The following is a 117664-nucleotide window of genomic DNA, read 5'->3' as shown; positions in this document are numbered from 1 at the left end:
TTCGCGAAAACGGGTGTAGCCGTGATAGATGCAGATGAAGTGGCCAGACAAGGTAAATGTTATCTTTTTATTTCTTAATTAAAATTTCGTAAAATTTTGTAAAATACGAATAGTCCGGGAACTGTGGGTTTTACCGGGTTAAACAGTATCCTACGTGCTGGTCCAAGGTACAAATTATCTGTGTACTAAATTTTATCGATAAGCGCAAAATTACATACTGAAACAAGTGTCGAACGCGCCGTGGATTCTATAAATACCGTAAATTCACGAACACTTACAAATGCTAACAGTCATCATCATCATCATATCAGCCGATAGACGTCCACTGCATCACGATACTGTGCCACCTGCATCCAGCGAATCCCTGCGACTCGCTTGATGACGTCAGTCCACCTGGTGGGAGGTCGGCCAACACTGCACTTACTAGTGCGGGGCCGCCATTCCAGCACTTTGGGACCCCAACGTCCATCGGCTCTTTGAACTATGTGCCAACAGTAAAAGAAATAAAGTACAGTAACAACAAATACAAAGATTGACTCAAAAATCATCCAAATCTCCTGACTTTGATGCTTATTATGGAGCTTCTGATGAAGGTTGCTTTTTACCGCCAAATCTCGCTTCAACACCTCTGCTCATAGTCTGTGGACTGATCGCATGAAAACAATGCAACATGGAAAAAAATACCCAAATTGGTTCAGCGGCTTAGCTGTGAAAATGTAACAAATCTAGACTTACTTTTGCAATTATAATATTAGTATAGATTAGCTGTACTACTCCACTCGACCACATTACAAATAAACAAAATTAAAAAATTCAGTTTATTATGAAATACGGTTAAAACTCACGTGATACAATGTTGGAGTATGTCCAACATGTTTCAAACACATACGAGACCCAGAACACATCGAAACTAGTCACGAATACTCCGACATATCACATGAGTTTAAACACTTTTACTGTTTCATAATAAATTAATATGAATTAATCAATCAATTTTGAAAATTCTTTTACCAATAGAAGTCTAATTAATGGCTGGTGGTATGTGAGTTAAAGCCACTGTAAGATTTGATACATTAGATTTAGGGTAGGGTAGAAATATCGTAGAAGTATTGTAGTATGTACAATGTACTTAATTGTAGAAGTAGCCTAGGGGTAGGTTAGTGGTAGAGTAGTGGTAGGCTAGTGGTGTGGTAGAGGTAGGGTAGAAATATCATAGGAGTAGTGTAGGATTAGGTAGGTGTAGTAGGGTAGGATAGGGTAAGGGTAGAGAAGGCGTTAAGTAGAAGCATCATAGGGGTAGTGTAGGGTTGGGTAAGACAAGGGTTAGAGTAGAGGCAGGGTAGCAGTATTGTAAGAGTAGGGTCTTAAGTATGGTAGTGGTAGGGTAAGTGCATGCTAGTAGTAAAGTAGGGGTAGGGTCTTAAGTATTATAGTGGTAGGGTAAGTGCATGTTAGTAGTAAAGTAGGGGTAGGCACAAGTATCACAGGGGTGGGTTAGGTGTATAGTAGGGGTAGCATAAAAGTATCGTAGGGTGTAATCTAAAATATTCTAAACCTAAATGGTTAAGACAGTGTCAAAACTTATTCAATATAAACAGTTTATAGTTTGAGTTATAGTTCTGTAAAATTATTAGTGAACTAATTATCATATAAATAAAATATGCTAAAATATAAATAGAAGAGGGTGTATTAGAAGCGGAAGAAGTCGCGGGTGTCCGCTAGTGTATCTATAAAACAAAATCTTACTAAGGAAATAATATAAGTACTTAAGAACTGAACATTCTTAAGTACTTATATTATTTCCTGTTAATGTACCTATCTGTTCATTGTTGTGAATTGCTAAACATAGTATTGATAACATATTGATAACATAGGTTATCTTTTTTAAAAGATCTCACTGCAGGAGCGATTCTTCACGCCACAAAGCTGATTGTATCATCTGCTACAACATAGGTACATAATATTACAATTGAAAATAATTTTTATTAACGTGCAATATATTCTCACGCAGTTTCGTTGTTTGATGTTACATGTATGTACTTGTATATGTTAACAGTAATGTGTATAATCCGGTATTCTATGTCTAGGCAATGTATATATGTAAAACCTAAAATGTATTGACAATTTATGAAATATTGATTTTCTATACAATGCCTGATGCTTACCGGTACTGTAGGACGAGCGCAGCCGAGGAGGATAGGTACGGGTGGGCATGCAGAATGAATCCATTTAATTGCGCTTCGTGTGAGTCGTAACGGGTGCAGTGAGTAATGAGCACATTGCGTATTTTTGTGTAGGTAATTTCGACTCCATGCAGTCTTGTCTAGAGTGTTTTTGTAAAGCGCGAAGCCAGAAGTTCGTCAAGGAGGTCCCGAATGAAGCAAGCCTACGAGGCTGAGTGGAGCGAAAGCAGAGGTGGCTAGTAAAGTGAGCCGGCCTGTAACGAAACGAAACGAAGGTCGAGAAGGTAAAGCTGAATGAACGGGCTGAGAAACGAGTCTTTTGGCGTAGCCACTTTTAAATACTTGAGTTTTGAAATAATATTTGCTTTAATTTAATCTGTTGCCTATTAACCGAGGTAATGTATGTAATGAACAATCATATTCATAATTTTTTACATTGCGTTGCATTAGAATACCTAAATAATACATTGCCGGTAACATATATACTTTGTATGACTTGGAAGCTACATTTGGTTTGGGGCTATGTTAAGTTAATGTTACATCACTAGCTTTTATTGTAAAAAGCTTTTAAAAACGTCAATTTTCACTGCACACTAAAAATCTAAATCCTTTGGCGCGTTTGTAAATTGCGTTGATATCGATTGATAAGAAAAATCCTCTGCGATACCGCAAGTGTTCGCCAGCTTACTAGAGCATTCAACGTTATTTAGTTATTCCATAAGTTATTACGTATAAACTAAAACGCCTCTCGCCTCTGTACCTTTTTCGTGCTCTTCAATGCTCCCGAGAAATCTGCACACCTCCAAGGTCGATCACAGAATAAGATTAATATTAAATTCAATTTATATATACTTGAAATTCTGTGGCATTATATTCCCAGTAGGTATGTGCAGATCATAAAGAGTAGACGTCAATTTTTCGTTGTAATTTTGAAGCAAAGCACGGAAGGGAACCGCCTATATCTAGCGGTTCCAGACAACCCCTTTGGTTCCACAGGCGATCACTGGCACATCCCCAGTCGAGGTTTAGCAGTTAGATTCTTTGATATTGAACCTACTCGATTCAGTAAGCTAGGTCCAATATCAAGGACAAATTATACATTACACATATACAAACATTGTAGGTCTAGGTACATCTATTTATATCGTAAATAGGCGTAACTACTAGTACAATGTTTACAGATTCAAGAGCAAAGTACGTTGGCACTCAGCAATAACTGTGTGGAGTGGTATATGGGTAGTTCACATTGTATTTGTCTTGCTCATGTTAATTTTAAGTTCCATCTGTAAGGAAACTCTGCTGACGTCAATAAGAATGACACTATACTCATCTCTACATACAGTCTGCCAATCTTCTTCTCAATTTAATTCTGCGGCAAATTGCAGTTAAAACTGATGGACTTGCTGTTGATATTGACGCCAAGAAAATCATTGATATTAATGCCAAGATGCTTAGAAACATCTTCCAATGCGACGGTGAATAAGTTCAGAAGATTATGTCTCCCGGATGCAGCCCGTGCTGTATTCAGATTGGCCTCACAGTCTGATACATAGTGTATCCCGACTGACATTGTGGCGTATTTGTACAAACACTTCAACACGAAAGTACCTATAAATTATTCGGCTTCGCTGTGAGATGATCTTAACAAAACCGAGTTTTTCACGGATTCTAAAGACTTTCTCATAGTCCACAAACTCTATGTAAAGTGACTGGTCACACTCTTCGGTCTTCTGTATAACCTACCGAATTTAGTGTAACCGGTTTGCTTGAGAGGCTGGAAGTCCAACGAACGAGACGAACCGTGATGACATTCAAGAACAAATTGGAAACATGATTGAGAAGCGAGAATTTATTATTCTTCAACAGGATAGTATCACCTCTTATAAAAAACTGAACCAACGGCGATGACCCGTAGAACGTGGTATGCATTATGAATGACGCAATTGAGCAGAGAAAATATCTAACAGACTAAGTATTCCTTTTCCACCCGCTTCCAGAAGTTCCGCTGTGATTCCATCATTCTAGACGCTTGATGTTCTTAAAGTGTTTGAGAGCCACACTAATTTCGCATAGGCTGACATCCGGAATATCTTTGGTATAGTTGAATTCTGAGATCGATGCCACTTACCAGCAGGCTTATATGTGTTGTATAAATGTTTGTAGAACGTCTCGACCTCACTTATAATCACGATAGAAAAAATGAGATTAGCCTGAACAGTCTTCAAACGCGTCATTTATCTCCGCGTAATGGACAAATCTCTCGCAAACAGTTTCGAGCCACGGTTGTTCTGGATCTGCTTTTCGGTGTTAAAGTATCAAATCATCAAGCCCGTAAGCAAGTCCCCTATCTGCGACTTAGAAATCTGTATACCTACTAGTTTTGAAGCATAGGCGCGTCATCTGAAGACTAATCTCATTTCTCGTCTCCTAAGTAAGTGTACCTATGTTATAAATCTCCTTATTTATTGCAGTTTTAGAACCTGGCACTAAAGCATGGCAAGAATTAAGAAACTACTTTGGTGATGAAGTTTTACATCCCAATGGGAAGGTCAATAGGTTAAAACTGGGGGAGCTGATATTTAACGACATAGAGAAGCGAAAAAAACTCAATGCTATCACGCACTTAAGAATACAGACGGCCATGATGAAAATGGCGATCATGTACTTTTTTTCGGGCCACAAATACGTTGTCATGGAAGTGCCATTGCTCTTTGAAACTGGGAAAATGCTGAGTTTCATGCACAAGATCATCACTGTTGTATGGTCAGTTGTATTTTTTCTTTGCGAAACCATAAGTTCTTGAAAGCCAACCGGACCAAGTTTGTCGGGTCTTTTGGTAACAGATACAAATAATAAAACAATTTCGTTCTAGTGAAGACCATCAGCAATTGGAACGACTTTGCAAAAGAAGTGACCTTTCGGAAAAGGCTGCCAAGAAGAGAATAAAGTGTCAGATGCCATTGGAAAAAAAAGTAGCAAATTCAAATTTCGTTATTGACAACACTGGCGACTTTAACCATACCAGAAGTCAAACAGAAAGTATAATAAGGCTGCTGAGGCGGTCCAAATTCACTTGGTAAGCATAAATAATCTGCCCGAAACATAGTAGTCACAACTAGTCTGTCTAGTCTTGACTCCAAAAAAGCACTATTTTAACTTTAAACCCAAATGTCAAACTCACATCGTAGTAGTAGGAGAGCCGAAGAGAGGATTATTATTATATTTCAGTATCCGATCCGAAATATTCTCAAAAATAATCTTTTATATTTTCTGACGATTCCAGTAAGCCGAAATAATCAAAATTGCCTTTAAAGTCAGCAGTTTTTGCTCCCACCGCTGAAAGCGTTAAAAATATATAGCCAATTATATTTCCTATCATATAATCTGCCAAATCTATTCGGTCCCCCATGGCGCTTTAGTAACTGCAAATTTAGCGTCCCGGGCTTCCCTACTACAATTTCCAATAATCAATTTTATTATTGTTCCAGGTACTTTCGTGTAATCGTTCTGATAACTTTAATGGCATGTATATTTGGAGTTACCCATTTAGTTGGAAGCATGGTTGAAAATAAAACTCGATTGAAATAAGTAAAAATAATTTATATTTTAATACATACGAGTAGGAAGTATTATTTATTAAATACCACCAAGTGGCAGTAATGGTTGTATCTGTTCTATATATTTAAATACTGGCGACACTTTGTTATTAAGGAAAATCAGAAGTAATGCCTCTTATAGGATTTATTATTATCTAGATTATTTATCAAATTGCATTACCATATTTAATTTATTCAAAAATATTCAAGCAGGTACCCAAATTGTGAATTTATTGTGTCATTACATTAAGTAATTAATTAATTAAGTACTATACTGTGTATAATTTTAATTGTATGTAAGATAGATATTAAACAAATATAATATATTGTGGATTTTGTGTCATTGGTTTCCTTAGATAGATTTTATAATTTAGATTAGATAGATTACATCATAATTACTTCAAGTATTTCATTATGTTTTTTTCCGGTATAAAAAGCCTATAAATGTTGCTCAATTATCTCATCTGTCTTTCAGTGAAAGTCCCGTTAAAATTTATCGCCATTCCAAAGATTAACCCGTACAAAGAAACGGGCATGAAAATTTGTAAAAACTTTAATAGCATTTATGAAATAACTATAAACACTTGAAAAAACACAGTTATTTTGAAACAACAGACAGATAAATCAATTTAATTTATATGTATTAGTAATAAACTGTGGTATATAACTATACCGACGTAAGCTTACTGTTAATATAATAGACCGAAAGCCTGCGATAGCCAGGTATCAAAATTTAAAAAAAAAATCAAAATTCATTCATCAATTAGGCTTAGTTTACAAGCACTTTTGAAAGGCCACGATTATGTCATATCTAAAGGTGGTAATAATAGTCGATAACTTAAAATTAAAGTTACGAGGGTTCCAAACTCGCCTTGGTCCGAGAAGAGCCCACAACAAACTCAGGAGAAGAGCCCACAACAAACTCAAGAAGGTTGAAAGTCTGCCAGCCTATCATTCTATCATTCTAGGAAGGCTGAAAGTCTGCCAGCCTATGTTCCTACTAAGTGCGGTAGCCAATTATGTCATCTGGAAGGTAGGCCAGTTCAAGACTCCAAATATAAAATAGTCCAAACATAAAACACAATTTATTTTTAAAGGAACTTTAAATGTCTCTAATGAATGGCTACGAAGCTATCGGTGTTTGCAGATATGATTCCTCAGGCCGTAGAAAATATCAAAATAATTGAGAATCTGGACCCTTAAAACCTGTTAACTTCCATCATAAAAAGCCACCACGCTCATACTCCATAATTGGCTAATGTGTCTACGGTAGGAGCATGAGCCGACAAACATTTAGGGTGTTTTTCCACCAGAGATGTGCTACGGTACGTTGTTATGGATGCGTTTGATATTCATTGGTGCAAATATAGCACTGGTAGAAACGGATTCAACTACGATTTATGTTTTTTTATGGAAGGATGCCTGCTATGGGCCGTTTCGAGTGGGTATGCGCAGAGCAGAGTAGGTACCTCCAGTATGCCCGCGTTTTTGGTGGCGCATTTTCTTCGCACATAATCGCCTAATAGCTACATAGCTTAGTATTGGTAGAAACGGTCACATATTTTCGTAGCGTAGATCTTCGCAGGATAGCTCCCTAGCAAATCTCTGGTGGAAAAGTTAGCGTTTATAAATGAGACTCTTGTTCTATCATCAACATCTTCTTTCCCTTAGGCCTTATCCCACTTAAGTGTGGCGCAAAATATATCAATCTTCTCCATTCGTCTTTATTACTCGTCAGCTCATCATCCACTTTACATACATGCCCTCTTTGACACACTGCAACCATCTCTTCTTTGGCCTTCCTCTCCTCTTGTGTCCTTTCACTTACAAATTCAACATCTACTGTAACTATCCGGAGACTCTCTTTCTGTATAGATTTAAAATCTAAATTCATTTATTTTAAGTAGGCTTAGTTTACAAGCACTTTTGAAACGTCAAGTTTGACTATTATAATTAGTACTACAAAAATCAAGCATCGCCTTAATACTATCAGTAGATACTACATAGTTAAAGAGTTACAAACTTCCATACAAACTTTCGAGGTTTATAATATTAGTAGGATTTTAATGTTTTCAAAATCGGTTGGCTGTTTTTGTCAAGCTTTTTTCGTTCAAGCATTGTTGTTAAATCGAAATTCTTGAGTGAACTGAGACACTACGTAGAGTTACCAGTAGTAATATTAGCAATACCATTGTCCATAACCAATAAATTGTCTGTAACTCGTACATTTCTCAATGGTGAACTGAAAAGCTTTTCTTATGTTTTCGGGTTTCATCCTGAGTGAACTTGGGTGTAGTAATCATATCGATTAAGTTAATCTCGGTGGTGGAACTGTTTCCCTCGGGTATTACAAATTGTCTTTTCACTAAATCGTAACTGTAGGAACCGATAATTGCCCTGAAAGCATAAAGTAAGCATTTACAACCACTTTACTTACATGAAAAAAGAATATGTCACTATCTTATAAAAAGCCAAAGTTCATTTATTTCAATTAAATTTAGTTTACAAGCACTTTCGAAACGTCAGGTAATAATATTATTACATAATATCGAGCCTCAATAGCTCAACAGTAAGAGCGGTCAGACTCATCACCGAGGAGTGGTGGTTTGATCCCCGCCCCGTTGGTCTATTGTCGTACCCACTCCTAGTACAGTCTTGGAGGGGAATGGGAATATTGGTCATTATGTTAAGTGATAATATTCTTTTTTATGTAAAAAAATGGTGTAAACTAAAATTGAAGTTACGAGGGTTCCAAACCCGCCTTGGTCCAAGAAGAGCCCACAATCCGACTCAGCCAGACCCAGGACTCGAATCCAGGACTTAGCGATTCGAAGCCATTTACGTTAGGCCTTAGTGCACTACGCTGGGGCAATGTAGATTGGCAGGCTACAAACACGTAGAGAATTAAGAAAAATCTTAGGTATGTTTCCTTGCGATGTTTTTCCTTAACTGTTTGAGACATATTTAATATTTAATTTCTTAAAATCCACATAACTGAAAAATTGAAGTTCCAAGCCTCGGATTGGATTTGAACTAACACCTTCCGAATTGAAGGCATATCCACTGGGCTATCAAGGCTAGGTACAATAATATAAAGGAGAGTAAAGTCTATGCCTAGGTACTTGTAGTTTGATAAGACTCTTGACTTGACAATGAATATGACCTAAACAAAGATTGAGCAGTATTGTCATGAATAAATATTTTGTACCTGTTAGGACTTGAATCTATGACTAGGTAATAAGTTACCGTCTCGTACTTACGGTTTCAAATCCGATTCAAATGCGTAACGTAGTAGCTTCGTTTTGTTTCCGACAGCCAAACAAGTACTACGAATGAATATCGAATAAAACATTACGATTTACCTTTACAACAACATTACCTTTAACGGCCACCTATATGGCTCGGCTTCCCTTAGTTTATTAATTCATTAATGACCAGGTGGTAATGATAATGACCACGAATCTCCTCTCAGAATGAGAGAGGTTAGGTTAAAGTGTACTACGCTGACCCGGTGTGGATTGGCAGACTTCACACAGGTAAAGAATTAAGGAAATTCCCAGGTTTGCAGGAATCCTCACGACGTTTATTCTTCACCGCTCACATGTGATATTTAATTTCTTAAAAAGCACATAACTGAAAAGTTGAAGGTGCATACCCTGGACCGGATTGGAACTTACGCCCTCCAAGTCGAACGGGTCATAACCACGGGGCTATCACGACTAATGGTCGGGACCAAGGACTTATCGTATTTCCGAGGCATGGAGTATTTCGCTGCTCTATCCAAGACTCAAACCCAAGACCTCGTGATCTGAATCAACATAGGCTAACCACTGGACAAACTAACTAGTTAGGAGCAAGGAAATATTAATGCTAAAAGAAGAGAGCGTGAGAGCTAGAGTTAGCATCAGACGATCTGTTCCCGTAGGAGAAGGACATATAGAAGGAGACGCAGAAGACGTACGTTTGTTTATGGCTCATGTGTAGATAGAAATAATAAGTCCAAGCGGCAATGTAGCTTGTTCAAAAGTAATTCATTGGTGTTTTATTCACATTGCGCAAAGTGGCGTTGAGTTTTCCTAGAGATTCCTCCTCGACCAGTGAATCCCAAAGGGTATATTTGGAAGGCTTTACAGCAATACTACAATTAAGCCTGATGAAAAGCATTAATGCGGTCAAAGTTGGAGCCCGCTTACCTAGAAAATGCTTATTCACCCTTGCTTTGAAGTTGTATAGTATATACAACAAAACCCAAATTAACGCTTGGTTAATTTTAACTACGATAAATATCAGAATAATCCTTACATTTATTTAATTCTACCTACTTGGCGACATCCCTATAAAGTTTTTAAATCGGGCTTTCAAAAATCAATGTTCCAAGGCACTTAGAAATTACAATAGAAGCTTATTGGCGACCTAACGAAATTTTACTAAAATAGACACCGCGGTTTCACCCGCGTAGTTCCCGTTGCAGTGGGAATCTATATATATAAAAATGAATTGCTGTTCGTTAGTCTCGCTAAAACTCGAGAACGGCTGAACGGTTTTATTTTATCTTGGTCTTCAAATGTTCGTGGAGGTATAGGGAAGGTTTAAAAGGTGAGAAAAATTAGAATAATTGCCGGGAAAACCATAAAAACAACCCTTTTCTATTTCCCATACAAACGTTTAAGAGTCAAGGGGTAGGGTATGGTAGGGGTAGAGTAGTGTAGAGTAGGGATAGGGAAGAAGTGCACATAAGTCAAAGCGAAGCTTGACCGGGTCCACTAGTACGAGAATAAAATATAGTTCATGACACTCACCAATAACGTGGCTTTCTATTAGTTAATGAATTTTCTAAATCGGTTCTTTAGTTCAAAGGATGACCCCTACAACCTTATAAACATAACTTTTTTAAAACATTAGTATTGATAGTATATAACTACTTACCAAAACAATATAACACTTAGACGTAGGGAAAATTTGTTTTCCGAAAAGGACATTTTGTGCCCTCAGTATAGTACGGGTAGAAAGGAGATCTTGATTTTTTTTATTTGTATTAGTTCTTAACTTTTTGCACTCAATTTTTATGGTTACGAGGTTACCTTCATAAGTTTATGGTTATAGGTACCAAAATAGGTATGTTGCGAAATCTACCTCATAACTTGGGTAATAAAATCTTTTTATTAGAACACTAGCGGGGGCCTACGACTTTGTCCTTTATTTGTTTAATGTTTGTTGTTAACCGACAAAAAAAATTGGGGGTTCTTAATTTATATTCAGTATTGTCCGATTTCGGTGATCACCGTATGTCATATAGGTACGTGTATAGAGGATTATGTGTGACGTAAGAGATGGATCCGTTTGTATCCCCCCACTTTGTTTTTCGTACTGGAAATTTGACTCTTAGGTACCCATATTGTCCGATTTCGGTGATCATTGAATGTCATAAACGCGTTTATAGGGTTGTTTGTGACGTAAGAGATGGGTGTGTTTGTAATTTGTACCCCCTCCCCCCCACTTTGATTTGCGTTCTGAAAATTTTATTCTTAGGTACCCATAGCTACACTTTCATAAAGTTATGGTCGAAACTGTATTATCAGAAAACGCAGATCTACCTTTGCGGGCACGATAACAGTGCCCTAATAGTATGTGTAATATTTTATTATCTAATCCCTTAAATAAAATTCTTAAATGTTAAATGTACACACACACTAAACTTAATAAGTACAATATTATCTGTAGTTTTATAAAAAATATTAAAATCGTTCTGAAAAAAAAAGAGTGGTTCTGAGTCTAAATGTAACACTAACGAACAAACGAACACATTTAGTTATAAAATTTTTGTAAGCGAACAAAGTAACATGTTACAGATTTAATAACTTAATAAGTTGTTATTGCCCTTTGCCCACGTGGAACTATACTAAGTATACTTGGTCAGGGCGTCATGTATTAAAAAAATCCTTTCTAGGAATGCGCTATGTCCATTTTTGGCTGTGACCACAATCGAATCGAGAAGCAAGAGCTGTATTTTATTGTATTTTTATTAAACTACGTAGAAAGGTGATAACTGATGATCATATGTGCGATCATCAGTTATCACATTTCTACGTAGTTTTCCAGTCCCTGGAACTAAACCCCGAGGCCACCCCAAATACCGTCGGCTTGACATCGTAAACACCAAATTGAGAGCCAACAATCTCAAGAAGTCGGTTGCCCAGGATCGGTCAGAGTGGGCGAGATTATGCTGGAAAGCGGACCCCATCGTAGTGGTACCACGCTATGAAGAAGAAGCTGCTCGAAGTTTTCTCTCACCCGCACGGTGAATCCTTGGAATGCTAAGATATTCGTCTCAGTGGTTTCTCTCTCTCACCTGATGGTAAGTGCTGATGCAATGTTAGATGGAAACGGGCTAACTTGTTAGGAGGAAGATGAAAATTCACACCCCTTTTGGTTTTGTCTTTTACTTTAGGTGGTAACTAGCCACGGCTGAAGCCTTCCACCAGAAATACCTGGACCAATTAAGAAAAACCTCTATCGACCCATCCAGGGATTGAACTCAGGACCTTCTTGTAAATCCTGCGCATAGGTACCACTGCGCCAAGGAGGCCGTCAAGAAGAGTCGTAGATACGTATTTTATAACAACGTGCAGGGTAAAAAATACCTACTCAAAGTCAAAGTCAAAGTGAAGAAGCACAAGTAGGTACTTTTGAAACGTCAGGTAATTTTATTCGTGGAGATAATTAAAGTCGAATTATTTAGTAAAGCATTAAACAACAGTGTGAGAACTTGCATGGGATCCTGTTTATTGTAGAAAACTGCACAAAAAACCATCAGACAGCTGGTACTAAATAAATTACATAGTATTCTAAGATAAAACTAGAGTACCTAAACCATCGACCTTTAACAGTATTTAATATTATAACCCTAAACCATTAAATTAATTTATTACTACGACTATTCCAAGCAATTTAACTATTGTAAAATGTTGCCGGTGCAAAGTGAAGGAGGCCTAGTTTTAGCGATTCTCAAAAATGAATTTAAACCTTATAAAAATCTGAAGCAATGTAAAAACTATAACTATGGAAGGTGCCGGTAGAGACATAGTGTTCCGCATATTGAAAAAATTGCCAGAGCTGGATACCTGGTAAATTATTCAATACTAATATTAAATAAAACCACAAAAAATCATTAAAATGTGCAAAGGAGAGGGGAGGCTCGGAGATGCACTAACATAATTAGGTATAATGAAAAATAATGCCTAATTTTAATAATCTAATCGTTCTCACAAAAACATGAAGTTTATGAAGATGGTTATGTTTGTACTTAAATCATTATTTATGTAACCTTTACTTGTACAATAAAATAAAATATAAATAAAATGTATTTTAATGTAAAAGATTTTACATAAAGGCAGGTAGGTAGGCAGTGCTCTGTTATGACAATCTTCAAACTCGAATGGCTTATTTTTTCATCTTCTATCAACAGTCAAGCTTCATGTTACCATAATTATTCTTCATTGTCGCTGAAGATAATTACGCATAATTAATTAGCATAGATCGACAAAAATCCATGTACTTTTCAGGGCAATACAACAAATAACGTGAAACCGCTAAAATACGTAACTACACATCAACTTAAGCCATTTACAAAAGAACTGTTAAACTTTCATACTTAGTACTTACTGTGAATAACGGATCGATAGAAGCTTCATACACTGGAGTAGCTATAGAGACCTCTTTATAATGGTTTACGGAGTGGGCGGTGAGCAAAGTGGGCGGGTCTTATTAAGGGTACCTTATCCCTTGATGTATCCCTATGAGCTTCAATACGGTACAGTGTGTCAAACTATCAACACACTACGCGCGCAATGAGTGCTACAATAGATAGTAGTCGCGTAAAGTAGTCTGATAGCTATACAAAAGTCTAAAATGGATACGAATGAAAATTGCGCTCCGTTAGAGACGAACAACTCTGCACCGCTCACCGTCGGCGGATCGCCAAATAATTCTGATAACATGTTCTTATATGATGATTCTTCAATGTCCGACGGCAGTTTATATGCCAGCGACCAAGAAAATCATTCCACGCCAAGAAAAAGGTAAATTTTCCTTGACATACTATTATTTGTTAGAGCTTTTGTTTTTTTTTGCATTGCGAATCTATAAGTATGTGTTGTGTATTATTTGTGTTCAATATAAATTAATGTTAAGTAGGTGTCTACAAAATTAAGGTTTAGACTTACCCTATAGAACTTTAATTTGTTACTTTGCATTATAAGTCGAGCTTTGTACCTATTATCGTTTCATGACGATTATAATTTTGTTGGTAAAACAAAACGATATATTTGTAAGCGTTGCGATGTTAGCTTTTTTAAACTTTTCACTTTTCTTTCTAACATCTAATCTACTGTCTAATTAGAAATTGAGGTCCATTTTGGGCACAAAAGTTCTTTTTCCGTATTCGTTAAATACTAATAGTATAAAGAGATAAAGATTGTGGTGTTGTAGTGGGTAATTTCTGGGATCTACTGAAACGATATTATCATTCTTATACTCTAGGAAGTCACGATATTTGTGAATGTCATTGGTGTCATAGGCTATATTTTATCCCCGTATTAGGTATCTCGAGCACGTGAACTATGCGTGAAAAACCTCGGTGCGTCGGCTACTCCGACATAATATGTACCTAGATCACTAGAACATAAATAGAACCAAACGATATAGGTTCTAGAAGGTAATTCTTCCATCATTTTAAAACACTTAGGGGTATTTATTAAAGTCTATAGGTAATTCATGCACTTAACAAGAACGGATTGATTGAGTGTCGGGCATCATGTCAATTGATAATCATTTGTACGGTGTACTTAGTACCTATAATAGTTACAGTTTTAAATGATTTTTGTTTGTGTGTGTGTGTGTGTGCGTGTGAGTGGGTCTCTACTCTCTACATAGAGACCATGTCTTCGAATTCGCAATTCGTTGTAGTAGATTCTGGACTTTGTGACAAGGCTAAGGAAGGCTAAATGCGGAGAGAACCGAGATAGCTCAGTGGATATGACCTCTGCCTCCGATTCCGGAGTGTGTGGGTTCTAATCCGGTCCGGAGCTGCACCTTCAATTTTCAGTTGTGTGCATTTTAAGAAAAATATATATCGCGTGTCTCAAACGGTGAAGGAATAACATCGTGAGGAAATTCCAAGGAGACCAGTCGTTTGGTCGAGAGGAGGACCAGAGAATTTTCTTAATTCTCTGCGTATGTGAAGTCTGCTAATCCGTATTGGGCCAGCGTGATGGACTATAGCCTAACCGCTCTCATTCTGAGAGAAGGCTCGAGCTCAGCAGTAAGCCGAATATTGGTTGATAATGAATGAAGAGCGGATGAAGTAGCGGGCGTTCGCTAGTAGGCTATATTTTATCCTCATCTTCTCACGGGAACTACGACGGTGAGGTGAGGCGTCTGCCAGTATTATGTAATGATGATATGTATTGATCCGTCAGGTCAGAATGCCGGCGACACCACAAGCGGCACGTATGCTGCACGCAGCAGCAGATCCAGCAGCGACAGGCTGCTAACCTGCGGGAGCGACGCCGCATGCAGTCCATTAACGACGCCTTCGAGGGTCTCCGCGCGCATATCCCCACCTTGCCTTATGAAAAACGTCTCTCTAAGGTGGATACGCTCAAACTTGCCATTGGATACATAAGCTTTCTCGGTGAACTGGTAAGAAATAAATAAATTTATTTAGAAAATACACAACAGACAATGCAAATCTCATTGGTCACTTTTCATCAATAGAACATTTATTCGGCTCTCTGTTGAACATTAGTCTCCTCTCAAAATGAGAGAGGTTTGGCTAATAGTCCACCATGCTGGCCCAAATGGTAGATTTCACGTAGAGAGTTATGAAAATTCTCACGTATGCAGGTTCACCACGATTTTCTTCACCGTTTGAGACACGTGATATTTAATTTCTTAAAAAACACATAACTGAATTTTCATATGGCTTTTTTTGGTATATATTTTCGTCCGAAATGCCTCAGTGGCTAAAGACAAAAGTCTTCGAACAGTGCGTGTTGCCAGTCATGACCTATGGTTCCGAAACTTGGTGCTAGCAACCAAATCTCGGATGGGCATCGTAAGAAGGCTCAGAGTCACACAGCAGACGATGGAACGAGCTATGCTCGGAGTATCTCTGCGTGATCAAATTATAAATGAGGAATTTCGTAGAAGAACCAAAGAAATAGTTCGAAGGACCGATGGACGTTGGGGTCCCAAGGTGCAGGAGTAGCGACCCCGCACTAGAAAGCGCGGTGTTGGTCGTCTCCCCACTAGGTGGACTGACGACATCAAGCAGCTCAGGATCGTGATGTTTGGAAGTTCCTACAAAAGGCTACTCCTGCAGCGGACGTCCATCGGCTGATATGGTTATGATGATGATGATGATGATGATGATGATATAACTGTAAAGTCGGAAGTGCATTCCCCCGACCGGATTCAAAACTACGGCCTATATTTTAAGATATAAATAATATTATTAAACAGGTTAGTGTGGACAAAAGTGGAGACGCGATGCCCTCCGGAGTATCTAATAACCTGAAATCAAATCATGAACAAAAGAAAATCATCATACGAGGTAAGTACTTAATTTTTTCCTGTTTTCATTTAGTAGCTGTTGTCCCACGATTGCATCCGGGTAGTCCCTGTAGGAATAGAGTTATAAAATATTGCCTATGTTACTCGCGAATAACGTAGTTTTTTTTATCGATGAAAGCATTATTTTTAAAATTACACCGGTAATCTTCAGACCGGAATACTGTAATAACAATTCTGGAGATGTAGGCTTTTTTATTATAATTATTTACAAGTTAGCTCTTGACTACAATCTCACCTGATGGTAAGTGACGACGCAATCTAAGATGGAAACGGGCTAACTTGTTAGGAGTAGGATGAAAATCCACACCCCTTTCGGTTTCTTCACGACATCGTACCGGAACGCTAAATCGCTTTGCGGTACGTCTTTGCCGTATAGGTAGTAAGCCACAGCCGAATCCTCCCGCCAGCCACACCTGGACCAATTAAGAAAACATTAATCAGACCAGCTAGGGATCGAACCTAGAACCTCCGTCTTGTAAATCCACTGCGCCACGGAAGCTATCAATGTCAGGCTTCTCTGACTGAAGCGCTCCGGAACCCTCTTAGGTTTCATTTCAAAACGACTTAACTTATCACCTTGTTTTAGAATGATATAAAAGCAAAAGAAACCATTTAAGTACTGATTCAATAAAAATGGTGCTTCCTGAGGACCTTCCGGTTTCGGAGCTTAAAGTAATAAGTACTTTAAGCTTCGAAACCGGAAGGTCCTCAGGAAGCAGCATTTAGTCTAATGGTCTAAGTAGCGTTGACGTTTGGATGTTTGGATTCGATCGTTTCTCGGAGAGCTATTCTCTCCGAAAAACGATCGAATAGCATTGATACCTACCTAAATATTTTAAGCGAACATAGGAGGGAGCTACGTACCACCTGATACATTAGTAATCCACATGAAGCAATTTGCATCGATCACCACAAGGTGTACAAACACAACGAATCGATTCGTGCGAGGGTCGTGGCCTGGCACTATCGGGCCCATTATAACAGTTATGTTATAGATAAATACTTAATTGTTATTTTGTTATATTAATTCGTGATACATTTTTTTATCCTGTTTTAAAATTTTAAGTAGTTTTAAGTTTGAATTGAAACAGCATTGGTAAATTTATTTGTAGGCTTAAAATCAAATTAATTATTAAAGAGTAGCAGGCGCCCCGCGGATTTTCCCGCGTAGTGCATTTTCCGTGTGAAAAATAAATGTAGCCTATGGTACTCACAAATAACGTGACTTCCTATGGTAGAATGATTTTTAAAATAGGCGTAAAAGAGTAACAAATATTTATACCATCAGTTTTAACCATCAGTTTTTCACCTCGGGAAACTATGGATTTTTCAGGACAAATAGTAACCTATGTGTTAATCCAGGTTATAATCTATTGCCATTCCAAAATTTCAGCCAATTCAGTTCAGTAGTTCATCAAAAAACATCCATACAATTGATTGAATTGATACAACTCCGTGAGTCGGAGAGCACGTTAAGCAGTTAGCCCGTGATCGATAAATAAACATACTCACCCTAATTGCCCCCGGGTCCAGGTTTAAGGTTCGATTTCCGGGTCAGGCCAACAAAAAAATACGTTATTGGGATTTTCCTAACACAAAAAGTCTTATTGGAATCAGCCTGGAGTTGGGATGTTGACGGAGTTGACAGCGCCGGCCCGAAGTAAATTTTAAAATGGAGCGAGATCCAAATAATTGCGTCTCTTCTGTTTGTCCCTAATAATATGTACATAGATATCTATACCAAAATATGAGTGTAAGTAAGAATGGAACGCGACCATACTCTGGTGTGACCAATTGAATATCAGGCGCAGTATCGTCTACGTTTGAGAAGGATTATCATTTTGGCGCTCTTTAGGATTTGGCGCCTGGAGCGACTGCTCCGTTCGCCGTATGGACGGGCCGGCCCTCGGTGTTGATACACCCCGATGCATCGGAGAGCACCTGTGCTTGCGCACACACTTATGCACTATAATATCTTTTGCGTACGAGGTTAACCTCACCATGAGATTGGCAGCCTTGGCCGAATAAAAGAGATATTAATTTGGTCGGGAGCATTATTATCGCCCGAAGCTTGCTGTTTTGAGCAGCGTGATGGGTCTAAGGTCTATATCTTCTCCCCTGTAAAGAGGCCTAGACCTGAATAGTCGACCATTAACGATGATAATGATGTACCTAGCCTAGGGTGAAAACTATAACTGCAATACTCGATCCCATAATCATTGATTCTCACCGACTAGCACTCGGCCCCACGTTTTAATGACGCAAAAACATTGCGTGCTATATGAATTATTGTGATAGTGAGCTCTTATCTTATTGACGCGTCGCCCGGTCCATCCAGGTGCCATCCCCGCGGCTTTCCCACGCGTCATCGCGTGACGATCCCGAAACACCGTGAGGAAACAATTGCGGCATTAATTGGACATTCCTCTCCCGACATTTAATGACCCGTGTCGCGGATGACATATGTTCCAAAAAAATTTTAGTTATTTAAGTATATCAAAATAAATCAGCAAACCACTTACTAACACACACTAAACAATAAAACACTTGCTAGATGATAATAAAGTTAAAATACGAAAAATAGCATCGTATGTGCTACCTTCGGATCAGATTGATTTGAATCCAGTCATGCTTTACATTGTATTTAAAGCCTTTTCTGAAAGAACCACAGCAATTTTGATATTTAAACGGCAAATAAATACTTCATTTGCTGGGCACTGTCTTCAAACAGTTCAGAAAGTAGTATATACCATTTTTCGCTTTTTAGTGTAGTGGGTAGGTTAATTTTTGTGTTGGAAATCGGATGATTTTTTTTTCATTATTTTTTTATTGAACTTTAACTTTTCTTAGAGATTTACTTGTCTAGATAAATAAGCAAATTTAATAACTTGTTGCGATTAAAATTTTCAAAGTAAGGAAATACGAGTACCTAATTAAAGCTCGCAACAAGCTTTTATATCATATTAATGGTGTATATACTATAATATAAGTTTAACAGAAGTTTTAAAGTAAAAATTATTTTTTTCATTTTATTGTAAATAAAATTTTTATGCATTTTTCATTTTTATGCGTCAAATAAAATCTTGTTTTTAAAAAGGCTTTTTAAATTTAATTTTTATCCTATAGTAGGTTCGTTTCTCGCTGTATAGTCGCTCGCTGTTCGATCTTTGTAGAGGTCGAAGGTAGATATAGAGTAATTACTATGGTATAAATATGGTGCGGAGCCAATGTCTTCAACAAAGATTGCCCATTCACTCTTCATAGACAACTAAAATGCTGATTATTTTTTACCTCAAAATGAGATATTACAAATTGAAAAAAAAATTGCAAATATCTGAACTGGATAAAATGACAGAAATGTAAACAAGGGTCCCTTTGCGAATCACACCGTAGCAAATTGAGGGGCTCGATCTGTTATAGGGGAGGCGGAGTATATTAGAAAGCAATTATTACTCATCATCCTCTTTATTTTATTGTTAAACTATTAATACATATACAAATCTTTAATTAAACTATTATTACGATCCCTTAGTGTTAGAAAGTGTGCAACTAAAATGATTTATTATAAATCTAAATAATGTCTGTATCGTCACTAATAAATTAACAAAAAACTACCTATGTAGTAGAGCTTTAGTAGTAGAGATTTTTTGTGGCATAGAATGTTCGGGGAGGAACTACTATCTTGCTTATTTCTACTGCTGGTGTGAAGAGTAGGTCTTCATACCACCAAGTAGGTATAACCATCTTTGAACGTATGACTTACTTTAGAAGAGTACGTAAGTTGATTTAACTTGCCAGTTAGACTTAGAGACCGGCTCTAAGTACTTATCTATCGGTCTTTAAGGTTAACAAAAAAAATCGGGTTTATAAACTTATGTTTCGAAGAATACGACCTTACATTGTTTTATACAACAAATTCTGTATTACTACTGTTAAGTTTTTACAATTGTGTCTATCACTGTTGTGTTATCTTGTGATCACGCAGATATCAATCTATTGGGTACTTATGTTGTTTAGAAGAAAAACTTGAAAATTTGATTATAGATTATATTGAAAACCTTATATAAACATGGGCCATAAAAAGACCACATCATTGGAAGGGTGAGTGTACAGAACACATCATAATCTTTTTTCAATTAATAAAAACACCTTATCGAAATGTAATGTAGGATTTACATAAAGATTATCGCGCACGTGCGAAGTGCGCGGCGCGCAACCCCTGTAGATCCACTTCAATGCTTTGTTTGCTTAAATATCGCTCGAAAAACACTTGTCGTTTGGAAAACAGGCATAATATAAAATTTATTTTTAAAATAACTGTTAATATGAAAGTTAAAATGTCACACGTATTGTCTTTGACACTATTGTGATTTTAATATATCGTCAAAATATTTTTTCATTTATTTTACTAATACAAATTTGATAATGCCAATAAAAATGTTATTAGCTCGCCAAATTTTCGATGCGACCGGAATCCCGACGGTCGAAGTGGATATGGTAACTGAACTTGGCTTATTTAGAGTTGGCGTTCCGTCCACTGACAAAAAGAAGCTCGCAGAAGCAGTACAACTTCGTGATAACAACCCTTCGGAATACGCTGGCTTGGGAGTGACCAAGGCCGTCAAAAATATAAACACCATCATCGCACCGGAACTCATAAAGCAAAATCTGGAAGTAACAATGCAAAAAGAAATCGACCAATTCATGATAGCACTGGACGGTACTGAAAACAAATCGAGATTAGGGGCAAATGCTATCATGGCCGTCTCTCTGGTTGCAGCTAAAGCAGGAGCAGCGAAGAAAGGAGTTCCTCTGTATAGGCATATTTCAGACATGGCCGGGGTTGCCAGTATAATAATACCCGTACCACACATTACTATCATATGCGGCGGTGTCCTAAGTAACAATGGGTTACCGTTTCAAGAATACATGATCATGCCTACCGGAGCCTCCACTTTCGCAGAAGCGATGCGTATAGGAAGTGAAATATACCACTACGTCAAAAATATTGTAGAAGCAAAATACGGTGCCCAAACTTCTTTCGTGAGTCACAATGGTGGCATGTCAATACCATTGGAGAGTCATAGAGACGCCCTAATGCTACTAACCGATGCTATAAAACAATGTGGCTATTTTGGGAAAGCTGAAATTGCTATAAATGTTTCAGCTAATGATCTGTACAAAGACGGGTCTTACGATTTAGAGTTTAAAAATCCCAATTCTAATCCCCAGGACTATATGTCATCTGATAAACTCGCCGAAGTATATTTGGATAATATGAAGGAATTTCCCGTATGTTCGGTAGAAGATGGTTTCGATTTTGATGACTGGGCGGCTTGGTCTACCTTAACAGCTAGAACTGCAGGTCAACTACTCGGTAACGATCTAACTCAGAGCAGCATCCGCAGAGTGGGACTAGCTGTAGAAAAGAAAGCTGGAAATTCTGTAGCATTAAGATTAAATCAAGCTGGAACTCTCACTGAAATACTAGAATCATACAAATTGTTGAAATCAAATGGCTTTGGTATAGTTTTATGTGATAGATGGGGAGATACAGATGATCTATTCATAGCTGATTTAGTGGTAGGCTTATCAGCTGGACAAATAAAATGTGGTGGTCCAGTGCGTGGTGAACGAATCGGGAAGTACAATCAAATAATGAGAATCGAAGAAGAATTAGGAGCGTTGTCGAAATACGCAGGGAAAAACTATCGCGGACAAACTTAATCAGAAATATGTGTGACATTGCAAAACGCAAGGCTTACGCAAAGTTGAATATTTTGAAAAACATTTTTTTTTATAGATTGATTTGGCTTCAAAAATATAATATCTCAACATTAATGTGGTGTATTTAGCATTTTTAAGTCTATCCCAGAATTGTTTATCGTACAACATTTTTACTGCTTTACCTTACCTTTTAAAATCAAATTCAAAATTCATTTATTTCAAGTTTACTTAATTCACAACCACTTTTGAAACGTCAAATTTGACTATTCCTTAATACTCTACCACAAATTCTGAAGGCAGATTCTACTGAGAAGAGCCGGAAATAAACTCCACAGTTAGATCAGGCGCTATGAGGTTCTGAGTGTCCATAATTCAAGCACCGCATTATTATAATTTACAAAAGTTAAAATCATTACAATCTTTCACTTTTACATTCTGTGTGATGGTGGAAGATGATCCAATGGTCAAATGGCAATTGTGAAATAACTCAAGGTAACTACACAATTGATGAATTCCTTCAATTTTTAAATTCCTTAGTATTTTTTTTAACATATTGCTTAAACTTATACTTAAAAGTATAAGTTTTATTAGTAAAGAAGTAACTACATATATAGAGGCTCGCTATAGTATATAACTCAGAAACCGTAGCACCACTTATAGTTGCCCAAGGTACGCAATATAGCTTTTGTGCAACTAACCAATGCAGAGTGATAAAACGAATGACAAGTGGTCAAATTACCGGAAGTAATATGTCCCAATGAAATATAATTATTGGTTGCTGTATCTACGTTTTGTAGTAACCAATTAGTGAAATAATAGGCCATCATTAAGTATATCGATGTTTTTTGGTGTAAGGTAATAATTACATGATTTAAAACTATACATTTGCAAATATAGAGGAACACATTTGTACACCTCAAACTATACAACAAAGTCGGGTTAGATGGCTTTGTTAAACCATTATTTATCCTTTTTGGTTTATTGGAACTGTCTTTGACTCGTATAACACGGCTGGGTAACTGTTAAAACATCGGAATAATTCAAGAAAAATATTTTTAAGTAAACTAAATCACATATGAAAAATAAGCTGTTCATCAAATAAATATTGGAGAAAATTCTTTATAATATAGTGTTACTAATTAAGCATTGTTTTACATATTACATAGACACACGTGATACCGTGATACCACTGCCTTCGATTTCGAGGGCGTAGGTTTGGATCTGATCCGAGGCATGCACCTCGAACTTTTCAGTTATGTGCATTTTTAGAAATTATAATCGTGAGGAAACCTGAAAATTTTCTTAATTCTCTACGTGAATACCTTAAACGGTATGCTGCCCGCTACGCCCATGGCGTAACCCCGAATATGGGTCACTGATGATGATGAGACTAGACTATCTTACGATTAAACAACATCTTAAACCTGTCAACACGTGAGTAGCGTATCCCCACAAACTGCTGTTAAAACGGTATAATATCACAACATAATGAAGTGGCACAGGTCAGCCCTCTATCGTTTGGTGTAAACTAAGGCCAAGGGATATAACAGAGTGCACGTGCGCGACCCTTTCACAAACTCACCCTAATTTTTACCACATTCGCAAAGTTTAGCCCCAGGGGGTTGTACTTAGTGTATTCAGAAATAATTGTGTTAAATAAAACTCGAGTTTACGCTCGCTTAGTGCAAGTGTTATCGTTAAGCGATTAAAATAACTTTTTTTTAAATTAATTTCTTTAATTTGAAACGCAGTGAAAAATACATTTATTTCATTATGATTTATGTCCATGTTTATGTTGCTATTTTCCGTGAAGAAGCTACGATTTCAAGCGACGACGTCACTCAGGCTCAAAAGAAATTTCTCAAACATTTCACTCGTAAACCGGAGTACCTATCCTTTGGGATCTTCTACGTTAAAATATACTTCTCCTTTAGTATTTAGGGTTTTGGCTATGCCAAGCCAGCACAATTTACTTTGCTTGCTTCTGTAAATATTAATTTAAGCTAATTCGCCTGATATGTTAAAAAATGTATTTTACGATTTATTGGTTAAACTGTCTCGTTTACTGAGTTGACAGTTTGTGCTGCTAAGGATCATGTCCTTGGTTCAATCCCCGGCTGGACCGATTGAGGTATTCTTAATTGGTCCATGTCTAGCTAATGGGAGGCTTCGGCCGTGGCTAGTTACCGTACCGACAAAGATGTACCGCGATTTGACGTTTCCAAAATATTTTCATCTTTATCTTGTTTATTCTAGGTAGCAACTACCAAAGCCATTCCCTGTCATGGTCCCGACGCGGAGAACGGCCTTCTGGAGGAACGCTTCACGCCAAAATATGGGTCCCAGAAGATCCTCGGATGTCAACGCGGTCTACCAACATTATAGATAAAGAAGAACTAAGATAAAATCTACTTTAGACATTGTTCGGTTAACTAATGATCTCATTATTTGTTTAAGAGTTTGGCTGTACTTATGTAGAAACAGTAGAAACCTTAAGAAGTTATATGCGCACCGTAGCTTGCTTAACTACAATCATTGTAGCTTCCATGCCATTGTGTAGGACTAGCGATCATGATTTCCTTAACAGAGTCTACGAGTATATAATCAAGACACGGTTTAAAGTGTGCATGCATAGGTAGTCAGTTGAAATTGTTCCAAATATTATTTTCGTAAGATACGAATTGAAAGTAAATTATTTTATTTTCAATTCGTATCTTACGAAAACTAGTCATTAGTAGTAGGTACGTTAAGTTATAATTAATAAATTGATTTGACATTTTCAAATAAAAACAATACAGCGAAAAGAAAAAGCGCGTGGAATAATTTTTACTTGTTCACAAATTAATGCCAGTATTACTAATGAAGTAAATTAATATTTTCGTTTTTTGGTTACAGATATATTTATTTATCTAAATTTTAGTTTAGGTTGTAATTTATTGTCAATATTATTTAAATTATAGAATTAAATGTGTATTTATTATATTTTATATCCCATAGTAAATTTCATCCAAAGAATGTAAAGCACTTTTCTGACATTAAAGATTTTCTGAGGTTTAAAAAAAATTAAAAAATGTTCAGTTTTTATTAATTAAAAATGCAGTGATAACTTCTTATGTTAAGTTAAACCACTCCTTAACGTAACGCGTTACGGCGCCTCTCTAGCTGGCTTCCTTTTCTCTCACGCATATAGCTACGCAGGTTTATGTTATCACTTCTGTAGTGGGTCCCGAGAAGCACATGTTTTTTTTTTATTATTTTGAGATAGGTATCTATTTATTAAATTATGGACTAAAAATTTGTGTTTTTGTTTTTCGTTTATATTCGATGTACCTAATTGACGTCATAAACTGCAGTTGGATACTTAGGTGGGTACTATTTAAATAAGAGTGTGGTAAATATTTATACAGCAGGTGTAACAGTTCCCGAAGGGGAATGCTGCTAGAGTGGACTAAGTACTTAAGCACCTCTGTATACAGCGATACCTATAGATGTCTCAGAGGATCAAAGGACTACGTATTGTAAAGTAAAATTACTGAACAAACCCAAATAGGGTTTAAAATAAAAGGGTACATAAAGTATCAAAATACAATCTATAAAAAATAGGTATCTATGGAACACTCCAGTCTCAAAACCAAAATAATAAGTGAAATTATCAAGTCTTTAAATTCTGTACCTAGATGTTCGGCGTAAGAAATAAGTATATACCCTCATTTGTTTTTTAATTGAAATAAGAAATAAATGATATATTACTACGCATAGGGACACCCGCACCTTATTTCGTCTAATAGGTTGCATACAAATTTAGCAAAACTCGCCAAACAGCATTTTCTTTTCTTTTTTCAGATACAGCATTGGAACAGCATGACGAGTCTAGCAATCTTGTTTGGTGCTTAGACTCGCCTTGCTCTTGCATTAACCCCCCACTCCCTCTTTATTAAAAGGGGGGGGGGGTTGCATGGGAGAGGTAGCCTTTGAAAATAAACTATGAATTAATTGCTTTGCTTTCTAACGAATATGAATCCTGGCCTATTAGGCCTGTAGCCATGTGCCACGTCGATTCTCTTTCTACAATAGCAAACGTTTCGAAAATTAAAAAAAATATGGAATTGACATTTGCTATCGACAGGTCACGTTATAGAAAGAAAAAGCATTTATTTCAAAAATTGTGTCGCACTTAACAACAACGCTATTGTAGTGCCTGATACCCAGACCACTTAGGCATGTCAGAACCAAAAGTAGTCTAAGCACCTATCACCACTACATTATGTCATATTTGGCACAACATATTTGTGCTTCATGTTCCAAGCAAATATTGGACATAGGTACAGCTCTGATTTTCAGCTGTTTACCTTGAACCAGGTGACACCACGGAAATCCATAGTCACATTTTTTATTTTTCGAAGCTTTAGCATTTGTAGAAAGAGAAACGACGTGCCACATGGCTACAGACCCTGCCCGGTGCCCCTGTCGATTGTCTTTTTAAGATAGCAAACGTTTCGAAAACTAGAAAAATGTATGGGAATGACAGATATTGATCATTTTACCTGTCGATAGCAAATGTCATTCCCATACATTTTTCTAGTTTACGAAGCGTTTGCGATTGTAGAAAGAGAATCGACGTGCCACAATGCTACAGGTCCTGCCCCTGTTGATTGTCTTTCTAAGATAGCAAACGCTTCGAAAACTAGAAAAATGTATGGGAATGACAGATATTGATCATTTTACCTGTCGATAGCAAATGTCATTCCCATACATTTTTCTAGTTTACGAAGCGTTTGCGATCGTAGAAAGAGAATCGACGTGCCACAATGCTACAGGTCCTGCCCCTGTCGATTGTCTTTCTAAGATAGCAAACGCTTCGAAAACTAGAAAAATGTATGGGAACGACAGATATTGATCACGTGACCTGTCTCACAATCTCACCTGATGGTAAGTGATGATGATGCAGTCTAAGATGGAAGCGGGCTAACTTGTTAGGAGGTGGATGAAAATCCACACCCTTTTTCGGTTCATTCTCATACATTTTTCTAGTTTTCGAAGCGTTTGCGATCGTAGAAAGATAATCGACGTGCCACGTGCGACGTGGCTAGGCCCTGGACTGAAAAGCGGAGCCTTGGGCGGTGTCTGAGTTCGGATCAATATCGGTAAGTGCTGCGGATTGGCTGCAGGTGTTCGTTCCCACCGCCTCCACTAGCCTCCCCATATTTTTAGAACTCCGCGCAAAGTTACGTCACGCAGATTGTATGTGACGAATAGACGTGGGTAAGTAAAAATAACCTCATTAGTCAATCCATAATTTAGCTAGAATTTCGATTTTTGTGTCAAACTTCAAAATTATGTAAGAATCTCCGAATTATAAAGCTGAAGAGTTTGTTTGTTTGTTTGCTAGAATGCGCTAATCTCAGGGAAAACTGGTCCGATTGGAAAAATTCTTTCATTTTTAAAAAAGTATATTTATCGAGGAAGGCTATTATACTCGTAATTATACATATATAGCCTTCTCTTTAGATAATTATATAGCCCCGTTTACCTACGAAAACGGAAACCACGCGGGTGAAACTGTTGGACAGGCGGCTCGGCGCGCGGCGTCAGATAGTGTTTGTATAGGTAATAGACCAGGCGCTGTGAGGTTGCGAGTATGCAAAAATCGAGGACCGCATTCTGTTTACAGTTTCGAACTCATAAAAGCATGCAGATCATTTGCATGGCGGTTCGTCGGTCCATTGTTTTGTTATAGGTACTCTACCCTCTTTGATCCGAAAATTTGTTTAACCCATATACTCGATATATGGGTTAAACAAATTTTCGGATAGTGATACACATTTTAAAATGCTTTTTTTTTAATTTCTTATGTTCTTTCTAATAGACTAGCTATTAGTGTTATAATGTCATGATAAAACATTGGATATCCTTAATAAAACAAGCAATACAACTGATACAAATCATTTGTTCAGTCTTTATACCCGACTCCAAAGGGGATAGAGTTTAACAAAAGAATAATCCTGGGTTCTATTCCCGGCACGGATGATTAAAATTTGATATTTTCCAAATTGCCTTGGTATGGTCTAGTACTGATAGGCTTCGGCCGTGGCTAGTTACTGCCCTACAGGCAGACGTACCGCAAAGAGATTTAGCGTTCCGGTACGATGCCGCGTAGAAACCTGCAGAAGTATGGGTAGAATAAACTGGTCCCTTTTCCAAGTAAGCCCGCTTCCATCTTAGACTGCATCGTTTCCTAAAATCCGGTGGAATTGCAGTCAAGGGCTGATTTGTCATAGAATGTTCTGAATTCGACTCGTATGTTTTTTTTCAATTGGGACCAGATTGGTCCCATATAATTTTCACGAAAATCGATTCAGTATTTTTTTTCTTAAAATCAGTGAACGAAACCCTGATACAATTGAAAGATTGCTTCTATGCATAGTAATTTTTTTTCATTTATGTATAAAAAGAATATTTCTAATAAATACCTACCAATTGTATCAGCAATTGAAAGATTCTTTTATCTGTACTTATAATAAATCTGTAGAGAGGTAATTTCTGTACATGAAATATTTTTCGAAAATAACTATCAGGAGGTAAGTGAGGGATACTGACGCCAAAAATGCCATCAGTAAAATTTTCGTCTGTCTGTCTGTTCGCTAGTGGGACGATAAATCATACAACAGAAGTAACATAATCTATTTATTATTATTATTATTGATGAAATATTTTTATAGTACATAGCATAAATTCAGCCGAATTATATCTAAGGTAGGTGAATAAAACAGTAACAGATTAACGTAATATTCGTACATCCTCTAAAAACTGTTATTTATGTTGGTTGAAATTATTAAAGTTTACATAATATAAAAGAAACAGTAAAATAGTTTTCCTTTCAAGTCTAATCAGACGCTATAACGTCATGAAACAAACAGTACATTTGATCGCAGGAATTATGAGTCATGACACTATACAGGGTGCTCGGGAGTATTTCCCATAACTTCAAGGTATTAACGAGACCATTTATAGGAACCGAACTGCATAACTAATATTTTATTAACTACAAAAAGAAAAAAAAATATGTTTTCATACAAAGTAATTCAAATAATACCGACTATCCGACGTTACACACGTAACAAAATGACAACGTTGCATTTTAAAATATAAATACGTTATTATTTTAAGAGAGTCTATTTACAAAAAAAATATATTATTTAGCCCGAAAATATTATCTTTAGAATACATGTTCCTTGAACATTTTTAATTAATTTTCGGTATACAATATAGCCCCAGAGTAATGGGAAATACTGCCGACCACCCTGTATAGTATATGGTTTCATCATGATTTTTAGAGCATGCACTACAAGACTTACACGTTCTTCGGAGCTGTTTACTTGTTAATCTATACAATACATTTTGGTCATCATATTTATATTATGCCTCCTTAAACGTGCACCCAGAGTCACAAGCCTGTGGGACTGCTCAATGTAATTCTGCCATTGAAGGGTTTATTTTGGTTAAATTGTCCTGACAAATATCGTGAATCATATATGGGGTTTTCTTGTTTTTTTAGTTCCAATTCTCAGTGTTTTGCTTAATATATAATAAATAAATGATTTAAGAAATTGTTTTGCATGATTAAAAGAAAATAGTAAAAGACTGCGATAGAAAAAGAAAGAAATATATAATTGTTAAATTAAATTTTAATGTATTTTTAGCTGAGTACATAATACGAATAGTCCCTAGAACGGCAGAGAATGACCTTTAGTGGAGTCACGCACTTGTGAACGTTGTGTGTCAAGGGCGCCCTTGACAGATATCTAGCACTCCCCTTTTCCACTTAAGTAACACACCCAGCCTATCCCAAGTAGCTCATAAAGACCTACACAACAAGAAATGTGCACGGCTCGAATGCCACGAGCATACTGAAGCCGAACGAAAGACGAGCGCCTTATATCGCAAGTCGTTCCCGCCAACTGATCGCTACCCCTCTCTAAATCCCTACTCTTTACAAAACAAGTCTTAGCGTCGGCACGAGCCAATACGAGATTGAGCGACGTATTCCTATTTCCAACAGTATGTCAATTTTGTATGTGTACTTAGAATATGTAAATATAGCATGTGTTAACGACATATCTCGTGAAATACATATTGAGGACCAATACATATTTCCGCAAAAATCTGAGTTAAGACTGGGTCAGGATCTGGAATTCTCCTTTTGTTTTACTACCATGTAATGATGTTGAATCCACCGCGCCAAACACTGCGCCACAGAGGGCGTCAAAAACACAACGAAAAACAGCCATAGCTAGTTATTGGTCGACTTATGTCTATCTCTCGAGATATGTCCTGGTTCCTCATACCTTGGGCCTTCTATACAGGGTGCTCGGTATAGTATTTCCCATAACTTCAAGGTATTAACGAGACAAATTTAAGGAACCGAACTGCATAACTAATATTTTATTAACAACAAAATGAAAAAAAAAATAAGGTTTCATACAAAGTAATTCAAATAATATCAATTATCCATGTATCACACGCCTTTACGTAACAAAATGACAACGTTGCATTTTAAAATGGAAATACGTCATTAATATAAGGATGCGTATAAGGCACACATTTTAAGATCTATTTTATTTACAAAAGAAATATTATTTTTTTCTCCGAAAATATTCATTTTAAAACACATGTCCTTTGAACATCTTAAATTAATGTTTGTTATAGAATATAACCCTAGAGTTATGGGATATACTCCCGAGCACCCTGTATAGAAAAAATATATAAACACGTACAGTATTTCAATTGTTAACAAATAGAAATCCTAATCTAAGACAATAAACATGATTTTAAGTTTTAATAATAATAGTTGATTTTAATCGCGAAGTCCGTGGAGTCTTAGGATTGCATTATTCTGTCATATTTTGCGAACAACCTACAATATTTGCAAAAATCCCAATACGTTATAATTTGCCACCGATTAAAAATATTTACAAACCCATAATACAAAGACTACAAGTTATCACAGAAACATATAGAGCATGAGCCCAACATTCTACTTCAAACTGGGTTGTGAAGCGGATGAATAATCCTAATTATACACAAATTACTTAACTAATCTAAATAAAATAATTAATTAAAACTTAACAACAATTGGTATGGTTAAGGAGAGACGTGTGGCAAGATTTGACTGCCAGAATTTCATAAAGTTTGAATATAAATATACTTATTCAATTATTGTACCACTATATTATTATGTCAGCCACTCACCATCCAATAAGTTCACGTGCCTGCAGCGATACTGATTGTGTATTGGTCGCGATCAGTTTTGTCAGATCTTATTGGATGGTCAGTGGCCAGCGTTGCCAGAAGTCCCGATTTTTAAGTCAAAATTACATGTCCCGCACGCGCTCAGTCTCGCTTTTCGGGAATTTCTCAACCGTGTGATTTTTGTTTCTTAATTCAGAAGACGAACAATAGGGTAAATCTGATTTATAATATCATATTTTTATTAAAATGCACTTTCTATATATATTATTACTATCTAATGTCACGTAAACGTAATTTAAAGTCAAATAAAAAGATAAATTCCTACTCAAAAACTTTATTAATTACTTCCTTCTTTTTTAAATTTTTAACAATATAAGTATAAAATACAAAACATTATTAAAAATTTATAAAAAAAAATTCACCCTCCCGCTGCGGGACATTTGAGTGTCCAAGCAACCGGTGGTCAGGGCTCCAGAGTGAGGAACCTCCTCACAATACGCGCCGTCTCAAGAATCACTGCCTTTTGTATCCGACTCTTGATCCAACAGTTAAGCGAAAGCTTCTTAAGGTGTTGGTCGAAGCTTTTCGCTATAAGACCATTGGCTGAAACAACTATCGGAACAATAATAGTTGACTCAACATTCCACATGGCGGTAATCTCGTGAGCAAGGTCCAAGTATTTTGATACTTTTTCCTTTTCGGCTTTAACCAGATTATCGTCATGTGGAACAGTAATATCAACAATTATTGCACGACGCACTGACCGATCGACTAGCACTATATAAGGTCTATTGGCTACAATATACCTGTCAGTGTCAGTGTCAGTTCGGTCCCAGTAGAGCAATGCACTGCTATTTTCAAGAACTGACGCTGGGTCGTACCTATAGTAAGGCATCTCAAAATCGATAAGGCCATATTGAAGAGCAAGCTGTTGGTGGATTATCTTGGCTACTTGATTATGTCTGTGCAAGTATTCGCCGTTAGCAAGGTGAGAACACCCGGACACAATATGCCTGAGGGACTCCCCAGGACGATGACACGCTCGACAGATGTCTAGAGTGCCATCTTTCATAATGTGTTTCCGGTAGTTTCTCGTCTTTATAACTTCGTCCATAATTGCACAGACAAAACCCTCGGTTTCCCCAAAGAGGTCACCGAATTGCAACCAAGATACAGGTTATTTGATCTACATCCGGCCCAGTAAGGGCCTTGTAGAATCGTCCATGCAACTCCTTGCTCTTCCATATTGCCACACGATCTGAGTTACTGATTACTATAGGCTTGCGCCAGTTCTCTTTGCCTAGGGATAGCGGGGTAAGTCCCTTATCCACTGCAACGACATCCTGATACATACTCACATTCATCTTGAGAAAATGATCTCTGAGATTGCACACCTCACGATTATGGAGGTTCCTGGCGTTTAAGAAGCCACGTCCTCCACACTTGCGTGGGAGTTACAATCTCATTACAGATGAACGGGGGTGATGCATCCGGTATGACGTCAGCAGTTTGCGGACTTTACAGTCCAGGGAATCCAGTTCGGTTTGAGTCCACTTTAGAATGCCAAAAGTGTATATGAGTAAGGGCATGACCCAGCTATTGAAGGCACGCACCTTGTTACCGCCTGATAAAAGACTTTTTAGGACTTTTTTCAGGCGGCCAAAGAAGCGTTCCTTCACTACCTGTTTCATATTCCCTGCCTCAATACAAAGTGCTTCTGTCATTCCAAGGTATTTATAGGTCTCGCCTTCAAGGAGTGATCTGAGAATGACAGTTTCTGAAATAACTATATTCTCGGAGCTCACTATCCTTCCTCGCTCTACATTGATGACCGCACAGTTGTCTACACCAAATTCCATCCTTATGTCATTGCTAAAGGTTTGAGTAATCTTCAGCAATGACACTAGGTCTGTACGCTTTGATGCATACAGTTTGAGGTCATCCATGTAAAGCAACTGGGATATGAGCTCACCACCCCTGCGAAGGCGAAAGCCTAGCCCTGAATCCCGCAGTAAAGTACTGAGAGGATTAAGAGCTAGACAAAACCATAGAGGGCTCAAACTATCGCCCTGGAAAATACCTCGCCTAATCCCTATCAGTTCATTCGATTCAGAACACTCAGAAGCGCCTGGGTGACGAAGAACTGTCATCCACTGTCTCATACATGACTCAAGAAAAGAGCATAGTGTTGTATCGACCTTGTACAATCACATGACCTCCATGAGCCATGAATGAGGCACTGAATCATAGGCCTTCTTGTAGTCTATCCAAGCAGCCGTGAGATTTTTTCTGTTTCGCCGAACCTGTTGGCAAATAGCAGTGTCTATGAGGAGAAGTTCCTTTGTACCACGAGACCGGGCCTTACATCCATTCTGTGTTGGGGCCAAAATATGATTTGCATTTATATGCATCGTTAATTTTGATGACAGAATGGATGTAAGGAGCTTATAGATGGTGGGTAAGCATGTTATCGGTCGGTAGTTCTCAAAAACTTATTATTATATTAGTTTTTTTATGATGCCCTGCTGTCGACGAAAGAGTCCCGCTTTTTACAGTCAAAAAGTTCCTAAATCCCGACTTGGCAAAAAAAAAATCTGACAACATTGTCAGTGGCTGACATTATATCAACCATTATTTACATTTACACACTAAGCACATTTAAGTTCCAGAGGCTTTCAGAACAACCTTTTTTACATATTAACACAGCTTTTGTCATGATTCACTTATCGCTCCTATTGTACCATTTGACTAGCTTTATCAAAACAGGTTTATACACAAACGCCCACGGCAGAAACACCAAGAACCCTGAGAAATACAAACTGGCATACAAATTGTACCATTTATTGTACACTTTCAGATCAAACGGTATCAGACTCCACCCCATGAAAACAATAGTATACGTTTTGAGAAATCCATATAGTAAATATTTAGCATTGGAGTTCCAGATTTTCTTATATGCATCAGTATTAGATATTATGTGTTCAAACTCTTTCTCCATATATATGATGATGAATTCATTGAAAAACGTCATGTAATACCCTGATCGAGTTCCATGCCACAGTGCGAGAAATAATAATGTCAGAAATTGACTCAGATTACGGTTGCCGAGAAATTTGAGACGTTTATATATATACTCAGCTGCAAAGTGGTTTGTGTTGCAGTTGAAACTGTCTATGTAGTGTTGGAACTTTGTCGCTCCTTCGAACCGCATCAGCTTGATGTTACTGCAACCGTCCCATTTGGCTTTCACACTATCCCCTGGATGGTAATTCTCATAGCCATTGAAGGACAGACCAAAGCGAATGCAGGAAGCTGAAATAACAAGAAAAATTACTCAAGAGTTTCACCAAGTTTTGCCTTATTACTTAAAAAATAGGGGTTGATGGTAGACGGGTCAAAATACTTTATTGTAGTAGCGGACGCCCGCGACTTTGTCCGCGTGAAACTCAATGTTAACTACCCCTACCCTTAACCCTAATTCTCCGCGCAATTCATTTAATTTTTGTGTCAGGAGAAGGAACCTTACATCATATAAAATTATAATATTCTTATATTGTATAAAATTATAATTGGTCTAACAATTTCGGGTAAAGTTTGAAAGGTTGTAGGGCATAATCTCTGGATCTACCAAACCAATTTATAAATTCTTTTGCCAATAAAATGCCTAAACCTGGCTCGACATTTTCTGTGCCCAAAAATTATCATCATTTTTAGACCAATTAACACAAAACCTTGACAAACTATATCCCTTAGTCACATAAATTATTATGTTATTGTATTCATTCTATTAATGAGAACTGCATAAAAATCTTTACTGTATGTAAAGCCTGGGGTTATGCTTCGGAGTTTTTATTCTGTCCTTCAAGAAATTTTCTGCGGCTGACCATAATGGGTAAGTTGATAATGTTTGTAAGTTATAATGGTTCATCCATATGCCTCAGAGAGTCACAATCATTATTACATCCAATAGTGATCATTACATAGTCAAAGTTATCATTAAGCCTATCAACCAGAATTGGAGATGTGTTGTGGTTTTACACTCCAAATACTCTCCTATAAGATAAAATAAACAAATACAACCTACCTTCAGTGAGCAGCCAACATGAAATATATTTATACAGGGCAAAGTGGGCCCATAGACCACTGTAGAAGTGCCGGTAAAAAATGGAAGTCTCCCAAAACTCGTCAGACATCATGTACTTCATGCTAAACACAGAAACTGAAAGAGAAGGTGAAATGTGTTAATATAAAGCCTCATTGGTCTAGTGGTTACTCTGTGTGGCTTCAGAGATTGGTAAATGATGTCCTGGGTTGAGTATGTAAAAACAAATATAATATTGTTAATCACAAAGATTGTCTAAAGTGGCAATTATTATCATCATCATATCAGCTGTTATGCTGTCAGCGATGGACGTCCATTGCAGGACATAGGCCTTCTGTGGGGACTTCCAACCACAATCTTAAGCCGCCTGCATCCAGAGAATCCCTGACTTCCTTGATGTCATCAGTCAGCCTGGTGGGGGTTTGACCAACACTCCAGCACCTTGGGGACCCCAACGTCCATCAACTCTTAGAACTATATATCCCACCCATTGCCAATTCTGCTTTGGAACACGTTGAGTGTCGGCAAGTCTGGTTCTTCTGCAATTTCCTCATTTCTGGTTTGATCATGCTGAGATATTTCTAGCATAGCTCATTCCATCGCCTGCTGTGTGGCTCTGAGCCTTCTATGGCAATATGACAGTAATTTAAGAAACAAATTTACTCTATAGCTTGGTTATACAATTAGCTGGCAACCAAAGTAGGGTAAGGTTCGTCAGTCATAGTCAATAGACATTAATAGTATCCAAATAAATATGTATACTTACTTCCAACTTGGAAGGCAATTAAGTATCCCAATCCCTGCAAAAGTCTCTTGAATGCGGTGTTTGTTAAATTCTCATAATCCTTTTCCACTGGAAACTCATTGCTTATAAAGCATATGTATCGCTTGTACGAAAATATCGGCCCCACAAGGAAACAGGCTGGGAAATATATGAATCCCATCAGTCCCTCGAATGTTGGTTGTGTGATAAGTGCAGTAACTTTATTGGTTTCTGAAATTTGCCTGCCTCTAATCATCCGTTGGCCATCCCACAAGTCAAACGAAAGAGCTATCAATTTCAGTGTGAGAACACATTGTGGCATTGTCCATGTTATATCATAATCTTCAGACTCAGTATTAACGTAGCCAACCAACAAATATGTCATATTAAATACCATGGTAAATATTACATTAAGGCCATTAGCTCCAAACATCTTTGTGGTAGCATAAATTACGAGCCCTGGTATCAGATTATTGTAGAAAGACCATCCAAAGTTGTAGATAGCTATATCTAGTCCTGTGATGATGAAAAACAGATTCCTGAAGCGTACATGTCGTTTAAAATGATCGTTATAGATCACTCCTAAAGGATATCCCAGAAGAATTGATAGGAGCAATTTCAATGCTGGTTCTGTTGTTCCTATTAGGTATGCGAAAAAGGGCACAGGGCTCAGCCCTATCCAGCCCAGCAGCGAGAGAAATATTCCGATCATGTCTGAAACAAAATTATAATTTAATTTGGCATATCAATGTCAAATAAAAAAATGTTTGGTGAGACTGACTTGTCATTTCTGTTCAAACTTTTGAAAATCATTAAAAAAATACTTTTTTTTACTTCTAGTCAATAAACTACAGTATGGAGAAAGAAACCTAGTTAGTAATACAGCATACATTGGAGAGTATTTGGGTTACAGAGTTTGACATTGTCTAACGCTCTAAGCTACAATTATTCTTCCTCTTAAATAAAGCTTACAAATAAATCTGTGAGGAGTATAAACATAGTCTCTTAAGCAAAAGTCTATAACTAATAAACTGGCTATCCTTTTTGTTTTTCAAACAGCAAGTCCTTCCTAAGCTGTTATTGTTTAACTTTAAGTTTGTATGTAAGATTGTGCTTTTGTCAGAGTTCTAAACCAGATAAAATTATTAAAACCACACATATATGAGTAAATAGAGAAACCAACAATCAACTGATTAGATAAATTTGAGAGTGATAAAAATTAAAAATACATCAATAGACAATCCATGAATTTATTTAACTATTAACTATCTACAGTAGTTAGGTCTGAAGGAATTGTATATCAAAATCCAGTCAATTTAGTTGCTTATAAACACAAAATTAATCTAATCTACTACACCTGATATTCCTATACCTACAAATGAACCAACAAATTAAAAATGAGTATAACTCGCCAGTCATTTCACATGTAATAATATTTATAATAAACTTGTTCTTAAATTAATGTAAATAAATTCAATTAATAAGCTTAGTAGAATTATATTATAGATAATATATTCTGAATAACATTTTATAAGCAAAATACATAATAAATAAAAATAAAAACCAGCCAAGTGTGTGTTCGGCCACAAGCATAACAGGGTTTTACCTAAATATTGATAAGGATACCCCACACCATGGGATGGAGGATTGAAAAAAATCATCCTAACTGCATGTAAGGAACCCCAAAATTTTTTTTTCTAATTTTGTCAGACAGACAGACAATAAATAAGTTCTGGAATAACATGTGTTTTCCTTAATTTCTAATTTGTTTATTATTAAACTGTAAACATTGTTTAGGGTTGTAGTATACAAGTACATATGCAAAGTTATTTATGGCATTGATTTATTAAATAAACTAATACATATTATAAAGGTGTGAAGTTTGAGAATTTCTCTAAACTAATTTTTAAATGTTCTTTTAGCAATAGATAGCCCATATTTTTTATGAGTAAACCATATTTAATCCTTATATTCTCACAGGAACAGGAACTATGTCTGTGATACTAGGTGTCTGCTAGTTCAACAAATACTCATAGCTTAGATTTATTAATTTTAATAAACAGCTCAGCTACAGCAGTAGCTGGTTAATAATTTCCTAAATTAAATGGATCTGTAACACGCTATTAAAATATTAGAAAAACATGTAGGAAATAGTTTTAAGGTCAGCTGTACTGTGTTAATTTATATGTACAGTACAATGAAAATAAAAACAATAAGCATTAACATACATTAAGTATGTGTATAACATTAATTAGTATGCATCAAATACCTGTTTTTCATAAACTTTATTTAACAAAACAATAAGAATACCTACTGAATTGTTTTAAATCTTGTCAATTTAAAGACATTTACTCAATAGTGATTGTTACAGTGAGGCATTGGAGCATTGCTCATTACTTATGTATTTGTATTATTATGTTTGTTTTACACTGGGTTTTTACCTTTAAATAAAATATTATTATTATTATTATATTATCTTGGTAACAATAGTTTGGTAACGTTCCGCCTTAAATTACGGCTCCATTTAACTTATAAATTATGATATATTTATACAATCGTTTTCTTGTTATTGTAGTTAAATAGCTACAATATCTAGCAGTCTACTCGAATAACAAGTCTCTAGTAAAATTACCTCTCCTATTTGGAGAGAGACTTGAATCAGGCTAATATTAAACAGTTATGAGAGAGTAAAAACAAGAGACTGTACTTTGAATAAAAACTAAAAAATTAATTGGAGATTTACTTAGATTAGGATACAAAAACTTGTTTGAAATTGTAAAAATTTTGTTGAAAGAAATTGTATGTCTATATGTCTGTGTTTACAATTAGCTTCAGAACTATTTGACAAATTTTCTTGTGGTTTTCACAAGTAGATTCAGCTCTGGAGATAATGGCTCAGATCTAAGGAAGAAAGTCAATCATAAAAAAGAGATATTCACACCAACAGAATTGTTCTCTTCTAATACTATATTTCGTTATTTACATGGCAATTTGCTAACATATGGCAGCAAACTAACACCATAGACTTAACTCTATAAAAAACACTGCTCTGAAATCAATGAAATGCTTACCGGAATGTTATTGTAAGTGTTCTTGATTTGATATAAACTTTTACATGCGACCATCCGCTATCTGCCGTGGGTCTTCATCAATCTATATAATAATAATAAAAAGTTAGTTATTTTAATTAACACAAATTCTGTGGTCTACATCATCATTATCCTCATTATCAGGCAATAGACACCATCTGCAGGATACAGTTGTATAAACCAATGTCTCAAGTTGTTAACATCCCGCAGCTCCATGGTCGCTAAATAAGGGCCTTATAAGCCTCAGTCACTCAGCGGGTAATTGAGCAAGCTTTGCTCGCTAAGTATTATAGTTTATCTGTGTGATTGAATCAAATGAGGATATCCACAGACAAAAAGTCACTGACATACTGCAGTGACTCACAGAGTGGGACAAGTGGGACTAATGAGACAATGAAACACAAAAATAATTTTTCAATGTGATGTTGAAAGTTTATACAAGAAGCCCATGTCCAGCAGTGGATGTCCATCAGCTGATAATGATGATGATTATGATGAACCAATAGATTCTAGCATTTTTTTTTATTATTGAAGGTAGGTAGATAAATACAAAATGTAATATATTCAAATTTTTTTGTAGTGTTACATGAATACTACACAATAGATTTTAATGCAGATTTCATTTTATAGTGATTTTACACCAAGGTATAAGTATAGACATATAATAAAATTGTTACGAGATTCTACTCCGTTTTATCATCTAATACCTGCATCGAAAACAATCCGCGCGCATGCCTACTAAGAGAACCACTCTTATTAGTGAACTCCTTTCATTTCAGAATTTCACGCGGATCGCGGTTAACACCCGCACGGGCGATCAGCGGATATGAAACCAGGCTTTCTTTTATCACATAAAGCGCGACAATGCACATGGCAACGAAACTTTGTAAGAGCACGCCAAAGGTTAATAGTTGTTGATTGTGACCCGCTGGTTAAACAATAGATAGCGTGTAAAACGATTACATAAATCATTAACTGTTTGCTTTGCAAGCTATGCGCATACAACGAAGTCTCTGGTTGACAGATTAACCGGTCGCTTGCCATGTGCTTCCGCAAATTCGTATTTGGCAATCTTTCAATTTCGAAGAACGTCGCTTAACTCGCAAACAAAGAAAGGAAAACATAATTGGAATTCCACAAGATAATCTAGAAATATTGAGGTCAAAGCCTCTTAATTAAAATCGCTTACCAAAACAGCTACGCCAACTTGTGTCGAAGCGACGGATTGAAATGGACGCCAGACGTAATAAATACCGAAAAGGCAAGCGTTAGATTAAATTCGACAAGATTGAAGAAAATTATTTAAATATACCCGTATTTATTATTTATTGTAATACATTCAACAATGGGAACACAAATTTTAAAATTTTATGTAATACCATAGACATTAGTCAGGTGACAGTTGTGTTTCTATTTGGCTGAGTTCCAGACTTTTGAGTCTCTATTCGCTCTATAGGTATATTACCTCAGACGAGTTATAAACCGGCCTGTCTCGCTAGAAGTTACCCTCTGTCAAATTTCAAGAATCAACGATATAGCTCGTTTTTAAAAACCATGGAATTAGATTCGATTCGTAAATCTATGATACAAACTGTTTCTATAAAATCGATCTTTCATTGTTATAATCATAGTTTTACGAGTCGGTACATAGTACCTACCTAAGTTAATCGTGTTTGTCGTGTTCCATTTACCATTATACCAAAATTTATCTTGATCGATTCACCCGTTTAGCCGTCAAAAAGTAACAGACAGGCAGACTTATATTCGCATATAACATAATATTAAACAAGTGTAGTATATTTTAGTCTATGGTTTTAGCGCATCTTCAAAATTGACATAATCCCATAGATTTTAAGAGTCGGTACGTGGTCGATACTCGATATTAGCCATTAGATTTACGATTCGGTACAAGTACCCAAACAGTGAAGAGAAAGAAACTTCCATTTTTGAAGATCTGTCCAAATCTCTATGTCTACAAAGAACCAGAAATAAACTCAGCGATAGCTCCAAATGATAGCCCTATCTGTAATTAAAACATTATTATACAATTTTACGGTTAAATTCATCTCATCATGCATTCACATAAAAGAGCTGATGGTTTTCACCTTAAGAAGCTTCATCATTGACAATATTCATAATACATTAATAGATCCATGGTTTTGTCATAGATTTAAAATCTAGGGGTCCTTCTTATAGCACAAAAATTTTATGACCGGCAATGGCGCTAAAATACGATTAAGGGGTACCTAATTATGCACATCCTCTGTGCTATTCAACGAAAATAAAACAAACTACAGCTTTACAACTTATGATGATGATGATGATTATGAATACCTATGCAATTTCGAAAAGGACACATGAAAAAAACACCAATTATTTTCCAAACCAGTGTACAATTTCTAAATGTAACTATTGTGTTACATTTTCGAGTTAGTGAGCCTTCGAAAATTAATCCAATTATGTTATATTTTTATATTTGTGAGATATATGTATAGAATATCCGACATGTGCTCATTTCGAAATTGCATAGTGAAATAGTTGTAGGGGAAAAATAAAACTCTGTGATCTTTAAGAATACTTTATCTTTCATCTGTCTGGAAAATATTGCTTTTTATTGGAAACTTTTAGATATTGTATATAATGGTGTAAAATGTAAACAAAGTTCATATATAACAATAAAAACGATATTGAATCAATCAGTATTATTGGAAATTAATTATAACAAAACACATGGCAGAAAAACTTTGTTGTTTAATTTAACTGTAACAGTAATTTCTGTAATACATAATTATATGTTGGTTAATATTAATATGAATAGGGTTTAATGCTTCAAACATACCATACAATAGTATGTAATTACTATTTAATACTGTTAAAGTTAAACTCTAAAAAACAAAGAATGGTGCTGTTCTCAAAGAGCCTGTGAACTTAGTGTTGCCAGGTGTCTAGATAAAACCGGACATAATTAGGCTTTTCCATTCCATTTCCGGCCAAAATAAACAGTGTCCGGCATGTCCGACTTTTGTTAGGCTTAACGCTTAGCAAACGAGTTAACGACGAGTGTGTGTGGGTAATAATCATGAATGCTTGATTTTACACAAAAAAAAATTGTCGTACATATTAATATTGATGTACACAAAATTCTCAATAATGTAGGCTGTCCGGCCTTTTTACCCAAATGTCAGGCCATACTGACTAGACTGTCCGGCTTTTAATTTCGGCGACCTGGCAACCCTATGTGCACTACATAAAAAGCTAAGCAGTACTTATATAATGATTTATTTATTTTGCTATCATCCGCGAAAAGTCGACGAACCCATGCGACAACGTCAGCCAGGTCCGACAAAATACTCTCTACGTACGTTTCACCCCGAAACCGGAGCATCCTCAGGAGATGTTGACTCTACAACGTGCAATTGCACGTTGTAGAGTTTCGCGGATGATAGCAAAATAAATAAATCATTATATAATCATGATGAACTTCCGCAAAGTAACGCCTGCTTCTATCCAATATCTAAGCAGTACTGTTTTTTCACACATCGTTTATCCAGCAGATATGTCAACATTAGCGAGCAAGATCACTGCGTCATCTCTGTATGTTGTAGCCAACGATTTTATACTATTAGACGATTTTAGACGATTGTTACGTGTCTACAAAATCACCGCAAAAAGTGATTCGAGTAAAGCTACCCCACTGACCGCACACACGCACAATTTTGTGTTTACATACATTTATGTATGTTCATACAGTATTTACACTTCCTGAACACACAACTCGTCATTGTAGACAATAACTAGGTATTATTTGTTTAAATAACTTTCGTTGTTTACTATGCTGCTAAATGAACCTTTGTTTACCTCAGTTTAACGCGCGCAGTCATGTCTAATAGTATAAAATCATTGGTTGTAGCACGTTACAAAAATATGAACAATTTACTTCTTTTGTTTGTTCACACTAGGGCTAAAAAAATAGCCTCAATCTAACGGACTTTACGTTAGTTTCCAATCATAGCCTCTTCATACTATAACTTCTCCAGAATAACTGTTACTAAGACACTGTTAGTAAGCTCGCAAATGCTGATCGCTAAGTTAGCGATGCACATACACCACCAAGTTATCAATATTTCATGACACATGTTAGTACAGTTCAGCAGTGGCGTGCGTAAGGTTTTGAACTAGGGTATGCACTTTAAAAATTGGAAAATGCGTTGTCCAACTATGTATTCTGTGGTACAACATAGGTTTGTATTGGGTTCTTGGAGTAGGCAATGCATTTTTGCATCTATTAAGTGCACGTCACTGCTGTTCAGTGGCGTAGCGTGCCTTAGAATGTATAACAATTATTTAGGGGTCTAATAGACGAGTGGCAAATCCCGAAAAATCTCGTTTTTTATTTACTCTACCTAACTCTTTTACCACTAAGTATTGCTTTTTATTTTGGTAATTTCTGCAGCTTTTTTATATTTTTTTTCAGGAAGCACCAACAGGTTAAATAATTACGCAGATTACTTTTTACAATTTTTTTGCTTTTAAGTACCACGTAAGGGGTCCTGTAGTCCGGCGGTAGCCCCCGTTACTGTTTCTATTTTGATTATTATATTATTTTGATATGGTATTCGATTTTACAGCGGCGCCATGTCGCGTTATCTAAAGATGCAGACTTGAGCATTCAGTTGTAACAGAACATCGAGCAGTTGCCGTTTTTATATTTGCAGAACTGAACAACGAGCCGAGCCAAATGTTGCCACGAACATCTTGAAAATTCAAGCGACCGCTCTATTCGATGCTCGTCAAATATATTCCTTGCCGGTGTCTTTAATATATAGGCTCTAAGCAAATCTGCTCGCAAGAATGCTCCGAAAAATGTTCTCGTATTTTTCTGTGATGTAACATTCGCACGTATGCTCATTACAAGTGAATGCTCAAGTCTATCAGCACCTTAACAGAGGTTCAAGATTCGATCGAATACTTAACGGTTCACAACGCGCTACTCAAGTAAAGACTTGCCCGCCCACTGTGCGTCGTAACTGATCAGTGGCGTAACTGCATTGAATACAAAACTTAATAAATTCATAACCTATCTGCTCTTGATGACTAGTTTCTACAATATATATATTTTAATTCCTCTCAGTTGTTATTACGTGGCCTTATCTTCCGCCCTTTTAAGGTGCGTTTATATCTACAGACATTTAGCGTACCAGACCTGTGCCGTGGCAGACAAAATAATATTCTTCTATAGTGTTTATAAACGTATTTATATCTATAGTTAAGCGGCCGCGCAGACTTTGATAGACGCGGGCTGCGTCCGGCCAGTACTCGCGGAAAGAATATTTTGTCTGAGCGGTTCATGTTTGTATAGTCCTGTCATGAAACCTGAACTGAAATTGACAGCGCCTTACACAAATGACAATAAGGCCGCCATTACCAAATGACAACGAGCGTCATTAAGACATTAGCGCCGCGTCTGGGGACTTCTTTCATGAAAAGGACTTTAAGTGTCTTTACCTGCTGGGCAATGTGATCTATTCGGTGTCTGTGGGTGTCTGCCACGCTACTTGTCTGTGATGCACTGTGTCTGTAGATACAAACGGACCTTTATCCGCCACCTACACTGTGTTTGTATGAGTGCTAGTTACGCCACGGAGGTCTACTCTGGAGAAAGCTATACGCAAAAGAGACTCTTAATCTTAAAATAAATTTCATCTTTTCAGAATCGTCATAACAGAAAATTGTAAAACTAAACTACTAAAAAAAATGCATTAAAATACGATAGTGAATATGGTTTAAAAATTAAAGAGGGTGATACTCTTTGAGTAAGTCAGTACTAAAATGGTCAAATGGTGTAAATAGAAAATAACGTCCTGATATATTTGGTATTTGTACATTTGTGATTTAGTTTTTTTGAAAAATAAAATGTTATTTTTTGGTTTTTAAAACAAATTATTAATATATATATATATATATATATATATAGCCATCCATCCATCCATGGAACATTTTTATAATTTATTACTATCAAGTTAAGCTTCATCATGATTAGACGCTCAATTTTTTATTTACGCAAATTCTTAATTCTGGTAGCTAACTGGGTTGCCAGGTAATGAAAATTTCTGAGCGTCGGAACGAGATAATGTATCACGCAATTTGTGAGACATTGTAGCTGTTAAATTGTATAACTATTAATTAAGCAACAGTAAAAAACATCTGGTTAGTAACAACTTTTGGTAAACTCCCCTACTCCAAACTTGTGTCAATAACGAGGTTATTAAAATTTGGTACTAACCAGCTGTTTTTTTTACTGTTGGTTAAATAATGGTGATACAACTTAACAGCCACAACGTTCTACAAATTTCGTGGTATCATCTCGTTCTGACTCTCAGAATTTTTTCATTACCTGGTAACCCAGTTAGCTACCAGAAGATTCAAGATTTTCGTAAATTAAAAAGTTGAGCGTCTCATCAAGATGAAGCTATTCACGGAAAATTAACTTGATAGTAATCAATTGTAAAAATGTTGCACGGTTCCTGAACTATTATGTATGACAACCATACTCATCGTACATAAGCAACAAACTAATATAATGCATATACAGTACTTTGTTTCTTATGTTGTATATGTCACCGTTAGATTGTAAAATACGTTAGTTTATAATCTCACTCGTGATATTATAATCTGCTGTAATAAAGAAAGAAAAGAAAAGATCTTTATTTTTAAGTAATGCCACATATCACATTAAATCTAAATTATAACATATTATGGCTTAACTGTCCACTCAAACAGTGGAGCACTAAAGAATGCCCTGTAATATGTGGCACAACCTAGAAAAAGGCCCCAACTCAGCATTTTGCCGCATACTTTCAATAAAAAAAGTATGCAGCACTGATTTTCATATATTGATTTTTATATATTAATATTGTGAACTGAAAATACTGATTACAATTTAACGTGTTATTTTTCGGTATATTATAATCTATTGGAAGTGAAACCGTTAAATTGTCAATCAGGATAAATTTACCATAGTTACAAAAATATTACAGTGGGTATAATAAAAATAGTAAAAAATTACAATGGACAAATCAAAGAAAAAAGAAAAAGAAAGAATCTCGGAGGGGTGGCCAGTGCGTTTACTAATTTTTTTAAGCACTTAATTCAAAACACTGTTCTTCCGTCATTAAAATGTTGTTATTGTTAATTATAAGTATAATTTAGTAAAATCTAAAGTTAGGTTAGTTTAGGTTAGGTTAAAACATGACAATTCGGGTGCTACTTAGGTCATTCTTTAGGTACAATAAATAATAAATAAATATGTGATGTCACAATTCTTGGAGTATTTTATTTGACTGAGATATGTGTTTCATTCCTAACTCTATGGACACAAAACGGTCTGCTGTAAGGCCGATCAATCAGGGGCATTTTCAGACAGTTGACGTTTAAGATTGCAATTTAACGTTTTCACTTCCGATAGATTATAATATATCGAAAAAGAACACGTTAAATTGTAATCAGTATTTTCAGTTTTCAATATGTCGGTAGATTATAATATCACGAGTGAGATTATAAACTAACGTATTTTACAATTTAACGGTAACATATACACAACTTACAATACTATCTTATAAAATACTTACTAATCCAATTCTTTCACTTAATCTACACTTAAAATAAACTTAACCATTTATAAAATTGTGAAATTATGTATAAACTTTTATTACTTAAATCTTTCTATATCAATCTAAACTGTCCTCTCTTTTAAGTTAAATATTATTTAGAATTATTTTACATATTAATACTAAATACAATATTTAAGGCTTATTGTGTCATCTGTGTAATAACTAAAATTTAAGAATTTTTGGGAGATTCATATGTATATGACATTCTCTTTGTTACTGACAGGTCCTAGGTTTGATTCCTAACTCTAGTGTAAGTATTAATATTCTCACTTTAAAAACGAAACTCGAGTTAAAAATGCATTTCTGCATTAGAACGACTTAAATCTTACTACATTGAATTAATAGGAATTTTTAAAACGTATATACTCGTGCTTAGATTTACTTTACAACTACTAGATACATTTTCACTTATAATATACCCTTCTGAAAGTTCTCTCTTAGATATAACTGTTAAATTTCAGATGCTGGTAGTTTCAGCGATAACCATACCTTTTAAATTGATAAACAGAAATACAGCAATGCTTCCACTATGGATAGACACCTTAGAGGACTCTGTCTTACTTATAAGTGTCAACTGCATACTTGTATTTCTACCAACAAATAGTCCAGCTGAATGAACAAGCAGAAAATGTTGAAAATAACTCACTCAGTTCATGGGAAAGTGATGTTATTCAAAGTTGAACAGGCTTCGTAATAACTCTTCTCAAAATATACAATTCATGGTAGCGTATCTATAGAGAAAGAGGTTAACGAAGCTGAGCCCGTAGCCATGTGGACGTCTATTCTCTTTCTACAAACGCCAACGTTTCAAAAACCAGCAAAATGTATGACAGAGCCGATTGACAACTTATCGATTGTCGATAGTGAATGTCATCCCATACATTTTTTAATTTTCGAAGCGTTAGCGTTTGTAGAAAGAGAATAGACGTGCCGCATGGCTACAGACACTGCTCGAAAGTGTAAAATATAGCCTATTACACTACACTAGGGTTGACTGTTAATTTTGCGTTCAGCTCTCCCCGCTCATTCCTTTCTCATTTCTCTGTTTTGCCGTGATATGACAACACAGTATATTCTGGAACATTATTATATATAAGTCTTCCCACAAGATTACATAATCGTCATCATTAACAACCCATATACGTCTCACTGCTGAGATCGAGTCTCGTCTCAGAATGAGAGGGGTAAGGCCAATAGTCCGCCACGCTGGCCCAATGCGGATTGGCATATTTCACACACGCAGAGGGTTAGAAAATTTCTCTGATATGCAGGTTTCCTCACGATGTTTTCCTTCACCGTTTGAGACACGTCATATTTAAGTTCTTAAAATGCACACAACTGAAAAGTTGGCGGTGAATGCCCTGACCAGAATAAAACCTACGCCCTCCGAATCGAAGGTAGATGTCATATCCACTAGGCTATCACGGTCGTAATTTACATAATACTGGCATTTAAATACACATATACAAATAGAAATGCATACACCGAAGTTTAGTAAGGGACTAAAAACAAACAACTGTAATGACTTTTTGTAGATGTTACGTAAATACATTGCTTTGTCATGGCACGGCAGTGTTGTGGAAATAAACAAGCAAAACTATTTGTTGGTGGAAACGCAAACGCAAACCACTATTATTGGTTTGTTCCGATAGAAACCAGGCTTTAGTAATTAGCATGGCGGTAAAACATCCTGTAGTATTTTTTTATAAACTGATAAATAAGGTATCAATCGTCTGTAAATATCGAAAAACATGAGGAGCACACTTGGAATTGTTCAGACTGCTTTTCATTTGAAAGGGAGACCCGTAGCGCTGCTCTCAAATGTGATTCGACGGTAACACCATCAGCTTTCCCCCTCCACGCTGCTACTCAGGAACTCTGGAAAAAACAAATTTGTTGCTCAATCCAATGAAAAAAAATATTTTTGTTTAATTAAATCTTAACATGTGACTAAGGCTGGCCGCATACACTCTTTTCCATATTTGTTTTCCTAATGCGTAATTTCGTTTTGGAATTCCGTAAGACTACCGAAGGCTTTAACGTTTTTCTTCATTCGGAATGTCATTTATTTTTATTATTATTCATTCGCAAGGGCTCGTATTAGTTACGTAAGGAAAAAAAAAATGAGTTTTTCGCGATTTTTGACCTTAAATAAATTTTTTTCCGTACAGGGGAAAGATGGGAAACTTTCAAATTTTGTTTTTAATGATATTTTAAACAATCTTACCGATTTTCAGCTTGGTGGGAATTTAGGTAACTTTACTCTTATTTTTTGGTTTAATTTGACCGGGCTAGTACGCGCGTTATTCCGATCGGGAAAATATGTATACAGGGTCACTGGGAACGTCTAGCGATCCTTTTAAGGGGTGATAATAGGGATCATTTGCTATCAAATTGAATTGGGTTACATGGGGCAAAAATGTACCGATTTCGATAAAAAGAGGCATTTATCTTGCGCTCCAGTGACCCTGTATGTGCATCTTTTAATGTATCTTGTTTCTGAACACGGAAAACGAGTGTATGCGGCCGGCCTAATTTTGTAGTAGAGCTCTAGTAGTATATGCTAATAATATAAAGAGGTAAAGTTTGTGGTATTGTAGGAGTTAATCTCTGGGTCTACTAAACATATTTTGTTTTGTCTTTTACCACTAGAAAACCACGTTATCTATGAGTATCATGGGCTATAATTTATCGCCGTATTTTCACGTAAAAGTTACTCGTGTGAAATCGCGGGGCGTCAGCTATGAATTATAAAATGGTTGCATAAAAGTAGTTTTTAAAATTCGAAGAGCGTGCATTTTATTATACGAACGAAACTACATTTAAAATAGAAATAGAAACATGAAATTAAAAGTCACACGTTAATCCATCGGTCCCGGTAACTATCATCGTGGTTGTAAAAGAAACATTTATCACCCTAAGCTATCCAACCCACATTGGAGCAGTGTGGTGGGTCTAAGCTCTATATCCCTTTTCCTATAAGGAGGAAGGCCTGCAGGCTAATTCAGTAACTTTGAAGCGAGCTGACGTGCTCGATGAGCTCCTGTCAGAAACCGTCCCTAAGTCACAGAACTCACCTGCTTATAGTCTCACGACTGATCGCAGATATCAAGGAAAAAAAAAAGTAACTTTGACATACTCGTATGTTAGTTTAAATTGAGATTTTATGTAATAAATGTCATTCGGTGCCTACTGACAATCCTTTGTGGATATCTCTGTTGATTTGATATTTATATTAATAGGTTCAATATGTTTCTTCAATGTGTTTTGCCTCTTTAGTTTCTTATCTTTCCTAATGCTTTCATTTATCTTTTTACTGATTTCAGTTATTTTAGACCGATTTGATTTTTTATCTTTTTTATTAAAAAGTTCTTTTCGTTCTTGTAACAGCTGTAGTGTTTTGTTAGAAATTTCCGTTTTACATTTTGCATTTACTTTCTTTGTTTCTGTTTTTAATAAATTTATAACATGTTCGTACTTAGCTTGAAGAGGCATCGTTGTAAAGTTACTTTCGTCAATTAGTTTCTGTAAGTTAGTACTAAGTTGATTGTTGTTTCCGGTGCAAACAATGGCAGATTTATCATTATGCAATCTTCTAGCTGTCTTTATAGGTGTGCCTGTTAATTTTGCACGTACCATTCTATGGTCAGAATAAAAATTTAAATTGTGAATGATTGATATATCCTGAAAAGTCTTAAATTTATTGGACATAATAAAATCAATTTCGTTTTTATGTAATCCATTTGGTGAAATCCAAGTCCACCTCCTTGATTTCTTTTTCTTGAAGAAACTATTGAGAATTCTAAGTTTGTTTTCCATTGCAAATGTTATCAATCTGTCTCCGTTTTTTGTTCTTTTACCTTGTCCGTATTTTCCAATTGTATATTCTTCTCCACTATTATTACATTTCCCAATCTGTCCATTAAAATCACCCATTACTATAAGATTCTTATGTGAATATTGTACAGCTATTCTTAAGTCTTCATAGAATTTTTCAATTTTCTCAACATTATCTATCTTTTCTGCTTCAGTTGGTGAGTACGCTTGAATGATGGTCCATTTTTCTGCTTTGTTCAAGGGTAACGTTATATTCAGAACAGCTATTCTTTCGGAGATCCCTTTAAATTCTTCAATATTATGTGCGAACTGGTGGTATCAAAAAGGCGATTAAAGAACTAAATCATAAAAAAGATTGGATGCTAAAGATGAAGACTAAAAATGGGAACCATACAAATAAAAGACCAGAAATACTTAAATACGAAACGTACAGCTCAAGTCAGGCTGGAAACAACGGGGGAAGCGTTTCCTATACAGAGAGGCGTTCGACAGGGAGACCCGATCTCACCCAAGTTGTTTTCAGCAGCCCTGGAAATGATATTCAGGAACCTGGACTGGGACAAAAATGGACTCAACATAAACGGAGAAAATCTAAACCATCTACGTTTCGCAGACGATCTAATTATATTTTCTGAATGTCCCATAAAGTTACAGCAAATGCTTCAACAATTATCAATCCAGAGTGCGATAGCAGGGCTCTCAATGAACACAACTAAGACAAAAATTATGACTAATGGCCCAAAGACATATAATATAGAAGTAAACATGGAAAACATTGAATATGTAGAAGAGTACGTTTATCTTGGACAACTAATATCCATAAACGATACAATGAAAAAAGAAATTGACAGAAGAGTATCTAACACGTGGAAAAGATACTGGTCCCTTAGTGAAATAATGAAAAATATAGATATACCAATTAAGGAGAAAAGGAAAATATACAACACATGCATTTTGCCATGTTTAACGTATGGCTGCCAAACATGGGCATTAACAGAAAAATTAATAAATAAAATAAATATATGTCAAAACGGAATAGAAAGAAGTGTAACTGGAGTTAGGAGAAAAGATAGAGTAAAGTTAACAAAAATTAAAAAGACTACTAAATTTAAGAATGTGGAAAAAGTATACAAAACACTAAAATGGCAGTGGACAGGACACATGATACGGGAAAAGGGCGAGAAATGGACAAAAACAATTTCAGAATGGTATCCAAGGGATGGTAAGAGGAATAAAGGAAGACAGGTGAAACGTTGGGAGGATGATTTTAAAAAGGTCGCCGGTCCTGAATGGATGAGAATGGCGAAGGACAGAGAAAAGTGGAGATCGTTAGGGGAGGCCTATGTCGAAGGACAAGCTGCTAATTATTAAGAATTATGTATATACTTTAAAATGTAAATCTTAAATACCGGCAGTAATAAAGGCTTATTTTATTTTATTTTTTTATTAATAGGTTGTTAATAAAACCAAATTAGTGAATAAGTCAGCTGGCCATGTAGTGGGTTAAAATAGAAAGAAAGAAAAGTTAATTCAGAACACACATCACACAAAGAAAAGAGAAAAAAATAAAACAATAATTATAACACTTTACAACTAGCATGATGTGATCCTAAAAGAGTCTCCACTCAGCTGCTGTATCAGCGAAGACACTGCGCTGATCTTCCGTGGAGCCATTAAGGTGACGTTTGGACGGTATCGAGACGTGCAGATTAAATAAGCTGATAATTATTAAAAGAATGATGAGAGCAAAGCTTACCGTGATGTTATTGATGCCGGTAGTATGGTGGTGGGTAGCGGCCCATTGTGTAGTGTGTCGGCTGGTGTAGAGGTGCGGGGGCGGGCGGCGCGGCGGGGGCGAGGGGCGTGGGAGCGAGCGGTGCGGGGGGTGGCGGCGCGGGGGCCAGCGTTACAGGAACATGAGGTTTTGTCGTGTGGATGTCGTGAGCTGCTGGCATACCTGGTGGTTGAGGAAATTTTAGAACCAAGATGTTCGCCACGATATAATATCACGTGAAGACAAAATGACATTATCGACCAATAGCGGCGGATCGAAAATATCGCTCTATTTCGTTGTGTTGGAACGAAAGAGCTGAGACTGGGACAACTGTGCCGTTATTGGTTGACATTTATCTTGAAGCATGCTAATCTTACTTAACTTTAATATATGGATACTAACACTAGCAGACGCCCCGCGGTTTCAGTCGCGTAGTTTCCGCTGTCGTGGGAATACAGGCATAAAACATTGCCTATGCAAATAACGTGGCTTTTATCGGTAATATAATAATTATTAAAATAAGTTCAGTAGATCCAGTGTTTACCCCTACAATCTTACTTTACCTTTTTACATGTTATAGAAGTATACGTCATCAACCCATATTCGGCTCACTGCTGAGCTCGAGTCTCCTCTCAGAATGAGAGGGGTTAGGCCAATAGTCCACCACGCTGGCCCAATGCGGATTGGCAGACTTCACACACGCAGAGAATTGAGATAATTCTCTCGTATGCAGGTTTCCTCACGATGTTTTCCTTCACCGATTGAGACACGTGATATTTAATTTCTTAAAATGCACACAACTGAAAAGTTGGAAGTGCATGCCCCGGACCGGATTCGAACCCACACCCTTCGGAATCGGAAGCAGAGGTCATATCCACTGGGCTATCACAGCTCTCATATAGTTATAGAAGTATAGACACCTTTAATTCTTTATAATATTAGTATAGATGTATAGACAAAAATGAGAGTCATTTTTTTGTTGCATATGACATACACAATATTAATTGAGTTAAGTTAAAGGGCGGCTAATGATTAAATGTGCAGACCAATATTTTTTGAACAAGAAATCAAAATTTTATTGGTGTCCAGGTGCTAATGTTAATGGATCACATTAGCAATAGACCTGTTACCAAAATATTTATTAATCTCTATCTGGCAGGTAGCTTAGACAAATTTATGAAATAGTGAATATACCGAACATTCTTGTACATTGAAATTATTAAGTTTTACAACTACATACAGATGGTGAAATCAGCTTAATTTAGCGGCGGTTGTCAAACAATCTAAATATTCCCATATGTTATTGTTGTCAAACAAACAACTCCCTTTATGGTCTGCCCCTCTCCCCCTTTCGTCGAATAAAAAAAAATAAATATATATACTTAAACAATACACATCACTATCTAGCCCCAAAGTAAGCATACAGAGTAGCTTGTGTTATGGGTGCTAAGATAGTTGATATTATAATATTCATATACAATTATATACTACATATAAATACTCAAACTCAAATAAACAAACTCCCTTTGCTCTTTCCCCCCCCCTTTTTACAACACATTAACAAGCAACTTGTAACCCGTATGATAATTTGCCCGCTACAAAAAAAATGTATTACTCAAACATTTTAAGACAATATAATGATTTTTTTTTTATAAAATAAACATATACATACCCATGGGCGTGTATGGTGGTGGATAGTAATGCCCGGTCGGTGGCATTGGCTGATACGGCTGGTAGGGTGGCGGTGCGGATGATGCCTGAGGCGCGAAAACTGGAGCATTGGAGACCCCAGGTAGAGTTCCCGTTTGTGATGGAAACATATGATTTGAATTCACCGTCACCGTCACAGGTGCAGGTGCCTCTTGTCTGTTTGGATAGGATTGGGAACCATTTGTGGTGCTATTACTTGTGCTTGCGTTTTTGTTTGCATCGTTAGATTCTGGTGGCGGCGATTTATCAGATGCGTTATCTAAAATAGATTATTATTTTAATTTAATTCTGATTAAAACCTTGTGTTATTAAAATATTATGGCACAGTGTGATGCAAAATTAATGACGTTTCGGAACATCATGCGTTAAGCTACGAAATACAAGATTTTAGACTAAATACTTGTTCGTAAATATCAAATTATTCCAAGTTCGAAAATTCTTCAATTTGGGTGGGTACTTCTGTCGCCGTTTTTTTTGAGGGTATTAGACAGACTGCCTAACCGCGCCGGAGTTGTGAGCGCCCCAGTCCGACTGTCCGCCATTGCCTGTTCGTTCGTTGGACATTTTTTCGTCTCGCTGTGTTCATTGCCTTATCATATACATATATATTGATATCATATTGATCAAGGTTCGGTGATAGAAACCCGCCCATTTGAATAGAGGAAACATTCGGCCGTACTCAATTAACCAGCACCTATACCTACAGTCCACTAAATTCATTCCAGTAGTTCAAGAGATTACCCCAGTAATCTCCCCCAACTAACTAAAATCTAACGGACGCTCACGACCTTGTTCGTATTATTAGTTCGTATATATTCTATTTTACAAATACCGCGGGGTACCATTTATTTTTTCGGGATATAAATAAATCCTCTTTTACAATAGCCTCCTATAATCTCCACTTATAGCAGCATTAAAATAGGTTCAGCCGTTTCAGAGACTAAGCCAGATAGGTAGACAAAAAATATTAAAAAAGATTATTTGGACGTGTCAATTTTAGTCTCGCCATTACCTTATACACGTCTTCCACTGCAAACGGGGTGAGCGGGCCCCGTTGAGCTCGTTTTGCTAAATTTCAGTAGCGCTTCCCTTGCAGTGAAATAGCTAGTTACGAAAGTGGTCGCAAAATTGAACGGACTGCCAATGGTTTCCGTACGGACTCGACTCTTTCTCGGAAGTTTTTTTTCAATATACTTATGCTTAGATTCGAACCAGTTTACATCGTCAGATTTAAGAGAAAATTTTTCTTCTCTAAATCTGACAAAGAAAAACAAATATAATATGTCGGAGAATTAGATAATAATAGCGCCATCTTACATTAATTAGAGTAACTAATTTGATAGAAACCTTCGTAACGAGGTAACTGCAAAAAAAGTACGTGTAGTTCTCAAGTTTATTCAGTTGAACGCTTCAGCTGATCTAGTCAGTTTAGCAGTGAGTGAGGGAATTGAGGGAGTAAAGGCGGAATTACATTTGTCCGACCTGCCGTGTCGTGACACATCAGTACACAATCGGTATCATACATTTTGTATGCGGCACATCAGTAGCCATCACGACATGTTCACAACATATAAGTGTAAACGTAGCCATACAAAATGTATGATACCGATTCTGTTCTGATACGTCACGACACGACACGTCAGAGAAATACAAATCCGGCTTCAGTTATCCGTATAGTCCGGCCATTGCATTATTAGTTACTTAGCTGGGAGCCGACACGAGCGGAGAAGGGGAGCGTTAACTAGTTATAAAGGGATCCCTCAACCCTACTGAAATCGGTTGCAAGTCCGAGATCCGCTCGTAGTTGCCGACGATAGTTAATCCTAGTTTCCATCTTATAGTATCATCGCTATACTTAATCAATAGTGTCAATTGTCATTAAGGGGTATACCTGTACAAGTAAGTTAATATCACGTGTCTCAAATAATAAAAGAAAAACATCGTGTGGGAACCTGCATACCAGAGAATCTTCTTAATTCTCAGCGTGTGTGAAGTCTGCCAATTCGCTTTAAGCCAGCGTGGTGGACTTTTGGCCTATCCCCTCTTATTCTGAGAGGAGACTCCAGCTCAGCAGTGAGCCGAATATGGGTTGATAATAATGATGATGACTTACACTGACGCAATATGTCCACTAGCGTTTGAAGTACCTCAGGGGGCGCATTAGTACTATTATTATTCGTACTATTACTATGATTATTATATATAATTTTGACAGGATTTGGTTTCCTAGGCAGAGAAGATAATGCTTGAATAAATGTTTCATCAAAGGGTTGCGAAAATGGTGGAGTCTGAAACAAAAACTATTTGTTAAAACATAGAAATAAGAAATAGTAGGGGAGCCGAAGAGAAATTATTGTATTAATTCGAACGCGGCAAATGAACGTAAAAGAGTTTGCATTGCATGTTGTTGAGTATTTCCACCAAGTATGAGCTTTTAATATTGGTGGGTACGTTTAGGGAATCCAAAAAAGGACTAACTTCAGAAGTTCTCAACCCGCACGTCAGATAAGTTAGGTAAATTAATAGTTATAAGGTGTATATTGCGAAAATAAAACGATTTGAGCGAAACGTAAGGAAATGCATCCAAAATTACAAAATAAAACTCTTATATTTCTGTATTTCTGTTTAGAGCTACTAGCGTACTTATTTTTTCATAAATAATCTATACTAATATTAAAAAGCTAAAGAGTTTGTTTGTTTGTTTGCTTGAACGCGCTAACCTCAGGAACTACTAGTCCGATTTGAAAAAATATTTCAGAGTTAGATAGACAATTTATCGAGGTAGGCTATATATAGGCTATATAGGCGAAGCTTTTTTTTTTCTTTTTAGCGGGGAGGAAAAAAAATCCCTACGGACTTCTGCCGTCAGGCAGGGCATGTCCGACTCGCACGGACTAAAAATAACCCCCCACAACTCCTGGGTCAGCACGGAACCGCGTAGCATTACTTCGTGCTGACCGATCAGTTATCATTCCTCGCATCCCTTTTTCTCTTGTCTTTCTCTCGTTTCCCTCCGAACCATTATTGTTCGGAGCGTGTTAGCGCATTTGTGCCATTCGTTTTCGCTCTCCAACATGCGAGCAACAAGAGTTTGCGCATTAAACTCCCCTGTTTCCTGTGCTTCTGCTGTCACGTCTGCACATCCCGGACATTCAAAGAGAGCATGCCTCGGATTGTCCTCTTCTCCGCAGAAATAACATATATAGGCGAAGCTAATTGTTAATATTTTCCTTATTCCGACGATTTCAGTAAGTAATAAAAATTGTCACGACGGATTTTCTCTTTAAGTCAGGGGTCGATATGTAGTCCCAGGTGCTGATGAAAGCGGATAATTTTTAAAATTTCCAAAGAAAAAGGGTCGTTGAGCTTAATTATCAGTAAGTAAGCATAATCAAATGTGTGGCAACATAGAATAGGAACATAAAAGATATAAATAATAAATATAATTCCTAAGCAAACCCACGAGAATATTATATGTATATAATAGTTGTTTAGATTACCTAACAATTGTTGTTCCGCGATCATGTTCTACAAAATATCACGATCATACATATTCAAGTATGGTAAATTAAAGTTATAATTTGTATGTAATTAAATAATAAACGTTAAACACATTGTAAATACATATATGGCGTTATTAAATATAACATAGTCTGCCAATGGTGGACTATTGGCCTAACCCCTCTCATTCTCAAGAGAGGAGACTCGAGCTCAGCAGTGAGCCGAATAAGGTTGATTATGATGATGTATAAGTATTTGTAGAATTTGAACTAATGTAATTAAAAAACATAGCATTTGAAATTATACAATGTACTTACTAAATCAACGCCTCTTGCGTCAGTCATTACGTAATCCATAAGTTGTAATAAAAAGTGGTTAGGGACAGTTGAAACTCCCTGGAAAATAAAAGCAGTCAGTGGGTAAATCAGTAAATCAGAACCTCTCAAATACACATCTTTTAAATATGTCTGATTGAATTACCTGAAATATAACTTAACCCCTCTAACGAGCAAAAAAACAAGAAATCTGTGATGGCTCCCTGTCTACCGGTCTAGACACGCTGCATTTTCATAGAGGAGAAAAGGCTGTGCTTTTACCCTAAACAACTTTATGCTGGAATATTGGTTCTGAATAAAATGTCCCATTTAATTCAGAACAGTGTACATTAAACAGGGTTTTTTACATGTAAACATACGTAAGTACATACTATAATAATACCATATCTGTTTATTTTATAAATGAACTAGCGGACGCCCGCGACTTTGTCCGCGTAAAAATTGGTGTAAACTTCTCTACCTCTACCTTACCCTGCTCGTAAACCTACCCAACCCTACCCTACCCTACCCCTACCTTACTCCAACCCTACCGCTAACGCTAACCATACCCTCCCCCCACCTTACCTCTACCCTAACCCTACCCGTACCCTATCCATACCCTATCCTACCCTACCCTACCCCTACCTTAGCGTTAGGGTAGGAGACCCTACCGCTAACCCTAACCCCTCCCTACGCCTATCTTACCCCTACCCTAACCCTACCCTACCCTACACTTTCCCTAAATTACCCCTACTCTACCTCTATCCTACCCCTATTCCTATCCCTACCCTCAGCAAAATTGGTCCAGCCTTTTGAGCGTGGTGCAATGACCAAAAGACTAATTTCCCAAGCGACTTCTATGCTAATACTATAAAGAGGTAAAGATTGTGTGGTTGTCGGGGGTAATCTCTGGATCTACTGGACCGATTTGGAAAATTCTTTTACCAACAGAAAGCTACATTATTTGCGAGTGTCATAGGCTATGTTTGGTCCTCATATTCACACGGGAACGGGAACCACGAAATTGAAACCGCGGGGCGTCATATAGCCGCATTTCTGCGACTTTCAGGAATTTTGTATTATTTCCGAAACTATATAACTATAGTATGCGCATTATCATCTGAGTCGTCCGGTCATAAAAGTCAAAAAAGATAGGAATGTGCAGCGCGCCTACCTGCGCACCCTAATTATCGATAAACGGCTACCTGCGCACGTGCTAATGATGAGTCAATAATGATTTGGACGATTCTGATTGGTCGGTTTCTAATGTAATTGCATTGCGTATTTTTTTTGCTATAAATGTGTTTACTGCAATTAAATAAATACATTCATGTGTTACTCGTTGCGCACTATGGATACTAATATATAATAAATTTGGCAGAAGACGAAGATTCTGATGATGAAGACTCAGATGAAGATTAATTTTATTTAGTTAATAATTATATAATATGAAATATGTATTATATTAAATCAAATATTGTTAATTTTTTTAATTTTGTGAACAAGATACGATAATAAACTTTACTTATCGATAATATGTCTTTCATTGTTACACCCTTCACTAGACGGCTCCATAAGACCCATAAGTGCAAGCGAGATAGATATAGAGAAATGATTTATGGCTCTAAGACTCAGTTGTTAATGCTATTAGTATAATTAACATACTGTAAAGGGCAAATCTTATCTCTATAATATCCTTGTGATTATTAAATCATTTATTTAAATAAGGATTTAAGTTTAGTTGTGTAAATAATGGCGTAAACCTTAGTTTAAAATTTAAATAATTTATTAAAGTACTAAAGGTACTATATCTGCTAAAATATAAAAGATAGATATATGGTGTCGCGGACTTTTTTGTAGAACTTTTAAAGGTTAAAAAAGCCTCCATACATTTATTTCAGTTATACGCAATGGTTGAGGCAGCGCATGCGAATAAGTAAGTTTTTCGGTCTTACCTGTAAGAGAAAACCCGCGATAACTCAGTAGTTATATATGACAGAACTATAAAATATAGGCTATAGCACTCCCCGATAACGTAGCATTCTACTGGTGAAAGAATTTTTAAAATCGGACCAGTAGTTCCGAAGATTACCCCATTTCAAAGAATTGTTACAAACTTACAAACTTTACCTCTTTATAATATTAGTATAGATTATACTCACATAAACGCACAGGAACACAAACACACATACACACGCGAACCATATCTCTCTTCCCTTAAAATCTAAAGTTCTGTATAATTTACAGATTTTGTATTTATAGAAGTTAGATAGTTAACCAGCATAAACTTTCTTCAAAAATGTTTTTTATTAGAATACAAATTCACAATACTTACAGTTGAAAATGCTGATTGAGTAAACAAATTTTGAAACGGATTTTGTGGCGTTCCCTGAAAATAAACATAAATAGAAAGTACAATTTTAAGGGCTAAAATTCCCTATGTTTATTAAAAATGGTGGGCTATTAAAAAGTGTGTAAGTTTTCCAAACGTCAAAAACGTTGTCGTCCATTTTGTGACGTCACATTGTTACTTGACGTGTACTATGTACTATGTCAAACTAATTGTTAACTAATATTTTTGTCAAACGTTCCGTGTGTAAGGGATTACAGTGTAAGAGCCCCCGCTCACTGACAACTTTTAGTTGTAGACTGATAGTAAATAGCAGATAAGTGAATTCTACTAATATAATAAATGCAAGTTTGTTTGGATGTTTGCGTCGAACAAACATCCAAACAAACTTGCATTTATTATATAGACGCAAAAAAGTATATCCAGTTTACGGACAAACCTGAATTTGAGGGTGTGATAAACCAAAAGTGGTACCAGTGGTCAAACTTAGATACTGAATTTGCGTTCGTGCGTGTGTTCAAAGATCAACTGTAACGTCACGATAAAAAGCAGGTCAAAAGTGTCTGTGTATCAACCAAAGTGAATCAAAACCGCTGCATCTGTTCGGAAGCTAGAATCCTGGATGATTAATCGAACTCTAGCTTTTATAGAAGAAAAGAAAGCTCAAACAGCAGTTAGAAAAAAAAACAAGAATTTAAGAACTACATCTGCCTGAATACATGAAGCATGTAGGCTCAATAACCAATTAAATAATTTGTGCGCAGAAGTTAAGGTTCACGCTCATAAACACGAAACATGTAACCTGCACAAAAAATTAAATCCGTCACTAAAATCCTTTCTCCCTAAAACTTGGGTTATAAGAACAACATATTTCTTGAATAGAAGTAGACAAAATGTCAACCAATGGTGACAGAGTAGTCCCATTCCCATCTCGTGCCCATGCAACGAAAGACATAGCAATATCTTGTCTTACTTATATATAAGGAAATTGTTCCTAAACAAGCTGGATTTGTAAAAGGGAAGATCTTAAATGTGCGTTAAATTATTGAAAAGGCCATGAAGTTCAACAATTGTTGATTTCTCCAAGACATTAAACTCAGTTAGGCGTCCTGTACTTTGAGAGTCCTATTTGACTATTATGGTTTGTTCTCCTTTTCAGGAAGAAGAGAGATTTACGTTATGTGAAGAAGGTAAAGTTTCCGTTTGGACAGATCACGTGTTGTCGAATCAATTCATCAAAGTGCCGGAGTCAGTCAAGGCTGCATCTAATCATCATTATTGTTAACATGTCTAATGTCTATATAGAACATCTGAGAATAGAACTCTAGAATTGGTCAGACAGTGGCAGTATTGTAGGTTATATAATTTCTAATTTACGTTATGTAAATGACAAATTTGCAAGTAGTATTAACAATATGGAATCCTTGGCAGCTGAGAATAATATTGTAACAAATTATTCTTGATATTGATCGATCGAATATCGAATAAGCCACAGCAATTAAATTATGAATTAGCAAAGATAAAGAATATGAAATAAAATTAATATTCCAGAAGTTATGAAATTGCAAATAACAACGTCGTCGTCCTCGGGGCAATGATATTGAACAGTGGTGGACATGCAGATAAGATCAAGCAATGTATGGACCATAGACTGACTCAAGATAATGTGGACAAACAGAAACATCAGGAAGACCATGACAAAACGACTTGTGAGAGCTTTCTGGGTGTTTTCGCATTTTTTGATGATGCTGAGACTTGGACTCCCGAGAAGAGCTACAGGAAGCAATGGCGATGGACCATAAAGTTTTCCCCCTGATGTGTTGACCACGACCACTCTGTCAAGAGTGTAACGACAAAGAAGAAAGTCTTAATAATTAATTAACATGGAAACTTGTAAAAATTAGTTAATTCAACACATAAACGTAATATTGCATTGCATTGCATTGATTTTAGAACTCTTAATTGATTTAAGATGAAAATTAAAACCAGGGCCAGGGTTTCAAAGACGAGTTTCTTAAAATAACTAACCCATACAGAATATTAAATTAATTAAAATAATCTTACCTCCACATTGTCTTGAATAAATTTCTGAAACAAGTCAGTACTGATCAGAGATTTCAGTATTTCTTTTAGCTGTTCGTACTCATCAAACTTTTTTTTATACATCAAAATTTCATACTCTTCTTCTTCAGAAATGCCGTCCAATTGCTTCCGAAGAGCCTCAATCCTAAAATAAGTTACGTTTAATTTAGAACTGAGTTAAGAGTTACTAAGAGAAAATCAAAAACATGTCACAAATATTGTAACATTTAATATCAGACTATAGTAAGTTGAAGTACAATTTATAGTAATCTCAAGTTAATTCAGTAAGTATGAGATTTAATATTATGAAATTTTCCTACAATTTTAGAACTCGCCCATATTAGGATGGCCAAGAAATTCGCCAATAATAACTAATCATCAAACCACAAGAATATTCCGAAGGACCAACGAAACAAACAATATATAGCGCGTGACATTTTAAATAAATGATTGCGCTTGCAAGTTTTTCTTTTGATACTACGGCAGAAAAATGTGGAGTTTACACACTGATGTTGCCATCAAGGAGTTGTAGATGGGAGCTTTAAACATGACTAGCAACCCTACTGTATATTTTAGGAAAGAAATTTCTTTATCGTTTTGATGTCATATGCCGCAGCCACACTATGTTCCTCGCGCTGCCGCAATGTTGCCCTATCTGCCCAGATACTGCTCTAATTGCGCAATCAATTTCGGCACCCAGTCCTTTGTCTCGTGCTCAAAACCGACAAAACAAGGAGCGGTGGGCAGTACGAGAAGCATTAAATGCTAATTCCCCCACTATTTTCCATGCCAGTCGTCGAGTATGTTGCAGGCGCGTTAGAGATGAGCTGAGCAGAGTTTTGCAGTAATGAACTAAGCTGGCTAGCTGGCTACTGGCTTATTCTCACACGTTATCTCCGCTTCGCTTTTCGCATTCTTGATAGTTCATTCGCTAATTGCGGAGCCGCCTTGATTTTATAATTAATAATAATATTTCGCATTTTTCAAATATGCTTTAACCGAAAGATGATAAAAAAAGAAATTGCATTTCTGAAGTAGAAACTTAGCAATCTTAGTTATTTAAGAAATTGTTACTTAAATGTAAATAAAAATAAGGAATACAGTCAATACTGTCACTTGCTACCAAATGTTTAAGCAAATCTAATTTAAAACTAGCAAACGCCCCGCGGTTTAACCCTCACAGTTCCTGTTTCTGTGGGAATACGAGGATAAAATACAGCTTATGACACTCATAAATAATGTAGCTTTTGCTTGGTGAAAGAATTTTTAACATTGATTCAGAAGACCCAAATATTAACCCCTACAACTATAGAAACTTTACCTCTTTACAATATTGGTATAGATTATAAAGTTAAGTACATATTGATTAGAAACATTGCACTCAATAAAACTACTTACAATAAATATGTTCGCTGTTAATTAAATATACATTATAAATGCATATATGTAAATATTTAAGCCATATAAATACTAGCGGACGCCCGCAACTTTATCCGCGTGGAAATCAATGTAAACTTTTAAACCCTATTTCACCACTTTTAAGGGTTGAATTTTAAAAATTCTTGAATCACATTATATTTCTTAATTTTTTATTATCTAAGAACAAATTTTTAAAACGGTAACTCTAATAAAAATGAAGGATTTTTCAGACAAACTTTTAATTCCTATTTCACTCCCTATGTTTTGCTCCAAGGTCCCATTTACCATTACAACAAAATTCATCTTGATAGGTCCAGCCATTTAGCCATTTAGCCGTGAAAAGGTAACAGACAGACAGACAGACTTACTTTCGCATTTATAGTATTAGTATAGATGAAAGTATATCAGTCAGTTATATTCAAACCTTAGCTCCCTTTGCACACATTGTTCACAGAGCATGTCTGCAGTTTTGGCGTCCTCTCCTTTCTTGACCTTGTTTGGTGGAGCTGAGGACAAAATAAAAGATCGCAAAGCCATAACATAGATGTGTGTATTGTTAAATTATTATTAACAAACAAAATAAAGATTCAACAAAATGGAAAGTCAGAATAAGTACCTAGTCCATCCAGCTAATAGATTAGAGTACACTTGAATTTAATATTTATTTGGGCCAAAAAACTCAGAACAACTTAGACTGCAGCGAAGCACACCTAAATTTCATTACTCAATGACATAATTTTTAATTCTGGTGTTACTTATACCAGAATCAAAAACCACGTCAATGATATCCACTTTCGCCATAATGTGTTTCAGATATGCATTCATTCTTAGGTTAGCTTATACGGGATGGAAATTCTACTGCAGCTACATTGCAAATAGTCTACATCTTAGTTGACTCAATAGGTCAACAGTAAAAGCGGTCGGATTAATCACCGAGGAGTGGTGATTCGATCTCCGCCCCGTTGGTCTATTGTCATACCCACTCCTAATACAGTTTCCTGACTAGTTAGACTAGACTAGGAGGAGAATGGAAATATTGGTCATATTGGTCATTGGTCATTTACAAAACTAAATCAAAGATACATTAATTAAATACCAATTATTTCAATTTCTCATTACAGATTGTCTGTATTATGGCATTATGGCAAGCATCCACTGATAGGCATCTTACGTTCGGATGAAACGGATAATCGCATCAAACGGATTTTAGTAAGCAAATTATTAGCCATTATAAAATGAGGTATAGCCTGCGATAGCCAGATATGATATTTTATGATGGCTTGTCACAATTTGTCCTATTCCAACTGAGATCATTAAAGTAATGATGAAAATTAAACAATATAATTTAGTTTTCTATAATTGCTTATACTAATAGTGCTCTTAAAAGTTTGTTTAGTTAAAACTTTAATCCTTTTTTTTATAATGCTGAGCATAGACAAAGGCAGACTTATGATATTGCAATCATTTTGCCAATTTAAGGAAGATAATATATTTTTGCACTATGTGAAAGTATCAGTCTATAGTCATACTAAAATGATTTACCTGTAATAGTTTCATCATCTGGTCTCCTTTTACTTGTTCCACTTGCCTGTTGGCTATGCATTGCCATCAATGGTGGTGGTGGTTTACTAGCATCATATCTGTAAAAAAATTACAACCGAGTTAAAATTATTAATTTAGGATCAAGGTGCATTCAAATAATCTTTTTAAATGGAATGAAAATCGGTCAGTTTCGCTCAAGCAATGAGTGATTCAGCTGTACAAAAGAGACCTTCCTAGTCAATATAAAAGGGTTCTTCAAAATGCCAATATGGTAACTTCTTGCCTATGGTCTGGCAAGTTTGTTGATGACACTACCATGATTCAGTCGTGGGTTTTTCATTCATCGCTACACGACCCCCGGCTCGCGGAGACAATCGCAAGTGTTACGAACGAAGTTGCCAAGCTATAGCAAGGTTATTTATTACTAGCTGAACCTTGTGATCTCACACTCACAAAGTTCCAATTCTGGTGGGGATACAGGGATAAGATATAGCCTTTATAATTATTGCTTGTTGCTTTCTATTGGTGAATGATTTTTTTAAATAGGTCCAGTAGTATTTGAGTTCACTTGTTACATAAAAAAATGCAAATCATTTCTCTTTATAATATTACTATAGATAAATTTACTTACAGTGGTATTACAGGTGGAGGCGGTTGGGGCATTGAATATCCTGGATTGGCTGGTGGATATGCTGGTTGTGCTGAAACTGAAATAAAGATTTGCTTTATTTATAGAGCAATGTTTATTTACCGGGCAAGATTTTTTCCTAAACCTAAGCCTAAGGTTGTCGGGCAGTGATTGCTACTAAGCAATAAGGCTGCCTTCTGTATATTACTTTACATATTTCTGTACAGTCTATGTGTTATATTCTTTATTGTGATTTACAAATAAGTGGAAAGAAATAAATAAACAATATCATTTGCTGGATATTGTTACTTATGATATAATACTTAAAATGAACATGCTATGAATGTGAATGTGTGTTAGATTGTTAATCTTGTATGCTTAAACTACTCAGCTCATGATCATGAAATTTGGTATGAAAAGGATGGCTTTCCTAAATAAAAAAAATACTCTTGCTGTGGGTTAGATAAAATAACTTGTTGAATTAAAATTGAGATAAAATAAATTGATCATTTTAAAATTGATTGATAAAATCTCAAAATAGTAGAGTATCATCATAATTTAAAATTACCTGTAAATACTGGTGCCCTTTGTCGAACTGGAGTACTTTGCGCTGTTGTCGGGGGTGGGGGTGGAGGAGGCTGTTGAATGGGCATCATTGGCGCAGGACGAGGGGCCATCGGCGCTATCGTCATATGTGGACGAGGGTACACTGGGCCAGGTGCAAGTGGAGCAATGCTTACAGCCACAGGATTAGTTACAGGCAAAGGCGGTGGTGGCGGCGGTGGCGGTGGACCCGCTAAGCTCTCTTGTATATACAATGCAATCTGTGGAATAGTTTCAGCACCGGAGGCTGCAGACATGTTTGCGTGACGTTGCAGCAACACTTGCGGCAATTGCCCCGTCGCTTTAAACAAACTCTGCTCGTCTTTACTCGCGTGCAAATATGTACAGAGCTCACGGGTACACCCAGAAGAATTTTGGAAGTCGTGACAGAACTTCAAAGTCTTTTTCATAACCTCAAACACAAGTTCATGACGATACTTGCACTGTGCACCCTTGTTACACTGCCCCCATATGAAATCCCGGCAAAAATCTTTCTGTTTCTCTGCATTATCTGTGTTTGTCACATCTCCTTCATTTCTTGCAGCTGGCTGGCCTGGTATTGGTGGCTGACCGCCATTAGTACCAGCTTTATTGCTCATGGACTGTGGAATGAATGAAATTGAACACTTAGTATGTATAATTATTATATAAGTTGATATTTCTATAAATGAGAGGAATAAACAACAGTTACTGGGAGAACTCAAGGTGAACAACTCAAATATGTCTAAGAGGCAAGAACAGAGTATAATATGAATTTCATTTTTCTTATTTCTTTAAAATTGTGGTCAATCTTAAAGTCAATAGAGGCCACTGAAAAAAATTTTTATAAATTCTGAATGGATTTATTGTATTTAAAAAATGTCTCTCTATTCTATTTTACTTTAAGTAAATCAAATCAAAATCAAAATGAATTTATTTCAAGTTGACAGTTTACAAGCAATTTTGAAACTTCAAGGTTGACTATTTGTAAAGACTCTACCACTGGTTCATAAGGCAGGTTCTGCTGAGAAGAGCCAGCCGGAAACTGAAATAGTTGTTCTTTTAAAAAATATCAATATAGAAGGTTCTTAGAATAGGCCTGTGCCTGTAAAAATCTTATATAATCTGTTTTGTAGTTTCATTGAACTCTGAACTATATTAAACAGATAATCCTAATATATCAACTCTTTATATAAATATATAACCAGAGAAGATACTATGTTTCAAAGTTAGAAACCATCTGCTGACTACTACAAATGTCATCATCATCAATGTCCGCCTATTTTTATGTCTCACTACTGGGTGAGGCTTCCTTCCGTATATGAGAGGGGATGTGGAGCTTAAACCCACCACACTGCTCCAAAGTGGGTTGGTGGGATATTACATAAGTGCCAAATTTCATTTCAACAATAGCGAATTTTGCATCACTGAATTGAATGACAAACATTAAATCTTTCACATTTATAATATTTGTATTACTGTGTAATAACAGAATGAAACAGATCTAGTTATTACATCCATGACATCATTGTTTAACTATGATATACATAATATTATGCTATCAATACAATCCGGCCTTTACATACATAAACCTAGAGTAACAAAATCAAGCAATTGATGATTGTAAAACTGTAAAGAGATTATTAATATAGGTAAAAATTTCAATTTTAATCTTAAAACATTTGTATAAAACAATGCCTTTCATTACATAGTACAACAAGTTATTTATAAAGCTTCTCTTTAATTAAATTCTATATTTTACAAATCTATGAAAGAGAGCTTTACCTTTTATGTGTCTTTGAATGAATCTATTTTGTAAACATTTAGCCAAAAAAAGTTTTGAAGTAAAGTTTATAATGTTAAATATTAATTTACACTTCCCCAAAAAAATATTTTTTCAAGATTCAGTTGAATAGAATATTGATGATGTATATGATAGGATATGATTGATATGAAAATCTAAAGGTTTTATATGTTGGTCCTTCATATCAGATGTTTACCAAGACGCCATTTTAAGAACTTTCCACATAATACGTAATTATTGATAAGACAATAAAATACTTACCGATAATTATATTAATGACATGAATAAAAACTATTTACACCAACATTAATAAATAATGTCTCGTGTAACACAAACACCCAACATGGTATCGTAAGCGTAATTATTCTATCACTGACATCTTCTCGTACAACCTCAACACATGGATTAAAAAAATTTGCTTTGTACAATGTATTTTAAAACTAGTTCATCAGAGCGTAAAATTCATTAAGATTTAAAATATTTACTATTGTAATATATTACATGTAATGCAACTATGAATTAGATGTAAATAAAATTATAATCGAACCACTAACCAACTTTTTGGCAGATGCCAAATGGTGACTAGTGGTTGCAGCAACATAATATCTCGATTATCGATTCGATTTTTAAAATTTGAATTAGTAAGTACCTACGTAGAATCGATAATTGATTTTTTAAAACAAAATATGCATTTAAACATTGTTGCAATTACTGAAATTAAACACATTTGAACTAAGCCAAATATTACTAAAAATGTTTAAACCAGCAATTGACCCTCGCGTAGTGTAGAGTTCCGTAAAATTAAATTAGCACGTTAAACCATAATAACTCCCTCTCATTCTGAGAGTATTGAAACCTGAATATGCACCATAATAAATATTTATTTTATGACTTTGTCGACAGTAAGTTAGTTAGTCTAAATTGGTAGTACACATTCATTAACCAAAGATTTCTACTAGTAGTAGTCTCTGAGCTAAGCCGTAGGCTGACTGGCGGATAGGGCAAAACTATCTTATTGATACCATATACTGAACCCTAAAAATAGTATATTAGATAATACTAAAAACGAAAATAATCTAAAACTGAGGAATTTTTATCAAAACTAACAGACAGATAGACAGACAAATGACAGAAATATAAATTATAGCTAACATTATTTAAGTTCAAGAACATCCTTCGAATCCAACAGTTCCTAAGTCGACATCTGATAGTTTAACAAAAAAAAAATCTAATTCCCGTTACTAGCAATAAGCTATTGATAGTAGGAAAAATATTAGAAATGGTTAGCTAATGACTTAATAAATGACATTTTAAGTAGGTAATATAATGTTATTAAGTAGAACAGCGCCGGTATTCACTAATAATGTTTGGTTTTCTTTAAACCTTTCTACAATAACAGTACTTTATGCATTTATATAAAAAAAAATAACAATTATGAACAAGTCGATCGTGTAGAGTAGATCGATTTAAATCGAATCGAGACTCGATGTGTAGGACAACATTAGCGGTGTCAAAATCGTGCATACCAAAACAAAATGGCGGCAGTCAAACACTGACACTCATTGTCATTCTTCAAATTATTATATTTTTTAATAACTTTGGATTCTAACACTTTGGAGAATTAGAATTTGGAGCGTTATGGATTTTGGAACATTGACTTTTGTTTTTGAGAAGTAAAAAAGCTTTAAACGATTTATTAGTATCCGATTAAATAATAATATCCATATAGATCTAAGAATCGGTACAGAGGTACATAGTTACTCTCAATATAATTTTAGCGAACGATTTCTAACATTTAACTTTTCCACGATAATAAGTAGCGTTATGCTTCAAGGTCTTATTTATTCCATTCATATTTATATTATTAGTACTTATAGGTACTCTTGGATAACAATGATATTAAACAATATAAGGATGTTGATGGTATTGTACCTATTCACAGTTTGCTGCTATAAAAAACCTTTGACGTTTGAAAGTTTTAATTTATTTAAAGAAGAATACTGCGTCCTACATTTCAATTTCTGTGACTATATTGCAGAGGCATAGTATCATTCTGCCTATTTAAACATCCTTTATCAGAGCCAGACCTCTCTCATTATATGGGAGAGATTATGGAGCTTAGACCCACCACTCTTTTTCAGTGGAAGTTAGGCTGATAATGATTTATCACGGTAAGGTCATTATCATTATCATCTTATTATGATGATAATGATAATAACCGGGATCGGGCTGAAAATTTTTACTGTTGATAAATATGTTAGAAGAAAGAAAAGCTTAGTATTTCATACCACTACACGTAACTTGAATCCTTGCGGTTCGAAGTCACACCAACGGGGCAGTTAACAGGCATGTCAATATTCATTATTAACCCATACTCGGCTTACTGTTGAGCACGAGTCTCCTATCAGAATGAGAGAGGAACAGTCCACCACGCTAGCCCAACGCTGATTGGCAGACTTCAAATACGCAGAGAATTAACAAGCATGTACTTAAAGGTAAATGTAAATGGAATTAAAAACATATTATCAACAAAACATTTATTCAAAATATCCATATATTAACAGAACAGCTGTTATTAGAGATGTTCACATTTCTACAATAGACTTGACAACAAATAAAAAAACAAGACGAAAGTTATTATGTATTAAAGTTAAAAAAAAAATCGCCGTAGCTTAAAATTTACGTAACGATTAGGTATAATATTACGGTGTCTGTAAGCTTTTTAAATATATTATGCTAAAATTATTAGATAGGTATGTTTCACTATCTCGATCACGACAATTTTTTGACGGATGTTTAATGTCCGAATAGTTCTAGGTTCAATTCTCAGGTCGAACCAATTAAGCACCAAAAGTCATTTTGCCGATTTGGCTTTCCACATTAGTCTGTAATTTTACGGTAGGTAGCTAATTGTGATCGCAGTATATCGTAATTATTATTGTATAATAATTTTCTCGTAATTTGTTTTCAGCGTTATTTATGTCTTGAGATTTTTCCTTAAGATGGAAGGGAATACCTTTCACATATTTATTTGCTATAAAAATATAATTTTAAAATAAGAGCTAGATAGGCACCTATCAACTCATAGTCAGCGGCCAGCGCGATATTAACGTAGTAGTGAATACATAAATAATTTAATTTCTTCGTCCGAATCCGCCCGCTAGTCCGCATTGGAGCTGAGTGGTGGAGCCTCCCACTTATGAAAGAGTGATTATGGAGCTTAAAAAGTAGTGGGTTTTTAAGCTCCAAAATATCTCTTTCATAAATGGGAGGCTCGGACTTGTAGTTTGTAGAAAGCCAATAAATCTGGCTGTATATAATAGCCGTAGCCCGTCTCAGTTGAAAACGCGATTACTTTTACGTGATTATTCAAGGCACACCACATTTAACACATATTTGGTATGATTACGAGTATCTACGAATAGGTACTTCTGTAACAAGGAATATTTTAAAACGAAAGTCAAATCAAGGCATCCATTTGACATCCCCTTGAATACCTCACGACGCTCAAGATTATTTTTTAAACTCCTCGCTTCACCCGTGATTCAATCTTAGATTCCATTAGCTTGCTACGCTCAATACGCGCAGCGCACTCACCGTAATAATAATAATCAATTGATTGCATAACAAATATCTATATGTTAATAATAAATAATTTATATAATATATAAATTATTTATTATTTATTACTGTATTATTTTACCGGTATTATGTACTAAATGAAGTAATATGTAGGCAATTCGACTGAATTTTCTGAATGTACTAGGCACTCTCTTGTTTCGAATAATAATTATAATCAAAACAAGAGAGTTTCTAATAATTTTTTTTCCGAATAGTATATGTTGAATGTAGAAATATGGTAGCCTACATTATGTAATACACTACATAGGTATATATTTTTTTTTATTTAAATATATTATTACGTACTTAGATATATTGTTTGTGTACCTATGTTAAGTCGACATTATCTTCATTATTACATAGTGGACACCAACGTGGACACCTTGTTTCTCTGATTTTGGAATTCATAAGCAAGTTAGGGTCTTGTAGACAGAAAAAATTGTGATGATAGCTAAACAAAGAAAAAAAACTTAGGACGAAGAAGATACGCATCGCACAGCAAAAATCTCTACCTACCGGTCTACCTACTCAATGAATACCAGTATGTAAGTAACCTTGTCAAGAACCTCAACTCAGGTAGCTTAAATAGGTATATAATGACCTAAATCACATTATTTTTTGCACGTGACGCATCTTTGTATTGTTAAACCCTTATTAAGATACGGATAAGTTGGGTAACTTGGACCCATCAGACATTACCTCTATTTTCTATTCTCAGAAAACATAATTAACTAACGGATTTTAAACTTGTATTAAATATTATGTACTTAACACAAACATAAGTTCGGTGAATGCACAAAAATCACCAAAGTTTTTCCATGTCACACCATATTGAGAAGGATTGAGTGATGTGGATCAATTTAGACCAACTAATCAATACATAATTACTCTATCAATTTAGTTCAATAGTAGTTATAGTAGCAGCCATGTATTCTCGCGCAAGTCAAACACAGCTACGAACCAACAAATAAGATTAGAGAGATTGTAAAACTTCGCAATCGAATAGATGTTTGGTAATACGTGTCGATGTTTTCGAATTTCAAACAATATTGTTTTAACAATTGTTGGATTTTATTTAAATTGCTCCATAGATTTCTCTAAAACCCACACATACGCATGACTGTGTTTTTTAAATTTTACATGTAACTTGAAATTATAATGTAGTGTACATTTATTTCCAAGTATTTCAGAGCGGTACAGTCATCGACAAGAAGTATGGAAAACATTAGTTTATTTACGTTTTTTTCTGATGGAAGCAAACAAAAGTTTGGGCCTAAATTATAAAATTGTATAGGTATTTAGAAATTCTATAAAAAATGTTAATTTAATGTTATTTTACTGTAACAAACAACAATTATTATTTATGGTAAAATATATTCTGTAAGTACTTAGTACACTATTAATAAGAGTATTGTAAATTTTTTTTTCATTATAAAGTTGATAAGACACTCAAGAAGTCTACCGTTGCTATTTGATAAAGTGTAGTTAGAGAACAGTAGTATCGTATATTTATATATTATAATATCGTGTATCTACCTAATCGTGTCACATACGCTATTTTAAACAGAAAACTGTTCTACACGTTTTGTTATAAAAGCGAAGGGTCTAGACAGGTATAGAAGTAACCCAAAACGAACCTTTTCGGCTTATACCTGACCTGATAGATCTTTTATAGAAAATGCAACAATATTGACCGTTTTCTTTAGAGAATTGTAGATAGGTATTATTTCATTCATCAGATACATAGACCCTAGATCTGGTATATAGTCCCTTGGTCGGGTATTACCAGGTAGTGTGTGATATTTTGTCATGCCTTAAAACGGTAAAGCAATTTCAAAACCTAGTAAGTGCCTCTTTCTCTAAAAAAAAGTGCATCTTTTGAATGAAAGCCAAAAAATAAATACTTTTAACTGATTTCTTGCCTTTATTACAATAACTATGTTCAGTGTAATGTAGAGTAGTAGTAGGTAGTAGTCTACAATTAAAAAACTTTTACTTCAGTCGTGTAGTCTAAGAGGTAGTCCATACGGCGCGTTGCGTCAGCGTTGCATCGACGCAGCGCTGACGACGCTCCTTCATTTTGCATAATAATAATCATTGTTCACACGATTCGCTGCGTCGACGCAACGCTCACACGACTGAGCTGCAACACCCGAGACGAAGCGGGCAGGGGTTGCAGTTGCGTTTATATGGAGGATACATGCAAGCTGAAAATGCTTGCCGCAACTGTGCGTCACCGTTGCGGCGATAGAACGTTACGATTGCGTCGTAGTAACGCGCCGTGTGGACTGGTTCTAAAGCACACTAGTATTTTTCTAATACTAGCCTTATTTGTTTAACATGTCATAAACTACTCTTGGAATATAATTGGACTAATCTGTTTAATTGCGGCCTCATGTGACGGAATTATGAGGTTTTGTGTCCTACGACCTACCAAGTCAGGCTATAAAACTTTTGTACTTTCATTTGTTCCAAGAAATTCTCAGTAGGACTCCGAAATTTGAAAATTAGAGCCGATACACCCCCGTGCTTGGAGAGCACGATAAGCTGTTAATCCTCATCTTTATAAGTTACATCCGATGACAGAATCATAAACTATGAACCCTATGTCCGCCAACTTGCGTTAAAACAACATGGTCGGTAGAAGCGTCTAATCCCCTCTCCGATAAGGTGAGAAAGTTAGCTCTGTACTAGACCATTCAAATAGACTGATAATAATTAATGGTGATAATTCCTCTTTCCACAACTAAACTTCCTCCATTCCTCTCTTGAAACAAAGGGGGTAATTCTGTACTAGAAGTGGGCTCCACATTAGTATGTAAGCACTTTCAACATTGAGTCCGGCCCTTTCACATGCTATTGAGTCTGCATGGTTTATTACACAGTGCATGACCGAAGTCATGATTAGAACTCACAGAAGGGTTGTAAACTACTAGGAGGTAATTAGTAGATATACGAGTAGACTGACTAATTTACCTAAGTTACACCGATTTTTCAGTATATAATAATATTTTGGTTGTGAACTATAGGTTCAATATATATATAGAAAAAGATGAATCTATATTATGCTTTACGTTAGGATTGAATTCTCGTGAACATACTTTCGTTAGCTAATAATAATACATCACAGAGTTCATTCTTACATTTTTACTACAAAAAAAAAACATAACAATACAAAAAGAAACAACTTAAATGAGAAAAAATAATACATCATAAAAAAGGAAACAAACTATAGATAAGCAATAAATTAATAATGTCAAAAGTATAGAGTATGTTATATCACACAGTTATAAATTAAACAAAATTACTGTGTTGTCATGTGATGTCAAACAATACTAATATATAAAATAAAAATGAAATATTAGACCAAAGGTCTATGTAACATGTAACATAGACATAGAAAGAAATAGACAATAAAATAGAAAAATATACTTTTCCACTGATATTATTGAAGCTACACAAACTACATATTTTGTTTACATTTTTCTTAAATAAAAGTAAAATAAAATGTATCACTAATTGACTATTGTAAAACTTGTTTGTCACATTGATGTGCTTAAAAACGACACGCGTCATGACACCAAATACACAATAGCCCTGTATCATTTTTTAAAACACGTAAGTCTCTTATTTTTAACCGACTTGTATGTATGTTTTTAAAATAATGCGATGGATGATATTTGTCTATATATTTCTCTGTCTACGTTTGTGTGTAAATACAGCGCATGGATATAGTGTGCAAACGTGCGCTCGTTAATGTGAAATGTACGTGTGTGTGTGTATATGTGTGCGTACGTGTGTGTGCGTGTGTAAACGTGCGCTCGTTAATGTGAAATGTACGTGTGTGTGTGTGTGAGTGCGTGTGTACGTGCGTGCGTGTGGGTGTGTGTGCGTGTGTGTGTGTGTTGTGTACGTATTAACAAAATAACTTACTCTTTGTGATACTGCGTATTCTTAACATAATAATGCACTTACAAAAAAAGAAGTAAACTAAATTTATACAATGAGAAACATTTTTATCTTCGATAATACAATCGGAAATAAATCGTATACTTAAAACCATGTATGTAAAATACACATATACACGATTAAAAGTCCGTAAACACTGTTAATTTATAAAACCTTAAGCCCGTTAATAAATTTGTGATTGTGTTATTCGTTCTTCATATCGAACTTGGATACAAAAGGGAAGCGCACTATACGGAGTTGATTAGCGTAGTCGCACACTATAGCGTCTTTTAGCGGTAATATTTGCCGGACGAATATACAGCCGTCGCTCTGGCCTGAAACAAATATGTAACTATTATTTTAACTAACTATTAATGAAGTGATAACTTCTTATGGGAAGATCAACCGCTTCGTAACGTAACGCGTTACGGCGCCACTCTGACTGGCTTCCCTTTCTCTTACGCATATGGCAGCATTAATGGCTGGCTGGCTGAGTTGGCTGGCGAAGATAACAACAAGCTTTTTAAACCCTCGTGATTGTTACCGCCATTATCTAATAATACTATTACCTGACTTTTAGAAAGTGCTTGTGAACTAAGCCTAATTGAAATAAATGAATTTCGACTTTGACTTTTACTTTACCATTTAATCATAGCCATTAGTAACAAACGGAGTTTGAAAAACCATTCACTTCGTGTAACTATTCACAGTAACGAAGATCCAAAACGCTTTGGAAGAGTCCAAAACACATCAATGCTGATTAGCAAAAGTCCTATACTAAAATAGAATGTGACGTGAGCTTTTGATAGATAGATCTTTCTCATTTTATAAAAGCTGAAATATTGTTAGCTACCAGCAACCCAACGAGTTGCGAAGCTGAAGTGGCAATGGGCGGGGCACATAGGTCGAAGAGCCGATGGACGTTGGGGTCCCAAAGTGCTGGAATGGCGACCCCGCACTAGTAAGCGCAGTGTCGACCCCCCCACCAGGTGGACTGAAGACATCAAGCGAGTCGCAGGGATTCGCAGGATGCAGATGGCTCGGTATCGTGATGTTTGGAAGTCCCTACAAAAGGCCTATGTCCTGCAGTGGACGTCCATCGGCTGATATGATGATGATGATGTTGATTGTCAGCTCAAGTTACCAGTCACTTACCTTTGTGGCAAACATTCGAAAAATTCATAATGATCTAACTTTAAAAGAGCAGGTTGCAGTCTGCACCCATGAAATACCCAGACAAGCCATATAAGCTAAATGTAGGAAATGTAAATGTATCTTACCAAAAAGCACTCGTCGGATGACGTCACCGCTGCTGAGGTCGTACGCAGTGAGTCCGCTCCTGTCGCCCATCACGAGCAGCGTATGTGTTAGAGGTAGCATTCGGCTCATGTAGTTCAGGCCCTAGGGAACAAAATTGCCAATATTATAATCTTTACGATAAGTTCTATTTACCGACGTGGCTCAACGAGTTCTAAGCTGAAGAGGCAAACAGGGCACATAGTTTGAAGAGCCGATGGTTATTGGAGTCCCATGGTGCTGGAATGGCGACCATGCACTGGAAACCGTAATGCTTCCCCCGTCTTGGTGGATCGAGGATATCAATTGGGTTACAGATAGTAGCCCAAAACTTGTTTAAAAAGTCCCTAAAAGAGGCATACATTAAGTATTGAATGTCCATCAGCTGATATTGATAACGATGATTTTCTGTGCCATTATATAAAACCCAAGTCGAGTTAGTTATACGAGTAGCTGTTCGATTTTCAGAAGACGGGTGTTTTTGGGATATAGTAAGTATACAGCACAAACGCGTTTGTATTTGTAAATCAACAACTTCAGTACACCAGAAAATTCGTTGTTAAATGATTTAGAGTTTAGGTGTGGCATCGAAACCCGTTCACGGAGAAGCCGTAGTTTATCAACCACTCACAGACAAATATTTGACGTGTTTGACAAGAGATGTTCTTAAATTTTAAAAGTAAACTTTTTACGCTAATCTTGTAAAATGAAATAACCATCAAAAGTTTGCTTCAACTTGAAACACAAACAGGTAAAATTTATAGTTAGATTCAGACTAAAAAATAAATTACTTCTCAACAATAATAATCTAAGGTTTTTTGCAGTTATCGGCGTTAATTAAAATAATATTCACAACATAACAATTTAAATCATGTTAGTTACAATTTAGTATTTTCTATAGAAATTGATTCATTCATCAGTATATGATGTGATTAATTAATTGTGACTAATAATTACTTATTAGCCACAATTAATTAATGGTTGAATATAAAATCACGTGTAGGTAAACTAGAAATAAAAATCAATCAATTAACTAACTGAATACTTTAATAACAAGCAATATATTCTGTAATGTGTTTAAAATGTGGTGCAGTGGTATGCGGGGTAGATTTACAGGGCGGAGGCCCTGGGTTCGATCCCCGACGATTGGTCCAGTCTGGCTGGTGAGAGGCTTCAGCCGTGGTTAGTTACCACCCGGCTAGTTGCCACGGCAAAGACATCGCCAAGCGATTTCGCGTTCTAGTACGATGTCGTGTAGAATGATGAATGAGTGATTTTGTTAAAATTTTCACCAATGGAAAGCTACATTATCAGCTAGCAACTCACGATGTGTATAGAGTTGAGCATGTGTCCTTGGAAGCGGTCCCAGATGCACAGCCGCTCGTCGGCACCGGCTGACACCACGTACGAGGCGGTGTACGCTAGTGACGTCACCGCGCCGTCGTGTGCCTGCATACTGTACACGCACGCACCTGCGTACAAAGTTATAAATTACAACATAGAAATGTTAGGGGTCTATAGTGGTGATCTAATTTTTATAGCTTTTTGATTGGGGTTAAAAATCAGCCCCGAAAAACAAAATTTTTTGTATATATACGGATCGGTTCGGGAACAAATTTACAGTTCCCGGCCCAACGAGAAGTCAAAGAAGTATCAAGTAAGAAATCTGGATATAGTTTTATTCTTAAAAATAAAATAGTTTTATTATACGAAGTTGTATAGGTATGAACGATCTGGTGGTTTGTAGCCTATATCTGACAGTCATCGACAGAGAAAGTAATAGACAAATAGACAGCCTCCTTAGCATTCCTTAGTCTAGTCAAAATCACGTCAAAATAGTCAAGAGCATCCTAATGGTAGGCGTCCATTGATCCGCATCGTACGGAACGGATTTTATCTACCGTAAAATTAAAAATCCGTTTGATGCGATGCGCCCGATAGTTACGATGCGGATATGTCTAGATTAAACCGACGAACTATTATGAAAGGATTGGTGTGAATGGAAGAAGCGAGAAGATAATAATCAAAGATCGTAGCAAGTGGATGGACGTGCCTATACCTATGAGAATGAGGCGTAATAATATGCTTGTATATGTATAGAGAAGTGCACCTGTGTGTAGGTCCCAGACGCATAGGAGTCCGTCCTGTGACCCGCTGCCCGCTATGGTCGGCGTGGCGTGATCAATGAAGCAAGATGTGATGGGCCCGCAATGTCCGTGCAGCGTGAACAGTGGAGTTAGTTCAGCGCTTGAGAACACCTGAAACATGTATTATCAACATCATCCACAGTTGGACAGAGGCGAAAGTTTTTAACCAGGGTATAAATGCTGGCACGAATTTTTTGCGTTGAACCTAACGCAGAGGCATAGCTGCATCATAGGATCTGTCGCATACATAGTACACAACACATACACACCGTTCACGCAGAAATGCAGAGGGATATTTGCAATTCGGTACTATCGCTTTCCAACTAGGTGGACAGTTGACATCAAGGGCAGGGAGCCGATTATGATGACCTTACTGTAAGCTTAAGGTAGGACGTATTTTATAAAGAACCTTACTTTTAGTACATGATCCTGTCCGCCGGTAAGGATGCGACCGCCGTCCGAGTGCATCTCTGTTATTGGCTGCTGGTGTGGTCGACAGTGTGCGGTGGGAACGCACACCACTTCTGCAACGTTATTATTACATGAGTTATAGAAATTGTAGATCTTCTTTAGCCTCAAGATTCACACCATATCTCAAGACCATGGAAAGAAAAACGTAAACTAACAGCAGCAGAATCGATCGATCTCTTTATAGAGCAATATTTAACTATGCCGCTTTTGATCGGCAGTGAATTTGTCTCTAAACGAGATATGTCATTGTCGCATGGTAAAAAGACAAAGACATGACATGATGACATAATGACAGGATGACAGGAATACTTCTACAAACACGAATACGCTTCTTGACTGTACACATTTTTTTTTTCAAATATTCTCGTATACAGTTGAGACAAGTAGGCCACGTATAATACGACATCACACTATCCTTTGTGGTGTTTTTGGTTCCGCCGTTATTGATCCTTTACTTGTCGCATTGACTTGTCTTTGACTCGTCTCGACATAAATCGTGGTGTACATTTTAGGTAAACTCCACCATTAAAACAGCATATTGACATAGCATAAACGCTTTCGAGATGTGGTGCTGGAGAGTGCTTCGTATTTCCTGGACAGCTAGTAGATGCTATGCATCTTGTGCTGAAACAATTCTAAATCTAGAAGAGACTATTTACTACCTATACTCTACAGAGACAAGGAGATAGGTTGTTAAGGCTGACGGAGTCAGCAGCCTTAGCAATCTCCTAGTCTTTCCCATACTCCACTCGGAAAAAGACTTCGAGGAACGTCCTGGAATTTCTTGTCTAGGCGTGGGTCAGATTACATCTGCGACACTCGCGACACAAAAGACTCTGCATATCGTGAGAAGCTGAACTTTACTGTAGCTAGGGTTTCCTTCCCGAGGTCTGTGTTTCGTTATCGTCATCAGCCGATGGTTGTTAACTGCTGGACATAGGCCTCTTACGGACTTCCAAAAACTACAATATCAAGCCACTAGTATCCAGAAGCTCCAAGTAAATCTTTAAGACAAGCGTAAATAAAAGTAAACAATTTAAGTAATTACCATCACTGTCGCTATCCGCATCGTAAGAGAAGCTCATGCGTCCTCTGTGATCATCTATGCCGTGAGTGCTTCCCAACGATTCCGCTGAACCAGTCCTTTTATGAGCTAAGGATAAAACAAACATATCATTTGATTGATTTATATGAGCGTCCGATAGATATTAGTGTTCTCTTCTTTTTGGTTTATTGTCACCACGCGGCGAGCAATTGAGTCAGTGTCAAGTGTAACGGAAGTTTTGATAGTATCATGCAACATTTACATGCTCAGCAAGTCTTGACAAGCGTCGGCCAATAATAGTATTTAACTAGAGTAAATTCTAAAATGTAAACTAGGGTGTTTGGTTTGGCTAGCCGACTCGGTTTAAAGTCGATTTTACAGATCAAAGAAAGCTGGCGGCAAGCGCTTACGACATATTTACACGTTGACGAGCAGCTTATTATCGGTCATGCGTTCGCAGCGAACGGAAGTGTTTACTATAAAATTAAGAACATTTAAATTTTGTTCTTACAGCTATTAGTTACGGTTTATAGATTTTTATAACATCCACCATTGCTCTGAGCCTGCCAAATTTTTTACTTCACTTGCTTTTGTACATATTTTGAATAAAGAACGTCAAGCCAAAGGTAATAGTCGACACTTCTACCTCCACGTCTTATCTTTCGATAACAGAATAACGCACTCGGCAACGTGTAAATAGCGTCCATGCCGTTGGCATTGAGGAGCTGGTGATGACTGGTGCCAAACATCGGCAATCATGAAATATGTAAATCAGGAAAGGTAAAATATAGCTGCTGTGATAACCCAGAGCATATGCCTTCTTCTTTCGATTCGGAGAGCGTAGGTTTGAATCCGGTCTGGAGCATGGACCTCCAACTTTTCAGTTAAGTGCAAATAAAAAAAATAAATATCACGTGTCTCAAACGCTGAAGGAAAACGTTGTGAGGAAACATACCTGAGAATTTTCTCTCTATGTGTGTGAAGGTTGGAAATCCGCATTGGACCAGCGTGGTAGACTACTAGCTTAACCATACTCATTCTGAAAGGAGACCCGTGCTTAGCTATGAATTGTTAATTATGAAAATGTTCTCACTTCTCCGGTGCGCAGTGCTGAACCGCCAGTCGACGTGCGCGCCTGACCGCGCGTTGTACGCGTCGAGCCGTAGCAGCGTGAGATGTCCGGAGAGCGACGCAGCGCACACCTTGCGCGCACCTGACAACGCTCGCACGTGCGTCACGCCCTTACCGCTTGAATGTCTCTCGGAGAACCACCACACACACTGGAAACATTTATTTATTTATTTAATTGTTAAAGATGTTAACGAAAGCTGAGATAATTTCATCTAATAATTGTCAGGAATAGGATCTACGCGGATAAATCGCTTAGATCCTATTGTATCAGCCATGTCGTAGACCCTGGCAAATCCCGGGGCTCATATGCAAGCTAACGGGAGAAGCGATGCCTGAACAGCGCTACGCTGCAGCTCCGATGCCGGCAGAAAAGTGAGGCTTCTGGTCGGGGCAGAACTCACCTGAGGTTCAAGGCGGTTGCGAAGCTGTCCTCAGGCAAAAAAGCGCATGTCATGTATTTAAGTGTAGGTGTGTCAGCTAAATGTAACGTCTTGCCTTACAACAGTTCCCAAAAAGAAAAGCCATGACCTTCTGGTATTGAAAAGACTGAACTCGTAACTATGCCTCAAATTGAGGCACTCCTACTTGTTAAACGATTTGTACATACGTAAGAAATTACAATTAATTTTCCACTCAAAACTTCAGCTTGTCATCTTAACACCCCAAAATAAAGATATTGTTATAAAAGTCCATGTAAAAAGAATATTCACCATATTTCTTTAAATGTAATTAATATTATCATTCCCCCAATTAGACGCAAACACGTTGTCGAAGCCTCCTTGTGTTAAAGTCTGACCCCGTGACTGTGACCCTATAAATTTCATTTGAATCATGTTGACTGACAATGAGACTGCTTATTCATCTGAATCATTAAAAGACATGGGGCTATAATACATAAGAACTTACAATTAATTTTCCAGTGTTCGCCTCCCAGAATTCCAGTCTGCCATCGGAACAGCCCAAAATGATGAGATTGTTACAAAAGTCCATGCACCACACAGGAGATTCACACATAGCACGCGCGCGCCAATTGGAGTTCGTAGCACTTTCCATATCACAACTATTAGTTCTAGCACTTATTTTACTGCCACCTCTATTTCTCAAGCTACCTAATGAATTGCTACACGTGTTCAATTTGATTGCACTCATATCACTTGTATTGTCCTTAACAATAGTTGCACTTAAATCTTGTTTGCTTACATTTGAATTAACTATATCTGTACTTGTGTTTTCACTAACTTCGTATATGTCGTTTTGGTCAGTGTAATAGAGGTCTCTGTAACAATATCACATCATCATAAATAATGTTATGGAATTAGAGACCTCTGTGTGCTCTATGGTAATTGTGCCTGCACACTGTGAGGACTTCAAAATCAGTTCCATGGAGCATATAGAGGCCTCTAACTGCGCAAGAAAACCTTATTGTACTTAATTGAATTGACTATTATCCTAAACAATCCAGTTAGCGCAGAACTTGTTTGAAAACTAATTCTCTACTATTCAGTGTACTGGAAAATATTGCACAAAGCAATGTAGGTACAAAGGCAAATCTAAATCCTTGAGGCATTTTGTACTTTTGCGTCCGCTTTGGTGTGTAAAACTAAAGGAACATTTGACCGCCGGTTGGGTGCAGGGTTAAGAACGTCCTTGACTTCTCTTCTCCGCTCGCGTTGTCCTCCTCGCCTAGCCAAATTTGGTAAGATACTATTAGAGCAGCTTTGTTCTAATATTGCTGCAGTTTTAGTGAGGCCAAGGTATTTAAGCAAGTAATAGACATATTCTTCTGGTAATTCTCTCACACCTATTTCAACGGCATACAAAACAGAATCTATTGTTTATTATTTAACAAAACGACCTGATGCTTGAGGTTATACACACAAACGCGCTAGACCATTCATTTTAACTTTACATCCAGCCTCCAAAGACTTCTTGTAATACAATGATTCTATTCATATTAATAGCAAAAATAATTACTCGAAGCCCACCTCCATAAGCTAAAAATTATGAAAACTAATATAATAAAAACGTTAGAAACATTTACCTGTAGGCCTTAGCAAATTGGTACCTAGTGTTTTCTTCAGGAGAGAGATATGAGGAATCTCTGTTGTTAGACTGAAACCGGAGATTGCTAAGGTGACTGCTTAAGCCTCTTCGAAGTCTCGGAATATTCTGTAAAGAATAATTTATAATAATAATTTATATGATACATATTTTGACGACCTCTCAGTGGTATGAGCGGTGGATTTAGCGTTAACTTGTAAAGTATAAAAATTATATATTTAACAAGTATAATGCTATGATGTCTTAATCATTTAATTACTTACATTATAAATAGATTGAGCTGCTAAATCTGGACAGTTGCATGCTGGAATAAAAAAAACAAATTAGCTATTCTGGTTTTGGCCAAATAAGTAGAACTTGTATAAAAATCATGTTAAAATTACATTATTATTATAAACAATTTATAAATGAAATGACTTTTATTTAATTGACGACCTCTGGCTCAGTTGTTGTGATGCAGTTCTACCAGAGAGGTCCTTCGATTCAGGGTTCAATTCTCAATATGGGTCAGTTTAGGATTTAATATTTTCTATTTACTAGTAATTAACTCAAGGTCTGGTCTGCGGTAGGTATAGACCGTCGCTAGTTACCACCCTTACGGCAAAGTCGTACCGCCAAGCGATTTAGCATCCCGATACGATGCCGCATAGAAAGCGGCAGTAGCAAGAGTAGAACTTACACCTCTTCCATGTAAGTCTTTCATCTTAGACTGCATCGTCACTTAACATTAGGTGAGTTCAGTCAAGGGCTTGTCATAGAATAAATAACTTGTCACAGAATAAATTATAACTTGTTGTAGATTAAATAGCTTGTCATAGAATAAATAACTTGTCATAGAATAAATAACTTGTCATATAATAAATAACTTGTCATAGAATAAATGTCAAGAGAAAGTAAAACTGACCTTGCACTGTGAGTGGTTGTCCACTATCTGAATTCCTTCTTGATGTGATCTTTTCAAACAATTCCATTTGAAGTTTGAAATACCTGTGAATGAGTAACATTGTCAATAGTTGTATAATGTTTCTGAGGTGTAGCTGTTAAACCTATGAGCCGGTAATTTAACCGGCAACTATGCCCTTTAGTCTGGAACTTTGCATCACAAAATACTCTACTAGAACTAGACTATGATGACACCTCTTGCTAAGTACTGAAATTGTAGTATGATAAGGTATACTGGCATATTTTGTTCTTAATAAATGTACTAAAATAACCTTGTTGAAGAACTAAAAGTCTATCTCGCTGAATCATGGCTATAAGTTGCTGTCGAGAGTCATCACTAATTGAGTAATAGGCGGGGAGATAGTTCGAAGAGCCAATGGACGTTGTTGGTCCATTGGCTGGTATAGCAGTCTCGCACCAGAAAGTGTTGATCGACCCCCCACTAGGTGGTTCGAAGATATCAAGCGGGTTATAGAAGCTGCTGGATGCTGGCGACTCTAGACTGCGTTGTTTGGAAATCCATACAAGAAGTTTATCTTAATATTGTTTGTCCTCGATGGACTCCTAAACTAATAAATCAGTCAAATCTGCACACTGTGTGCAGTTTGATCCAACTTGTAAGGTAGGGGAAGGGAAGAAGGAAGTGCACATAAGTGAAAGCGAAACCGGTCAAGCTTTCCTTTGACTTATGTCAAAGCGAAGCTTGACCAGCTGGTATCCTATATAATATAGGTCTATATACTATATAGTGGACGTCCATTGGCTGATGATAAAGGTATACTCACGCGCTACGATCAATGTTCGTAATGATTTCACCATTGAGAGAGTCCCACACCTTGATATTGCCTTGAAGACACGAACTGACCACCTTCTCGCCATCTGTCACCAAACATTCGACCTCTTGGCTGTGACCGGCCACAACTAAGGGCACTGCTTCCATGACCAACTGACAGACAAAAAAGACAATTGACAGACAAAAATCAAACGGACTTACGGGAATAGATTGTCTATAAATGATGTTAGTTAACTGTCAAGGACGTCCTTAACCCTACACCCATTAGTCACAAGTCCGGGACTCTGCTCGGAGTCTCTTTCTTATTTACCCTCCCCGCCCCTTATATTCCCTGTCATGTAAGAAGAAAGGCCTGACCCAGTAATTGGCGATTAATATAGGCTGATATTGATGATGTATATTCACCTGAACAGCGGGTTGGTTTTCTATAATCCTCTTGTATTCACTGTCTTCGTTCCACGAAGCACGCCATTCTGCATAGTGTTTGGAGCAGATACACCTGAAAAAAACAATTTAATAGTCACTATTAACCTATTTGAGTAGCTCAGTACAGGGCCAGGCATTTCTTAATACAAAAGAGTGGGCTTGGAGCTTAAGCCTATCACCCTGCTCCATTGCAGATAATGCCTCAAGAAACGAAAACTCAATATTTCAAAACCTCAGGACAGTCAGTCAGGACCTAGCTACCTATATATTATTGATTTCTGATTGTGTATGTGCCGTACGCTCCTTAGCGGCATCACCGTCGGGGGGTTAGGGCGAGCGCAGAAGCATCGCCTGATCGGGCCCGAAAGCAGAAGCAGAAAAAATGTTCGGAACAACTCTCTAAGGGCAACTCCTTTGAATCTCAGACCTCGGCTTAGAGACCAATTCTGGAAGTGTTTTGGCCTGAGTGTATCAGTCCCGGCGCTTTCCAGTCACTCATGAGTCTCACGCATAGTCGCCCAGGCTAAATAGGCTAACACCTATGATGCAGTTAAATTTTTTTTAAATAAAAAAACCTTTTACCTGTAAAGCACTACCATCATGTAGCCAATGACAGCGATGCTTATGGTGCAGAGGATGGCTAGCAAGAGTATTTCCATGGCGGTCGTGGGATAGATCGGAAGCTCTGATCCTTTCCCCCATTGGTGAGCTTGACTTTTTGAATCAATCAATTCGAACTCTGAAAATGCATCGTTATTATTCTATTTGGATTACCCATTGTTTTTTCGACCTATATCAACAAAGAAAACCACGTTTTACATGCGGGTCGGTCAGCGCAGAGCTAGATTTCTCGCACCGGTGTCTCTTTTTTATTAATCACCAGTTAGCCCTTGACTACAATCTCACCTGATGGTAAGTGATGATGCAATCTAAGATGGTAGCAGGCTAACTTGCTAGGAGGATGATGAAAATCTACACCCCTTTTGGTTTTTCTATACTCCGTACCGGAACGCTAAATAGATTGTCGGTACGTCTTTGACGGTAGGGTGGTAACCGTCCGGCAATTGGAAAGACTGACTGGTACTACCTACCCCTAATACCCCGACTTTTCACGAAGTTGACTGGCACGTTAAGCGAGTCGCTGGAAGAGTTATAAGGGTAAGATTCTACCCATACTTCTGGTTTGACATTTGTCTTTCCGTCGTTCCAAAATATCTTTAGACATGTTACACTACGAATTTCTTTCTACAAACGTTAACACTTCAAGCTATAAAAATAAAAAAAAAGTGAATAACTAGTCATGTCATTCTCATACATTTCGAAACTTTAGTGTTTGTTTATAACGAGAATCATAAAAAAGTAACATGGCTAGAGGTTGGTAGCCAAGTTGTACATCGGATCAATTGGATATGTTTTAGTTTTCAAATAATTCGTTTGTAGAAAAATAATTGACTTGTATAGCACGGCTAAAAGCCCTGAATACTGAATCGCTTAGCAGTACCTTCTACCGAAAATCACCTTTTTACTTTCTCATAATTGGTGTTGTGGGTGCTAGTGAAAATCCAGTAGCTTCGATAGCGTCGGGGCATATTCATAAGAAAAATAAAATCTCACGTCTTTATAATTATTTTAAATTCACTTACCAGGTAATATGTCAATAGGATCCAGGGCAGCAGCAAGTGCTTGCCACCGTAATGGTGGTGGATCCCGTTCGTCCGGATGACGCAGCCCGGTGGCCAGCTCGGGCCCAACGCGGTGACTTATCAGCACAGGTGGCAGTACCACCACATATCGACCCGCTACTGACTCGTTGTATTGCGAGAGGATCGAAGACCAATGGTAAGGCGACAATCTGTAAACAAGGAATAAAATAATAAATAAAATGAAAATAGCTTTTAATCTCTGATTGCCAATATATACTACTATTATAAAGCTGAAGAGTTTGATTGTTTGTTTGTTTGAACGCGCTAATCTTAGCAACTACTGGTCCGATTTGAAAAATTATTTCAGTGTTAGATAGCCCATTTATATATTTATTTATTTATTATACTTAATACTATTACTAATTTTATATTACACTAGCCGACGCCCGCGACTTCGTCCGCGTGAAATTCGATGTAAACTTTTAACTACCCCTATCCTACCCCTAGCCTACTCCTACCACTACCCTACTCCTACCTAGCCCTACCCTACTTTTCTGGTTGATTTTTTACACCTTGTGTCCGAAAAACCCAAATATCTTACGGAACCCTATTTTTTCCAAAATAAAATTTAGCCTATGTTACTTGTGGAAAATGTAGCTTTCGAATGGTGAAAGAATTTTTAAAATCGGTCCAGTAGTTTTTGAGCCTATTCATTACAATCAAACAAACAAACATACAAACAAAGTTTTCCTCTTTATAATATTAGTATAGATCAGAGCAGTCAGGTTGTCTTTAGACATAGACCTCCTCCAGACTTTGCCGCTCAACTCGGTCTATATAGTCTGGCAAGTTCGTTTATGACACTCCCATGATATGCGGGCGACAGGGGGAAAGACTGCGCGGGTGTGAAATTATACGTGCGGTGAAGTGAGGTGCATCAGTCGTGGGTTTTTTATTCACCGCTACACGCCCCCAGCCCACGCGGACTATCGGGAGTGTTACGAACGAAGTTGCTAAGCTATATCTTGTCCCCGCCATCCTTTCGGCAGGACACAAGGAATATGTTTGTGATTTTATATATTATTCTTTGTATTTCCAATTAGTATGTATTCATACACACAACAATTTGTTTTAATTCATTCTGTTTAAATTATAAATTTTAGTTATTAAATAGTGTCCCTTAATCGGACTATTGGTCCGTACGAAAAGTGACGTAATAAAAGTGTTCTTGAAATATGTGACGTCATAGTCCACATTATTATACCGCGCTAAATTGGCGTTGTTTTGAATGCTTAAAATATGTCATATTTTTTCATATTATCCTGTCGTTGTTATATGTTTATAATTATCATAAAAAAAATAGTTTTTATGCATTTAAGAATATTTTGGTTGAGAAATATAGACTAAAAAAATAACCGTAAACTATAATTATAGAGATATAGTGTTTGAGAATTACGTTAACGATAACCTTGATAACGTTTAAACTTTAAATTCAATTGAATTATAGTCGAATTTCGAGTACTCGGCGACTAGAATAATAGATTATATTATCAACTGCCCTTGCGTAAATATTCAGTAATAATAGTACGAGTACATTAGGGACACACGCTATTTACTCAGTTGGTAAAATAAATATCGGTGTCGATTATACTGCACTAAATAAATATTGATTTAACAAGTCTAAGAACACAATCTTTTATATAGTTAAACGAGGAATAAATTTTTCGGCTAAAATCGCCTTGGAGCAGCGAGGCTAAATTCTATATTCCATTCAAATTCAAATATACGGAGGAAGGCCTCCTGGAAGGAAGCCCTGTAATGGGCTGTTAATATAAGTTAATATATAATAGATTTGATAATGAGGAATGATGATTATATAGCTTCCCTAACCCTTTTGAATAGCTTCACAAGTACAATTTAAAAATATATAGTAAATATTATTCGCAGAAGAACCGTCTCTGCGAGTCACGAAGCAGAAGTGGCAATGAGATGGGCACATAGTACGAAGAGCCGATGAACGTTGGCGTCCCAAGGTGCTCGAATGGCGACTGACTGGGTGAACTGAGGATATCAAGTAGGTTACAGGGAGCCGCTAGATGCTAGCGGCTCGAGACTGTTTTGTTTGGAAGTCCATGCAAGAGGCCTATGTCCAGCAGTGGACGTCCATTGATGATGTTGATGATGATAATAATTATTATTATTATAAAGACATTACATATTTTGTACATTCAAATTGAGACATATTTTGAAGTGAAGTAGCCAACGATAATCTTACAACTTACATAAGTTTGTATTACTATAAATATCTTACTAAAATGATATCAGTCTGGGAATTGATGAATCACCTAGTCTTGAAATGTATAGATTAATGACTAACAATTGATTTCATGTCTAGATAAGATTTAACACAATCGTATCGTACATATGAATAAAATATTAATTTACGTCTTGCACATAATTATATATCACTAATCTGATTGCATAATGAGTTTTTGTAGCTCTCCTAAGATTCAAGGTTTCTAAATTAGTAGGGTCAATCTATTCCAGTCGTCATATGAATGGCGTTACACACAAGAATATACAAGTATATATAAAAGAAAGTCTAGTTATACTATTAATAACTGAAGAACGGCTGCAAATTAGGGGACTAACAGTCACAAATAACGTTGCTTTCTATCAGTAGAACAATGTTCTAAATCGGTTCAGAGATTACTCCCTACATCACAAACATTTCTTCTTTATTATAAAACTAGCTGACGCTGCGCGGTTGCACCCGCGTGGTTACCGTTCCCGTAAGATTATGGTGATAATATATAGCCTATAGCCTGCCTCGATAAATGGGCTATCCAACACTGAAATAATTTTTGAAATCGGACCAGTAGTTTCTGAGATTAGCACGTTCAAACTCTTCAGCTTTATAATATTATAATATTAGTATAGATTAGTACAGATAATGCTTACCGCGAAGATGTTCGATAATGTGGTGAATGTTTCAGTAGCAGTGTATCATTTGCCTCCACGAATGACTTATCAGATGCTGTCGTTTCTAATAATGGTGAAAACACTAAGGGTTGTCGTCCACTGTGGTTGTAGATCATATTCACTGATTGATTCCATTCACTGGCGCTATTGTTACTCGGACGATTCTCCACACTAGTATCTGTCTTCTCTATGGGTGTGATAAAGTAGTCCACCACACCAGAGTTATATACGATCATAGATATCCACACAAGTCTCCACAACATAAATGCTCTTTGAAAGAATCTAGTCCGTGCCCACATATTGACCAGTCTAATTCGTTTCGGTACTCTCTGGTCTGGTCCACCTGGGCTAGAGTTTCTTTTAGCCACAACATCTGTGGGAGTATTTTGAGCCAAGCCATTCAATCGAGGATGCGATTTGGACTTTGTCATTCTTTGCGGTGATGTATTAGTTTCGTCTGAATACGCTGTATTGAATTGCCAGTTGAAGGCATTGTTTGCTGTGAAATAATCCTTTAAATAAAATTTGGAATTTTGATCAGGAAAGAATTCCATTCGCCTCACATCAATACCAAGTATTGTAGCGAAAAAAGCCATTTGAATGAAGAAGTCGGAAATCAGACTAATTATCATAAATATCGATGATTCCTGAATGAAAGGCACAAATGTGAATAGGCCGACTGTAAGTATGGTGATTTCTGTGAGTAAATTTTTCGTGATAGACCAGCCCTCTTTGCTTAGGCCTTGAGCGAGTCTTATTTTAACGTCTAATCGCGAATCAGTTGAAGTCACACTTTTCGTCAGTATCAGCACGTTTTCAAGTCCAACGATTATCACCAGGTATGGGAATATTTCTTTTCCTTGTAAACTCAAAGAGAATCCAAAGTAAAAACATAATCCCATGGACATAGAAAGACTTCCCGCTACGGTGAGTACTGCTGACGCGGCGAGCCCAAGTTTGGATTTAATGTATTCTATTTTTCTCACAGAGAAGTATACATACACAAATAACCCAACAAAGGCAATCATGAGAGGAACGAGCTCATGGTAGTTGAACTGTCCAGGGTAATATACCAGAGTCATCTCTTCTGAATGTGCTTGTGGTGAATCTTGATACAGTGGGTAAATCTCTCTTAGCTTTTTCGACAGTGAGTTGATATAACTGAAATGATGCATTGAAGTAAATTAATAATGCTCCTAATTAAAAAAAAAACAAATACATACGGAAATACATTAGCTAACATAAGTTTAAGGAAACTCTGGCGTAGTCAGTAATGCTTTGGTTTTGAAATGGGAGGTCCTGAGATTAGTATAGTATAGGTTTATATTTTCTACATTGTTTCCTGAAAACCCTTTTGAAATCATCAATTCGCTAAAGACTTTTATGTCTTTTGTGATGAATGGATCATAAAAATAATTCAATTATCCTCATGACAATCAGCAATAGAAGAATTACGAAATGAGGACAACTGAGTAGTTTTCTTATGTTTCAACCTATATTTCTATGAAAAATGTTATTTGCTCAATAAATCAATTATTTATTTATAATATAATTTGGGTTTTACATGACATAAATTTTGATAATTTGTCTGATTTTCTTGTCTTTTACAGTTTTGTACTGTACACGTCATGATTTTTATATACCTCTTTTATGATTGCCCCATTCAGGTATACTTGAAAATATTCAAATATTCATCCCCACTTTCAAAATCGGCGCAGCCGTTTATGAGATAACGAATTTTTATGAAACATATCTTTGAACTGAAAATCCAGATTTCACATTAAAATAATGCATTCAAATCGTTCTAACAGTTTAAGAACTATAGTGTTACGACTATATACATAATGCTTAAACTTATACCCCTTTTATGCATTGAGAATTTAAAAAAATACCAATTCTAAATATTTAGTATCTTATTCCTGTCGTTAATATTCTTATTACTTATTATTAATAGACAGACGAGTGGCACCGTGGGTAGTAACCCTGCTACCTGCATCCACAGCCGTGGGTTCGATTCCTACAACGGGAAAATATTTGTGTGATGAGCATGGGTGTTTTCCAGTGTCTGGGTGTAACTTTACATTATATATGTATGTATTTATATGTAGTATATAAATTTATATGAAAAATCAGCTATCGTAACACAAGCTACGCTTACTTTGGGGTTAGATAGTGAAGTGTGTATTGTTTTATAATATTTATTTATTTATAAGTTTCTGTTGTACGTCTCGTACATACTAGAATCTACGTTTGAAAGCTAATAGGTACTCGTATATTACGACAGAAGGTCACTTACCGTTGGTTCGCGTGACGGTAAAATATAGTGACAGCATATTGCAATACACGTGGCCGCGCTCGCAGCGGATAGCGTTTAATGCCCGTGTCACGCAGGTGCATGCCAAACGCCATTTCCGCTATGGAAACTTTGCCTTTCTGAAGATTCTGTGTAATAATGTATGTTACATTAGCCGACATAGTTCAACGAGTCCCGAAGCTGAAGTGGCAATGGGCGGGGCAAATAGTTCAAAGAGCTGATGCACGTTGGGGTTCCAAGGAATGGCCGCCTTGCACTAGAAAGCGGTGGCCTGACGACATCAAGCGAGTCAGAGATTCGCTGGATGCAGAAGGTTAAGGATGGTGATGTATGGAAGTCCCTACAAAATGCCTATGTCCAGCAGTGGACGTTCAACGGCTGTTATCATTATATTAGCCTAATAATCTGTGATAGTGATATAGTGGATATGACCTCTGCCTTCCATTCGGAGGGCGTACGTTCAAATCCGGTCTGAGTCAAGCAACTCCAACTTTTCGGTTATATGCATTTTAGGACATTAAACATGTCTCAAACAGTGAATGATAAACATCTTAATTCTAATTTAACATGTAGGGTATGTTATTTAGGCATAACGTAGAAATCTAATGGTGAAAGTCTTATCCAAATCAGTCCATTACTTTCAGAGTCCATTCAATTCAAACAAACAATCTAATTCTTCCTCTTTATAATATTAGTAAAGATAATAAAGTGCCTTATTTGCCCAGTGGTAAACATGTGCAGCCCATGTATGTACCATGAGGTCTCAATGCAGGCCTTATAATAATGGTTAATTACTTTGGCTAATAATAATTATTTTTAGTGGCGACCCGAGGGATACTCCCACGCCTGGAAAAACAAGTTATGCCATTATCATTAGCATTTGATAACAATCTTTATAGAGTCAAACAGCAACTTCCGCGAACCTTCAATGAAGCTACGTAGTGGATCTACATCTACATGTATAGGAATCAAAATCTCTGACTCTAATAGGAGAAAAGAAGCCTGCGCCAAGTAAAATTAGGAATAGGTTATTCTTGTAAAAATATTTGAAAATTAGAATACTAACCTGATAATTGAAAACAGTGTTGACTATGTTAGCATCCAAAGAAAATGATTGTATATTTTGTTGCCAGAGGTTGGCCGGCGACAGCATAAGACAGCTGTATTCTGGCAACACACGCTCCACACTTGCCTTGCTATCTCTTCGTTTGATTCCCTCAATTTGATAACAGTGTTGCAATAGGGTTTCCTTTCTGTCAACAATTTGCATAAAATAAAGGATTCCTGCTTATCAACAGAAATCTTATAAAAAGAAGCAAGTAGATTGATATCAGACTGACAATTACGCAACAGTAATTATGGACGTAAGAAAAATTATTCAAGTTTTAATAACAAACAATTGCTGTCTTATGTTATGCATAAATTATTTAAAATAATAAATTTCGCATTTGCATGTGCAAATATATATCTTTTTATGATTACATTTGTGTTATTCTAGTTATAAAAAATATATATTTAATTAATCTATTTGTATGTAATTGTGAATCATAATAATGTATAAAATTCATATTCGCAATGCATAATTATGAGTACATAATAAAATTAGAAAGACAATACTTATACTTTTAAATTGAACTTGTTTAAAAAGTTTTTAAATGAATGAAAAAAAAATCTCTGATACATGTATAATATATTTTTTAACCCAAAAAATTATTTATCTATCAATAACTTTATTTAGATTTTTTCTGACATATAAAAATGAGTTTTTTCTTCTGTTAGTCTCCATAAAACTCAAAAAAAGCTGTAATGAATAATCTTTTTATTTGTCCTTATAGAAAAGACAATTAGGAGAAAAAAAGAAAAGAAACAGAAAAAAAGCCTCAGTAAATAATTGTGTATTGTAATAGATTCTTGGACAATTTCATGTTGTTGTAAGTCTTCTGGGATATTGTTACTTTTCCTTTTTTTTATTCTTTACAAGTGAGCCCTTGACTGCAATCTCACCTGACGGTAAGTCATAAAAAGAGGAGACTATCTTAACACATGAGTAAACTTAATATGTGATATTTAACTTACGTGTCAGCATCCTGGTGATTGCGTACAGTTTCCAACAATCTGAATACCTCTTGGAGAGGGGCACGAAAAGCATCCCACATTTTAAGGTTGTTATTCCATGGAGACACACCTAGAACGCAAGGCTACTATGTGAAATCAGAAACATAATATACAATGTATAAGGATCAAGCACAGCCTTATTTCATTAGAGCATAATATATACTTCATAACTCCTTATTTTCTTTGCCAAACTATATTAAAGCCATACTCAATGTGTACTGTTTACCAACAAACAAATTAGAAATGAGGGTATAAATCACTAGTCATAAATTAATGAAATATAATATACAAATAATTAGGAATAGTTAATATATTTTGATAACATTTTATAAACAAACAATACATAACTTATGAAATGGCATGCATTTTCTACCTTCATATTTCTAACTTGATTGTTGGTAAACAGTACACATCAAGTATGGCTTTAAAATAGTAGGTAAATTACAATGAATAGGCTTATATTATAAATAAAAGAATAGTTCTAGAAAGTTTCAAGGTAGTTTTATTCAAAATTTAGATAATTTAATAATATCTACTTAAAAGTGGTTTGATTCCTGTGATAAAAGCAACCTTCACTGTAATTAATATATTATTTAATAGGTTTAAAAGTTAAAAAAGCAAGGAAAGTAATGTTGTTATTATAAAAAAAACAAAATTAATTGTACTACTCAAAGAAAATAAAAAACATACTTTACCAATTCTAATTATTATTTGATGAATGTAGAGCAATGGTTTGTCCTTTACCCATACATATGGGAGTTTTTGTGTCTCATTGTGCAAAAGGTCTAATTGCAAGAGTGGTTCTGTAAACAATTCTGTCATTTTATATCCCATACAAAACATAAGTAGTAGAGAGCAATTAGTTTCATGTCTTAGAAACCAGTTATAATATAATTAAAGCTTCTTTCATACTTCACTACCATTCTTTTAAAGTCCCACCAAAGGGCTAGGTATCCCACTTTGTAGGGATATGCTTAGACTTGGTTGGAAAGCTTAGAAATAAAATAAAATATAAATATAAATAAATATACTTACACAATACACACATCACTACTTAGCCCCAAAGTTTTTAAACCCATAACCCAGGCCAAACAAATTGGCCTGGGTTATGGGTACTGATATTATAGGTAGCTGATATTATAATATTCCTATACATTTATATGGCACAGAATTGTGATGTTTAAAGTCTCTACAAAAGGCCTATGTCCTGCAGTGGACATCCATTGGCTGATATGATGACAATGCTATGTTTATACACTACATATGGCTACTTATACATAATGTATAAATACACCCAGACTATTTAAAACATCCTTGCTCATCACACAAATATTTTCTAGTTGTGGGAATCAAGCCCACAGCTGCAGATGATGAAAGCAGGGTCACTACTCAATGGGCCATCATGATTGGATTCTTATAGTGATAATGTTAATTTTTTAATGCTTAACTAGTAATGTGAAAGTAGAAGCATAGTTCAATTAGATATAAAGATAATAATTCATGCTTATAATGCATAGTTCTCATTCCAGTGGGAATACCAGGATATTATATGGCCTATGTCATTTACAAACAACATTGTTTTCTATTGGTAAGAGTTTTCAACACCAGTTCAGTAAATACAGAGATTACCCCCTGCAATATCAAACTCAAAATTTACCTCTTATAATATAAGATAATTGAAGAGATTCACAATGAAATACCTGTAGTAATGGGACAATTGGTTCCACTACAATCGCTGTTCTTTTGCGGATTACTTAGATGCATATTTACAACAGTAGGTATATTTCCTGGTAAAGGTACATTTAAAAGTGGATAGCTGTAAAAAAAACATTAAAATTACTTGACGTCTTTACAATTAAAGATTGTGGTATCATTGACTATAACAATTACTAACAGAACCTTAATTGTTATGCCAGCTCTCAATGTGACAGTAATCTAACTCTTACACATTGCAAAAAGTTCTACAGAGTGTGGGTATCCAAACCTTTTATTTAAGCCTCAATAGCTCAACGGTAAGAACGGTTCGACTCATCATGAGGGGTGATGGTTTGATCCCGCCCAGTTGGTCTATTGTCCATGTCTAGCACAGTCTTTTCCGAGTAGTTGGAGGGGAATGGGAATATTGGTCATATTATATTAAAAATGTTAACAGAATCAACCCTACACCCGTTGGTCGCAAGTCCCGAGCAATACTTAGAGTTAATCTCTGCTATATGCTGGACCCGGCACCCTCACAGTGAGTCCTACTTGTCAGGTATCTCAGCATCAAAATGATCAGTAAGAAGAGAAAGCAGAGAGTGTATGTGTTAGTCAGGTAACTTGATTATACAGACACATTAACTCTCCATCAATAAGAACTTCATAAAAGGAATCTTTTATATGCTTCTGATAGGCAATTGTTATAATGACATTGTCCTCAATTCCATGGATGAAACCATTAATTTTCTTTAAGTAATCAGGCTTACATACCTGCTGTACAGGCTATGAGACACTTTTAAAACTATCAAGCAACTCTTTGCTATTCCATACAGCCATTTGATGTACAAAATCGTACTGTACATAATTTATCAATAAGAAAGCTTTAATAGTATAGAACTACTCACCAACATAACAGTACGACGGAGAGGGCTAAAGTTATAACTACGTATGGGTAGGAGGAACAGAATAGGCCATATGTGTAGTAGATTTGAGCTACCCTTTCCGGTAAAGTGGACCCTGCCATCATTAATAGTCTTACAAACTGCGCGGTACGAAAAGGCAATTCATGAGCCCATTGCACATTCAGTAACGTCACTCGCGAACGCGAAGTTCAGGCGATGTTTGATCGTAATTAGGTTATTAACGTAGCGAATATGATTGCATGTCCATTTGCAATATGAGAGATTACTTGGGTATCGTGCATAATGTACGGGCATACCGCTATGTCCACTATTCACTTAAAATTATTACATCAGTCACACGAACACCACCACGCAATTTTGACAGCTCTCTGTTGATCTCAATTTATTTTTTAAATTCTCGAGTACAGCCACAGCTTCTGCTCATTTGTCACAATTGTCAATGTCATTTGTCATGTTTTTTTTTAATTATGGCTTCGCAATTTGTACTTTTAGCCAGTCCTCAAGTAATATTTATTCGTCAAATAATTTGCCGTATTAGGATGAAATCTAAGATCAATACATGATAATACAAATTTTATAATTCTTCTGAGTGTAAAACTAGTGCTGAGCAAAAATCGGTTAGAGGAATAGTGGTGTACACACTCTTTGAAGATTTTTTAATATACCGATTTCAGAAATTACCGGTTTTCCTAAATTCGTTATCGAGGATATTTATAAAAATAAAAGACTACACAAAAGCTTTTAATCCAGTTTATTGACAACAGAGATTCTATTTAGATATTAAACTAAGATCCTGGCATAGCCAAAGTTTGCCAGCCATGGTCCTATGGGTGAATACAGTAGCCAATTAGGGAGTTTGGACTGTGGTGGCTTTGGTAGATAATAGGTTATAATTTGCTTTTTTACACGATACCAAAACACAAACAAGTTTTATTAAAAATGTTGTCTGTCTGTCTCTGGCTTTCTGTTCGTCCGGGTTTTCTCTTCCAATCTTTGAACGGTTGAACCAATTTTGATGGGACTTTCACTGGAAAACAGAAAAAAAGACTGAGAACCTGAAAAGACTGTAGAAAGCTTTGCCATCAGCATCTAATAGCTGAAAAAATATTAAGACTAACTTCTGTTAATTGTGGTAACCAAGATTATGGTATCTACATCTAGCAGACGCCGCGCGGTTTCACACGCCTATATACGGGGATAAAATATAGCCTATAGTACTCGGGGACAGTGAAGCTTCTCAACAATCAAAGAATATTCTAAATCGGTTCAGTAGTTTTAGGGCCACAAAGGATAATATAGAGGAATCAGAAAATCAATATATTTCATGAAGAATCTATGATAAACTTGTACTTAGTATTACCTAGGTACTTATATTTACCTGAAATATCTATAATTACATTTGTAATCACAAACAACAATTGTTTCCCTTTAAAGCTTTATTAAATTCATTCAAGATTATTTCAGGTAAGGAAATGTAGAAACGCTAAGCCCGTTTCAAGTTTGGACAAATTAGTACTTAACCGGCGACGTCTTTAGAAACAACACTTAAGTGTAATATTAAAATCCAAACAGTTGGGATGCAGTCGGATCGCGAGGCGAGGGTCGAGGGGAGATGACGATGAGCGGCGTCTTATCGCGAGAGTTCCTCTGCGGAAACGCCGCGGCCACTTGCCTGTGCGCCATTGGACAGAGACTGCCGTGGAGTTGCAATCCTTAAAAATATCATGTTTTTGTCCGACTTCGGAAAGGAGGTTCTCAAGTTGTTCGGTAAGTTTTTTATTTTTTTTATGTATGTACATCGATTACTGGAAGACGGCTGAACCGATTTGAATAATTCTTTTTTTTTCCGATCGCATACACATTTATTAAAGCCATACTTGATGTGCACTGTTTACGAATAAACAAATCAGAAATTAAGGTAAAAAACGCGTGTTATTTCATAATTTGTTTATTTTAAACTATGTGTTGTTTTTATTTAAAATATATTAACTCTACCTAATTTTGACTTAATATGTTCTAAGCTTATTAATCAAATTTATTTTCATTAATTTAGGACGTTTGACGGACGCCGTGGCGCAGTGGTGTGCGCGCTGGATTTACAAGACGGACGTCCTGGGTTCGATCCCCGGCTGGGCCGAATGAGATTTTCTTAATTGATCCAGGTCTGGCTGCTTCAGAGACAAAGACGTACCGCCAAGCGATTTAGCGTTCCGGTACGATGTTGTGTAGAAACCGAAAGGGGTGTGGATTTTCATCCTCCTCCTAACAAGTTAGTCCATTTCTATCTTAGACTGCATCATCACTTACCATCAGGTGAGATTGTAATCAAGGGCTAACTTGTAATGAAAAAAAAAATACTCAATACATTATTTATGTTTCTATGATTTCAAAATATCGTATTCTCTCAAGTGGTTTTAGTTTATTAACACAACAGTAAAACACAATCTCTAGCATTAAAAAAAATGGCAGTCTGTCTGTTTGTCGGATCATAATGATATGAAGCTCGGTACTGGAAATTTAGAAAAATAAGTGTAAAAATCTATTTTGTAAACTTATATTTTGATGTATAATCATCAAAATATAAGTTTTTGAAGATATTATATGTATGTACAATTAAATTAATTAATCGATTAATATGATGTATTAACATCTGAATAATCAAAATCAAGAATTATAAGACCGTTGAAAGTCTTTTAATTTTGTCGCATTGAAGCAGCGTGGTGGTTTCCCTCTCCTAAATGGAGGGTAGGCCTGGCCCTGTAATGGACCGTCTAGTAGGCTAACTCCAATAACCAAATATTTAATAGTCAACGCCTCCATATCTGCCTATGTCCACAGTGTTCACTTTTTAACAGCGTTAATAACGGTGGAATTAAAACGCGAGAGGCCGTTGAGGACGATTTAATTAAACCTTAACGAAGATCCCTCCCTGCCCGCACTTTCACCTGCCTGATGTTTTATTTAATTTTCTAATATATTTTACTAAAGAACATTTTTTTGGTTGACCTTTATTAAAATCGCCGAACGAAATATTAGACCTCAAGCTAACTTTATTCTTTGTTATTTAGTTTGTACATTCAACTATCTGTTATATTCCGTGTACAAATATTAAATATACCTTTTTATATTAATTATGGGAGTTTAATTCTTACACCACACGCTCCCATAACCAGCTATTAACTAGAGAACTAAAATATTTCGTATAGTTTTTTTTTACCTCACCTTTGTCTTTAATTCAAAGACGCTGATAATTATGAATATTATTTAAACGGGTACATATACCTACCACGATAAAACGACGAGATTTTAATGTCGATATTTCGACCCAGTTCTGTACCCGTTTAAATAATATTCATAATGAACAACCACGAAATATGGTATGCGCGGTGGTTTTACAAGACGGAGGTCCTAGGTTCAATCCCCGGCTGGGCCGATTGAGGTTTTCTTAATTGGTCCAGGTCTGGCTGGTAGGAGGCTTCGGCCGTGGCTAGTTACCACCCTACCGGCAAAGACATACCGTCAAGAGATTTAGCGTTCTGTTACGATGCCGTGTAGAAACCGAAAGGAGTGTGGATTTTCATCCTCACCATCACTTACCATCAGGTGAGATTGTAGTCAAGAGCTAACTTGTAAAGAATACAAATAAATAATTTTTTATGTTGTCCATCTGTTTGCCTGTCTGTCTGGCTGTCGGTATGTACGGTATGATATATGATCTCATGTGTCTGTAATAATATAAAAATAAGTGTCTTATAGATTCAGTGGTTCACATGTGTGACTAAGATCACTCGGTCTTGGGTTCGAAACCTTGGTCGAGTCCTCTAATAGATCTCTCTATGAGCGATCTGACACAGCTTATTTTCACAAGGATGAAACCTTAAATATTGAGTAGGGTTTCTTTAACAATCAGTTTTGGTCAAAGAACCGTGTCTGAAAGTTTTGATACTCCCGTTTCATCCTCACATATTCAGGGTCTGTAAGTTACACAACTCTCTTTCTACGAAACGCTTCGAAAACTTGAAAATATATGATAGAACAGATGATATTGCAGTCAAGGGCTATCTTGTCATTGAATAAAAAAAGTAGAGTCCTGGGCCTGTAGCCATGGACCACGTGGCAACCAATGGCGTGCATTTCATAAATGCACTGTCTACCCTAGGGACTTATCACAAACCTGGATTAAGGAAGGAATTTTCTGTTTTGTACGATTTGTACGTGTAGTGCATACCCAAGTCAAAATACTCGTGCACGCCACTGGCGGCAACAGACCCTGGGTATATTGGTTTATGCTGTTAGCGATGAAATCAAACAAGTACAAAATTACCAATGTAACAAGCTACTAAATGTTCAGAGATGGAGCCATTGGATACGCAAACAGCAATTCATTAAGCGGTGACGTGTCATCGGGCCGTGTTGACGCAGGTCGGCGTCACTGATAGCCCGCGCTTGATCCTACTTGATTTACGAGCCGTGCGGTAATGTGAACATAGGAACCGTTTCATATTGCGCTGATGATACTACACTGCACTGATTCTATTAGTAGCTGAATTAAGTTCATGCGTTGAGAGTAAATTCGATGATTAAAAGTTCTAATCAACCAGTACAATCTTAAAACTTGAATTATTTCAATTTTAAATAAATTTGAAAATGGAAAACACCCACAATGACATTGAGCATGGATTATTCACGTGCTAATTATGATTAAGTCAAATAAATACAATAACATACAAGTATATTCAAACAAGTATATTCAAGCAAGTTGTGTAAAAACTAGAAACCCCGTGATTCGTAGCTTTCGATTTCGGTCATAATAATCGTAGATATTAACATTGATGAAGTGATTATTTTAGAGTCATACTAGCGGACCCGGTCAAGCTTTGCTTTGACTTTTGTGCACTTTTTCCCTATCCTTCCTCTTACCTTACTCCTACTTAACCCTACCCTACCCTACTCGAGCCATCATCAATCTATTTTAAATCAGCCATGATCTATCTGACTCTCAGACCTAATGAATAAAATGCAAATAAAATTTCATAAGAATCGGTCAAGCTGTTTCGGAGGATTATGGGAAAAAATATTGTGACACGAGAATTTTATATATATGATATTATCAGGTAACTTAAGAGCTCTCTCTCCTCTCTAGATTCCGTGAAAAGCCAATTAAAATAACCAATGAACAAAGACAAAAATTTTAGTCAAGATACTTTTTCAACGGCAATAATAAATAACGTGTGTATTCTTAGTTTTTATGTGTCTAATTTTAAAAGGAGGAATTTGATAATTTGTGATAGTTGAACCTTGACCTCATTGGCTTAGTAAAAATAAATAAATAAAATAAAATAAGCCTATAATGCAGTAATACATTTGTAAATTTCTAACGTTAATGTATTCTAGTTTAATAATTAATTATTTGAACTACTTATTATTATTAAAATCAAAAAAATTATATAAAAAAGTTCTCTACTATACAGCTTGTACTTCGACTTAGGCCTCCTTTAAAGCTTTCCATTTTTCTTTATCCTTGGCGATGTGCTGCCCCTCTGGATCTCTTGGCTTAGTACGTTAGATCAATTGTAGTTGACTACATAACTAGCAATTGTTTTGGTTTTGATAGGTAATAATATTGTAATACAAGCTCAATAGCTCAACGGTAAGAGCGGTCGGACTCGCCGATGGGTGATGGTTCGATCCCCGCCCCATTGGTCTACTGTCGTACCCACTCCTAATACAGTCTTTCCCGACTACTTGGAGTGGAATGGGAATATTGGTCATATTTAAAAATATATGGCAAATATTCTTTATTAAAAAAAATGTAGTTACCTATTTTACTTACTTTGTTTAACTTTTCCTTGAAAAAAGGTATTTGATAAAACGTTTTCATTAAGGTGAGTCTGTTCATTTGCAAAATGATAAATATGGCATAAATTATTTCATTTAATATTCAATTCCGTTCTTTCGCCGTTGCTTCAGTGTAACGGGTAACAAGTAGATACTTTGCCGACGACACCCTTTTATTTTTTTCCCCGCGGCAACGATACTGTTTGCTGGCTTCCTCTTAATTTCGAGTTTAAACATAGGGGGAGATGAGCTCAAAAGAATACTTCACAAATCCTAGTATCAACACACGTAAGCACCTGCGACATTCGTTTTTGTAGCTCTGTACCTTTTTAACAAATTCCGCTTACATTCATTCTGGTTGACATGTTTTTAGGGTTCCTTATTTCAAATGGAAAAAACGGAACCAATTTTATTCTGCGAAGACCCTTTTTATCTCTATGCCTACGGTCTCTTAAATATCTGAAAAAAATAATGTTGTAAGTTAACTCAGAAAAAAGATGCGGCTGTTTATGCCACAAAACACGCACATTTCGACACAAAATAAATTCCAAATTCATAGGCAAGTGATATTGTCTTATACTTTATGTATAGAGCAATGTATCGTATGAAAATATTATTTTGGATTTATAACGAAGCAAGGTTTGTACGGAGCCCTCAGTGGGCGACTACGACTCACATTTATTCCGTTTAGTTTTACCTTCTTCAGCCTTTACTTTTCAAATCATTTAATATAGATTATTTTTCACATAGATAATCTTATTATTATAGATAGAGATCTTAGACATGTCTCCCAGTCTTAACACATGAACATTTTCGGAGTAATTAATATTTTTTTTGTAAATAGATCTTAAAATCTGTCCCTTAAACGCATTTTTTTTAATAAAGACGTATTTACATTTTAAAATGCAACGTTGTCGTTTTACCTAAAGGCATGTGTTACATGGACGGTCGGTATTATTTGAATTACTTTGTATGAAAACATATCCGTTTTGTTGTTAATAAAATATTATTTATGCAGTTCGGTTCCTATAAGTCTCGTTAATACCTTGAAGTTATAGGAAATACACCCGAGCACCCTGTATCGTTATCAACCCATATTTGGCTCACTGCTGAGCTCGAGTCTCCTCTCAGAATGAGAGGTGTTAGGCCAATAGTCCACCATGCTGGCCCAATGCGGATCGGCAGACTTCACACACGCAGAGAATTAAGAAAATTATCTGATGTGCAGGTTTCCTCACGATGTTTTCCTTCAACGTTTGAGACACGTGATATTTAATTTCTTAAAATGCACACAACTGAAAAGTTGGAGGTGCATGCCTCGGACCGGACTCGAACCCACACCCTCCAGAATCAGAGGCAGAGGTCATATCCACTGGGCTATCAGCTAATTACCCTGTGTACACACTTTAAAATATTACGTCGTACATCCGAAATGAATTAGAAATGTCAAATGCACTTTTGAAATAAAATACGGTCTTATTTATTTCCGGTCTCTTTGTGAAGGAAGGAAATTGTAAATCTCATCTATCAGTTGCTTTCGTAAAGTTGTACTGCTTTGATACTCTGTAAAGACATAATATTAAATTTTCAACTTATCATCAACTAATTGATATAAAGTTAAAATTATTTTTTTGTTTGGAAGTCCCATGCAAGAGATCTATGTCCAGCAGTGGACGTTCATCAGCTGTTAATGATGATGATGATTAAATAAAAAAAAAATCAATATTCATTTATTTCAGTTAGGCTTAGTTTACAAGCACTTTTGAAATGTCAGGATTATGTCATAATTTAATTTAATCTAATGGTGGTAATAATAGTCGAAAACTTAAAATTAAAGTTATGAGGGTTCCACAGCGCCTTGGTCCGAGAAGAGCCCACAACAAACTCAGCCTATGACACTGTTCATTCAGATTATGACACTGTTTACTATTTTAATACGATGGTTGGATGATTTGATGGATTATATAATCCAAGCTAGACCTGCACTTTTAATTGAACAGTCTAAATGTTCCGTGTCCCGTAAGTTTTTTCTAATGTTTTTGATTGAATTTTCCATAAGATAAAACTGTAACGTTAAAACCGAAGGTCTGCAGTGCCTCTTACTAGCATAGCATACATATATATTTCTACTTATATTGAACGTTTACAGATAAAAAAGCTGTTTTTTTGTTACCCTAAAACTAAGGTGCCATTGCGTTGTTAATATAGGTAATGTTCGAAAGACCTTTAAGTAGCACATGTCATTGCGGATAGTTTCTGAAATTTACGACGTGTTATATTATAATTTAGTGCTACGAGCCTGTGAAGTTTGGCTTAAAAGATCAGGGTGGCGTATTGCAAACTACGCCACCCCATACTTACGGCGCCCTGCCCGTTTTCTGTCTTCATAGGTTTAATATGAAGTGAAGTTTAATAGCTATCTGGCATAAAATGCAATATATACATTTTAACTTTTTAATTACACATGGTAGAAAACCGTGGAAACATTTTGGGAAATCTATAAATGTAACTATAGGGAGAGGTTTTTGACGGCCTCCGTGGCGCAGTGGTATGCGCGGTGGATTTACAAAACGGAGGTCCTGGGTTCGATCACCGGCTGGGCAGATTGAGATTTTCTTAATTTGTCCAGGTCTGGCTGGTGGGAGGCTTCGGCCGTGGCTAGTTACTGCCAAGCGATTTAGGATTCCGGTAGGATGCCGTGTAGAAACGGAAAGGGGTGTGGATTTTCATCCTCCTACAAGTTAGCCCGCTTCCGAAATCTTAGACTGCATCATCACTTACCATCAGGTGAGATTGTAGTCAAGGGCTACCTTGTAAAGAATAAAAAAAAGGGGATAGCCTAGTGGATATGATCTCTGCCTTCGATTCGGAGGGTGTAGGTTTCAATCTGATCCGGACATGCACCTCCAAATTTTCAGTGTTGTGCATTTTAAGAAATTAAATATAAAATGTCTCCAACGGTGAACGAAAAACATCGTGAGGAAACTGCATACCACAGAGTTTTCCTAATTCTGTACGCGTGTGAAGTCTGCCAATCCGCATTGCGCCAGTGTGGTGGACTAAGCCCTAACCACTCTCATTCTGAGAGGAGACTCGTGCTCAACAGAGAGCCGAATATGAGTCATTAATGATGATAGGGATTTAAGTTTAACACAAATATAGTGAAACGACTTAGCTAAAATTTAGAGTACAGGTAAATTATTCCCGGCGTAAAAATGCGTTATTTGAGAAAAACTAATTGGCAACCGCACTTACTTGAGGTAGCAGCATGGACTGACAAACATAAAATGAGGCATGTCTCGCTATCGCAGGCTCTCATCTTATTAGCGATATTTATTCTAGTTAGTTATTTTTTAACAAACTTATTTTTTTATGAACCCCAAGTATTTTCCGTCAGTATGACCAAAGCTCAAAATAAATACAGAAATCGATACACATGTTATTAAAAAAAAAAAACCTTTAACAAATTACAATAAAAATGTAGTCAATGTAAAGCGCTTGTATAATTTGTACGATGATAATCAAGTTGTTATCCGCTCAGTCGTACGCGACGGGCACTTTCTTTGGACCCCGCGAGGAATTTATGAAATTTAAAAAGTTTTCTCCGGAGAAAAATGTGATTAAATATGTTTTGTTCAAGAGCAAGACATTAAAGCGAAGTTAAGGGTGTGATAATGAGGGCGTTGATAAGCGTTTATTAGCAGGCCCGGGGCCAGCCGGGGATCCTACAGTAGCGCTATCTAGGGGGAATTAAATCATTTTAACGCAGTTTCTAGCCGTCTCTTTTAAGAAAAACGAGATGATACGATTCTTCTTTTGCCTTTTTAAATTGCTTCGCTTTCGCCCGAATCGCAGTTTTAAAGGGATTCGAGTGTTTTATTCCTGCTATTGCCGTTACTGATAAAACTTTTTGTGGAATGAAGGAAATTGTTTGCTGTGCGGCATGCTGTTAAGAAAAATAACATCCTGTGTAATGTGTTGAATGATGCTCTTAGAAACATAGTCAGAAGGTACAACAAAAGAAACAAAAGTATTGATGTAAATTCTGAATTCGTATACAGGCCTTTATTGCAATTTGTTTGGTTGTTTAAAATATATACAATATACATACGATTTTACTTTATTTCTTCTACTTTTCACAAGTTTTTTTGACTACAATCTCACCTGATGGTAAGTGATTATGCAATCTAAGATGATAGCGGGCTATCTTGTTAGGAGAAATTTGAAAATCTACACCCCTTATGATTTCTACACGACATTGTACCGGAACGCAAAATCGCTTCGTGGTACGTCTGGTAGAGAAAGAACCAATTATAAAAACCAATGATGCTGGCCAGCAGGTCCTGAAAATATTTTCTAAAAGGAATATATTTTTAACAAAAAAATCAACCGAATTAAAATCACAAAAATAAACTAAAAAGCTAAAAATAACATCGTGTGGTTTGGCACCGTCTTCAAAGTGCCAAACCATACGATGTTATTTTTGGCGTATTAATTTAAGCCGTTTCTGAAAGAACCACGGAGAAGAACTGTCTGAAAATCTGGATTATACTCTTTCAAACAAAATAGAATTTTCAAAATTGGTTAACAAATGATGAAGTTATGAGGTAACGAACATTAAAAATAAACAAACATTAATTGAGAACCTCCTCCGTCTTTGAAAACGGTTAAAAATGCAAATCATTGCCAAACCATAAAAATATATCCAAAAGTCGCATTTAAATACACCCTAAGCTCAAATGTAACTATGGATTACTACTCGGCTTGTACAAGTGTAACGTGGGTCTAGTTGGAGCAGGGGCGTTGCGGTCACAGGTGCACTCTCGACTTAGTTCCACTATTGATAGCTACCTTACAGCTTACATGGATTTACGATCCAGATTGCGTTTTGGTGGATTGGTGTAGCAAATTAGTATTGGGACTTTTATGTTCGTTCTATTTCTATAATATGCGACTATGTTTTGAGGCTGAAGCTACTCGTCCAGTAACTTAACAGTAACCGTCTGAATTACATATAATTATTTATCTGCGCAAAGCAAAATGATTGGAGGATTACCTGAAAATGACCTTAGGACCCCTTTGGATAAGAATATCCTAAGTTCGTTTTAGTATAGCGGCGGCAGACAGAAAACAGAGGAAAGAGTTGGAGGCCTATTCCGTAAGACATACCGAAAGTAGAGATTTTGTAAATAATTATGATTTATTACACAAAATGTACAATAATTTAACTATTGAAATGGTTATAAATTGAAATAAATAGAATAAAACTATAAAATTAAAATAAATTACAACTAATACTTAAAAAATACTTATAAGTGAAGCTTTAAACTTTTAAGTTCTTTTTGAATCTTTTATTTTGTATTTTAGGCTTTATTATGTCAAATGTAACTTTGTACTACTTATTAAACTCTTACCTTAGAGCCGTAATAGTGAGCTCAGTAGTCTTTGAAACGGGTGTTACTAAGGATAATCTAATCTAGTCGGACTAATAAATATATACAATTTATCCAGTAACCGTATGAATAAAATAAATTTATTCTTACCGCTTTATTTATTTAAAAAATATATTTATTTTTTTATAAGAGTAAATAAAGCGGTTTTGGTCGTTATGATTAAACATCTGATTATGGTCGATAAATAATTAATTTAATACTATCAACCCGCTACATCAACTACATCTGGGTTCTACTATTTCTAATAATGGGGATTGTAAAATTGAAATTCGGAGACGTTGCCCCATTGCTAGATCGACAGTGGACAAACTTAACAAGATTTGGAAAAATAGGAAGGAGGATCACCAAAACCACCAAGGTTCGACTGATGAGATGTCTTGTCTTTCAAATCTTTCTCTACGATGCGGAAACGTGGCCCTTGCGTCCACAATACCGTCACTAGATCGATGCTCTGGAGATGTGGCGTTGGAGACGTTTGCTGAGGATTCCTTGGACGGCGCGGCGTTCAGAACCAACATTTCTATTCTCTAGGAAATAGCAGCGTGACGGGTCTAAGCTCTATATCCACTCTTCTATAGGGGCCTTGTAGTGGGCCATTAAAAAAATCTCATAAAATAATAGTAAAAGCAGTGAATTTTTATTTCCTGTAGAAATAATACTCGTATATTGCTATTGGGTCTACTTGTTTATATCTACATCTAAAAGCAATTCCATCAAAAGTATTCGTCATTACCCCAATATCAGACTCATTCGATAGGGTAAAGTGGACGTTTGCCCTCGCAAATGTCAGCCTGCGCCGGGATTAGGAATCGCACTCATAAAACACGTCGGGCGCAATTAGTGTGGCGAAATTTCATTTTGATTGGTGTAATTGCACCTCTTTACAGAACCGCGCGCCACAGTTGGTATTAAGCGTTTCTAATTTAATATCATTTGCATACTTGATACTACACGATCATGCGGCCGGGATAAATTTGTGATCAACGACAAAATTGTAGTTCATTAGTTCAACTTTTGCCTCGAGGATAAATATTCCGAAACTTCAGTTGGTTTATTAAATGATATAGTATGTAACTACTGTAGTGATTTAAGAGATTATTAATTTCTTTATAGAGCGAGCGTTTATAATGGCTAAATATCCATCATCCATAAAAATATTATTAATGCAAAAGTCCGTCGGTCTCTTACCTTTTCACGGCTAAAACTGAAATGATTTCGATGAATTTTGGTATAGAGATAAATTCCGACGCGGAAAGAATTAAAAAAAAAAAATTACACAAATCGAGTTGCAGGCGAGCGCTTGTTTTTTTTAACTCCTTCATGACGGCCTTCATGACGGCCTCCGTGGCGCAGTGGTATGCGCGGTGGATTTACAAGACGGAGGTCCTGGGTTCGATCCCCGGCTGGGCAGATTGAGATTTTCTTAATTTGTCCAGGTCTGGCTGGTGGAAGGCTTCGGCCGTGGCTAGTTACCACCCTACCGGCAAATATGTACCGCCAAGCAATTTAGCGTTCCGGTACGATGCCGTGTAGAAACCGAAAGGGGTTTTTCATCCTCCTCCTAACAAGTTAGCCCGCTTCCATCTTGGACTGCATCATCACTTACCATCAGGTGAGATTGTAGTCAAGGGCTAACTTGTAAAGAATAAAAAAAAAAAAAAAAACTCACTTCAAAAAAAGAAGGAGATTCTCAATTCGAGTGTGTGAGTTTTATTCAAGGTTTTGTATGGCAGCAGTTATCAAAGGTCTCATACCGTCGATCGTCGAAGTAAAATACTTGGACCACGACTGAATCTACCTGACGCCGGACAAGTTTCACTTCCTAGCTATCGGTAAGCCGTTGTGTGAGTTAATAATGACAAACTTTGAGCTTTTATAATATGACAAATATCTCGGCAGTCGTAGGCTCAGACCATTAAATACGCGTACATTTCAAATTCGCTTCTCCGATAGTCTCAATTCTATAATAAAAACTTATTTACTTCTTTACAACAGGGCTTATTCCCGACAGAATAATAACATATCCTCTGGTAGAAGCGCAATAAATTCCCGCGAAATTCCTATGAAGAATAGATAACTGGAAAAGAAATCAAACCGGCGGGTCCACTTATTGTGTTTGCGGTAGAAATATTATCTGTCAAATTAATTGTTAAAGTGGGGGCAAACGGAGGCGCGGGGGCGCCGGGGGGAGGGGACCAGCGCTCCCCTGTCACAGATACAAATCGCGCGGATTTACGCGCACTCGAGCCCCAGCGGAATTTATACAACGCCTCTATTTACGTATCCTTTTATTTGTTTCGCTCCTATTAGTCCCGATAGAGAATTTTTATGTTTGCATGCCGCGTCCCCGACGCCTGCCCTCGTAAAGTGGCGACTTGTGAACACTTTACAGCGTCGATAATACAATTTTCGAGCGAGTGATCCCCGTTTATCAGATTATAGGGCAATAACTTAGCGCTTGCGATTCGAGTAAATATTTTCGCCCGCGGCCCGATGGCTTAGCGTGACTAATTAGGGCCGTTTGTTGTGAATACAGGTGTGTTGACAGAGTAATCCGGCTGGAGCTCGTTGTGGCACTTACGGCTCTCTATCGTCTGAGTTACGAGTGTTGTTTACTCTATGAACTATCTATTTATTGTCAAAATACATCATTTTTATCTCAGTTTACAGTAATAATTGCAGCTACATCTTAACATTATAAAACAAAGGAATATCCCGTCGTCTCTCGTCCGTTAGGCTATGACATGAATTTTGGGGTGTTTCTCAGATGTGGGTGATTTTGGAATAAGACATTATGTTGTAGATACTGGCATCTTTTTGTTGTAGATATCCAGCCGACTCATATGAAAGGTTTCGTATAGACGTTTCTAATTAGAATTGTTAACATGATAAATACCCTCCTGCATAAATGTTTCTTGACACGTATTATTTTGTGCATCATTAAGCCAGGTCTGTATAGGTACTCGTATATTCTGAGAATGCGCGCTCCAACATAGACCTCATCATTGCTCTCAATCAGGTAAGATCAAGCGCAAGTTTTTACTACGTTATATAAAATATATAGGTAATTTTAAACGGTAAAGAGTCCATGAAAAATAATTTCTTTAACAATGTATCCGCTAGTTTGATAAGAACGTTGTATCCTCGCTCACTATCTGGAGCCGTGACGCAAGGGTACGCCCGTCACGTCGTCAAACTTACACAATAATGGAACAGTTCACGTCACGCTGCTCGCGACATCTGCTACCTGTTATAATGGCTCACGAAGTAATATTAAAGTGCGTATACGAATGCCATCCTTCACGGAGAAGTATAGCCAACTAAAATGTAAATGTCCGAGTTAATTTTTAATTTTCTTTCTGTAATTTAATACAAAACAACGATGGCTTTGTTTTAATTATTGTATAGTATATAAGTTATTAGATAGAACTTTTGATGAAATGTGAAAAAAGATCAGTATTTGTAATTCAAGTATAGTTTTATGGGTGTCAATAATATTTTCAACAGTGTTTCGATTGGTCAGCTCTACTTTCATCCCCCGATCTTTTGAATGACTCAACCGATTTTAATGAAACACACCGAAGAACTTAGCTGGAAAACGTGCTTTCAATGAAGCCTTTATAACTCTAGGGTAACCGAATTTATCACCGAGAGATCGCAATTCGTTAAATTGTCGTATTCACTTCTAACATAGTATTTTCCGACTAATTTGTGACGATCAATAACAAAGGTAATCAATTTTTTTTTTAAAGTAATTAGATATATAGGGTTTTGATTCGTTAAATTGTTGTATTCACTTCTAACATAGTCTTTACCGAATAATAATTTGTGAGGCACAATAATTAAGGTAATTAGTATTTTTTAATTAGGTATATTTAAAAGATATGGTAAATAAACTTTTTTTTTGGGGCAAATAAATCTGTTTGCACTTCTAAGAGCTACGGCGCCACATACATAATAAAATTATATAAAGACACGCAGCGTTCAACAACAAAAATATTGCGTTGAGAGTTTAAAGACAAAAAAGATTGTCCTTTGACAAGTTAAAACATAAAATTGCTATATTTTTTTTATTTTTCAAGTCAAATTTATATATATATATATAGATTATTATGGACTAGCTGACGTCGCGTGGTTTTACCCGCGTGGTTTCCATTCGTTATAAGGGGATAATATATATCTTATAGCCTTCCTCGATAAATGGGCTATCTAACACTGAAAGAATTTTTCAAATCAGACAGTTGTTCCTGAAATTAGCGCGTTCAATCAAACAAACAAACTCTTCAGCTTTATAATATTAGTATAGATATTTATAAAACTAACATACTAATCGTGGTGTCAGGCTATTAACAAAGCAAAGTCTCGTTTAAGAGGCGTGGACGTGTTAACCCCATTATCGGGCGGTCGGCTTAGCTCGCTAAGCTAGGAGCGGGCTCGATTTATGGCGGCAGTGTAATTGCCTATACCTATCCGATCACTTATTGACCAGCGCCTATTCAGCTAATTACGTCACTAGTACATAGCTTTATGTGTTTATCGGCTTTGTTATTGATGTTATCTTAATATTAAATTAATGTGAAATACATAAGTTTGTTATTCGATTAAACGAAAATGGCAAAAGGAATTTGAATAAAAATTGCCATAGGTACTACATATTAATTGATTATGAAACACGGCTAAAACTCACGTGATATTAGGTCGGAGTATGCTCGACTAGTTTTAGCCGTGTTTCATAATCAATTAATATGAATTACACTCACGATAGTTTAAATTCTAAAAAAAAGGTACTACATATTTTATATTTTTATAGGGGAAATAGCGCCAGAGTATTGATTACGTTGTCTATATATAAACGATTAGGTTTAGATAGCATATATTTTTTGTAAAATTTAAAGTTTTAATTAATATTTTGTGAATATTTATGTAGTTGTTTTGGATATAAATTTATATTCTAAATTAACATATAAAATACGTTTTATCTCGTCTTGTTTGTTCTTATTAGTTATTCTGTGAAACTACTAAACAGATTTTCATATTTCATAAAGTATTCGTTATTTACAAAATAGGAATTTAAAAACTTTTAAATATCAGAACATTTGAAAAAGGGCATAAAAATATGCGTTAAAATAACGACATTTCTCCAAACATATAAATGCATTGAAAGTTCTATCCTACTACTGTATATTAAAATGTGATTTTAAAACGAAACTTTTATTCATTTATTTAATATAATTATTAAATCTACGGAAGCACGCGAATATAATCTGCCATACTAGACTTTTTTATTGATGTTCCAATTAATCAAATAAAATTTCATGATATGAGAGTAAATATAAAATTTTAAAATTCATGGTACGTTAGTTTGTTCCCACTACTATCGTGCTACGAGGGAGCTACGCCGCGCTACCGTAGCGTGTCAAGCGCTACGCAGTTCGCTCTACGGATCGCATAATCCCTTGATCCACGAAAGCCGTGCATTTCACGCCTCTTTATTACATTAATTTAAATGTTTGCCCGGTGAAATGCCGCTGATCCTCTCCCTCTGAAGCTATAAATAAATCCCAATATTCAGATTTGTATGTATTATGTGTCTTTATGGAGAATCCTTAATGACTTTGTAGCGAATACGGTATGTAAAAAGCGTACTTGTATTAAAACGTAAAAGAAATTGTGATTATTTCGCATAACCAGATCTAAATGGAACTAACTCAGAAATCTCGATTTTTGAGTTAGTACCCTTTACATCACTTTATTGTCCGTCCGTCTGCTCGTTTGTCTGTCATGACCCTTTCGGAAACGTGTGGGATCAAGTTCAAATTAAAACCATAAAATTATTCAGTGTGAAAAAAAAGAAACTTCCAAGTAAACGAAAAAAAAGGATACGCCGACACTCAAGGGATTCAAAATGTACAGGATAATTTCCGTTGACCGTATACTACAAAATAATATCAGAATTGGGAAAATCAGAAAACTATACATTAGTAATTATATAATAATAAAATATTTTAAGTACGTAATTAATCATCGTCTAAAAATTTATACGAAGCTTTTATTCCATATAATAACACTATTACAGTGCATTGGCAAACTACTAATTTGCTATGATTCAGGTAAACTAAGACAAGGTTAATTAATACAAGCATTGGATATTTACACTATTACACACTAATTATATTAGTTAAGGACATGCTATTGCGATTATGTAATTAACAGCGGAATCAATATGGCATAACAATTCCCTGGATATTGCGTAATTATCATCTTTCATAATAAACTAAATTGATCTTTTATCAGTTTAGTTTATTTATTTAGTTTTGTGCGAAATCACAAACCTTGATGAATGTACAAGTATTTTTTAGTGATTGTACACTTCAGTTCCATTATTTTTTTTACAGGGCAATGTTTTTAAATCGGCTCATCTTAATGGAAGAAAAATAATTATTGCACTCAACGCTTCGTCTACAAAACAAATAAAACATTATTTATAAAAATACTATTGAAATGAATAAATTACCAACGTTTGTATTTCACCTTAATTATAGAAGTTTTATTATATATAATATAGAAGTTATAGAAGAATAATATAGAAGTTTTATTATAGAAGAATTATAGAAGAAGAAGAAGCATTGAAAAAAACTGATTCAAAATAGAAAATTTTGAAAAATCTTAAAAACACTATAGTTTGTTGACCCTAGAGATTATTTCAAAACTAGTCAAATTAGTTGCACAGTCCTTCGCTCTGCCCCGCGCTGACTACTTCATACCCACGCAGTCCTTACCCTCCCGTCGCCCGCATATCATGGGAGTGTCATCAACGAACATTCAAGCTGTAGTACATACACTACGGTAGAGTATGGCAATATAAAGCTTAAAATTCGTACTAATTATAGCCAAAGAAGTTGTGTAATCTACGTTTACGAAATATTACATTAAATTACAATTACACCTCTATCGAATATATTTTCGATAAATTTCACGTCAAAAGAGAAACGTACATCATACCGGCATCATATGTTCTAAGGGCGCTATAAAACATTCCAATCACGTTGGCTCGCTTGTTTTACAAACCGATACGACGTGGTTTCCGGTAGCTCGAGGAAATCGACATTCTATTACAGCTTTTATATACATATAACAAAGGGTCAGAATTGTTTCAACTGATTTCGTCCACTAGACATGACAATGCAATCAGCGGTGACCGGGCGGGATTTGGTTCATACATGAGCGGATTTGCGGGATGAATAAGTTTCGACCCCACGAAATAACAAAAAGATGTTATATTGCGCGTTACGAGTTTTATAAGGATGTTTGCAAAGTTCTTTCTTCTCTTTGTAAGCGTCACAGCCAATAATATTGGAAATATTACACCATTCTGAAATACAAATATTGCCTGCCTTCATAAAAAAATTCACAAATAGGGCCCTTTGGTTTTAAAAATTTATTGCATTTACATTTACACTAGCAGACGCCTGCAGCTTCGTGCGCGTTAATTCTGTTTTTTTAGTCCGTGGATTATTCCAGGAAAAGTAGCCTATGTTTCGCTCCAAGGTTTACTTCGGATCAAATTTCATTCAAATCGGTTTAGGAGTTTAGCCGTGAAAAGGTAACGGACAGATTTATTTTCGCTTTTATAACATTAGTATAGATTCTGTATACACTACAATGTACATTCCACACATAGCATTGATATTTTTGTATTTACTTATCGATATTTAAAAAATGTAAATTTTTACGTTATATCTGGATCTACTAAATCGATTTTGAAAATTCTTTTATCTCAAGAAAGCCACGTTATTTCTGAGTGTCATAGGCTATATTTAAATCCCCGTATTCTCACTATGCGGGTGAAACCGCGGGGCGTAATAATAAAATAACTTATAGTGCGCCGCATGAGATGGTCTCGTCCACTCAATGAGAGCGTCATGCGTGCGTACTATGGGGCAACAGAGGGGGGAACTAACCTTACTGCGTACCGGTCAAGGATGTTGTCTATGTTTCAGACTCTTGAGCCAACAGTGACCGTGACTGCGCAGCGACTATCGGATCAGGTGCGAGCAATCCAGCGACGTCATCTGCTGGATGAAGCTAACCTTGAACGACTGCGCTCTACTTCAGTACAAATCGATACCATCCGTAGCTTACCCCAGCAAACATTGCAAACCAACATCCCAGAGGTACTACAGGATGGTATCGATATGCAAGTAAGTAGCCAGAATTATGAGCGATTGAGGAGAACTTTGGAGGATTCTATTATGACATATAG

General features: G+C 36.2%; 5 protein-coding genes across 6 annotated transcripts; 2 read left to right on the top strand and 3 right to left on the bottom strand.

Moving 5' to 3' along the window:
* Positions 1–12: 12 nt before the first annotated feature.
* On the top strand, positions 13–6105 carry LOC112048297 (dephospho-CoA kinase domain-containing protein; the record flags this gene model as incomplete). Its single annotated transcript, XM_024085787.2, is given in 4 exon segments — positions 13–52; positions 4655–4946; positions 5056–5259; positions 5672–6105. Coding segments are annotated over 4 exon segments (636 nt in total), but the record flags the coding sequence as incomplete, so codon positions are not given.
* A 7250-nt stretch (positions 6106–13355) lies between these two features.
* Positions 13356–25419, top strand: LOC112048315 (pancreas transcription factor 1 subunit alpha). The gene is made up of 4 exons (XM_024085804.2): positions 13356–13857; positions 15256–15478; positions 16301–16391; positions 24395–25419. Exons 1-4 carry the CDS (start codon positions 13688–13690, stop codon positions 24541–24543), a joined length of 633 nt encoding a protein of 210 aa, XP_023941572.1. The 5' UTR covers positions 13356–13687; the 3' UTR covers positions 24544–25419.
* A 3390-nt stretch (positions 25420–28809) lies between these two features.
* On the bottom strand, positions 28810–40736 carry LOC112048285 (lysophospholipid acyltransferase 5). 2 transcript variants are annotated; one of them, XM_024085768.2, is made up of 5 exons: positions 40531–40736; positions 39324–39405; positions 36256–36966; positions 35472–35606; positions 28810–34699 (listed from the first exon to the last, which is right to left on the bottom strand). In XM_024085768.2, exons 3-5 carry the CDS (start codon positions 36962–36964, stop codon positions 34107–34109), a joined length of 1437 nt encoding a protein of 478 aa, XP_023941536.2. In that variant the 5' UTR covers positions 36965–36966; positions 39324–39405; positions 40531–40736; the 3' UTR covers positions 28810–34106. The 2 variants fall into 2 exon arrangements, with proteins under 2 accessions (XP_023941536.2, XP_023941544.2); XM_024085776.2 differs by lacking the exon at positions 40531–40736 and adding an exon at positions 40049–40325.
* Positions 40737–41906: 1170 nt separating this feature from the next.
* On the bottom strand, positions 41907–69131 carry LOC112048275 (uncharacterized). The gene is made up of 12 exons (XM_052890503.1): positions 68816–69131; positions 66737–67373; positions 66172–66247; positions 65541–65638; positions 64423–64504; positions 62562–62724; positions 60483–60536; positions 58151–58228; positions 56446–56620; positions 54295–54591; positions 52605–52805; positions 41907–48889 (listed from the first exon to the last, which is right to left on the bottom strand). Exons 2-11 carry the CDS (start codon positions 67368–67370, stop codon positions 52612–52614), a joined length of 1851 nt encoding a protein of 616 aa, XP_052746463.1. The 5' UTR covers positions 67371–67373; positions 68816–69131; the 3' UTR covers positions 41907–48889; positions 52605–52611.
* Positions 69132–71076: 1945 nt separating this feature from the next.
* Positions 71077–98481, bottom strand: LOC112048266 (sterol regulatory element-binding protein cleavage-activating protein). Its single transcript, XM_052890655.1, has 22 exons — positions 98093–98481; positions 97190–97305; positions 96185–96292; positions 95451–95559; positions 94441–94627; positions 93357–93502; positions 91040–92221; positions 88079–88287; positions 87018–87174; positions 86415–86508; positions 86002–86162; positions 85179–85261; positions 84538–84578; positions 84255–84382; positions 83120–83489; positions 82176–82362; positions 81086–81190; positions 79981–80090; positions 79530–79677; positions 78746–78891; positions 77404–77524; positions 71077–76458 (listed from the first exon to the last, which is right to left on the bottom strand). Exons 1-22 carry the CDS (start codon positions 98212–98214, stop codon positions 76328–76330), a joined length of 4161 nt encoding a protein of 1386 aa, XP_052746615.1. The 5' UTR covers positions 98215–98481; the 3' UTR covers positions 71077–76327.
* Positions 98482–117664: the final 19183 nt, after the last annotated feature.

The sequence above is a fragment of the Bicyclus anynana genome, chromosome Z (assembly GCF_947172395.1).
Source record: "Bicyclus anynana chromosome Z, ilBicAnyn1.1, whole genome shotgun sequence".
Classification (NCBI taxonomy): domain Eukaryota; kingdom Metazoa; phylum Arthropoda; class Insecta; order Lepidoptera; family Nymphalidae; genus Bicyclus; species Bicyclus anynana.
The sequence above is the reverse complement of the archived record's forward strand: the minus strand, read 5'-3'. Positions and strand labels throughout refer to the sequence as shown.

Coding starts and splice junctions, on each gene's coding strand:
- LOC112048315 (XM_024085804.2), top strand. CDS start 13,688: ATGGATACGAATGAAAATTGCGCTCCGTTAGAGACGAACAACTCTGCA. Junction 13,858..15,255: donor CATTCCACGCCAAGAAAAAG/GTAAATTTTCCT, acceptor TTGATCCGTCAG/GTCAGAATGCCGGCGACACC. Junction 15,479..16,300: donor TAAGCTTTCTCGGTGAACTG/GTAAGAAATAAA, acceptor ATTATTAAACAG/GTTAGTGTGGACAAAAGTGG.
- LOC112048285 (XM_024085768.2), bottom strand. CDS start 36,964: ATGATCGGAATATTTCTCTCGCTGCTGGGCTGGATAGGGCTGAGCCCT. Junction 35,607..36,255: donor AATTGCCTTCCAAGTTGGAA/GTAAGTATACAT, acceptor CTTCTCTTTCAG/TTTCTGTGTTTAGCATGAAG. Junction 34,700..35,471: donor ATGTTGGCTGCTCACTGAAG/GTAGGTTGTATT, acceptor TTGTTATTTCAG/CTTCCTGCATTCGCTTTGGT.
- LOC112048275 (XM_052890503.1), bottom strand. CDS start 67,370: ATGAGCAATAAAGCTGGTACTAATGGCGGTCAGCCACCAATACCAGGC. Junction 65,639..66,171: donor CCTCCACCTGTAATACCACT/GTAAGTAAATTT, acceptor ATTTTTTTACAG/ATATGATGCTAGTAAACCAC. Junction 54,592..56,445: donor AGTGGACATATTGCGTCAGT/GTAAGTCATCAT, acceptor AATCTATTTTAG/ATAACGCATCTGATAAATCG.
- LOC112048266 (XM_052890655.1), bottom strand. CDS start 98,214: ATGATGGCAGGGTCCACTTTACCGGAAAGGGTAGCTCAAATCTACTAC. Junction 96,293..97,189: donor CAATTGTCCCATTACTACAG/GTATTTCATTGT, acceptor AATTGTTTACAG/AACCACTCTTGCAATTAGAC. Junction 86,509..87,017: donor ATGATGGTAGTGCTTTACAG/GTAAAAGGTTTT, acceptor TGTTTTTTTCAG/GTGTATCTGCTCCAAACACT.